At 36.0% G+C, this 144,179-nt stretch overlaps 5 protein-coding genes across 7 annotated transcripts; 4 read left to right on the top strand and 1 right to left on the bottom strand.

Annotated features, from left to right (window-relative positions):
• The first annotated feature begins 10,329 nt into the window (after positions 1-10,329).
• Positions 10,330-28,359, top strand: si:ch211-27e6.1 (serine/threonine-protein kinase H1). The gene is made up of 6 exons (XM_058793972.1): positions 10,330-10,374; positions 10,585-11,216; positions 18,198-18,439; positions 18,538-18,724; positions 20,498-21,254; positions 27,333-28,359. The coding sequence occupies exons 4-6, from the start codon at positions 18,669-18,671 to the stop codon at positions 27,648-27,650; spliced, it is 1,131 nt and encodes a 376-aa protein (XP_058649955.1). The 5' UTR covers positions 10,330-10,374; positions 10,585-11,216; positions 18,198-18,439; positions 18,538-18,668; the 3' UTR covers positions 27,651-28,359.
• An 8,629-nt stretch (positions 28,360-36,988) lies between these two features.
• epc1a (enhancer of polycomb homolog 1 (Drosophila) a) lies at positions 36,989-69,280 on the top strand. The gene is made up of 14 exons (XM_058793438.1): positions 36,989-37,398; positions 51,204-51,363; positions 55,964-56,109; positions 57,856-58,062; positions 59,229-59,377; positions 59,838-59,985; positions 60,551-60,709; positions 61,361-61,450; positions 61,783-61,934; positions 62,017-62,387; positions 64,566-64,672; positions 64,753-64,891; positions 64,971-65,310; positions 67,591-69,280. The coding sequence occupies exons 1-14, from the start codon at positions 37,246-37,248 to the stop codon at positions 67,661-67,663; spliced, it is 2,394 nt and encodes a 797-aa protein (XP_058649421.1). The 5' UTR covers positions 36,989-37,245; the 3' UTR covers positions 67,664-69,280.
• A 3,266-nt stretch (positions 69,281-72,546) lies between these two features.
• kif5bb (kinesin family member 5B, b) lies at positions 72,547-110,828 on the top strand. 2 transcript variants are annotated; one of them, XM_058793671.1, is made up of 27 exons: positions 72,547-72,655; positions 73,834-73,941; positions 98,049-98,136; positions 98,539-98,612; positions 98,823-98,927; positions 99,243-99,291; positions 99,414-99,469; positions 99,560-99,647; positions 99,878-100,002; positions 100,216-100,320; positions 101,068-101,213; positions 101,299-101,447; positions 101,536-101,726; positions 102,580-102,648; positions 102,916-103,122; positions 103,481-103,624; positions 103,826-104,011; positions 104,260-104,377; positions 104,539-104,594; positions 104,807-104,916; positions 104,996-105,097; positions 105,185-105,245; positions 105,332-105,403; positions 106,725-106,829; positions 106,913-107,129; positions 107,763-107,898; positions 108,003-110,828. In XM_058793671.1, exons 2-26 carry the CDS (start codon positions 73,915-73,917, stop codon positions 107,891-107,893), a joined length of 2,781 nt encoding a protein of 926 aa, XP_058649654.1. In that variant the 5' UTR covers positions 72,547-72,655; positions 73,834-73,914; the 3' UTR covers positions 107,894-107,898; positions 108,003-110,828. The 2 variants fall into 2 exon arrangements, with proteins under 2 accessions (XP_058649654.1, XP_058649652.1); XM_058793669.1 differs by lacking the exons at positions 72,547-72,655; positions 73,834-73,941 and adding an exon at positions 90,532-90,748.
• Positions 110,829-112,199: 1,371 nt separating this feature from the next.
• LOC131551184 (E3 ubiquitin-protein ligase TRIM39) lies at positions 112,200-125,886 on the top strand. The gene is made up of 6 exons (XM_058793928.1): positions 112,200-112,718; positions 115,711-115,806; positions 116,066-116,296; positions 116,449-116,471; positions 120,880-120,998; positions 122,112-125,886. The coding sequence occupies exons 1-6, from the start codon at positions 112,323-112,325 to the stop codon at positions 122,645-122,647; spliced, it is 1,401 nt and encodes a 466-aa protein (XP_058649911.1). The 5' UTR covers positions 112,200-112,322; the 3' UTR covers positions 122,648-125,886.
• A 22-nt stretch (positions 125,887-125,908) lies between these two features.
• On the bottom strand, positions 125,909-141,770 carry dpysl4 (dihydropyrimidinase like 4). 2 transcript variants are annotated; one of them, XM_058793924.1, is made up of 14 exons: positions 141,260-141,770; positions 135,218-135,306; positions 134,548-134,732; positions 132,852-133,016; positions 132,641-132,702; positions 132,095-132,175; positions 131,909-131,977; positions 131,701-131,821; positions 131,441-131,597; positions 130,037-130,178; positions 129,585-129,755; positions 129,191-129,370; positions 128,876-129,047; positions 125,909-127,839 (listed from the first exon to the last, which is right to left on the bottom strand). In XM_058793924.1, the coding sequence occupies exons 1-14, from the start codon at positions 141,602-141,604 to the stop codon at positions 127,748-127,750; spliced, it is 2,031 nt and encodes a 676-aa protein (XP_058649907.1). In that variant the 5' UTR covers positions 141,605-141,770; the 3' UTR covers positions 125,909-127,747. The 2 variants fall into 2 exon arrangements, with proteins under 2 accessions (XP_058649907.1, XP_058649908.1); XM_058793925.1 differs by lacking the exon at positions 141,260-141,770 and adding an exon at positions 139,938-140,174 and having other exon boundaries at positions 125,913-127,839.
• Between the last annotated feature and the right edge of the window lie 2,409 nt (positions 141,771-144,179).

The following is a 144,179-nucleotide window of genomic DNA, read 5'->3' as shown; positions in this document are numbered from 1 at the left end:
ACTTACATCCGCAGATGTTCCCGAATGATCAGTCCAAGATAGCCTTCATAGTCACCTCCCTAACTGGACTGGCACTTCGTTGGGCTGAGACCATTTTGCACCAGGCGGGACCCGCTACACAAACGTTCCAGAACTTCCTGCACCACTTCCGAGAGGTGTTCAGCAGCTCCCCTGGAGACTCGACTGTGGGTGAGCAATTATATCGATTACGTCAGGGTACAACACCCATTCATGCATATGCTCTCCAATTTCGCACTCTCGCAGCAGCCAGCGGATGGAACGAGCCCTCTCTCCTAACCGCTTTTCGACAAGGGCTTAATCCCTCTCTTCGCTTGCACCTCTCTGCATATGACGACACTTATGGCCTGGAAAAATTTATCCAACTGGCTATTCGATGCTCTAATCGCATTCAATCCTGCAGTAATGAGACCGCCTATGCCATTGCATCTCCTCCTCCGCAACCGCCAGAAACCAGTGACCCTCCAGAACCGATGCAAACTGACTCAAATCGTCTATCGATGAAAGAGAGACAGAGGAGAATCACTCAAGGGTTGTGCCTGTATTGTGGCGAGAGCGGGCACAGGATCCTGGAGTGCCCACTTCGACCCCCGCGAGCCGTGGTGAGTACCATCCGTCCTCACATACCTAAACTGAATCCTCTATCCACAATCGTACAACTTACTGCCGGCTCCTGTATATTTTCAGTATCCGCCCTCCTCGACTCCGGCTCAGCGGGGAATTTCATCTCCGGATCCCTCGTCCATCAGCTCGGGCTCTCGACCTCGACTACGGAGAACGCCTATGAGGTCCAATCAATAACTGGACAACCGCTAACAAGACGTTGCGTCCGTCAGAGTGTTGGCCCAATTGGTCTACAAATCGGTCAGTTGCATCAAGAAGAAATACATCTGTTGGTTCTGGAGGGTTCCACTGCGGACGTCATCCTTGGGCGCCCGTGGCTGGTGCAGCACAACCCTCATCTATCTTGGAGGACAGGAGAAGTCTTAAAGTGGGGTGACCGTTGCTTCCCTCACTGTTTCCCCAGACGTCCATCACCGGTTTCCGACGACCCAATTCACATTCCAGTACACTCAACATCCATCGAGAGCCCGATAGAGAAGCAATCCGTGGACATCCCCGCGTGCTACTCCCACTTTAATGACGTCTTCTGTCCGAAGAAAGCTGCCCAGCTACCACCACACCGGCCATGGGACTGCGCCATCGACCTCCTACCGGGTGAACCAGTACCACACGGGAGAATCTATCCACTTTCACCACCAGAGCACAAGGCCATGGAGGAGTACATTGAGGAGGCGTTGAAACAAGGTTACATAGTCCCATCAACCTCCCCTGCTGCTTCCAGTTTCTTCTTCGTGGCCAAAAAAGATGGCGGCCTCCGGCCATGCATCGACTACCGGAAACTAAATGAGATCACAGTTAAATTCCGATATCCTCTTCCCCTTGTCCCCACAGCATTGGAACAACTCCGCGGTGCCACCATCTTCACTAAATTGGACCTCCGCAGCGCCTACAACCTCATTCGCATCAGAAAAGGAGATGAATGGAAGACCGCATTTGTCACTCCTACTGGACATTATGAATATAGGGTCATGCCGTACGGGCTGGTCAATGCTCCTTCAGTCTTCCAAGGCTTCATGCATGAGGTGCTCCGGGAGTTCCTTCATCGTTTTGTGGTTGTGTATATAGACGACATCCTCATTTACTCCCGGAGCCTGGCCGAACATCGCCAACACGTTGCGGAGGTCCTACAGCGCCTCCGCCAGTACCATCTCTTCCTCAAAGCTGAGAAATGCACTTTCCATCAGTCTACCGTCCATTTCCTCGGATACATCATCAGCAGTGGTGGCACTCGCATTGACAAGGGGAAGGTGGAAGCCATCACCTCTTGGCCCCGACCCAACACCATTAAAGAACTCCAAAGGTTCCTAGGATTTTCCAACTTTTATCGCCGGTTCATCTCAAACTACAGTACCATCACCAGTCCCCTCACCGATCTCCTAAAAGGTAACCCCAGAACACTATCATGGAACTCCAATGCCCAGAAAGCCTTCGACACCTTGAAAATAGCATTCACCAACGCACCACTCCTGGTCCACCCTAATCCCAACATACCCTTCACAGTTGAAGTCGATGCATCCACCACCGGGTCGGGGCCATCCTATCACAGCAGCAGGGGCGCCTCCCAAACTCCATCCATGCGCCTACTTTTCCCGGAAACTCAGCCCGGCGGAAAGAAATTATGATATCGGCAACAGGGAACTTCTAGCCATCAAACTTGCCCTAGAAGAGTGGAGGCACTGGTTGGAGGGGGCTGCTCATCCATTCCTGGTATTAACTGACCACAAAAACCTCCAGTATCTTCGTGACGCCAAAAGATTGAACCCCAGGCAAGCCCGTTGGGCTTTATTCTTCACTAGATTCAATTTCAAGATCTCCTACCGTCCAGGACCCAAGAATGTAAAAGCAGACGCCCTATCCCGCCTACACAACCCCGAAGAAGACCCCGAATCTCCGGAAACCATTCTACCCACAGAAATAATCAGCAGCCCCATCCAATGGACCTCTCCTCCAGTCGCCTCCACCAATCCTCCTCCCAATCCGCCGGGCTGCCCACCTGACCACCAATACGTCCCACGTACCCAACGAATCCCTCTCATTCACACTACTCACACCTCCCTAGGTACTGGTCACCCAGGGGCCAACGCCACCCTCTCGCTGCTACAAGACCGCTTCTGGTGGCCCAACATGGCCAGGGACGTGAGAAGGTTCGACGGGCTGCCCGGATTGCGCCATCTCAAAAGCACCCGTCATCTTCCAACCGCAAACTCCTCCCACTCCCTATACCACACCGTCCTTGGTCACACCTAGGAGTAGACTTCATTACAGATCTCCCCATCTCCGACGGTAACACCTGCATCTTCGTCATTGTCGACCGATTCTCAAAGTTCTGTCACCTCATACCTCTCCCAGGCCTTCCCACTGCGCTACAGACAGCAGAGATGTTATTTAATCAGATTTTCCGGTATTACGGCATTCCAGAAGATATAGTATCCGACAGAGGACCACAGTTCATCTCCCGAGTATGGAAGGCATTCTTCTCTCTCCTAGGTGTGACCGTCAGCCTCTCATCTGGGTACCATCCGCAATCCAACGGGCAAACCGAACGTAAGATACAGGAAATAGGGCGTTTTCTACGAACCTTCTGCCATGGCCGCCAGAACTCTTGGAACCAGTTCCTGGGCTGGGCCGAGTACGCCCAAAATTCCTTGCGTCAAGGCTCCACTGGACTCACGCCCTTCCAGTGCGTGCTCGGTTTCCAGCCTCCCTGTTTCCCTGGTCAGGAGAACCATCTGAGGTACCCACCATCGACTACTGGTTCCGAGAGCGAGAGGGTCTGGGACGCAGCACACCACCAACTCCAGCAGGCAGTGCGCAGACAACGAATGGCTGCGGACGTCCGAAGAACCGCCAATCCCTCTTACCAACCGGGACAAAAGGTCTGGCTCTCCACCAGGGACATCAGACTGCGCCTGCCTAGCCGGAAATTCAGTCCCAGATTCGTTGGCCCCTTCACCATCCTGGAACAAATCAACCCAGTCACTTACAAATTACAACTGCCACCACAATACAAAATTCACCCAACCTTCCACGTATCACTCCTAAAACCCTTCTCTCCTCCTCTCCCCAGGGCCTGGCCAAGCGGAGGAACCCCCTCTCCCTCTCATCGTGGAAGACGGAACCATCTACAGGGTGAAGGAAATCCTGAATTCTCGGCGCCGTGGTGGTAAGCTAGAATATCTCGTGGACTGGGAGGGCTACGGTCCGGAAGAACGCTCATGGGTGCCAAGAGAGGACATTCTCGATCCCACACTCCTGGAGGAATTCCACCTAGCACACCCGGATCAGCCAGCACCCCGGGGCCGGGGCAGACCGCCACGACGCCGAGGGCGGCCCTCAGGAGCGGGCCGTGGAGAGGGGGGTACTGTCACGGATCGGCCAGGCCCGACCTTCCACCAATCACAACGCTCCACCTCACCTGAATACTGATCACGTCCACCTGCACCTCATCAACTCATCACCAGCACTCAAGATAAAAACACCATCCCCACACACACTCACCGTCCGATCTCGTCGACACGACCTGGACTCCTCTTCAACTACCTGTTGAGACAAAGAACAATATCCTTTATATTATACCTACCTCGAAAGTCTTACCTTCTGTGTCTGCTCCTTGGGTTCCTCTCATCCTCCTAGATCGTTCTCCCCTGGATCCGTCTGTCTGTCAAGCCCCAGTCTCCGTTCCTGGAACAAGATATAGTGTGTGTGGATTCAAGACCATCTCTACCTCCTTGCCTTTCCCTCTGAAACTCATTGTGTCTAATAAATCTATTTTATATACTCATCCCGTGTCCGACCCATACTGTGACAGTAATTAGATGACTGTACAAATTACTCTCTCCAAAAAGTATTTAATTACTTTCTAAATCCTATATCAAAGTTAATGAATGATACAATGATATACATGAAACAGTTCTTTTAATTCTTTCAAATAAATAATAGATAACTACATAAATTATTCTGGTCACACTTTAGATTAAGGTCAATTCTCACTATTAACTAACTATTTACTATGAACTTACTATACTTTTGTATCAATATACTCCTAATTACTGCTTATTAATACTTAATAAAATAATTGTTGACAATAAAATTTGAGAATTGAGTAAGCTTAATGATTTAGAATAAAGTCTTGCAGAATAAGACATTAATATGTGCTTTTTGAGTAATAATAAACAGACAATATCCCAGTAATATTCATGCTAATAACCAACTAGTTAATAGTGAGAATTGGACACTAAAGTGTTACCAATATTCTTATTAACTTACCAAAGTATTTAAGGGTACATAAAAAGCATGCATTTTAAGGTTAGACTTTAAATTTTGATGTTAAATCCTCTAATGTATTGTATATAAATGTTCTACAGTCTATACACATTATTAAGTTCAATTACATAAGAAGTAACTGTAATTAAATTTCAGAAAAAATAAGAGTAATCCCTTACTTTACTTTTTCAAGGGAAAAGATATTCAATTACAGCAACTAATTACTTAGTAACTAGTTACACCCAACACTGGTTACAATGTTAGAATGTAATGTAATTTTAACCCTTTTGTGCACATAATATATGCCTACATGGTTACATCCACTTTATTTGTTTGTCTAATCCAAATACAAAATACCGAGATATATACCGTATACCGCAAATCAGCCAAAAAATACTGAGATATGAATTTTTACTCATATCGCCCAGCCCTAGTACCAGGTACTGTACCCAGTGAAAAAAAAAAGCCCAAAAGTGAACCGTACCGTGCCATATGCAGTGGAAAAGCCCCATTAGAATCATCTTTGATATAAACTTAAAACATGCTATTTTGTTTTCTTTTCTTAAAATGAATTAACAAAAGTCCTGGAATTTTTCATAGCCCTAAATTGTAAGTCTCCTTTTCTGTTTTACAGGTTTAACAACATAAAATTGTGAACCCTGAACCTGCTGGATACAAATGGCCCTGGTTGCCGTTCATTAATAGGATGAGCTTGGATTCAGCACCATGGACAGCAGCTGTGTTGCACCGCTATGGTTCAGCACCATGGACAGCACCTGCTGCGCCAACAAATAGAGTCCACAATCAAGAAGACAGGCAAGAAACCTCTCAGAGCATGTGTATTTAATACTGAGAGCTGGAAAAGAAAGCAATACAAGCTTTTCTTCTTTTTCCCTGCCTTTATTTTTCATCAGCTTGTTTCAAGATGCTAGTTGAACAAGACCACATCACTTCCCTGACCTAGAAAACTTCAGCTTAACAGCAGGCCACACTACATTTATCTTGTGGCTTTCATAAGAGAGTGGTTTCTCAAGTGTCCAAAGATGTTATAGAGCCCCGCACTGTTTGGGGAGAGATTCCTCACATACCACAACACATGCTTTATTCACATTCCCACATACCACAACTTTATGTTGAGATGAAACAGACTTTGGATGAATCACACAGTGGACACTTTAGGGTGCAGACCTAACAAGACAACAGCAGAGGAAGTGAGCAGAGACTAGAATGAATGAAAAGATGTACCCAGTGTATCCAATCGATAAATCACACCCTTGAATGGATAAAAAAGTACTATGTTGATATCCGCGGGGTAGGGGTTTGGTTGGTTAGATTTTTTTTTTTGGAGAGCTCTTAACAGTATGAAATGGATTTGTTTTTCCTATATATCTGCTGCAGGGAATTGCAGGCATTTATTGTGGTTATGTGGTTGACTCATAAAAAAAAAAAAAAAAAAGTGCCAGTCCTTCAGAATTTAATCTAAAATTCAGATTTTCTTATTATTATCAATGTTGAAAACAGCTGTGCTTAATAATTGTTTTGTGGAAACTGTGGTGGAAGATTATTTGATGAATAGAAAGTTCAAAAGAACAGCATTTATTTTGTAACATTATAAATGTTTTTATTGTCACTTTTGATCAATTTGTGTCATTGCTGAGTAAAAAAAACTTTTTTGAATGGTAGTGTATTTTTGTCAAAATGTATAGTTAATTGCATTTTGCATGCCAGTATTATGCTCAATGACAATAGTTTACATAACAGATTCCCAAGATCATAGTCAAGATAGTTTAAAGGTCACCTCTAACTCTTTTTTCCTCACTATATGTTCACTTGTACTTGGGTTTACTGGGGTAGTGAATGTGGATAAGGACTTTCGTGCGCTTTGGGCCATAACAGCATAACTGCAGGTCTTGAGTTTTCACCCGACATCCTCCCATCTTGTTAAGGTGTGTAAATAAATATGACATGTGGGAAGTGGAGATCTAGATAACTATATGAGATGTAATGTAGAGGGGCTGTGCTCTTGTGATAAGATGCACTCTGCTGAGATATCAGCTTTCTCAATAGCTGTTGTGGTAATATGTCATTCTAATATACAGTCATGTTATGCAGTGTGTGTGCGTGTGTTTTTGTGACATATGAGGACACAAATTTGTATAATGACATGGGTATGACATAAGTATTACAAGGAGAAGGTGACTTGTGAGGACATTACCCCATGTCCCCATTTTTCAAAAGGCTTATAAATCATACAGAATGAGTTTTTTGAGAAATTAAAAATGCACAAAGTTTCCTGCAAGGCATAGGTGTAGGTGTAGGGTTGGTGTAGGGTGATAGAAAATACGGTTTGCACAGTATAAAAACCATTACGCCTATGGAATGTCCCCACAATTCACAAAAACAAAACGTTTGAGTGTGTGTGTGTGTGTGTGTGTGTGTGTGTGTGATGCTTGAGCTTCAAATTATCCTCTTAAAGGGATGTTTCACTCAAAAATTATGATTTTGTATGATTGTTTTTATTATTATTATTATTATTATTTCTCACCTCATGCTGTTCCTACATTATTTATTTTAACATAAAATGATCATTTCTAAACAATGTTTAAAAAAAAATCCATAAAAGTGGTCCATTACTTATTATGCATTTTATCTATATATTGTTGATGCTGAATATTTTAGAATTATATTTTATGGAAACCATGATACTTTTTTCAGGATTCTTTGATAAATAGAAAGTTCAAAAGGAAAGCATTATTTTGACCAAATATTTTGTAACCTTATAAATGTCTTTACTGTAATAAAAATGATATAATAAATTAATAAATAATCATTTGTAAATAATATTTTATAAATATATTTTGTGTAAATCATGATAAATATTTTTCAGCATTTTTAAATAGAAAGTTCAAAAGAAAAGCATTGATTTGACAAAATATTTTGTAAATTTTTTTGTAATTAATAAAATGAATTAATAATAAATTATTATTATTAATAAAACATAATAAAAATATGAATTGCTTTTTTCCCCTTTTTTTTTAAACTGATAAATCATAAATTATACAGTTAATGTGCTTGCTTTGCTCTTTATTATATTGAAATAGCATTTTTAAAAAAAGCTTCCTGTCTTTATCAGGGAGTGAAGAAAAGAGAGAAAATAATTTATAATTGTGCAGTATGTCCATTTAATTGTGACCAAAATCACTTTTATGCAATTAAATACAATTTTCAAACTTATAAGATGGGCTTTTCATCTGAAGTCACACCATAGCATTGTGTAAGTAACAGACTGAAATAAGTGCTGATCTTCCCTGAAGTGCCATTTTTGAATCTGAACACAAATGCGAATGAGATTTCAGAGCTTTGGTGGAGGACAATCAGGTGAAATATTCCTTGAGCCTCATCTTGTATTTGTTTCTTTATAAACCAGCTGATTATAAATTCACTTCATGCTCCAACACAGTTGCTTTCGTCTTGCCCAAACGCTTCCGTTCCACAATATTAAGAGCAGCGGAATGAAGGTCCTCAAACAAGCTTGTTAAATAAGGTGCTAATGTTTGATGATTAAACATTTAAGCTACTTTCTTGCTAAGTGCCTCACAGTCGTAGCAACCAGTGCACTTAAGCAGGAGAAAAAACATAGTTTAACCACATCAAAGCGACAGAAATCATTCCCCTTGAAAAGCTCCTCAGTAATTAGAAGACGTAATCCATTCGGTGCAATCCATGTGATGGAAATTCAGGGTGCAGTATAATTGAAGTAATTTGACAACCCCGTTTTCAAATTAAATTTGCTTCTTTTCAATGCATGAGACTTTTTACACTCTGGACGGGTCTGCGCTTAAATAAGTTTGCCCTGCGGCTTGATGGATGTACCAAACGGATATTAGATTTCTGAAAGCTCGAGCAGAAGTGGCATATCTCTTGTGTTTAATTGAATGGTTCCCTACAGACTAATTTTAGCCCTTTGAGTAAACTTTCTCTCAATGTGAAAGAAATATAGTAGGGGAAACAGTATTGGAATGCCTTTTTACTGTTGCCGTGGTTCAAATGTTATGGTTTAATCTGTCACGGCTTGTCAAGGCTATTGAATGAAACACATTAAAAACACTCCTTGTTCGTCACAACACACGACATCCCAGTGAGGAGTGATTTTAACCCCTTTGAAGCGCTCCACTTTATCTCAGAGACGAATGATAGCAATATCTAATCTTGTTTTGGCCTTAGCTAGCCATTTTGAGGTAATGTTTTCCTTTACTGTCACCAAGAAACACCAAGAGACCAACTTGAGATATCAGATGTCTGTGAGTGATGGCTGTGTGCTTTCTGTACTTATGTCCTCTCATAGAAAACCTCTAACATGGAGAGCTGGACAGCAGTGGAAGCCATGAATAAAACTACTCAAGGTACTGTGAATGTATCTATGTCTATCTATTTGTTGTGTAGACAACAAATGTGTACACAAAAGTTGAATAATTTAAATGTTTGTGAAAGAGGTCTCTTCTGCTCACAAAGGCAAAATAAATTCATTTAAAATATATTCAAATAGAAAAGAGTTATTTTAAATTGTAATAAAATTTACAATGTTTTTACTGTATTTTTAATCAAACAAATGGAGCTTTGATGAACATAAGAAATTTCTTTCAAAAGTCTCCTATGTTATTATTCCAAACTTTTTGACCGGTGGTGTATATTGCTTGGTTATTACAATAAGATTTTGTATATATATATATATATATATATATATATATATATATATATATATATATATATATATATATATATATATATATATATAAACAAAATCTTTAAAGAAACTATAATAGTATCTCAGTGAAAATAAAATAACACTGATATGTAAATGTAAAAAAGGCTGAATTAATGTGATCAAATATACAGTAAAAACAATATTGTGAAATAATATTACAATTTGAAACAACTGTTTTCTATGTTAATATATAATTTATTTATGTGGTGCAATGCTAAATTTTCAGCATAATTACTCTAGTCTTCAATGTCACATGATCCTTCACAAATCATGAAAATATGCTGATTTGCTGCTCATGACACATTTCCTATTATTTGATTATATGATTTGGACCAAATACTACTTAAACGGGAGGCTTTCTGGATTCATAAACTGAAAACGTTGAGTCCACGTGGTTTAAATGTTGATTTTGATTTGAGTTGTTTTTTGTAGTCTTGATTCTATTTTTTTTTTTTTTTTTTGTGAATGTAGTAATTTTGCTAGATTGTAATTTAATTTACATTTTTCTGTTCTGTTTCTACATATTAATCAGTTGATACCATTTTCCATGTTAGAGTCTAATTGTCAATGAGTTAATTATCTCACCACTCTCAGCTGTGTATAATTATCTCTGTTATTTATACTACTCTCCATGTTTGTGAAACTATACCTTGAAAAATTAAAGCCTATGCTTAAGTGAGTGTGCAGTTGTTCTCCTTCAACTGGTTCGTACATGTCCTATTATTGTCAATGTTGAAAATAGTTTAGCTTTTTTTTCTGAATTATAAATGTATTTAGTGTCACTTTTTTATCAATTTAATGTATCCTTAATGAATAAAAAGGTTTTATTATTATTATTATTATTGAAAGTGTATCTGTGATTTGAGCACATTTTTTGTTTATTTTTGTTTGATAAACTGTTGGCTCACTTCTAGTCAAAAATCTCGGTCCTGAAATACAATCCAGAACCGCTGCAGCGCAACATGATTGATAAACGGATGGATGCCTCGTGCTGGTTATCTGCCTGTTGTTGGTGCTCCTAATCTGATAGTCCTGCTCCTCTCCACCCCTCCTACTGCTCTGCCCGAGGCCAGTACCAGCAGAAACCAATTAGCAGACACGTCCATTAATTGCACATCGGAGAGCCGCGCATCTCCTCGGCTTCATAAAGCGAGGGACGCAGGCAGCGCAATCCGTCACTTTAATCAAGTTTTTACCGACTGGTGCGACGTTCATGATTCGCTCAATCAAGGCGTCACGGGCTATTTGTCCGCTGACCTCTTCCGGCCCCACCTCCCTCTGCTCCTGTTCCTCCGACGGACTGTCCGCTGGAAAATGAGAGTATTCATCAGGCTCTCCGGAGAGAAACAGGCCATTGCTGTGACGAAGAAGTCTCTGCTGCAGCCAGTCCCACTCCTCACGCTGATTAGTTTAGTTTTCATGCCGCAGGGCCACATCCCAGCTCCTCATTGCAGAAGCAGCTCAGCAGGATGACCAGAAAAAAAACACAGCTTCACTGGATCCTTGCGGAAAGAACGAAAACTAGGCAAATGGATGCGAAGAACAGGTGAGTGGGTGGAACGAGTGATTGATTTCATCCAGTTTGCAAAGACCTGAAAGGTAAATAAGTCCTTTTCCCCACTGATGTCTAATCAACTACCGTGCCTGCAATCAATTCTTCAATTACAAGTCTCACTAATATGTAAGACTCAGAGCCCATCATATAGTTTGAAGTGTTCATTAAAGGCAAAGGATGAATGGATACGTTTTAACGACAGCGCCTTCAGCCAGTATTACTGGTTTTATTTATTTATTTCTCTCTAAAAGCACTTTTGAATCCATAAAATACAAACATAGAAAATGTCTTATCTGGAAAATGTCAAAATGTTCCTTCAGATATCAATGTTATGGTAAGATATATGCAACTTTTCAAAAGTTTGGAGTCAGAATTTATTTATTTATTTTTTTTAATACTTTGCAAAATGGGCATATTAAATTGATCAAAAGTGACATTTATAATGCTACAAAAAAATTATTTTATTTTTCAAATAAACTTTCTCTTCATATTTCTATTAAAAATTCAGCTTTATTATTACAGGAATAAATTGCGTTTTAAAATATATTAAAATAGAAAACTGTTATCTTAAATTATAATAATATTTCACAATATTATGAAATTTTTAATCAAATAAAATACCCTATTTGGTGGGCATAAGAGACTTCATTTAAAAAAAAAAAAAAAATCTTACCAACCCCAAACTATTGAATGATATGTATATTTTTCCCTGCCAATACTTACTCGCCCTTATATAATTTCAAACCCATGTGATGTTAATTTTTCCATTTTTCATCTTCGCATATATTTGCTATTCAACACAGTGTTTAGTTGCTATGACTGTCAAGCTATAAAATTAACATTTTACATGCATGCATTATAAAACTTGTCCATATAACTCCACATAAATCTTATAAAGCCATACAATATAGCTTTGCATGAGACTAAATTTTGGTCCGTATTAAAGAGAGAGTTCTTCTGAAAAAAAATAATAATAATTTGTTTAAGCTAAGTTCAAGTCATTTACTTGTTCCAAACCAAAGCATGTTGGTAACCGAAGAGTTGATGGTAGCCATTGACTTGCATGGTATTTTTCAATATCTTATTTTGTGCTCAACAGAAGAAAGAAAGAGAGTAACTGATGACAGAATTTTCATTTTTTGGGTGAACTATCCCTTTAAGAGCGAAGGTCTGTCATTCAGATTCAATGTTCAGAATCATTGTTGGCTGGAAAACAACTAATGTATGTGAAGATTCTTCCAAATTTCCCTTTCAAGTCCTGCAGAGAAAAATAACACCAAACGGGTTTGGAACAACATGAGGGCGAATAAATGATGACAGATTTTTCCGTTTTGGCTGAATTAGTCCTCGTTACACGTCTGCCATGCTGCACTCTGACCGTCCTCCCGCAACCTCATCTCACTGCCAAGACCGTAAGACTCGGATTTGGGTTTTAATAAAACTGGGATTGTTATTGGTAGTCGCAGAGAAATGTTCCATTACATTCCATTTCTACTCATAAGTACAGGAGTACTCCAGCAGCTGTGATCACATTTTGTGTTGCTGCTCTGGAGGAGTGTAAACTTTAATGGTGGAGGCAATAAACACACACACACACACACACACAAACACACAATAAGTGTGTATTATTTGCAGTGGCAGGAGTGTGTGCAATAATCAGTTCAATAGAGCACAACAGCCTGAGAGAGCAAGATCTGAACAGCTATTTAACGGTATTTTCAGTAGAATTTGGATTCAGTGTTTGTGTGTGCCAATGGTATTAAAGGTGCTGTAAGTGATTTAAGACATTTTGCTAATTTCCAACATACACAGCATCTCTCCAAAAACCCACCCAACTAAGCAAATTTCATACACAATGGGCATAAAAAAATATATAAGAAACATGCATAAGAATATGAATGTGTGCATGCAAATAAGTGCATTTTAAAAAGTGTAAAAGAAAAAATTTAATTTGAACAATAAAAGAGAACTTGTATGTATGTGTGTGTATATATATATATATATATATATATATATATAGTGATTTGAACACCCTGCTATTTTGCAAGTTCTCCCACTTAGAAATCATGGAGGGGTCTGAAATTGTCATCGTAGGTGCATGTCCACTGTGAGAGACATAATCTAAAAAAAAAAAATCCAGAAATCACAATGTATGATTTTTTAACTATTTATTTGTATGATACAGCTGCAAATAAGTATTTGAACACCTGAGAAAATCAATGTTAATATTTGGTACAGTAGCCTTTGTTTGCAATTACTGAGGTCAAACGTTTCCTGTAGTTTTTCACCAGGTTTGCACACACTGCAGGAGGGATTTTGGCCCACTCCTCCACACAGATCTTCTCTAGATCAGTCAGGTTTCTGGCCTGTCGCTGAGAAACACGGAGTTTGAGCTCCCTCCAAAGATTCTCTATTGGGTTTAGGTCTGGAGACTGGCTAGGCCACGCCAGAACCTTGATATGCTTCTTACAGAGCCACTCCTTGGTTATCCTGGCTGTGTGCTTCGGTCATTGTCATGTTGGAAGACCCAGCCTCGACCCATCTTCAATGCTCTAACTGAGGGAAGGAGGTTGTTCCCCAAAATCTCGCAATACATGGCCCCGGTCATCCTCTCCTTAATACAGTGCAGTCGCCCTGTCCCATGTGCAGAAAAACACCCCAAAGCATGATGCTACCACCCCATGCTTCACAGTAGGGATGGTGTTCTTGGGATGGTACTCATCATTCTTCTTCCTTCAAACACGTTTAGTGGAATTATGACCAAAAAGTTCTATTTTGGTCTCATCTGACCACATGACTTTCTCCCATGACTCCTCTGGATCATCCAAATGGTCATTGGCAAACTTAAGTCGGGCCTGGACATGTGCTGGTTTAAGCAGGGGAACCTTCCATGCCATGCATGATTTCAAACCATGACGTCTTAGTGTATTACCAACAGTAACCTTGGAAACGGTGGTCCCAGCTCTTTTCAGGTCATTGACCAGCTCCTCCCGTGTAGTTCTGGGCTGATTTCTCACCTTTCTTAGGATCATTGAGACCCCACGAGGTGAGATCTTGAATGGAGCCCCAGTCCGAGGGAGATTGACAGTCATGTTTAGCTTCTTCCATTTTCTAATGATTGCTCCAACAGTGGACCTTTTTCACCAAGCTGCTTGGCAATTTCCCGTAGCCCTTTCCAGCCTTGTGGAGGTGTACAATTTTGTCTCTAGTGTCTTTGGACAGCTCTTTGGTCTTGGCCATGTTAGTAGTTGGATTCTTACTGATTGTATGGGGTGGACAGGTGTCTTTATGCAGCTAACGACCTCAAACAGGTGCATCTAATTTAGGATAATAAATGGAGTGGAGGTGGACATTTTAAAGGCAGACTAACAGGTCTTTGAGGGTCAGAATTCTAGCTGATAGACAGGTGTTCAAATACTTATTTGCAGCTGTATCATACAAATAAATAGTTAAAAATCATACATTGTGATTTCTGGATTTTTTTTAGATTATGTCTCTCACAGTGGACATGCACCTACGATGACAATTTCAGACCCCTCCATGATTTCTAAGTGGGAGAACTTGCAAAATAGCAGGGTGTTCAAATACTTATTTTCCTCACTGTATATATATATATATGTTCCTTATGGGTAAACATTTGTGGGGGGTTTTTAGGGTAATTTTTTTTTTTTTAAATTTATTTATATACATTTTATTTTTAAGTTAACATTTACTTTTATTTCAAGACTTTTTTTTTTAATTATTGCTTCAGTTCAACTATAATAGTCTGTATGCCACAATGCAATGCGTTCAACTTGATTGTACAGTGTTATTATCCAGAATTAGTCATTTCAGCATGTATTTTTGACTCATTATTTGATCATACTGCTAGAGCTTTACATTTTACATTTTAACACAAACTTGAATGAAAAATATAAAATAGCCATATCTATTTTCAAGATAATAATTGGATGCCACATGCAAAGTCATGTGACAATAAAGTAGGATACTTCTATTTAACCATCCGATGCATAAATTAATAAATGACGAAGGAAGATATGCTATTTTATTTTCTTTCAAACAAGAATACATTTATAATTTAATATTTCATTTAATATTTTGATTATTTTAATTTGTTAAAAAGTATTAATTTTATTTATTCGTTTGCCCATTTATTTATTAATTTGTTTTATATTTAAACTATTTTTCAAATTTTGAGTGAGTTGCATATCTGTCACCATGCATTTAAGGTGTGAATTAATGTAATGAGGGCAGACATATATAATTAAAAGAAAGGGTTATCATGCATGGTGGGTTGGAAGTAACATCACACCATAAATGTTTAAAAACAGTCTGTCCACTTTTGTGGACATCATACATCAGCGGGTTAATTCATCACCGAATAAATCCTACTGTTTTACTTCATATTTTTTAAAAATTAGAATGAGGTATGCAGTGTATAGTATTGCTGTATTCAAGATTATTTTTCAAGACAAAACTGCTTTAAGTTGTTTCAGTTTGAGCATATCAGTGCATTTAGCTGGGTTGTTCAGTCTCAAGACTTGTTTGACCACTCGCATCGATTTTACACTTACAGTTAGGAGCGTAATATAGCGATGCATTGCATAAATCAGGATGCTGACATCCCCCTCCTGCTCATTTCCTGTTTATCAATGATAAGTTCTTGTACCAGACAAAGGTTAGTAATTCAAGTTTCTCTTGCCAACTCCATCTGAACGATTATAAATGAGTCTGATTATTCACTTTGTCATGTGTGTCGACTGCATTTATCATGCTGCCTGATAAGTGACATCATAAGAAAAACACAACAGGCACTTCATATGAATGTAAATCTGCCCATAATTGCTGGGCTCCTCGGTATTGTGTCGTTTCCATGGCAATTAAGGTTTCAGATTAGGCAATGGATTAGGTTTGGATTATCTGGGGATTACGATGGATGATCGCAGCAGTCAAAACAAGTTAATTACGCTCTTCATCCGTTTTTCAATCAACTTTCATGAACATAGAAAATTCAATATTGCACTCTAGTGGAGCCATTGAAAATGACATCGAGGCAGCGTGTTTAAACATCAATTTATTCAGTCATGCTTGTGGCCATCTGAAGGTGCATTCAATATATTAATATTATTTTAAAGTGTCAGTATAATGCTATCAGACGTGTTTTCATTATATCCAGCAGTGAGGATCCAGACGGTATGACTCAATGCACCGCAGTATTATTATCAGACTGCACAGAAAGATTCTTTTAAATGAGCTCATTCTATTCAGCTTCATTTACAGCACACTTAAATGTGATGGGAAATGGCATTGTGCTTTTTGTGATTAAATATCAGCTGTTAGCCAGATTATGCAGATATATTACAGCTCACAGGAGTCGTGAACTTCAGAAAAGAATTGCCCACTCCTTCACCATTTTAGTCTGAATCTTACAGAATTGTCAGGCTTGCGCTGATGAGTCTTTGTTACTTATACAGTGTGATTTACTGCTTTAGGCTAATTTGTAATTGGGATTTTATTACTCGCTTGTTGCTCTTTTATAATGCATGAGTCTTAATGAAGTTTGTAATTATGTCGCATTTAAATATCAGCTTTTTCTTTGAAACTTCTGCTTAAATTCCTTAGGTTTAGCTTAGATGGTTTGGTTTTGGAAGAATTTGGAGAAATGTTCGAGTTCATATAGAATTGTTTTATTTTATTTTTACTTTTTAGCTAAAAAGAATAAAAACAAATATCCCATTTTTAAAAAGGTAATATACTTTCAGTCTTGGAGTAAAAACTGACATCTTTTAAAAAAAAAAAAAAAACCTTAAATCTAATTTAAAAGACAAGGCAACATTCTTTTTTTATTATTATTAGTTTAGCTTGATGTACTAAAAACTAAAATTAATGGGGAAAAAAATAATAATAATATGTATATGTATATATGTGTGTGTGTGTGTGTATATATATATATATATATATATATATATATATATAAATAAAAAATGACAACGCACAGCAAAATTTTACTAGAATTAAAATGAACAGAAAATCTAAAAAATAAAAATGAATCAAACATTTATAAAAACTAATACTATTAATAACAGTGTAACTAAAATAGCTAAAACTGAAACAAAAAGTAATAAAAACTATTGACAATGATAATAATAATAATAAAACCTATAAACATTAAGTAAAATTTACACTGACAAAAAATGCAACAAAATTATTAGAAATGTTACTGAAATTAAAATGAAGTTGGAAAATCTAAAAATAAAGACATTCAAAATATGAACAAAAACTATAGTATCTCACAAGTGTTCATATCTGTTTTTTAAACAGATTTACTTCCAGTCTGTGAGTACCATCTTTTGTGAAATTTTACCTTCCTATGATCTAGGAATTGTCCAGTCTTCAGCGGACTGTCATTAAAATTGTAATAATTATTGGGAAAAATGCCATTAAAATGAACATGGTCTATATTGGGTGGATATTTGTCTATGAATATATTCCATTAATATTAATGTTCCATGTATTTCCCTTCTCTTAATAAGCCTACATGAAGGGTCATGGGTCATTTTCAGGAAATGGTGCTCTTTTTTTTTACTGACAATTAACTTTTTTCTAAACTTAGTCATTTGTCTTTATAGATTTGACTTGTTTAGTGTTTGCAAGTAGAATTTTAAAAAGTGCAACATTATTATATTTTTAAATGTATGCTTATTTTATTGCATTGCATTGCATTTTATCTTATTGTGTTGCATTTCATTTATTTCAGGGATTCACAAGACAAAATTCAAATTACAAGCAAGTTTCTTACTGTTCATTATTTTTTTTATTTATTTTATTTTTTAGATAAAACCCTGCCTTTTTTATAGCTATATAAATATAACTGTATCAGTTTCAAACTGTTACTGTGACAGGTGTTTCAAAAATACAAGATATATATGGATTTATCCATAGGTGATCAAGCTTTCTTTGTTTTGTTACAAGGCAATGATGGTGTTGTTAAAAGGCCCCTGAAATAGCCGTGGATCAAACAGCTGTCACTCAGGTGTGAGTTGTTGCACTTGTGCTGAAAATGCAACAATCGTGTGCAGGTGCGCAAAAGCTGCTCTTCAAACCAGCCCAAAGTCATGCGCTCTAACAGGAGGATCTGTGAAGGTTTATTCACTTAGGCAAGTGTCAGCCCATCTAACAGCATCTGGATGGATGATTTCCACGCATCTCGCCCTGTAAGGTGTTTATAATGGGAAGTAGTTCCGGCAAAGTGTTACCTGAGCCTTCTAAAAATGGATATTTTTGCCTTATCAACTCTGTTGTGAACTTCAAGAAACACGAGACTGACAGGGAAAAGTGTAAAGAGAAACAACAAGCTTGGCTTTGGAGGAGGAGAAGTGACAGAAGAGCTTCCGAGGAGGAATATCAGAAGGAGTCAAAGAATCTGTTCATCTGGAGGAGCGGATGACGAATCCTAATGCAAAGTTTCGTGCAAAGTTTGATGCACGCGTCACAGCGAGGTACTGATGTTGTGTTTACAGAATAGCATCTGCCGTACTGCAAAAATAGTACAAGTAGTATGCAGAATGTACGCTATATTGTGCACAATATGTGAATTTTCTGTATGCATTTAAGTATGCACAAGTTAAGCTACAATGTTGTTTTATACGCTACCATTCAAACATCTGGAGGCGGTAAGATTTTTAAAAAAGTTTTTGAAGTCTCACCAAGTCTGCATTTATTTGATTAAAAATACAGTAAAAACTGCATTGATGTTAAATATTATTACAGTTTAAAATAACCACTTTCTATTTTAATATATTTTATTTCAGGATTCTAAAATATTTTGTAGCATTATAAATGTCTTTGCTGTCACTTTTGATCAATTGTAATGTGTCCTTTCTGTTTAAAAGCATTAATGTCTTTCAAAGGTATGCAGTAAGCACAAAGCTAGTATTTCATTCCTAACATAACCTTTATGAAGAATTCTTCACAATGCCATAAACTTTATTTTAGACTGGATGGCAGAATTAACATATCAAACACGCCGTGTCAATTACAGATCCCTGCTATAATTAAATGCTTTATTATATTTATTAGTCCACCAGTGCCACTCACAGCATTTAATACCAGCTTAAAAGTAATAATGAAATCTCATTTATGAAATAATGTGATGTAATTTAATTTGATGCATCCAATTACAGCAACACAATAGTCTCTCATAGCAGATGCATGTGCATTAGAGTTATTAAAGTTACAAAAATAAAACCATTAAAAAATCTATTTTGTTACTTGAAATAAAATAAACAATAACTTAAATGAAAAATAAAATAAAAATAAAAATATTTTTGTTTTAAGCATACTAGTTGCCAAGGAAACATTTCTCATTTTCATTTAGTTTAACATGCATGGTTATTATAGTTAACTACAACTAAAGCTTAAACCATAAAACATGTTACTTTAACTGGAATTAAAATAAAATAAGTTTAAGATCTTTTTTTAATTTTGTTTTATTTTATGTCAGATATCTGCCAAGGCAACATTCTCAATTGTATTAGTTTAGCTTGATGTTAAAATAAATAAATAAACATATTAAATAAATAAATAAAAATGACAGAAAGCACACAAAAAAAAATACTAAATATTTGCCTAAAATGAAAACAGGAAATAAGAAAATAAAAACTAATTTAAAATATTAATAGAACTAATACTATGAATAGCCTTGTATCGTAATGTACTAAGATAACCAAAACTAAAATAATAAATAATAAAAACTATATAAACATATTTAAATAAAAATTAAAAGATGGTTACACTCTATTTTAAGGTGTCCTTGTTACAGTATAATTATATATTTAAGTACTGAGTAATATTAATTAACTACATGTACTTACTATATGGTTAGGGTTAGGATTAGGGTTTGTCTTAGGGCTACTTGCATGTAATTATGCATAATTTATTGTTATTATAATAGTAAGTACATGTAACGTGTAACAAGGACACCTTAAAATAAAGTGTTAACAAAAAACTAATAAAAGTGCCAAAAATGCACAAAATTATGAAACAATAACTAAAATTAAAAATAAATTGTAAGATATAAAAATAAAATAAAAAATTACAATTATAATTACAATTATAGACGGTTATATAAAATGTAAAAATGACAAAAACACACAATCAAATTATAAACATTTTCACAAATGAATATTAAAATGCAAAATCTAAAAAAATAATAATTCAAAATATGACTAAAAACAGTAATAGTATCTCACAGGTGTACATGTCTGTTTTAGGTATGACATCAAGGCTCTGATAGGCCGCGGCAGCTTCAGCCGTGTGGTTCGTGCTGAGCACAGACGCACACGCCAACCCTTCGCCATTAAACTTCTGGAGGTCAAAGGTCGGGAGGGTCACGAGGCCTGTCAGGCAGAGCTCGGGGTCCTGCAACGGGTGAACCACAGCAACGTCATCCGCCTGGCCGAGGTGTTCGAGACGCAGCATCGCGTCTATCTGGTTCTGGAGCTGGCCACAGGAGGAGAGCTCCTGGAGCGCGTGGTCGCCAGAGGAACCTTCAGAGAACGAGACGCCACTAAGGCCTTGATGATGGTGTCCAGCGGGCTGCGCTATCTACACTCGCTAGGCGTCATCCACAGAGACCTAAAACCAGAAAACCTGCTGTACTACCATCCGGGACAGGACTCGCGATTGATCATAACAGACTTTGGACTCGCTTGTTGGGAGAACAAGACGGCAGCATCATTTCAAAGCATAGAAGATACAGCTGTTATGACTCAGGATGCAAATTTTGACTCTGCACACGTTGAGAAGAGCTGTCAGGCTAAAGATTGGGCTGTGAGGACACTCTGCGGCACGCCGGAGTACTTGGCCCCTGAGATGCTGGCGCGGAGACCCTGTAGCAGCGCTGTGGATATGTGGGCGCTGGGAGTCATCACTTACATCCTGCTGAGCGGCTCGCTGCCCTTCGACCAGAGCAGCCAGCCGCGACTCTTCAGGGCCATTCTCAGGGGCAGCTACAGTTTCCATGGAGATGTAAGTGTCACAATGTTTTTCCTCACTCAATATGTGTTTTTATTTGTGTGTATTAAAGGAACAATTCAGTAAAAATGAAAATGTGCTGAATTTACCTTCAGGCCATCCAAGATGTAGATGAGTTTGTTTCTTTATCAGATTTGGAAAAATGTAGCATTTTATCACTTGCTCAGCAATGGATCCTCTGCAGTGAATGGTGCCGTCAGAATGAGAGTCCAAATAACTGATAAAAACATCACAGCAATCCACATGTAATCAACATGACTCCGGTCCATCAATCTTGAAGTGAAAATCCATCAAGACATTTTAACTTTAAGCCGACAATTAAGTCCATAATCCATAATAACACTTCTACCAGTGAAATATCAGGAGAAAGTAATATTATGAATAGACTCCAGAAGCAACTGTTTGAACATAAGAACATCTTAATGATGGATTTGTTTCTTAAAAATGTGCCACTTTTTACATCAGAAAATGTTAATTGATGGACCGGAGTGGTGTGAATTACTTGTGGATTATTGTGATGTTTTTATCAGCTGTTTGGACTCTCATTCTGACGGCACCCATTCACTGCAGAGCATCCACTGGTGAGCAAGTGATGTGATGCTACATTTTCCCAAATCTGTTCTGATAAAGAAACAAACTCATCTATATCTTGGATGGCCTGAGGGTGAGCACATTTTCAGCACATTTTCTGAAAAGTAAAATCACACCTGTCACAAAAACCTAAATACACATTAGGAATGTATTACTCATTTTCATTTCATGGCTTAATGCGAACCATCCCAGATAGCACACGTCATCTGCAAGATGTCTGCTAAAGATCTCTTTATCTGGAAAGTATCTGCTGTGTACAAACATCTGACAGACGTCTTTGAGATGTCAATTTTACATACATTCTAAATCATATACATCTATTAAAGGCATCTAATATGCGTCTATTTGACATCTGATAGGAAACGTCCAATAGACGCATTGCAGATGAGCAAACACTCAAAAAAAAAAAATACATCTTGCAGATGTAAATGCAGACATCAAATATACATCTCTGTGATGTATGTGTGCTATCAGGGATATTTTGCATGTGTAAAAACACAGATCTTTTCTTTAGCAGACTATAATCCTCATCAGACAATCCTGAAAAAATAAATAAATGTTTCACAGTTTCTACAAAAATATTAGCATTGATAATAATAGCAAATGTTTCTTGAGTAGCAAACCAGCATATTAAAATGATTTCTGAAGGATCATGTGACACTGAAGACTTGAATAATGATGCTGAAAATTCAGTTTTGATCACAGGAATAAATTACTTTTTAAAATATATTAAAACAGATTTTTTTAAATTATTAAAATAGTTATTTTAAATTGTAATAATATTTCACGGTATTACTGTTTTCACTGTATATAGGCTATTTCTAATCAAATAAATGCAGCCTTGATGAACATAAGTGTTTTGTTTCAAAATCTACCGTCCCCAAACATTTGAACCAAAATATATATTTTATTTAATGCCATAATGGCATTCATACATTTTTAATTGTGCCTTAAGTATGAAAATATTTGGGGCTACTGTAATGTTAGTATATTTATTTTTATATTGAATACCCTCTTCATTTTGAAGGCTTATGATGGCCTAACCAGACCACCAGCACTTAGATGCCTGGAATGACCCAGCAGAGCGATGAAATATCAAGACGAGTGTGAATTAAAGGGCAAACAGAGTTTGTGTGTGTGGGAAGGTGAAATCCGGTCACCTGTGTAAACAGCCACCAGCTACCTGACTGATGCGTCGCCCACCCACAGCACGTCCACTCGCCTCGTCTCAAGGGTGTGTGAGTGTGTGTGTGTGAGTGTGTGAGGTGAGAGGTGGTAATCAGAGGGGAGAAGAGATTCACCAGAGGGCTTTTATCACCTTTAAACCGCAAACGCACACAGACACACACATTTCTTTATCACTTCCAGCCCCCAGAGCTGTGAAATTATGGGTGCAATTGTACAACAATAATTGCTGTTCTCTCGAAGTGAAATAGCATTAACTATAAAGCTATTTGTAATCCTGCTGCTCACAGACAGTAATCAGACACATGTGGGAATTATTATTTTTTATTTTTTGGTTTGGGACTACTGAGTCACAATATAATTGGTAGCTGTAGAGCAAGACTGTAATAAGTGGGTTAATATCCACCATGTCATTCCTTTGCATAGATACACAAGCTATAAAGCCACAGGACTGCACCTGCGGTGACTCTTAATGGACTTAAAGACTGGTCGTTTGACCCATTTGGATAATTGCACTGAGTATTTATTGTTTTCATTTATTTTTTGTGTAGCTTTACCATGCATCTGTTTGAAGCTGTCCCATGTTCTTATAGAATAAAAAAAGTAGCAGGATTTACTTTAAAACCGTTTTTACTTCAGAATTTCAAGGTTTCACAAATAATCACTCTTTAATTAACATGTTTGAAGTTCCCAAATTAAAAAGAATTTAGACTTTTTTTTTTATCCTGAAAGCATGACAAAGGAAAGTGATTAAATTGCTAAAATTAAAAAAGACCAATAAAAAATAGTTTGACAACCTAAAATTTTACTATATTATATATAAATTTATTGTATAATTTAATAAACAAAGAAGTGGTAACACACACTAAAAAAATACTTTGAAATAATTTTCACTCAGAAATTGCTAGTAAATTTCACAAAAAAAAATTATAAATAAAAATACACAAAGAAATGGCATTTAAATTAAATATAAAAATTTGAAGTAGAAAGACTGAAATAGTATTTTCTCCAAAAAAAAAAAAACTAGAAGTTCCAAAAATATTTTTAACATTTGCACTTTGCAGATTTGCATTTGGTTTTTGTAATACTAATTTAATTTTTACTTAAAAATTAGATTTTTGAAACGACAAAAAACACAAGAAATTGGTATATGTATTTTTATTTATTTTTATTTTTGTAGATTTCCTTATTTGTTAATATGCTGCTTGGTTTCTGATTAGTGTTTCCATGGATTTTTGATTTGCATTCTATTTTTAAGTTCTTAGCCTACTTGTATTTCTGTGTATTAATGTTGAAGTCTCACAGTGGCGACACGCTGTGCGCCGAACACACCTGAGATAATTCAGCGCAAATGTGTTTCATCTCACTCATTTGACCTGATGATCTCTCTCATTAAATGCTGCACAGATGATACTCACACACTTATTAAAGACTCTGGAGAACCCAAAAACAAAGTTTAAAAACAACTACAAATAAGGACTGAACCTTTTTTCATTAAAGCCTAATTTCAGAATTCATTTTTTTTATCTGCATCTCGCTGTGAATTCAAATGCTGTTCTATGGTGTGTAATTAGAAACTAGTCGGCTGTCCTTTTATAGGTTAAACACATGCCCGCACGCAGAGCATGGACCCACACTTCTGCACAGATATATACATATATATTTAACCACATGAATACACAATCACTCGGCAGGACAGAATGATAGATTGGACCGCAGAAGACCAGAGATAGTCGTTTGGCTCTCGCTATGTTTCACTGATGTCAGATTTCTCTCTTTTTCTTGATGAAATTGCTGGATTCTTTACTTCGGTTGACACAGACCACAGCAAGACTAATGTACTTTAATGCTTTCTTGTAAAACTCACACACGTTTTCTTTTTAGAAAGTGTTTCTGTGTGTGTTTGAATGAAACCTGCTCTTTAAAATCCATTCGTCAGCAGCAGACTTGCAATTGTCAATTTCATGGCTGATTAATTGTCTTTACTGAATGTGTGGGAGTGAGAGGAGCTGTGTTCAGAATGGAATACTAGCTTATGACTTACAATGAGACGGTTTAATGTGCGTCATAATGCTATATTGTCATGTGACCTCATGGTGACTTTAGAGTGTAGCACCTAGTTATCATCAACTGTTGCAGTCCACAAGGGAAAAGATGTTAAAATCACAGCTGATATTACTTCTACGGTCATTTTAATGTTTTATACCAATGTTCAATAAATAGATCAATCTTTTTCAGAACAATTATTTTGGGTTTTATTAATAATTATTATTCATTTTATTTATAATATTTTTAAATAATAAAATGTATTGATAAATACAAAAAAAAGGTATAATGTTTTACATTTTTTCTAACATTTTTTCACATTAATATTTATTGTTTTTATTGTCCTGTTGCTTTGTATAACCTTTTGAAGAATCCCAATGTTAGAAATTAATGGATGAAGTTTATTTTTTGACAAAAACATGGATTACATTTCTGCTTTATTAGTTTAGCCACTTCAGTTACATCACATTTCAGCAAGGATTTTCTTTTACTATTTCTTTCTTTCTTTCTTTCTTTTTATTTATTTATTTATTTATATATGTATTTATTTATTTACATATTTGTTTGTTTGTTTGTTTATTTGTTTCTGTGTTTGTTTATCTAATTGTAATTATTTGTCATAATATTTACAATATTATTATTAAATATTTATTAGTTTTTCAAAATTATTTTTTATTAGTCAATCAGTTTGTATGCATGTATGTATTTATTTATTCATTGTTATTTGATTGTAATTATTGGTTTTAATATTTACAAAATAATTTAGTTATTTATTGGTTTTGCAAAATTATTATATAATTATAATTATATAAGAAAGAAAGAAAGAAAGAAAGAAAGATGTTCATTCCAAATAATTATTCCAGGTACTTTTGTGTATTATTCTAAATGTAGGATGTTTACAATATGCCATTTTCCTGTTCGTCGCTCATCCAATTTATAATCATAATCACCTATTTTATAAACTTTTTGAGTGTTTACTCTTGCATTTTTTTCTTGTTTTTCGTCCTGTTTTACCATAGAATAAAATCCTCTGAGTGCTTCTCTTATGCCAGAGATAGTTATTAACTTCAAATTAGCGATGAGTCACAGATCTATTGAGAACCGCTGACATTTATTGACTAATGTCCTCACATTCAGACGGCAACGAGGCGAAAATGCCATGTTGTATATCTAATGCTGCTTAAGAGGCAGAAGCGTCGGTGGCACAGGTCATTGGTGGTCAGAAGACAGCGGTCCGGCCTCATCCCAGCAGAATCCATGTCTGTGTACGCAGTGACATTTACAGCCATAGCTGTGCTGTGTTGGCTCTCAAACCGGTAATGAGTTGGTGCTGTTCTAAACACAGACTGAATGCAAAACCAACAATGAATCGATTTCATGCAGGAAAAATGTGGGCAGGAGGGTTTGCTGGACTGAGCTACAAACTTACTGAGTTACTGATTCAGAGATCAATATAAGTATTCTGCTAAAGATTTTTCATTACTTGGAGTCTTTTCAAGACTACTGCATCACGCTCTGTCAGAACAATCTCTCCAGACAAGTGGTGTTAATTTGAAAATGTCTTTTTATTATTATTTATTTAAAGGAATTAAAATTTTCTTTGATTTTTGCAATAAGAGATTTGCATGTATTATGAAGACATACTGAAACCTTCTCTGAATATCCTTCAGAAGGATCCCAATGTTAGAAATGAATGGGGTTCAGTTTTAACGGCACATTTTAAATGTTGAGTATTAAATACCTACCTGGTGACACAATAAACGGAGGTCAATAAATAAAATAGTAAAATAAATCTAGATAAATATAAATATAAAATGTGTATATATATATATATATATATATATATATATATATATATTCACACACATTTTATTTAGTTTTTGAACGTAACTATTTACTGTATGGAACATTTCACTGTTGATTCATTTATTTTACTTTTGAACATAATTAATTAGTGTATGGCACATTTCACTGTTGTTTTTTATTTGTATTTTCTTTTTTTTTTTTACTGTATTTATTTTATATTTATTTTACCTATTACTGTATGGCACATTTGAGTGTATTTTATTTTATTTATTTTTGAACATAACTGTTTTCTGTATGGCACATTTCACTGTTGATTTTATTTCATTTTATTTTTATTTTTATTTATTTCATTTTATTTTGTTTTTTGGGGGGAGGGGGGGGGGGGGGGTATAAATGGACTTTAATTATACTGGCAACCTTTTTCTCTCCCAATCTGTCTTTCAGCCATGGAAATCAGTATCTACATTGGCCAAAAGCTTCATCGATTGTCTCCTGACCCTTGAGCCCGAGCGCCGGATGACCGCTGAGGAAACTCTTAAGCATCCTTGGCTGGTCAGCATGGCAGCCTGTTCCTCCAACAAGAATCTACACCGCTCCATTTCCCGAAACCTCCAGCGGCGGGCGTCACGGGCCTCCTCTCGAGGCCCCAGCTCGGGCTCTACTCCTGGTTCTCGGGTATCGATGAGGCCTGGATCACGGCCGGGTTCTGGGCCACGGTTAGGGGTCAGAGACAGGTCACAATGCCTGAAGATCACTGCTTAGCAAGTTCAAGGTTTGGCTGGTTAGCATGGTTCCATTATTTTATCCCAAAGTGCTATCGCTTATCTGTGCTATCAACAGCCTGTTTAATTCTAAAGATCAGAGAGAAATGATCAGTGAATGAATTGCATCATAAGTGGATGTCAAGGAAAAAAATTAAAAGATGAAAAATGCACATGATCCTTTAAATCCTTCAGATAAACGTGAATGTTGAATTGCAGATCTTTCTTTTTCTGACAGGTAAATCGTGTGCATCCATACTAATATGTTGGTGCTATATTAATTTTTCAGGATCTTCCGCATATTATTTGCGATCTCCTACTCATGATGAACAGCGAAGGAGTTTAAAGTCTCCACTATAAAAAGAAAAGCACAGATCAGCAACTCTGCTCTGTTCTCCCACATTCATTCCTTCATTAATCGGATGAATATGAGCTGATTATATAAACTCACCATTCTATTTTAAAATATACATTTTTCAGCCCTGAATAATCACGCATAAGACTAAAATGCAAATGGACAGGGAGTGTAATCTCAAATAGTCTGATCTGTAGATTTTCTGTCCTGCTTCTTTTTATATGACTGTTTTTACATTATTAGGATGAAATTAAAACTTTAATTCAGCAAGGATGCATTAAATTTAGCAAAATTGACAGTAAGGTCATTTATAAATTCTATTTTATATAAATTCTATTTTATTACTGAATGCATCATAAAATGGGGAAGTATCACTGTTTCCACACAAAAAAACTGTTTTCAACACTGATGATACTAAGAATGATTTCTGAAGGATCATGTGACAATGAAGACTGGAATAATTATGCTAAAAATTCAGCTTTCCATCACAGAAATAAATTACATTTTAAAATATATTGAAGTTGAAAACAGCTGTTTTATATTGTTATAATATTTCACAATATTATCATACTTACTGTATTTTTTTATCGAAAAATGCAGACTTGATGAGCATAAGATATTTCAAAACATTTCAAACTTTTGAACAGTATACTGTTGAAAATAAAAACTGGGAAAAAAAATGGGACAGAAAAGTTAATTTAATTTGCAGATAGTCTGATATTTTGTTATCGAATTCAGATATTTTAAGTGCGTCTTTAGTGTTCAACCCTTGTAAAGAACAAAGCAAATAATGTTGACAATGGTGCGATGTGGAATCTGCCAAACCCTTCAAACTGACATCAATAAAAGATGGAGGATTGTGTTCAAGGACTTTTCTCGCTCTGTTATAAAGGCTACACATGTTTTAAGTGGTGCACAGAACATTCTGACACGAATCAGTGGAAATAATGTGGGTCAATGTCAAAAAACGTCTATTCAGCAGAGAACTTTCCATGAAAAACTCAACACTAGCTCTTATCTGACATCAATAAGTGTTCAAAAGAGATCAAAATACGGTTCAGGTGAAACTTTCTATAGTCTGTGTTATGTGTTCTGAGCTTCACATTAAGAATCAGTTTCAAGTCAGAGTGTTTGGGTTTATAATTTGTGTTTTTTTCTTAATTTTGTCTTGAAACAAGACAAAAGCATGGACGTAGGCTGTAGACATTTTGACTTGATCTTTGACAGGTTAAGGAGTTTTTTTCTTGCCACAGTCATCACTGGTGCGATCAAGGCACTCTTTTACTCTCTTCACTGTTTATGTATAAAGTAAATTAAAAAATAGGGTGTGACTGCCCTCTGCTGGACAATTATTCCGCATGGATTTTTATTTTTATTTTTTTAATCCATTACAGAAGTTGGACAGAACTATCTTATGTTTCTCTGTTTGCATATTGCTTTTTGCAATAATTCTGATATGTGATCAAATGCTGAAAATGTGCCTATGCGTATTATACAATGAGAAATAAACAGATACATTTTAATTTGCCCACCATATTAGATATAATCCTCATTACATTTGTTTTCTTCTACCCATAAATGTGGATTTTAATTCATTTTGCAACTGTTTTCTTTTGCTCTGGGGTTCAGAGTAGGAAATATTTAAAGAGCTTCAATATACAGCTTCATATAAAGCTGTTTTGTGCATTGGGCCGTTCTGCTCTCAGCTCAATATGTGTTAATGATGTGTGATGATGACTTTACTAAAAAATTATGTACGTGAAACAGAATTAGCTATAAAATAACCATAAACACCTTTGGCTGCTTCTGAATTCCCATGCTTAGTATGTAGGAAAGTACAGGAATTCAATTTCAGTGGAAGTCTGTGAGGAAATGTGGGGTTAAACGAGTACAATTTAACCTATTTTAAACAATTTTCTTGGTACTTATAGCACTTGAAAAGAGCTGCTCAGCTTGCAGTTTTCTGACATTTTTTTTTTACTTGGCTCCTATGGGTTATTATTGTAGTAAACTTATACTAAAACCAGGAAATCGTTACTTGAAATAAAATAATCATTTAATTTCAGCTAGTTTAACTTAAATAAAACATAAAAATGAATAAACTATAAAGATATTTAAATAATAAAAATAGTGTCACACACACAATTATACTAAAATAACACTGCCTACTAAAATATATGGCCTACTGTGATAGAAATTATATAGGAATTATAAATTATATATCTTATCTGAGCATTGTGTCCATTATTTATTCATTCATTCAACAGACACAACCCTCCAGTTGAGAGCCACTGGCTTCCTGTAAAACAGTTTCAAGGTCAAAGGTCACTTAGGAATGAACTAAATGAATTGCTTATGTTGTTGGAATAGATAAAAGCATCTGCTAAATGAATAAATGTAAATGTAAAGTTAAATGTAAATGTAACAGAAGATTAGAGAAGTCACACTTCTGCTCTTTGACCTTCGCTCCCTGTGAAAGACCATGTGTTACTTTCACTCCACCATATGGCGGCTCCCACACAAATATAATGTGTAGTGCTGTTTTGTCACGTTTGGGCAGTTCTTGTGCTCATTCACTTTATTATATGAAAATGAAACACCATGAACAGCAATAAGAAATCAGATCAGTCTGAAGCGACATGAGGGTGAGTAAATAATGACTTTTTTTTTTTTTATTTATGGTAAACTGTTTCTTAAAACTGTATTAAAATGTGAATTAAAATGAACATGTCAGTCATGCAACTCACCAAACATCCAAATGAAACTCATGAGGAAGTGGAAACACTGTGCATGTCTATCTGCGACCACTAGAGGGCATAAGGTGATCAACTTTTTACAATCACGTGACCAGTGCTATTCTGCATCACAACAAGGAGTGACAACCTACTGGACTTCACATATATATATATATATATATATATATATATATATATATATGTTAAAGATATATATAATCTTTAAAATAGATCCAGTAAAATGCATAAAACTTGTGACAGCACATGGACACAGTCAAAAGATATTGTATAATACTTTCCCCTATTGTGGATTGCAGTGAAGTACAGCAAAGTAGAAGAGAATAAAAACAAGGAAGAGAGATTAGACAGGGATGAGCACAGAAAAGGTGGGTTGTTGGGCAGGAAAGTAGCCGTTTCCCCAGGGAGTGTGTTACATAACACACAAACAACCTCTCGCTGTATACAGAGAGTCCGACTGCACTGCATTACTGTCAGACAAACATGGGCACTGCAACAACACTGCTCTACCATCTACATGCACATATACTGCTGGCTGGTGGTTTAAGTATGCAGTTACACGTTTTTAGGCCTGAAAAAGAGCTTAATGTAATTTATGACAATCAAAAATGTCATTCGTTTAAATTGCAACACTTAAAATGCACATGAATAAGCATTTCACAACCTAGTTTACTTTAATGTCTCATATGAAATGACATCAGCACACACCAGAAAAGGAAAGCTGTTTCAGAATAGCATTGGAATAGCATGCACAATAAATCATTCACAATAAGATCAGGAACATGTGTTAAGAAAACATAAATATAAACAAAAAAGTTATAGGATTTTAAATAAATTTATGATGACCATATCTCCTGACCAGGATTTCTAAATTGCCTGAAATGTCTGGGTTTTGGCTTTGTTTTCCTATTGTTTTCATACATGCTGAAGGTAATGGCTGAAAAGTAGTTTAACCAATAGAATTACAAATATCCATACATGTAATGTAAGAAATGTGGCATGAAATAAAATAAATATTTAAGATTCTGCACTATTTCTTGGACAAAACTGAAGGCAATCTTGGGCCTCAACATGAAATCAAAATGAACCGCATTTATCAGTGTGAATGTTGCACCTCAGTGTGAATCGCTTTGTTACTCTCATTTCCTGAACCCAAAGCACAAGCTCGCATTTAAATTTAGTCAGACAATCACTTCTGCATCATGATTCTGTGAAAACACAATGTCAACATGTACCAAAACGGAAAACATTAGACTTTTCCACCATGAACACTGAGACAACTATGAATTGGATTGAAGAGTGGTAATTTATAGATCATTTCCTGTCAGCAGTGCTTGTGTGTGAAAAGTCATAAACTGTTTTGACTACATGTTGAGACAAGTCCTTGATGGGCTCGTATTGCAGTTCACTCATGCTTCTTCTAAGACTGTGAGCACGAGTAGTTCTATTAAGCTTTGCATATGAAATATTTCTGAAATATTATTTTTAAATTTCAGGGGTATAGAGTAAATATTTTGATAAAACTTTACAATAAGGTACCATTAACATTAGTTAGGCACACTCTCATAAATACAGGTTCAAAAAAGCTGTCACTGGGACAGTACCTTTTCAAAAGGGTCCATTTTGGTTCCTTAAAGGTACATATTAGTAGACTTAAAGTGTACATATTTGAACCTAATAGGTACAAAAGTGTACCTTTTGAAAAGGTACTGCCCCAGTGACAGCTTTTGTACCTTTATTTCTGAGAGTGTATAATGCATTAACTAACATGAACTAACAATGAAGAATTTTTTTTTTTTTTTTACAGAATTTACAACTTTTGTTAATATTACTTAATAAAATGTTCATGTTAGTTCAAACTAATGTTAACAAATAATATAAATATAATATCATACTGTTGACAAATTCTGAAAAAAATTCAAACTTTTGATTTTAGCTAATAATGCATTATGTTGAACATTAAAAAGAAAGAATACTGTATTGCATACAGTATCATTAAGTTATAAATGATGTCTTTACTGTCTCTCTCTGTCTGTCTGTTTAAAGTTTGCCTGTATAAAGCAGCCTCTCTTCCTGCCCTCTTTTAGCGCTCGACCAACCCCGCTGCTCTCCACAGGTGATCGGTGTCTCTTTCCAACCAATGAAGACGCAAAACCTGTTAACCCTTTAGTGGTCCAACCAGATCTTTCCAGGGACTGGGTATTGAGCTGGACTTCATCGCAAAACAAACGTTTGGTCGCTACTTTTGCCAACAGTCTCGACTTAAGTTTAATTCAAAGTGACAGCGCAGAGGATGTGCGCGCGGTGCGGCCGTCGGTGATTTTTACGCGCGGATTATCATATGATCATCGGGTTTATTGAGACGGATTTTCTGCGGCGTTAATGATCCAGATCCCATTCCAAAGAAGATGATTATAGAGTTGGACATGCGTTTGCCGTGTGTCCTCTTTTCCCTCCACAACTCCTTCGAATGGCTTTGGGAATCTGGTCTTGACATGGTTAAGATGAATTGTCACCATCCACCCTGGTGGAAAAACGGGTGAGTTACTCTTTTCCGACTATGTTTTTATAGACAACTTTTTTTAATGATTAGATTGAAGCTTTAGAAGATTTTAGCTTCATGTTATGTTGTTCCCGGTTTGGTCAAGAGCTATTGAGATGTAAATAACCTGGCAGATCTAGTGGCCTGTCGTGTCTCTTCTGCCATATTAAATATTCAATCTGTATAACAAATGAACAGGAAAACGTTCAGTAATAGACTGAACACAGCACACAACGTCGGCTTGACTTTGTTAAAGTGATTGCATTGCTGTTAAAAAGATGGACCTCTTTAAATAAGGGTTGTTCTTGAGTTGGTGCCAGTTTTTTCCCCCTGTTGGGACCTCTGGATTTGAACACAAATGGAGATTGTACTTTTTTCAGTCTTCATATGCATAAAATCTGAAGTGACCATTTGTCTTATAAATGCTAAAAATAGCTTAAACCAGCCAAAAACGTTTTATTGGTCTTGTGCTGCTGTAGACTGGTTTTAAAGGGGGTTTAGCTCTTTTTTTTTTTTTTTCTTTTCTTCTTTTTCTTTTTTTTCCCAGCTGGTCAGACCAGCTAGCCACCCAGCTAAACCAGCTGATGACCAGGCTGGATAAACTGAGAGACCAGTTGAAACTAGTAGCTTAAACCAGTATAAGATGTTTGTTTTTAGCTGGAATAGATGTATTTCTGTGTTGGTTGTGTTGCATGCTTTAATTGTGCATTGTTTGGAGAGATGCATATTATTTTTCACAATATATCAATGTTTAATAGACATATGGTGAGGCCTTGAATATGATCTCTCCGCCTTGACTGAGGAATCATTCTATACTTAAAAACTTGACAATATGAATAATAAGCCTGAACCTCTTCAATGCCCTTTTAGCTGCATTTTTTTTTTTTGCGATTTTGTTTTAATATAAAAAAAGTGTCTGAAAAGCTATTAATATGACCTGAATATAAAGATAAAAATGTTGTGGAAGGTGTATTTTTATATATTAGAATTCATTTTATTAATTTATTTTTATTAAGTATCAATTATGCCAGCTTACTTGTGTATGTATTTATTTATTTTCCTTTTTATGTCAATTTATGTTCAAATTTCCCATGATATTATGGCTGTACCATCATTTAGCTTGTACCCTATGTGGTCTTCAAATAGTCCTGACCATGCTTTTTATCCAAAGTGACTTTTAAAATACTAGAACTTCATTGACGATCTCCCATGGAGCTGCTGCCCTGCTGAAGGTCACACTCTCTTTTTAAACCTGTCTGCTTCCAAACTACCGACTTTAGTTTGTAGCCAAACCCTTAAACTATAAAGTTTGCCTTGGAGGGTGGTTTTTATAGTAGGTTTTATTGTGCTATTATAGTTTAAATGACAGGATGGGATTGCTTGAAGAAGCATAAGCATATTGTTTTTTATTTCTCTGCTTGTTATCTTTCTCAAACCTACAGTCAAAAAACAGTTTGGCCTTTCAAGTGACCTGCTTTTCAAACTGTGTCTGAGTTTCAAGTCATCTTCCTGCTCAGAAGCAGTTTGTTAATGTCATAGTTCAACAAGCAAATGTTTTGTGGGGTGCAGTGTGTGCCAGTATCCCATAGTTTATGACTGTTGTATTTAAAAACACTGCAGCACACTGCTGTATAGCTTAAGGTTATGATACAGTGTAAATATAAACCAAAAAGTGGCATACTTTATTTATTTTTATACTTTTTTTTATTTATTGTAATTCAAATAATGTTTATATATATATATATATATATATATATATATATATATATATATATATATATATATATATATATATATATATATATATATATATATATATATATATATAACCAGTGTTGCCGCTGATGCTTTTTATAAATAAAATGTTTTTATTGTTGTAATATGTTTAAATTTACAACAAATATTAAGATTAAATTTAACATAAAAGACTGTTAATTTTCAACTTTTTTTTCTTTTTTTTTTAAGATAACTGAGTGAAGTAAGTCCATACTTCACTTTGGTTTTTCCTCCTTTCGGTCATTTATTTACTTTATAACAGTAAATAAACATCGGTTCTGCATATCGGTTATCGGGCACGTAAACATGCAAATAATTGGTATCGGTTATAAAAAAATCAATATTGGTTGATCACTGATATATCTCAAAAATGCATTTTTGTGTTGTTATAAGGTAACAGCAGATGAGCAAGTTTATTAGTTAATGTTCAACTTGCCAACTACTTTACCTAGTTTCACTTTCTGACATCTGTGTAGGCCTACCAACAAACAACTGGTGTGTATATATATATTATATTTGTATACAGGTTAATGACTACAATTTAAGAACTTTAGTCATCAGGATGACATCATCAAGTAGGTTAATTGTTTAATTATTGTGCAAATAAATTGTAGTGTTGGTTGAAATTATAGTGTTGTATAAGGATGTGCAGACATAATACTGTGATGTGAGTTGATTACTTGCATCATTTTGCTGTTTTCCAAAAGCCAATATGTTAACTACACGACTTTAATCTCCATTAGATGCTTACTAAATTGTGCTGCGTTTTGTACCTGTGTGTGTGGAAATTATTTATTACAACGTAACGTAATCCATTGTTCAACCTGAAAACAATACCTTTGCTTAACTCCTTATTTTGTGTAATTTAGTGTGGTGAATGTGTGGTATGTTTTGAGGCAAGACAACTTAGCTTTAAATGATGTTCTTGTGCACTGTGCAGTGTTTGCAGTATTCTGGCAGTACATAGGCCTACTCAAAAAGGTGAAGTCACATTCATTTTATTGGTGTATCTGGATTTGACCAAAAGAGGGCGCCGTCTCCTAACACAAGAGTCTGAGTGGAACGGATTGTTTTGATTGTAATACAAATGGACGAAATGAGCTAATAGCAGTTTTTTGACATTAACATAGCCTAAACATATAGGCTAATAAAGCTTAAAGCTACAAGAAAATAAGTTAGCGTTGAATTGTAATTATTCATATAAATGCAACATTTGATATAGCCTACACTAGTCAACATCTGAAGTAGATCAAAACCTTTCATCAAAATTGTTCGAAAACCAAAATTATTGCTATTATTATTTTTACAAAAATGCGCAAAAATATGGAGTACCGCAGTAGTTACGGCTGGCTGAAAAAAGTTTTATGTCTGTGTGAGAGAGTTTATATATGAGTGCATGTTTATATTGGCAGTAAAACCTCAATATGTATTTAAATAATGTAGTGCAGTAACCATAGTTTCAGCCAAGGTAACACAATACCACTAATATTTAAATAAAAGTAGGCTTATTCATAACTAATGTGTGGCAAAATGTTTTGTGTATTTTTTTCCATGTAACATTTCACTGTAGATATGTTGTGATTAGTTTATTTTTCAGACATTCAATAGGCCTGTAGCTGTCAGAATTTTTTTATTATCTCAGAGGTGACTGTTGTTGAATGTGTAAATATGATTTTGGTGGAACAAAAATAAAATCAATTAGCGTTGAATCCTACACCCAGTGTCTGATTAGCACGTTTAAAATGTACAATTTATTTACATTAATGTTGATTAACATATATTTAGCAGGCACGAGATGATAACTTATTTAGGTTTTGAAGCAACATAAACGGATGGCAAAAAAGTGAATCTTAATGAAATGTAATTTTTATATTATGTAGACATATATACATGTGCGCGCGCTCGCGTGCACGAGCCGCGCGTTCACGGGAGGTGTGTGAGGGAGGAGGGAAGAACGCAATCGGCTGAGGAGTTTTTAATGTCCGCCATGTTGTGAATGGCGCACTGAGGCAGCGAGAGAAAACACACACACCCGCCTCTGCTTCTCCTCGCTGGAGCTCTTCTATTCCATTATTTTTTCTCATTCTCCAACTCCATCCACCCTCCTCCATGAGATCTGTGGCGGTTTTATGGGTGATTGTGAGGGGATCGGATAGATTTATAGAGTAAAATGAGTAAACTGTCGTTCAGGGCGCGGGCGCTGGACGCTCTCAAACCGCTGCCCGTTTTCCGCTGCGAGGATCTGCCAGACCTGCACGAGTACGCGTCCATCAACCGCGCCGTGCCGCAGATGCCCACCGGCATGGAGAAGGACGAGGAATCGGTACGAATTTTACCATGCAACCGCCGATTTTGTGCGATACAAATTTGTTTTTTTTCTGTCAATCTGCGCAGCTTTGGATGCAACAAAATGGCCGACTGTGCGTGAAGCGTTTTACACGGTATTTTGGAGCCGTTTTGCTGTGTGCACCGATTTTGACGTCTGGTATATACAGTTGGATTTGTTTGATGGCTGTTTGGGGTGTGAAAGTCGGGTTTTGGCAATCCGTTCGGACCCGAATCGTGCAGCAAAACACAAAAGGAGTCATGTGACCGCGGAGGCACCGACATTTTGTTGGATTTTGTCCTGCAGTGGCTGCAAACGGCAGCCAGAGGGCTGTCATGGGAAACTTGGAAATATCTGAAAATATTTGAGAGGAATAGTTTGCCCAAAAATGTCAATTCTGTTATTTACTCAGCTTCATGTTGTTCTAGTCTGATTTTTGTCTTCTTGGTCGCCATTCACTTCCATGCTGTTTTCATATAACAAAATTGAATGGTGACTGAGCTGTCATGCCCCTGCGCTCTTCTCAAGAAAGTGAATCATACAGGGTTTGAACAACATGAAGGTGGATGACAGAATTTCATATTTTGAGTGAATTATTCCTTTAATAATTTTTTCTTTTTCTTTTTTTTTTTTTTTTCCCACACCTGGAAACTCGTGGGTATTTCTATGTAGAGAACCCACATAGTGATGCTTGTGAAAATGTTTTCTCGTCTACACTTTGCTTTTTGTGAATGCAGAGTTTATACAGTTTTGTAAAAGAAAAAAAAATCCTTGTATGTAATCATGAATGAATGGGACATGCATTGGTCTAAAGGTGCAGGAACCTTAGAGAGCGAGGCTGAGCTGAAGGCCCCTTAATGACATGCTGCCGTCTGAATTCTTATTAGGGCCCTTGGGCTGCTAGCATCAATGACTGCTTTCCCATGCACCAAAATATGTAAATTTTATTCAGAATTTAGTCATTTCAGTTATGCAAGTGTCATGTAAGCATGTTAACTTTATTGCCTCAATCAGAATAATACAACAGTCTTGTCTTATGAATAAAAAAAAAGACATGCATATTTTAATTGGAATTTTCTTTAACTTCCATTTTACAAACATTAAAAGAAATAATTACACTTTCAATTCATCGCATTATTTTGCGTTACTCTAAAGGATGTTAATGAGATTGTTGCATTGAGTAAACCTCTTTAATAATTCCAGAAGAGATTGCTCTTTGCTTATAGATTTTACGCTGGTTTTATGTATCTTTGTTAGTTTTAACCAGAATTTTAGAAAATGTGCATGTAAACATGGTCATTGACAGCAGCATGCCAAGTGTCTCTTGTACTCTCTTGTGGAGGTTCATGAGTGGAGCTTGTTTACTGTTTGAGCCCGTTCTTATTAAAATTGGATGGTGTTTGAAATTTTGAATTAAATGTATGCATGATTTATTAATAGATATTCAAGGTGAGCCTGAGGCCCCGTGAAAGATGAAGCATGCATGCTTGAGGCAAATTTTAAAGGTGTTGAGTCTTTTCACGCGTGTCCTCTTATTGGAGATAATTCTTGTTTTAAGTGTGACCATCATAGTTCCTGCCTAAATATCAGTTACTACTTGTACCATCAAATGGCTCTGGTACAGAGTAAAATTGGAGAATCTATTCCACGTTGCATTAAAGTTAGAATTTTGTTATGATTTGAGGTTGAATTGAATGCATTTTGTGTACATGTAAACCTATGGTCTAAATACCAGTGATTCTTGGAGGGGGGGAAAGGGAAACCAAGAGACGTTTGGTTTTGTTTTGGTGTCATTTGTGTTGTATTTTGCTGGATGTTTGCAGCACAGGTCCGTGAGATGGCTGCAGGTAATTAAAAAATTTCTTGTTCATTTTAAGATTTAATTTGTTCAAATGTTGTGACAGACAAATTTCTCTGACGGAAAATGACTAGTATGGGTAGTTTGTTTGGACTGTGCGGCAGAGAGGTTTTCTCCCAGTGGTTAAGCATTTTGTCATCTATAATGGCTGGTTTAGTTCAGGGGTCAAAAGTTTTCCAGTTCCCCATAGATCTTTCTCAAGCACTGACACAAGCTCTATTAGGATATATTGCATATGTACTGTTTGGTCTTTTTTGGCTATTTTTGTATCTGCCCTGTTATGTTTGCTTGTCATGAAGAATCTTTGCTTGTCTAAGAGAAGAAAACTGCTTACTGAGAGGTGAAATTAAGTGCAAAGACGTCCTTCCTGCGCAGCGTGGGAACTCTCTGTGCCCACAAATAACTCTTAATTGTGCTTTCATTAGCGAGTGTACTGATATGCTGCATTTTCAAAGGTTACCAAGTAAATAGTTTTATTAATTGAGTTCCTTTGAATCTTCTAAAAACATTGTCCAAAATAGTTTTAAAATGAGCATGGGAAATTAATTTATATTGGCTGTTTGTGTTAATGTTGTTTTGTTTAACTGATATAGTGCTTGATTATGAAAAGATTTGTGAGCACTAATTTTGCGTTCCAATTTTATGAGGTTATACTTCATAATAGGGCAAATAGTGATCTCCAAATTAAGTTAATTTACTGTACACAAATGTTGTAATGCACACATTTGCTTAAGCAGCACAATGTGGATTTGACATTTTAAAAATTATGGAAATATTAAATTCTGCTGCTCGAGGTTTAAGGAAGGGTCGAACATTTTATGCTCACCAAGGCTGCTGCATTTAGGCTATTTGATCAAAAAAAATAAATAAATAAACAAATACAGTAAAAACAGTATTTGAATACATTTTAAAATCCAGTTTCTTCCAGTGATGGCAACTCTGAATTGTTAGCATCATTACTACAGTATTCAGTATTGCATGATCCTTCTGAAATTATTCTAATATGCTGATTTGCTGCTCTACTAACATTTACTATTATCAATGTTGATATTAATTATGCTGCTTGCTTAGTATTTTTTTTGTGGATATCCTTTGAAAAGAAGTTTCAAAAGAACCACATAATTTGAAATAGACATTTTAATGTCACTGTTAATCAGTTAATGCATCTTTATCTAACATGACTGCCAGTCCCCCCCACAGAAAAATATTATTATAATAAAAAAAGTAGCCTATAGATTTTTAATAATGGCCATAACATGAAAATAATGAACTGTCTATTACCAATGCATCCCTGGCTAAATGATTCTCATGTGTTTTCAAAATGTTAACATCTTGCTATTTAATTGACCCCGTTTGTGTTATAATAACTGGTTTTAATAACAGGTGTGCATGTAAACGTTCTGTTTGGCAAAAGTGTTTACTGTACATCTCAGCAACTGACCACCTCCAAAACATTAACCTTAACATCATCTTGTTTATGCAAAGCATGGGAACTCAAAAGTGCATGATGATTGAACTTGGTGTTAGTTGGGATAATGAATGAGCGTCCTGGTCTTATTCATTAAAGGGGTCATATAGTACGATTTCACCTTTTTAACTTTTGTTAGTGTGTAATGTAACTCTGTGAGTATAAACAATATCTGAAAAGTTACGAAGTTCAATGCAAAGGTAGGGGTGGGTGCTATAATACAGGTGGGAGTATTAACGTGACAATTATGTTGTGCCATGATATGGATTTTGCTATACCGTTACATATTCATGGATTTCATTGGATGGACAGACAGAGATTTTTTTTCTCCCGCGGTCGTTACAGTAGATGCCCCGCTCGATCGGACATAAATCAGAACCGGATAGTTTTTGCTCCAAACACACGATCGGCTTTTCGGAACAGCACACAAACTGAATAATTTCCCAAAATGTAATTTGTTTGGTAATATTACTAATTCTGTAAACGGCTGTTAACACAGGACAGAGATGCAGAACACGGACACAAAGAGAGAAAATACTGTAGCAGGCAGCACAAGATCACTGTTCACAATGCTCGAAATATAGGAAGAAAAATATAAATCATGAATTGGGGGCAGGGGGTTAATATGAATGAGTATCTGAAGGGAACTCTCTTCAGAAAACTTTAGATGGCATTTTCTTTTTCTCTTGCCTCCGTGTTCATAAGCGCCATCTGCTGTCAGAGAGTGAATTTGCATGTTCTTTCAGTCCATTTGCTGTTTTTCTTTTGCGCAGGTGTCTAATGTAGCATAATTTCACATATCTAAAGTCAGACCACTCTATTTTTGCCTTAGTTCTTGAAATAATGTTTTGTTTTTTGTTTTTGTTTTCTTGTTATATAAGTTTAAAATACATATTTTGCCTGTAATTTGACTAAGGTCTACTAAAATGTGATTCCATTTATTTATTTGTTTTTTTTTTCCTCATATCGCAATATAATATCGATATCGTCTGGACAGTGGAAAATATCGTGATATGAATTTTAGCTCATATCGCCCACCCCAATGCAAAGGGAGAAATTGTCTTTTACAGAATTAGCATAGCATTGACTACAGCAAACGGCTGGTAAGGGACAACAAAATGCTTCTAGGTTACTGACATCATAAACCCAGATAACCCCCGCCCCTGGGAACATGCAACGAAGGGGGCGAGGCCATGCTGCGCTGCTTTAGAGAAGAGGAAGAAAACCAGGGGTGCAAGTAAAAATCTATTCATATACTGTATGAATAGCAATTCTGTCTTCTAACGATTCCAATGGATTCACAAGTTTCAAAATCAATGTTCTAAAGCAGCGGTTCTTAATCCTGTTCCTCGCATCGCCCTGCTCTGCATCTCTCTCTCTCTCATTCAGATCAGCTCAGCTCCAATGAACTGTTCCATTTATACACTTATTTTCATGTAGCTATGACAAGCGTTAAACATGAACGCCCAGCGGTTGCCGTACTGTATTAAAGCTTTAATCATAAAACCGTATATTAAAAGCTAACATAAGCAGTAGCATAATAACAGCGTATCTAAACGTATGAGACAACAACAAGCAAAAAACATAGTCCTACCATTAAAAGCCGTGCTTGCACAGGTTCTGCGCGATCCTCTTCACTATTATCCTCTGCGTCTCAATCGGGCTCAAATTGATAAGCAATATAGACGACGCCGTTGTTTACAACACAACCAGAGCACATGGCACTGAGCTGAGGGGCGGGACATCTAGATGTGCACTAGAGGTTGTTTAGCCAATCACAACACAGTGGGCCAGCTAACCAATCAGAGCCCATCATGTATTTCTGAGGGAGGGCCTTTAAAGAAACAAGAAATCAACCAGCCATTTTTATGCTAGATGAAAAGCAGTGTAAAATAAGAGAAAAATGTTTTACTTTTTCTTTTTTCTTTTTCTTTTTTTTTTAAACGAAGCATGAACACCCATAGACACAAATCAAGCCTTCGAAAAAATCCGCTAGATCACCCCTTTAATATGCGATCAAACGTTACTCATCACCTGACAGTATGTAGGATGTTCTTTATCCTGCCTGTTTGTTATTCTGAAGGACTTCAAGATGTAATGCCATTATTGTTTATAGATGGAATCTGTTGATGAACAGTGATAGTACCTGACGTGCTTGTTCAAGTGAAACAAACATTTCAAGGGCTGCCACACTATTAATGAACCTTGTATGACTGTAGAAGATCACAGATCTCTGAATGTCATTTCACATTGTCTCTAATTTTCTTAAAGAAGTTTACTTTTAGATCATCTCTTGCAGGTAGCTGGCGTTTACAGTATGTTCTCTGTTATTGGAGAGAAGAAAGGCTCTGTTTTGTCATATGAAACCTCAGTGAAAGCCGCAAATTCCTCCCGCTTTGTCAACAAACGTTTGTTAATTAAATGTCTGCATGCTATTGCTAGATATTGATTTGGCATAGCTAACTCATGTAACCCTTGAACATGGTTTGTTCCGCTTGTTTTCACTGGATTTTCTGGGGATGTTGCTGATGTCTCAACTGCACATCGACCTTGTTTTGAAATCATATCGTTGTGCCATAACTATTATCAACAAATTGTGTCAGGATAGTTCAGTGACATGATTATTGTAGAGTTGAATGTAACTTCTGTGCGAACAGTTGAGTTTGCATTGAATGTACCTCAGTGTTTCCCATACATTTATTTGTTTGTGGTGGCCACCACAAATAGATTTTCCAAAAAGCTTTGACTTTGTTGAATACACAACTACTGCACTTTTCAAAATAAAAACCTGGCGGGGGCATTTTTATATCACTGTATTTCTGTCTTAAGAAAATGTTCAATTTCATCTTGCATGTAATGCCTGATAAAGCAGCGTTTGAGCATATGTATGCACACACACGTGTATGTGTGTATATGTGTATATATGTATGTGGGCTGTCAATCGATTCAAATATTTAATCGCATGATTGTCATGAGTTAACTCGAAATTAATTTAAGGTACATTTAGAACAGAAAAATGTGCGATTAATTGCAAGTTTTGAATACTCTAATCAACATGGGCATGGACAAATATGGATGCTTTATGCAATATGTTTATCATTAGTGAAACTGTAGTCAACAGAGCATGAAGACTAGACATGTTTCAAAGATCATAGATGTTTTTCAAAGAACTTGTTCATGTCTTTTAGACACATGAAAAAAGAACATAGAAATACCAGCTTCCCATTAATTCTCTTTCTTTGCACTGAGCAATTTACTGACACAAACCTGTTTACATTTTCTACACCACTTCTTCTGAATATGCAAAATGTACATTTATTACATTTTGTTTGCCCACATACTGTATTTTGATGCAGCTAAATTCTCAAAACTGTTTTCATTGAGATTTTACTGTTTCTGTTGTCAGACAACGGAATGAATATGAAATAGTGATTGAAACGCAACCCATTAAGGCTAAATAACCAGCTCTTCCTTCCAAGATGTTAATCTGCGCAAAAATCCTGATTTATAATCCAGCCCTTGTCTGATAAAATCAAATGGGCTACACGTAAGATAAAGACAATAGCTGTGCTGTGTTTTCGGCTATACTTGCATGTAAAATTAGAGAAGCAACATAATGCGTTTTAACTGAAAGCATTGTTACTGTCAGCCGCTCGCTGAACAGTGCAGACACTGAGAGAGAGGTGTGTGTGCACAGCGGGAAAGAGACCTCGTGCTCGTGGCTGTACCATCGAGTCTCAGAAACTAAATGAGGTTTGGGCAAACCCTAAAGATTGGTCGCTAGGCGCTTTTTGGAGAAAAAAAAAAGTCGCTAAGTTGGCAACATTGTCACCATCTTCATCCATTTCCACGGGTTAAACAGAAAATGCACTCTGTGTTAATCATGTGTTAATAAAATGAGTGCCATTAAAATGAATTTGCGTTAATTTTGACAGCCCTAATATATTTTGTGTATGTATAGATATATAGATGTATATAGAGAGAGAGAGAGAGAATTTTTTGATGGCAGAATTTTATTTTTATTTTTTGGTGAACTCTCCCTTTAAGAAATATTTTAAGTAACTTATTTGCGTAACTTAAGTGCCTCCTAATAGCAACAAATGGAATTGGAAAAGAACTGTTTTTGCAAGTTTAATCGTGACGAATTTCTTTTTATTCACATTTATTCATTCGTCACGGTTGGCAAGCATGATGCATCGTTTTCTGTGATCTATAGTTATTGTTTAGACTGTTTGTAGCCTATGAAGGGTCGTTGGCAAATGCGGTTAATCCAGCAAACTGGTTCTCCGAGACATGACAGTTTCCCTCTTCCAGCTGCATTCCAGAGTGTGGTCCAGGTTAGTGGTCATGGCAGCATTCCAGACAAATTTGACTTGCTCCCCCCCACCCCCCGGTTCCTGAACAGAATGCCAGGACTGTGTAAATGACTCGGGATGTTCTGTCGGATCAGCATTGCTTCAAACAGCAATGGGAATATTTGCTGATAAGGAAAGAGAATGTTTCTAATGCAGTTTGACGTGAGGGCGATAAATGATACGGTCTTTAATGTTGTGTGTAAATGAAGCTTTCAGCTCTGGCCTGAGGGGATCTTTCTTGAAGGACAACAGACTATTACTTTGATTATTTCTTTTGATTGGATCATTAATTTTAATTTAGTACTTTGACCCTCTTCCAGGATCTTGAAATGAAGATCAGTAAAGCTTTTTAATGTTTCTTTCCGCCTCTAGTCTGTAACGATATATATTGGCCAGGCTGATTTGAGATTATCAGGTGTGGTTGGCTGCGCAACAGTTTTCAGGGTGGCCGTGAGTCCTTAAGCCTTAATGTATTAAATTCAGATTCAGTGGGTCTTAAATATCTTCAGTCTCATTACCGCAAAAGTTTCACCAGTCTGACGGACCCAGTGACTGTTTACAATCATTGGACAGATGGAAGATTCCCCGCGCTGTAGTTACTGCGGCATCAGAGAGTTGCGGTAACAGAATGCAGGTCGAATACCACCAGCTCGCTGACAAGCCTCCTAGCTGCTTTAAATGGGTTAATGCAAGTTTACTGAAAAATTGCTCAAGGATTTTACTTGTCCGACGGGACAAATAGCTTGATTAAAACTTGTGACATTTTATTACATTCAGCGTAAACAGCGATTGATAATGGATAGTGTATTTCTGGTATCAATGTTGCGCTGTTGAGGCTCACGCTGCCTGTCTCTGTGAGAGACTTATATAGAGAAATCAAATAAAATGAGCATAACGGCAAACATAAAGAAACTCTCAGAACAAACATACTGAGGTAAAAATTCAAAATGTTTAGTTTATTTATAACATGATGATGATAACATACCATGACAAGGGCACTATTTTGCTAAATGTTTTCATGATTGCAAATGTTACATTGATTTTGGCTCAAGAAACAAGTAGTTAAGTAGTTACTTACATTTTAGACAGAATATTGACTGTTTTATTCTATTTCACCAACGAAAATAGTTCCAAACAAAGATCAGAAGTATTGCACATTCTCCAAACAGCACTCGCATTTTTGTTCCAGAATGATTCAGTGAATGAATAAGTGACTTACCGCCACCTACTGGTGGTTTATTTAGTTTAAAAGTATGCATTTTTCCACCAACATTTCTTATTTGTATATTCAAAAAAATTGATTTTAAAACATTAATCTCATAACATTATTTATTGCGGTTGTAAATTTGTAGTGATTGCTAACAGCCCTGTTGTGTATATTAAATTTCCTCATCAGTTGTAAGAATTTGACATGAAAGATGACGCATACATTTAATAAGGTTAAAAAATATTGGACTTTATGGAGGTAAATAACAACCTGGGGCAAATATTAAAAACATGCAGATTTAAATATGTAAATGCTGAATAGAAAACTGATGAAAATATTGCTGATGTGGAGCTTTTGAGGGATATTTTGTATGGGATATTGTCTTCAGATATGAAAAGTTCTCTGTATATCGTAATAATAAATAGCATTTTTGACAGCGATGATATTTCGTTTTCCTTTTAAATTTAAAAACACATTAAATATTACATTTACGTATGTAATATAATGTGTATTTCCTTCACAGGTTTGGTCTTAAATTTTACATATGGTGGTATTAAAAGGTCTTAAAGTCTTAAATCTAACTTCATATCTGTAGACATCCTGGTTTTAATTTCTTAACTCAGTTCTTTTTGAATGTGTTTATGAATTTAAGCACTGTGTGAATATTTGTTTTCATCTCAGCATTGTATTCAAAAGTTTGACAGGAAGATTTTTTTTGTTGTTGTTGCTTAAGTCTCATGTTCACAAAAGATACATTTATTTGATGAAATATACAGTGAAAAATGTTTATATTGTGAAATGTAATTACAATTTAAAATAACTTCTGATATTTTATTTATTTTTTTAATGTAATTTATTCCCGTGATGCAAAGCTGAATTTTCACCATCATTACTCCAGTCTTCAGTGTCACATGATCCTTCAGAAATCATTCTAAAAAAAAGTGTATTGTGTTGCATACTGGGACTTCTAGTTTATATCGCCTTGTTGCAATGTAACTGAAATGTCATGAAGCCATCGCAAATGCCTTCAAACATGTCATTTATAATGCATTACTATAGGGGTGCTCCAATCAGGATTTTTGAGGCCGATCACAGAAAGCAGTATCTGCCGGCTACGATCACCGATACTGATCTTTTTAAAGCCGCCTTTTCATTATGTAGAGTTATTTATAGTAATACTCCAATAAGGAAGGGGCCTGAATTTCACTTTTGAAAATAGGGGGGAATTTCCCTCTTATAGGTGACTCTTGTGAGGGGGGGATATTTACTTATTTTTATTTTTTATTTATTTTTTTTGAGTGGTAGAGGGGGACATTTTGTTTAGACATTTTTCAAAAATATATTTCTCTCACCTAAATGTTCAATCATTCAGTGCATTTTTTTTACAATCGTGCAATTGTTGCACAATAGCTTACACGCAGCACAAAACAGTTGCTCAAGCAAGCTGCAAAACATTTTAAAATACTTTTCTTACGTTATCACAAACATTCTAAATTCAAACTTACCACTTACAGAAGCAATCAGTTCTACTGCCTTTTCTTTTGCTTTTAAATCTTTATTACAAGCAGTCCTGCGGTTCATCTATTATTGCCTTGTTTATCTAAAAGTGCTGTTTTCCTTTAAACCTAGCCAAAAAGTATGGGATCAGATTCCCACCTAAAGTATTGCAGTCACGGATAAGAAAATAACAAGCGTGAAAACACAATTTAAAAATGCAAGTAAAAATATGTTGCACAAGATTTAAAAACGAAAGCAACATTTTTCAGAATAGGAAACAATGGTCACGGGTAGAAAAATAAGCGTTAATCAAAAAATGAATAATGCATGTTTAATAAGCATGAATCAAAACTATAAACACGTTTAAAATCATATTGAACAAAATTGAAATTAATGCAAAATTATCTGACTGCGCACAAAATCATGTTTTCCTTGGTTATATTTCAGTTTTTTCTGCTCTCAGACATTTTCTGCTCATATTTGTATTTTTTGTGTGCTTATGCTGTTTTTCCCTTCGCTCTCATTTCCAAGTTCTGTGCTTGCTTTCCCAAATGTTGCAGTTAGAGTTTCATGTAAATCAGGGTGGATTTAAGCCTCATCATTGGTCCACTAGTTCTTGATTGACAGCTGCTCCTCAGCCAGTCATTCGAAGAGGGGTGGTGACGTCACTCCAGTGCGCCTCATTAGCTGCCGATGCTCAGTGTTCACTTGTACATCTTTCCATACAGGACATTTCATATTTACCGCAAACAATGAGCTGTCACTTTAATTCAGCGCGTGCAGTGGAAACTGCTGCAGATGCAGATTACTCCTGGAACTCACTGCCGGACCGCAACTGTGTGCAGTGTGAACGCTTTAAAATCCGTTAACATGAGTGCAGAAAAAAATACGCACTGCAAACAGAGTAATGCAAACCTGGCGTTATGTGCGCTGCGAGTGTTCCAGGAAGAGCGCAGGAGCGCTGAATGCTTTAAACACTGGCAAGAATTAAAAGAAATGCATTTATAAACTTTAGGGACAACACTGCTTCGATTGTGTGAAAATTCCTGTCAGCTGTGCAGCATGCTGCTCGCTTAATTCAGAAGCGATGTGTGGTGATTTGAAGCCATTTGTGCATTTTGAGAGAGAGGGTGCGTGGTGATTCGCTCGCACTGTTTATGAAATTATGTCTCACAGAAAGTTTTAAATTACTTTAAGTTATTTAATGAAGAAATATGAATTGTACCTCACCTTCAGTATTATAATTATTTCACCCGTGCCGGACTGAGACAGTGCCGCTGCATGTCGTGACAAACCTCTCACGGCAGGCGCGTCGTCAGCTAGAGATCAGTTTATGAGATCAGCCTTTTTAGAGAGCACCGATCAAACATCTCAAAGTGATTATCGGCCGATAATGATCGGTAGCCGATCAATCAGAGCACCCCTGCATTACATACAACATTCATGTGTGCTCAGTTCTCTGTTTAGTAGTCACTTGACATGACGCTAAATAAATACAATTTAAATATTTAGCAAGTTTTACTTTATTTTTAGCTTTACAGTTAATTATTCACTTTTGATCAGTGCACAAAATTTTTTCCCCTTTGCTAGAGTGTCAAATGTACATTTCTACATAGTTTCGTAATATAAAAAAAAAAAAAAAAAGCTTGAAGTTCTATAAAAAAAATCTATCACTGTTTATCTTGATCTATGTTGGTCACTTTGTCACACTAACATGGTATGTTGAGCTGTGCATCCTGAGATTATTGACAAGGATGCCAAGACACAAAAAAGGGTGTGATTTATTTTAAATGTAGTTTGAAGAATACAAAATATGATCATCTAAATTCCTAATTCAGGATTTGGTCTCAAGATTTTGGTTGGTGATACTTGGAGGTCGTTCTTTACTTTCAAAGCTTTTTTTGTGTCTTTTGTTCTCTCTCCCCTCATCTGTTTGTAATTTATGATCCTCTGAGGTCAGTGATGGGGTCACCCTCGGCGGGGGGAGCATTTGCAATCCGAAGGTTATTCAGAGGGCTGTGCCAAAGGAAGTCTGGATTTTGTCTGCTGATAATTGCTTCCTTGCGTAAGACCTTTGAGTGAGGGCTCGCAGCTGAGTCATTCAAGATGAGGTGTGTGTGTGTGTGTGTGTGTGTTTGTGAGAGAGAGAGAGAGAGAGTTTGGACTCTAATTAACTATTGAAAGTTAGTTTTTAACGACAGCTGGAAAGAACACAATCTTTATGTATAAGTAAATGTTTCTTGTTTTTTTGGCTTTTTATTGCTATTACATCACAGACTTTATCTCCCGAGTTTTTGAGCTCCTCTGGTTAAATGCTTTCAGGCTATCATGCGTAATGTTTTTTTTGTTTGTTTTTTATTTCCTTATGCCAAGTGTAATCATTTCAGATGAGCTCCTAGGGTGCATGACGTCAGCCGAACTGGACGAACGATGTGGAGTTTTCGAGTTTAATTACGCTTTATGCTGATTTCAGGCTTTTCATTTCCCAACATGGTGTATTTTTGGAGGTTGTGCTCTCTTATGTCTTTTAGAGTTGGTTTGTTTTATACAGCCTGTTTATGTGGCCTGCTTATTTGAGGAGGTTTTTGAAAACCGTTTCAGGTCATTAAAATGGTTTGTGTGTTCTCTCTGAAACTACAGCTCCTCTGTTTTGTGGTCTGATCTATATTACAGATTCACAGGGCAGGTAAATAAAAGCACAAAAGTGTTGTGTAATTGTAAATGTGGTGTGGATTTTGTTATAATAATCAGGTGTGAGATGGCTCAAAGATCAAATTGGCTTTGTTGAGGGACTCTTGCATTGCCTCTTCAGCACTAGTTATTGTAGAAATTGGGCTTCTGGGAGAAAATTAGCCAAGGCTGACCGTTGCAGCGTGTTTTTACTGTCTTCATGGAAAAAATGATGCCATTCATTGTTTGCAATCAAGCTACAGTCATAATGACAATCAAAACATTGATATTTTGAGTTCTATCCCAAGCAGCTTCTGCATGTTTTCAAGTGTTTTGTAAATATCTTGGCAAATGGCCTGAACGTCAGTTGTTCTGTTATTCTTGACGTTCTATTCGCAAGCTATTTTTGTATTCTTTTGATTTGAATCTTTTAATGAGATTGCATGCAATTGAGGATAAAGCAGTTGCTGGTACCCATTGATTTGCATAGTATTTTTCCCATACCATTGGAAGTCAGATTTGGCAACTGTTTGTTTCCCAACATTCTTCAAAATCCCATATTTTGTGTTCAACGGAAGAAACAAACTCATACAGGTTTGAAACAACTTGAGGGTTAGTAAATGACCAGATTTTCATTTTGGGTTGAACTATCCCTTGTAAGACTCGCTTTGTGGTCCAGCATGATTTATACTTTGTGTATGGAAATGTTTACTGAAGCGTATGTCTCTTTCTTTATGGCTGCCCTAGGAACACCATCTCCAGAGGGCGATTTCCGCCCAGCAGGTGTATGGAGAGAAGAGGGATAGCATGGTGATTCCCGTCCCAGAGGCCAAGAGCAACATCACCTACTATGACTCGCTCTACCCCGGAGACTTCAAGATGCCAAAGCAGCTCATTCACATACAGCGTGAGTACACACATCTTAATGAGGGAGTTTTTCTTTAATGAAGCAGTGTTTTAGGTTGGGTTGTTATGGAGGACAGGTATTGGAGTGTTTGAATGAAAGTGAATCGAAGCCTTCATTACCGACATCTGTCCGCCAGTTCCTGAACAGCAGGTGTCTTGTTGTGTTTTTGTTCTTCGTGAGTGTTTGTGGATTGCAGGCTGCGCCATCTGCCACGTCCTATACATTTGGGTGCTTTGACTTCATCTGGTTAAGATGTCCCCAGAATGGCCCTTTCCTTCAAAGATTGTTTTGTAGTGTGTTTATTTGAATGCATGGACCATTCTGTCCATCATTTTGATCATCATCTGCCAACTGCTGGTGATTTGAGAAAATACAGGCCGTAAATATTTCTTGCTGGCTATTACTTTATTCTGCACTTATTTTAAAAATATTTGTTCACATGAAGAAGAAATAATTAAATGATGATGAGTCAGTCTCCGTTTCTCAGTTGAGGTTTAAGACGAACAAAATGTCATGATTTTGCTGATTGAATATTGATGTTGGAGAGAACTTGAGTCACCCTAGATAAACCTGTTTAAAAATCTCTCTCTCTCTCTCTCTCTCTCTCTCTCTCTCTCTCTCTCTCTCTCTCTCTCTCTCTCTCTCTCTCTCTCTCTCTCTCTCTCTCTCTCTCTCTCTCTCTCTCTCTCCCCACTGAGGTACATGTTACTCAAGTTGTGTTTTTAATGTGCTTGATTTAAGTCATGCATATTAATTTCATCAGTGATGGTCAGGCTATTATTCTTAATTTCATTTAGTATTTTTTTTTTTTTTTGGTCCCACTTTATATTAGGTGGCCTTAACTACTATGTACTTGCATTTAAATTAATCATTTGGTACAATGCACTTATATTTTTAAAAAATACCTATATGTAATTATATCTGTAATTAATTTGTAATTGCATTTATAATTATGCTGTTGTCCCATCCCTTATACATTAACCCACCCTTAAACCTACCCATACCACCAAACCTGTCCCTAACCTTACCAGTATGCCACCTCAATAGCAGCAATAGTGTTTTGCAATACAATATGAACACAATAAGTAGGGCTGTCGTGATAACCGCAATACCGCAATATTGACGAGCATAACCGCAGAGGAATGCAGCAACCGCGATATTTCAGTGTTTTCATTTTCGTAAGGTTATGCCCTTCTCGTTTTACACTTCGTGCATGTGTACTGAATATTACTAATGATAACAATGTGTATCATGCTGATTTGCACAGAGGCTCAGTAAATTTGCACTTAACAAGCCTAAACAGACAGCGAATGAGAGAGCGATCGACTGCGTCTGTCCTTCAGGCCGAGTCATGTATATATTTGTGAAAACAGGTCGTCATGTCCAAGGAAAGCGAAATCTGTCTTAGCATCGACGCTCTGCTGGTCAGCTGAGCCTTTAAAAGTGGCACTCAAAGTTAAAATGATTTAAACAGTGTGTTTCATTACAAATCTCTGAATGAATCAGCGCTTTTGAACGTGTAGTTGAATGAACGGTTTAAAGGCTCAGTCAAAGACAGTCTCTTGCCGCCACCTTGTGGCGAAACAATGAAGCTGCACTGACTGACAGCCCGTCTAGAACACGCAGGTGAAATATCAACCGAAAAAGTATCTTGTCAGTCAGATTCGAGGATCAAAATACATATATATATATATATATATATATATATATATATATATTGTCAGGTTTAAGTTTTGTTATGTGGACCGTTATTTTGTCATTCTCTCATTTACTTCACTTCCTGTTTCAACGCGATTTAGTTTCGGTTTTATTGGTTTCTGAATATGACCTCCTTACATCGTAACACATACACACACAGATTATATATATATATCGTGCTATTGAGCCACTCAAAATTACTGCAAGGGACATTCCTTAACCGCGACAGCCCTAACAATAAGTACATTGTACTTATTTTTTTAATGCAAGTACATAGTAGTTAAGGCCACCTAATATAAAGTGACTTTTTTTCCTTTTTTTTATAGCAGTTCATAAGAAATTGATTTGGTTTTTACTTTTATTTAGCTTAATGTTTGTGAGTTTCACTTGCATATGAACTAACTGCGTGTTTAGGTTAAATGTTTTTTATTCTGTTTTTTTTTTTTTTTTTTTTTTTTAAGATACATTTTGAAATTCCAGCAAATAATTATTTGATTTTAAATAATGGTTTAATTGTATTTCTTTATTTTCTCTATATAAAAATAAGATAAAATAATTTAATTAAAATAATGAATTAATAAAATAAAATGATTTTGCAATAAACTTGATGTGAACAATGAAAAATTCTTATAAAGCATTAATCAATCATAGTTTAACTTCAGCATGTACTAATACATTTTTAAATTCAAAACTTTTACTACTTGATATTTAATGAGCCTGAGCTGACATGAACTAACAATGAACAGGTGTATTTTTGATAACTAACATTAACAAACGATATAAGCAGATGTATTGCTCATAGTTAATTTCAGCACACTGATACATTTTTAAAATCTAAACTTTTATTTGTATATACTATATGTAGTGGTGGGAGTGCCGCCACAAAGTCTGTGGGAAACACTCTTGACGTGTCCTGTGTTCTTAGAATCCTCTTAGTCTTGTTCAGTGTTGTGATATGTATAGGTTCGCTGTGTGGGGTAGTTCATATTTAACTGCCATGGCATGTCATTTCTTGGCTGTTTCCTCGATCTGTGTGTGTGTGTGTGTTGTAGGGGTAGAGAGAGTAACTGGTTGAGTTTAAGTGAGTCTGGCGGCCCCTGGGGTGCCTGTAATAGGAGCAAGAGGTGTCCTGCTGTCAAAGAGCGTCTGAACAAGCGCACACACACACACCAGATGAGAGGGGAAGGGAGGGAGGAAGTGAGAATGAGGCACTGGGAACTGTAGTGGGAACGCTGTTGAAATGGGGAAGTGTTGAAGAGACATCTCTTGGGATCTCTGAAATACACATGATGGACAAGATGTGTTTTTACACTTAAGTGAGTTTTCATTGATTTATTGTTCTTAAGCTCCAGTATGCACCAGACTGTGTCTGAAAGGTCTCCTAAATGGGGTTTATTTTGGACAAAAACTAGGTTATATGTGCCATTTAGAAGCTGGTAAATCTGAAATCGATGCTACCATAATAATAAGACTATAATTACCCACAAAGTTATAAGACCATTTAGAAAATTGAACGAAGTCTGTGAAAGGTTGTACAGAAGATCATTTAGAAATTATTAGAAAACGCAAGTTGTTGTTGTTTTTTTCCCCCCAGATGCATTGCAGCAAGACTAACTTTTTTTTTCTTTTTTTAATGTTTAATGCTAATGTTTTTAATGTCATTTTCTTATTTTTGGTTTTATTACTTATTTAATTTTTTTTTTTTAAATGTAGTTCCAGTAAATGTAGTTATGTGTAGAGGTTGACCAATAGTGGATTTCTCAGCCGCTCCAGCAACGGCTGCAACCTGGAAAACTATTGGTATGGATTTTTGCGGTCGACCTGTAGTGTTGAGTGTCATGCACTACGGTGTTTCACACAGGATTTTGTGAGACTTGTGGCGGCAGGTGACGTCACACATTAATTTGCATATTTATGATGTCATTGCATAAAGTTTGCGTCCAAGTTTTGGCACTTCAGATGAACTGTCACATACTGTAATACAACTGAATGCTCAAAGCTGTTCATTTATATATTTTCTGTTGTCATGCATAAAACAGGTATAAATAGTGACTAAACACGACCCATTAATACTACGTTAACCAGGAATCACTCACTATACTCCTTAAATCCTGATTTATAATCGCGACATGGTCTGATAAAAGCAACATACATCTACACTAAAAAGTGACTATATGCGGTGGTTTTGGATTACCGTTTTGTCCTGTTCAGCGCACTGCCTGCATCTGAGTAACAAACTATGAGCATTTTAACAGACGAATTAAGCCGCTAAAAGGTCTGAAAGTTGTTAAATAGTGCTAAAACCGCGTCATGTGTGTGAGATGCGGGAGCTGATGGCAGAGGGCGGTGGATATTTTTGGCGGTCGATGTGGATATTGTGCAGGCCGCCACAAATAAATCAGTGTCTGGGAAACACTAAATTACACTTCAAATAAATTTTTTCCAAAGACGTTTTCTGTCATTTTAGTTAGTTCTTAGCATGCTGATGTATGTTCAAATGTTCATTTTTCGAATAAGTTTGCTTTTAATTAGTTATTTGATGCTATAAAAATGGGGTGTAGTCATGATTGTGAGCTTGCGATTGGGTCTGTGGGAGTTTGGGCGGGACTTTGATTCCGCGGCTCCACCTCATGATCACTACTTTGCAGACTCTGGCTCCAAATGACATCATTTTCGCAAGATGACAGTGGCCATACTGAGAATGTTTTGGCTTCGCTTTTCTATAGTGGAAGGAAGTGGAAACGCGCCGTCCGTCTTTTTTACAGTCTATGCTTCAGATCTGTTCTACTCTCTGAACTGTCACATACTGGGACTTGCTGCAAACTTCTAAATGAAACTAATATCTGAAAGGAGTCCTAAGCTTTCTTCAAGTGTGTTTAACCTCCACTGCTTCTTTCCACAGCTTTCAGTCTGGATACGGAGCAGCCAGACTACGATCTTGACTCGGAGGATGAGGCTTTTGTGAATAAGCTGAAAAAGAAGCTGGAGGTGGAGGCCCTGCAGTTCGAGGAGATGATTGACAGATTGGAGAAAGGCAGCGGACAGCAGGTTATTAAAAAGATTCACCGCTTACAATGTGAACTGCAGAGTGAAAAACCTCTGGGATTTCAGTCAGTGATGCTCGAAACTTTAAATTGAATGCTGAAGTGTTTCTGTTAAACCTTTCTCTCTGAATTCAGGATGTCGCTGTGTGGAATCCTTAAATCTCTCATACCATGAGTTATAAATTTTAAATTGGTGATTGACTGACTGATGCAGATATCTAGAGCAGTTGAAAGATGAACAGCTGTCAGCCAATGCTGATGGACCATTGACTATACTAGTGTTGTCAAAAGACCCAGTACTTCGGTACCAAGTCGGTACTAAAAAAATGAAAACGTCACGGTACCAGGTTTTTTTAAGTACCGGTGGTACCGAGTACCCGGTCAACCCGGTTCTTGACGCGTACTCCCCGATGATTTCCGCGATGCAGAAAACGCGGACGGAATCTCGGAATCCAGTTATAAAAACGGAATTTGTCAAAGTTTGGATGAATTAATCAAGTAGGTCATTACACTTAATCAAATCGCAACGAGGACTAGTATCTGTAAATATTAAGCCTCAAAAGTCGATTCAGATATGAATCCCGCATGTTCTGTGCATCTCTGTGTGAATGAATGAATGGCAGAGACACGCGTTTTTAACTTTAACTACATACACTGAAGCACGAGCGCCGTCTCAATGAGGACATAACTACATAAACAACATCTCCAGAACTGTTCTGAGAGTCACTTCACGAGCATTTTACTGTTTCATTTGATTAAAACCAGCGTCATATCATAAAGCTACACACAGAAATTTAAAGGTATTCACGGCAACCCGTCAAAATAAACGTTCGGTTAAACTAAAGACATTGTGCCAGAAATATATTACTATTATTTAGTAGAATGTATGTGATGCTATTACTACTGTTGAAAAAATTAATAAATCTTTATTTTTAAAGAAATAATCACACAATATTTCTTCCTAATTTTAATAGTAAATACCCTTTATTTACCAAAAAACTAAATGTTTAAATTGCATTAATTAAAAGACAAATTAAATTTTGGTAAACTTGTTTACTGTTTTTAATACTTTATTACTTGCGGAAAAACTTGAAACAATTTTAAATAAGTATAAAGAATGGCATAGATTTTTGTACATTTTATTTTTGTTTGACTTTATTAATAAAAATAGTGTTGTTTTTAATTGGCATGTTTTTGTGTTTTGCTTTGGTACCGAAATTGGTACCGAAAACCGTGGATTTTCACTGGTATCGGTACCGAATACTGAAATTTTGGTACCGTGACAACACTAGACTATACCTTTTATATCTTTACCTTGACAGTAGAGATATTATAATGTTGGTTTCTATTTCAAATAAATGCCGTTCTTCATCCTCTTGTTTTCATCTAATAATTAAAAAAAAAAAATACATCATGTTTTGCATAGAAATGAAGCAGCACAATAGTTGCAATAGTTAATTATGTTTCTTGAGCAGCAAATCGGCATATTAGAATTATTTCTGAAGGATCATGTGAGACTGGAGTAATGATGCTGAAAATTCAGCTGTAACTACTGGAATAAAATGCTTTTTGCTATATATTCAAATTGAAAAGTTATTCTAAAGTGTAATAATAATAAAAAACTTGGTGAGCATAAACTTTCAAAAACATTTTTTAAACTAGTTTATATTAATTGGTCTACATTGTTGCTATTACTACTAATAATATTAATTGCTTTGCTGTTTGTTTACCATTTCTTTCTGTACCACAGCTGGTGACCCTACAAGAAGCGAAGCTTTTACTGAAGGAGGACGATGATCTGATCAGGGAGGTGTTTGAATACTGGAGCAGGAAGCGGAAACTCTGTAAAAACGGATCCCTCATCCCAACCATCAAGCAGGAAAAGCGAGATGGTTCCAGTACCAATGACCCCTATGTGGCCTTCAGGCGCAGGACTGAGAAGATGCAGACGAGAAAGGTGAGCAGTTCTGGTCAGAGTCATGGCCGTATCAATGTTGTTTTCCTAATCCTTTAATGCTGATCCTATAACAGCCTGGATAGACAAAAGCAACTCGATCTATCAGCCTTAAGTGTCTGTATTCAACACTTTTGAACCCTTCCCGAAGTCCACACAATTTTGTAATTATGGCATCTACTAACTAGACTATGCTAACAAGCAATATTTTGACCCCTTTGGAGAAAGCTGGGTTGTAAATGCCCGAGCATGTTTTCATAGTACAAACAATTCCAGGCAGCCTATTAATATTGTTTTGATAGTTTGTTTTACTGCAAGCTTAGAATTAACTAATTAAATGACAATGGAAAACCATGCATTTACAAACCCACTTGTTTATCAAGCTAAAGTTCTGCCAGGCTTAGCGCTTTAACTTTTGTTTTGAATTTTGTCTCATTATGATTTGCAGGAGTTTGACTTAAACAATCAGCCGTTTAGTTGATGATTGTCCTTCTGCTTGGTCTTTCCTGCCCAACAAACTGTAGTGCTATTAGATGACTTTTAGATTTGAGCATCGCTGAACTGATTAAAAAAACGTTCATTACGTCATGGTCTAATTGTGATTTTTAAATAGTCTTATGGTGGATAATTAGGAATCTTTTCTCTGCTCATTTTAAAATGTTTGTCAAGCATGAAAGATAAGGGGAGGGAGTTTAATTAAATTACAAATAACATTGTTCAGTTTATGCTTTTAAAAAAAAAAAAAGAAAAAAAAAAAGGGTGCCAGAGTAGCATTTGCATAATCATGAAAACAAAGGTCCGTGGTATTTGCAAAGGGATAAAGGTTTGAGTCTATACCGCATCCTATTTCTGTTTACCAGATTAGTTTCTTTAAAATATGAAGCATGTTTTTCTCATTTGAGAAATATGAAATTTATATGATGCACATTTTGATGTGCACAATAACGTATTTTGATGTGGTATTTAAATTAAAGTCAAAAAATGGTATTAGCAATTTATTTATTTTTTTTTATTTTTTTTTTTTGCAGTCCGACATACAAGTTTAAAAACCAAAAACTTCTGGTCTCCCTTTGTTCTTATATTGCGTCATTAAGGCTTTTAATCCTGACTACTAAATGTTGGTTAAGTAATAATGAAGTTTGCTAATTGTATTGTTCATGGTTCCCCAGAACCGTAAGAATGACGAGGCGTCCTATGAGAAGATGCTCAAACTAAGAAGGGACCTGAGTCGAGCAGTCACTATCCTGGAGATGATCAAGAAACGAGAAAAAAGCAAACGAGAGCTGCTTCATCTCACACTGGAGATTGTGGAGAAGAGGTACGTAGACTCACTTTCAGAAGTGTTTTTATCAATGGTGTATCTGCATGTGTTTGTTATAATGAATATACACAATCCAGCTTAACTTTTGCATTTTAATATGCACAACCTGCTTGACTCCAGAATTTTCTTAATTGCTTCTGTAATTGTGTTTTACTGTGTGCGCGTTCATGCATATTGAGAATGGGTCATGTATTTTTAATTGGCTTAGGCATCATTGCATACCGTAATTAAGGGGCTTGTTTTATATGGCTAAATGAGCAATTATGGTTCACCTTGTTTGTTCATAAAGGCCACGTGATGAAGCTCCATTATTCATTTGTCATCTTTAATCACTATGATATGTTGGGTAATTTGTGTGTATACATAAATATACCTTTCAGTGAGATAAAATAAAAAATAAACTATTTGTGAAGACCAGTTGCTTCCTCCTTTAAAAATGTCCACTCTTTTGCTTCAGGAACGCCATTCCGGACTTTGGTTCAGAGGTGATGGCAGAAGCACTTGCTATGGCAAAACCTGTTTACAAGATTCCCATAATACCCTTCTCCAGCAGCAGTCAGTACCGCCACCAGGACCACATAGACTTCAAAGACTACAAGACCAGGGTTGGTACATCATATCATAATGAAATCACAGTTTGCCCTACTACTTTGTTCCTGATCTTATTGGGAACAATTTATTTGTGCATGTTTTTCTTTTTGCCAAAATACAGTAAGGTTTTGTTTTGTTTTTTTGTTTTTTCGGCTGACTTAATCAATCCCTCACATTGTGGCAGTAAAATGGGTTGTGAATGTTCCATATTTTCTGGAAAATAAATAGCACTGGGTCAAAATTGCATTGTTAAAAAAAAAAAAAAAAAAGTCGCATCAATGTATGAGCCATATTTTATTAAATTCAGAACTACAGGTATAAAAGAAACATTATAATCGCCTTCATTATAAACATATTTTATTATAAACGCCATGCCTAAATAGATTTAAAGCAAAATTGAAACTGCCTGATGGTTAAACGTAAATCCAAATGTATGCGCTTGGGACACTTTTTGCATGTTTGTCATTAATTACATCATATAATGCTTTGAAAATAAGTCGCAGCATATTTCAGGTGATAAACACGACTTGTATTCTGGAAAATACAGAACATACAAGTACATGCATCTCTCTCTTTCAGCCTGAAAAGACAGAGGTGGTCAGAACAAAGAGGAAGTACGAGAAGAAGCCCAAAATCACACCACTCTCCGCCCCATTGCATACTGGCCCCTCCCTGTTTAACCCCAAAGACCTCAACCAGTACGACTTCCCCAGCTCTGATGACGAGCCCTTTTCACAGGTACACATGCAGGGCATGTGCTTGACTGGATATAATCACTGTTGAAAGGCAAAGTTTTTAATTACTTTAACACCTAAACTGGCTTAATTTGGGGGCAGAGCTACAATATCATTCAAAAGTTTGAGATTGGTAAGATTCAAATAAAAAAAAAAAAAAAAAAAAAAATTGAAAGTCTCTTATGCTTACCAAGGATGTTTTTATTTGATCAAAATACAGTAAAAACTGTAATATTGTGAAATGTTAATACATTTTAAAGTAACTGCTTTTTATTCAAGTATTTCATATATTTTTCAAATATATTTAATTTATTCCTGTGATGCAAAGCTGAATTTTAAGCATCAATACTCCAGTCTACAGTGTCAAATGATCCTGCTCAAGAAATTTGACCTTAATTTCTTTATTTTTAATCTTTGAAACTGAGATCTTTTGTAACATCAAATGTATTCACTGTCACTTTTGATCAATTTAATGCATCTTCACTGAATGAAAGCGTTAATTAAAAAAAAATACTCTTACTGACCACAGACATTTGAATAGAAGCTGCACACTTCACATTTAAATTCATTTGGTTTTATAGCGTTAATTTGTGAACTTTAGATTTCATTGTTCATACAATCAGTGCATAAAAGACTTCCTGTTCCTGTTGTGCAGATACATTCTGGGTCATCAGAGGCCGAGGAAGAGAACGAGCCCGATGGAGCGTTTGCCTTCAGGCGGAAAGCAGGATGTTCTTATCATGCTGTAGGTGTCGAGCGCTGAACTCATATCTCATACCTTGCGCTTCCTCTGTTACACATCCTTTCATCGTTCCTCTTTCCTCTCCACTATTGTTCTAAACCTCATGTGCATTACAACCATGTAGACATTACAGCTTTGTTTCAAAACTCTTAATAGGATAGTTTTGCAGCTGTACTTTTAAGATGTCTATGTGAATTATTTGTATGGTTGACAAATAAGTATCCAATACTTTCACTAAGTCACAGTCCGTTATTCCCTGTATTTCATTTTCTGTACTTTTAGTTTCATTTAAAATTTTCTGTCACATTCTCATTTGGTTTGTGTTGTTCCTGCAGCCCCGTTTGGATCAGAGCGGCGACTGGCCCTGGTCTGGAGAAACAGAAGGAGGGTCATGTGACCCACGGTTTCGGTACTCCCTCACCACTCTCACCATTCCCCGCCGCTGTGTCGGGTTGGCACGGCGTCGGGAGGGACGGGCGGCAGGTGAGTGCAAGTCCTTGTCATTCGGTCTTGTTCTGACTGACTTGTACTTTGTGTTTACTTAATCATATGTGGAATCTGTTCCTCAGGTTACTTCTGGACCGAGCCTATTCGGATTTAAATGGATTATTCCAAAGTCTGGACTCTGATTCAGAGTCGGAGTTCTCCTTCCCTGCTTCCCCTCTCCATCCGGAAACCACTTCCCAGACCGTTACCTCATCATCATCTTCACAGTCCTCATCCTCTTCTTCCTCTCATACCACGTATTCAGACCTGAGGCAGATCCTCCGAAATATCAAAGCGTGCCGCTGGAGGCACTTTAAACCACGGACACTAACCAGCCAATCAGGCGCAGGGGATGCGCTGTCACAGAGACCGTTTAGGGGGTTGGTGAGGGGCGGCACAGGGCCGGGTGGCAGTACACTGGGCAGAACAGCAGGCACAGGACCACCCGCAGTAGGTGAGTGCATGCGAAGTGCTGGAACTGTTTGTTTGCTCATGTTTAATTCAGCATTGTCAATGAAGTCTGGAAATAAACACGGAATGATTGACGTTATTATAATTGGAAAAAGCTCAGTGTTTGCTGCAGAGATGCTTGGGAATGATATTTTCGGCCCTTCATTGCTAGTGCCCTTTTCTGTAGGGATAACTACTCTGTAGGCTGTTTAAATGACTTGGGGAAAATTTGAAAAAAGCTATGTATAATTCCTCTGGTTTAATATTGTGTCAGCTGTACACAGTGGAGCAGTGCAAGGGTTGAGATGTGTTTAAGAGTTTAAACTCTTAAACTCTCACGCTTGGAATGTGAAGTTGAAGCATTATGGCCAAAAATGTCTGTTTGGATTTGTATAGTAAGAGCAATATACGTAGTGGCTTTTCCAAGTGACCTATCGGTAAGCCCCGCCCCCCTTAGTTACTGTTGCTCCCTCAGGCAAACAAACGGAGTTGCTCACTGTCTTTCAATGACAGCTGCAGTGTGAAAACCTTGTCCCACAATGTTTTTGCACAATTTTGGACACAGAAGGCCACCAAATGGGAATTAAATATTCCATGGAGGGATTTATAAAATATTTAAAAATAAATCTGGTGGGTAACTCGAAGCGAGGGTTTACAAGATTAATGTAAGCGGAAGTCGTCTCATATTACGGTCGGTCATCACGATCGCGGATGACAACATGCAGGATCAACACTGTTCATGTATTGCAGGCTACGATTAAATTAATGTACATTTAACTAGTTTAATATGGAGAGGCACTGAAATGTAGATCTACGTGTGTTTTTGACCTACACTTTACAAGATGTGAGAACAGTCCGCTATTTAGGTTTGTACGTTAGCATCACTAACTTTAACGTTAGCTAGTTTTAGCCAGAGATACCTTGCTAAAGCACAAGATAACATTAACGTTCTGTTTGAGCAGATGAAAACTGTAACTTAATGAGTGCATGACAACCAGAAAACGAACGTTTTTGTCTTCATTTGTATTGGGGTGAATACTTGGGGACATTTTGCTGTTTTGTTTGGATTCAGGAAATGTAATAAAATAAATTCCATTGCCCATCCTCTCCGGATATCTCGAATCAGTATTACAAGTGCCCCAGGCACATCGTTTTACCATTTTTGCGGCACAATCACCACAAAACCGACGAGAACTCGCGATCTTCCAATGCTTTTCTATGGCGCTGAAACCTAAAGATGTCCGAGTTCCGGTCTCCGTGCAACTGATACTCGACTGCTATTGGCTCATCAACGTTCTAGGGGAGGGGCTTACCGATAGGTCAATTGGTACATTTTCTTAATTTCTGGTATTATTTTGTTCAATTTATTGTATTATTTTCATTATATTTTATTGTAATTTCTTACAAATATTTATATTTAGTGTTTGTGGGGTTTTTGTATTTTTATATATATTTTGCATGTGAAAAAATAAATACAAGTAGTAAAAAATACAAGAAGTATTACTGAGCCGTTTGCAAAACTGAACATTTCGTAAACAACTTGATTTTAGTATTTTTATTAAGTGCGACTGTTTCTCAGTTTCCCAACTCCACATAAGAGTCTCTAAATGTCTGACAACACTTGACCAGTGAATAATTTCATATTACAAAATATTTAAATGAGGACAAATCAGTTGTGACATTTGGCTCATCGTTGACAAAGGAAAGCAATAAACCAGGAAAAGCAAATTTCATCAGAAGCACAGCTGCATCTTTTCATAAAATCTCATTAAACGCATCCAGTATTAAATTAAACTCATTCAAAGCACAGCGTTAGCAAATAATGCAGTCTATTCTACTGTTTCATGTGTATCGCTCCAGTTTTTAATATCATCTACATGGTTGCAGCTCACTTGTCCTCTTTTTGATGAGAAACCTTTATAATGCTGTCATTTCAGTAACTAAAATGGTCCGCATTACATTTAGAGAATATATTGATTTTGATTGGTTTATTCTTAGCTAGTTTGAATGGAAAAAAACTCTAAAATGGACCCTGTTTGCTGATTTTGACCCCGTGTGCAATTCATATTCTAAACAAATGTTTTTGTAATATTTCAGTCTTCTAGTCTTTCATTGAAAAAGAAATGCTGTGAGATTGTGACTCTGTATGTCAGAAATATAATATTTCTGTTTTGTGTTCCAGCGTTCACGGCTGAGCAGTATCAGCAGCATCAAGAACAGCTGGCCCTCATGCAGAAACAGCAGCTGGAGCAGATACAACAACAGGCCAATGACACCGGCTCAAGTCAGGTGTGTAACGGGGAGACACAAATGTCACTCGTGTCTGGTAGTCTGATGGCTTGTGTAACATTCTCCTGCTGTGTCCTCAGTCTCTTGTGTCCAAGACGCTGGACTCAGTCAGTGCCCAGTTTGCCGCTTCTGCACTCATGACGTCTGACCAGCTTTTGACCCTAAAGGTCAAAGAAGACGGAGTAGGAGGTGGAATCAACGGGGTCGTCCAAGCTTCAGGTTTGTGTTCTGGACAAACTTTTGCATTTGCTCATCTTGTTCTAATATCGTTTTCAACTAAATATTGTTTGTTTTACAGGAGTTTACAAGGGATTGAGCATCTCTGCCACATCCTCTGCTTCGGTCCTCACTAGCCAACCAACATTGACCGCTACCCCGCCCACCTTCCTGTCCTCCACTAGCAACTCTAACACAAGCTCCGCCCACACTGTCCACAACCCTATAGGTAATCATGGTAACAACACAGCCAACTCCACATCTCAGGTCCTGATCGGCAACAACCTACGACTCAGCGTCACCACACCCTCTATCACCAGTCTCAATGCCCGACACCTTCCCAGAAGTCTCAGCAACGTGCCACCCGCTGCCTTGAAGCTCGCCGCCGCCAACAACTGTCAGCTCCCCAAAGTCAACACTGGGTAAAGAATTGCATGCATTCATGCATGCATGTTGTTGTTGTTTTTTGTTTGTTTTGGAAATGTTTTATGTTTAAAGTCAGTAACAATCCAGTAGGGCTGGGCAATTTAGCAAAATATTAAAATGTCGATTTATTTTTGTTTTTTACGATTTTTAACTAATTAACTTAAATGTAACTACAATATGATAACTTTTTCTTGATTAACCCTCTATTTAAAGAAAATTCTATTCCAAGTGCACCACACATGAAGTTGTCAACATGATGTAAATGTTAAACAAATCACTTGGGTATCTTTGCAGAAAAGATGCATGAACTACAACTACTCTTGTACAAACTTATCTTATACTTATATGTTCAGAAATAATGTGGAAAATGCTTTAAAAAAAAAAATCTCAAAATTCAAGGTAATTCAAAATGACTGAAGGTATAACACCAGTAGACCATTATTAACTATAATGTTCTGTAAAAGCAACAGCAGCTTTCTGTCTGTCACCATGATGCAAACGGTCCAGAAGAAACCTGAGGAACAGATTCCACATATGATTAAAAGTTGCAGGGATTTTTTTTATTCACTTGCTCTGCTTTTCCATTGTTTTTTCTATGTAAACATGGACGCGTTTGTTGCATTTGCGTCTCTTGCAGCTTCTCGTGCATGAAACGGCAATCTAAGAACATGGCGCTCGAGTTAAAAGAAGTTTGCTCCCATCTTCTTGCATGTTTGTCCTATTCCACTGCCCGAGATGTCAACACAAAAGCGCCTTCTGTGCGAATGGCACCTAGTGATATGAACACGTCACATGTGAGCGTGCGCAGACATGCGGTTGAATTGTTCTTTTCTCTTTACTGTTATCACTGGCATATTGTCAAAGTCTCTAATTCTAACGTTTGGTAATACTACTTTTCAAAATCGTGATTCCTCGATTTAAAAAAAAAGTAATAAAATCGTGGCGAAACATTACATTTTAAATTAATCAATAAAATCGGGAAAATTGCCCAGCCCTACAATCCAGCATCTTTTATTTCATTTTTTGTTTGTTTGCTTGGAAATACATTCTATATTTAGCAAACAGTGACGCACAATTAGTTTGCAAATCATTTTTTATTATAACCGTAACAGTCCAGCGTTATTTTTTACAAATCTTTTACTATATTTAAGTGACAATCAAATTTTCATATTTTGCGGTTTTTTTAACTATATTTAGTAAGCAGTTTTAATCAAGCATTGTTTTTTTTTTGGAAGTATTTGTTTAATATAATTGTATTTTAATAGTAACACTACAGTGTTTTTGCAAGTTTTACTATATATAATATATATTTTCTAAATAATTATTTATTATATAAAAGTGTTTCCCACAGACTTGGACTCTATTTGTGGTGGCATATATGCAAATTCATTCTCTGCCAGCAGGAGGCGCTTTTAGAGCGAGAGAAATGGCGGTTTCACTGGTAACGCTGTACACAAAGCAGCGGTCCACTCACAAATGCTGCTTTATCAGACATTACAAGCAAGATGAAATGAAAATTACATCCAAAATTTTCTGAAGACAGTTTGTTTCCTTCAGAAATAAAGTGATATAAAAACACCGCACCGGGTTTCGATTTTGAAACGTGCAGTGCTCGTTTATTCAGCGAAGTATAGCTTTTTGAAAAAATCTATTTTGATATTGTGGCGGGCCGCCAACAAATAAATCAATGTATGGGAAACACTGAATATATATGTGCTTGTGTGTGTGTGTATATGTGTGTGTGTATGTATATGTGTATGCATGCATGTGTATATGTATGTATAGGTGTGTATATATGTATAGCAAGCACTGACAATCGAGCACTTTTTCACGAATATTTATTTGAAAATAATTATAACTAACAATCCAGCATTTTTTGCAATGTTTTTAAACTACATTTAGCAGCAGTAACAGTAAATTAATTAATATTTGGCAAATAGTAGCAGTATAGTTTGTCTTTTTTGTTGTTGTTTTGCAAATATTAAGTTTGCAAATATTTGTTACAACAATAACTATCCAGGTGTTAAAGACTTAAAGCATGAAAAATGACTTCAGACTCCACATCAGTGTCACGTTTAAGTCTTTAAATTTGAATTGCTATAAATGAAAAATAATGTAAGAAATGATAAATCTGTGGTTGCTTTACTGCTCTCTTATCATAGCATGCACGTGAATGCGCAATGTTGGAAACGTTGCATGAGTTGCGCAAGTACATACAAGTTACTTTTTATCGGATTGTTTATCAGGTTATTAATCCGTTACATGTTTGTTTACAGGGAGAATCACGAGCAGGAAAAGCAGTCCCTCAATAGTATAGCAGAGAACACAGTGGCCATGGAAGTGACGTAGTGACCGCTGCCTGGGCGTCGTTCTTTTTTCTTTTCTTTTTTTTTTCGCCCAGTCCAGTCTTCTGGTGCTGTGCACCAATTGGGTTCGGGGAAGCAAAAGGACAGCGGGTTTCCACAGCGACTGTCTGAACGTGACAGAAAATTTCATCTCTTGTTTATCTTTATTTTTGCCCCTTTGTCACTTTTTTTTTTTTTTTTTAAATATGCTTTGTTTCTGTTAAGAAAAGTGATGTGTAAATTATGAATATGGCTAATATTTGATGTACAGAAACTACATATTTGTAAAAGCCCACCATCACCCTTGTATATACGCTACTTGAATACAGAACTGTTGAGTTGATGTTTTGCACTTGGGGAATCAAAAAGAGTAAAAAGCGAACAAGGGGGAGTGTGTGAGGTAAACGTTGAGTGTGTGAATAGTCATGTGCATGGTGAGGAAACCTGCTGTTCTACCTATTTATTGTGCTGTGTTTACAATTGATTTGTTTTTTTATGTTTGTTGTTTTCTTTTATTTCGTACACTGTGTCCCTCAGTTGTTTCCTGTGGTGTAAGTGTTTAGGTAGCTGCCGATTCCTAAATTTCCCCGTTTTCAAGTTCGGTTGATTCACTCTGTGAATCGGATTGAACATTGATGGTATCATGCAATTATTTTTTTTTCTCCAGTTTATTATTTTTTATTTATTTTTAATTCATTTTCCCCTCCTCTTCTGAGAGGAATGGGACGTGTTGGGGTTCGATACCCTTTAGGTTCAGGAGTTAATGGGAGGGCAAATTAAGGGGGGGATGGTTATAGGAATCTTCCATTTTTATCATCCCAAAAAATAACAAAAAGACAAACAAGGGATGAAGTCTTCACTTTGGGAGCTTCCAATGCTTCCGCTCAACTAAGCACTATTGTTTTTCTTTTTTTTTCTTTTATTAGTTGATAAATTGCTGCTTTTTGTATAAATTCAGTTCCTTTTTCATACGATAGAAACTGTTTGGTTTGTCCCCGTTTTTATATTATAGTTATTTTTGTATCTTTTGCATTTCTATTGTTCTGTTAATTTTTTTTTTTTTTTTTTTTTTTGGTTCTTGTGGTGATGCGTCTTTTGCGCTTCGTTAACAGAAGACTTCATTCTTTGTTGCTAAATGTTATGCGCAATGGCCGTTAAGCACCCATCTGAGTCGTCATTCCGGTTTAATGACTTCATTCAATACCAAGAAGGAGAAAACAAGTGGATGCCAAATGAACGTCATCTCCTTGGCCTTCTTCTCTAAACGCATTAATCCAGCAGACTCTGGACTACTTCAAGGCCTGAAAAAAACACACAAGTTAAAGGTTGTGCCTTCCTTTGGGAATGTCCTGCTCGGTCTCTTCTGTGAAGAGGATGCTCCGGCTCAAGACCGCGGTCCTGCGGTACACACTTGTCTGGAGCTGGGATCTCTGATGCCCAGTCCACTGGCTGAACTGAATCATCCTCCTCCAGGGGTTTTCTAGTCTGATCTGGATGGAGGCAAAAAAGAAAAAATATGGAAAATATAATAAAGAGAAAAATATTGAATAAGTCAGAAAAAACAAAAATGTGACAATTCAAACATGAATCAGACAATAAAGCCCAGGTTATTATATGTGAACTAATGAGTTGTTATTGTGTGAACAAGTGACTGAATTTCTGAGAATTTATTAGAAATTAATACTGTTTTTTTTTTTTAGCAGGGATGTATTAAGCTGATCAAAAGTGTCAAAGACATTTATAATGTTACAGAAGATTTTCATTTCACAGAAACTCCATTTATCAAAGAAATCTTAAATTAAAAAAAGTAAATATAAAAAGCATATTAGAATGATTTCTGAAGGATCATGTGACACTGAAGACAAGTAATGAGGCTGAAAATCCAGCTTTGCATCACAGAAATAAATTTAAAAAGTTTAAACACATTCCACAATATTACTATTTTTACTGTATTTTTTATCAAATAAATGCAAGCCTGGGTGAGCGTAAGAGACTTCTAATTAATAGGAACTATTTATGTATTAATCAATGGTATACAGGTATAATTTTTTTTTATTTTAATTTGGTGTTAAATTCTCTAAAGAAATTGGCAGATTTGTTAAATCTTGGTGTTTAATAGGGTTTAAAATGAGCAAGATTTCTGAGTAATAGGATGTCACTCATGTCATGTAGATATTACGCCTGTCAATTGTTTGCAGATGTTTTTTTCTGTTGACTTTATACTCCAAATAACTTTCCAAAGGAAATGACGCTGTAACAGAAGCCATTTGACAAGTGTGACAGCTTCTGAATGTTAATGACTTTTAAAAAAAAAAAAAAAAAAGCTTCAAACAAAAGCAAGACCTGCATTGCAAAGTCTCGCGTGACCACTGTAAAGGAATATTCTGGATTAATACAACCTAAGGTCTAATGACAGGGGGCAGTTTGTTTTGCAGCAACTGTGTGGAATAACATCATGATGATTGAAATGGTTAAATCTGTAATGTTCTCAGATGGATGCATGACCTCAGACTGATGGTTCCATTGTTTGCACAATTAAAGATCTCAGAAATTCCCAGTTTACACAAACTCACAAGACCGGATCACGGTGCAAGGATGTGTGCTTAACAAACTGTGAAACATGCATTGACAATAAAGTTCATGCATTAAATTTCCTCCATGGCAGCATGCTTGAAAGCAATTACATTTTCAGTTTCCCTTTGCTTCCGACTATCTTTGTTGGCAGGGGAAGTTAACATGAAATAAAAAAAATACACCCCATTTACACTATATAGAGGCAAACTTCCCCTTTTATTTTGTCCTTATAATAAAATCCAGTCTCAATCTACAGTTTCTCATTGAACATTCTGTGTATGTCAGAAATACAGTGTGTCATAAATGGGTTTGTGAATTGCATTTGAAATGATCACTATATGTGGCCTTGGAGCAAGAGAAACTGAGGACGGTCCTCTTTTAAATGTAGTCTTATTGAATGTCTGGAATGTGTATGAAAGCAGTAGGAGATTGATTTTCATCTTGTGAAGAAAACGTAATATTGCACACATTGCAATCTGTCAGATCCTGTTGCTAAACTTTCCGTTTTCCATCTCTTACTCTGTTTTGCTGCGATTTTGTTTTTGTTTTTTTCAGAGATCGAGCAGGCTGAATTTCAATATGAATGCCGAATCATCTCTCTGCACGCCAGAAAGCCAAATATTGTTTTTATCGACCTCGGTTGAGAATACTGATCTCGCCTGTTACCATAGTAACATATTTAAAAATCGTTTGAGTGTTTTAGGTGTTTTAGGAGTTTCTTCAATGATTCTGCAGCTTCAGACTTCATTTTTCATTGCTCAGATGTGGTTGATCGGAGAGTTTGTATGTCAGGAAGAAGGAGAGAGCCAGCAGGGGGGCGGGTGGGGGATCAAAACCAACAAAGACAGTGACCAAACAAAAAAATATAGCAGATAATTGGATAAAAAATGACTGCGCTTCGCGTCGTGGCCTCCTCACCTCAGGTGTCAATTATTTTCTAATAATTCAACGGCCTGTCGTCAATTATTCCTTAGCATAGTGTGAACGGGCCTTTAATAGTCACATTAGTACAATTCTGCTAACATTGGTTGTTAGCAGATTTAGAGTGAGAACGTCCTGATCTGATTAGTTGAAGGTGAATATTCCGGAGGGCTCAGGTGTCTTCTGGTACTTCATTCTGGAGAGCAGAGTAAGTGCTGGAAATGCTTATTGACTGTTTGTGTGCGATGGACTCTGTCCAAGTCTCTCAACGTGCGCTTTGATCCGAGGAGGAAAACGTGATGAGCCAACAAGAGGCTCGGATCAAAGATGCAAAGTGATGTGTGTGTGTGTGTGTGTGTGTGTCGAGCTTCAAGGAGAAGCAGAGGTCTGGTTGAACAGAACAAGAGGTTCTTAACAAGTATTTCCTTCTGAAGAGAGCTGTTGTGTTTGCTTTCACTATAATTAGGCTGGTTCCCGGAACCGGTGATGTGACTGGCTTGACTGGAGCTGTTCTATATATTTTTCATTAAAATGTTTATATACAGTATATACACTACCACTGACTTAAAACTCTGGGGTTGTTACTTTTATTTTGTCCTTATAATAAAATCCAGTCTCAATCTACAGTTTCTCATTGAACATTCTGTGTATGTCAGAAATACAGTGTGTCATAAATGGGTTTGTGAATTGCATTTGAAATGATCACTATATGTGGCCTTGGAGCAAGAGAAACTGAGGACGGTCCTCTTTTAAATGTAGTCTTATTGAATGTCTGGAATGTGTATGAAAGCAGTAGGAGATTGATTTTCATCTTGTGAAGAAAACGTAATATTGCACACATTGCAATCTGTCAGATCCTGTTGCTAAACTTTCCGTTTTCCATCTCTTACTCTGTTTTGCTGCGATTTTGTTTTTGTTTTTTTCAGAGATCGAGCAGGCTGAATTTCAATATGAATACCGAATCATCTCTCTGCACGCCAGAAAGCCAAATATTGTTTTTATCGACCTCGGTTGAGAATACTGATCTCGCCTGTTACCATAGTAACATATTTAAAAATCGTTTGAGTGTTTTAGGTGTTTTAGGAGTTTCTTCAATGATTCTGCAGCTTCAGACTTCATTTTTCATTGCTCAGATGTGGTTGATCGGAGAGTTTGTATGTCAGGAAGAAGGAGAGAGCCAGCAGGGGGGCGGGTGGGGGGATCAAAACCAACAAAGACAGTGACCAAACAAAAAAATATAGCAGATAATTGGATAAAAAATGACTGCGCTTCGCGTCGTGGCCTCCTCACCTCAGGTGTCAATTATTTTCTAATAATTCAACGGCCTGTCGTCAATTATTCCTTAGCATAGTGTGAACGGGCCTTTAATAGTCACATTAGTACAATTCTGCTAACATTGGTTGTTAGCAGATTTAGAGTGAGAACGTCCTGATCTGATTAGTTGAAGGTGAATATTCCGGAGGGCTCAGGTGTCTTCTGGTACTTCATTCTGGAGAGCAGAGTAAGTGCTGGAAATGCTTATTGACTGTTTGTGTGCGATGGACTCTGTCCAAGTCTCTCAACGTGCGCTTTGATCCGAGGAGGAAAACGTGATGAGCCAACAAGAGGCTCGGATCAAAGATGCAAAGTGATGTGTGTGTGTGTGTGTGTGTGTGTGTCGAGCTTCAAGGAGAAGCAGAGGTCTGGTTGAACAGAACAAGAGGTTCTTAACAAGTATTTCCTTCTGAAGAGAGCTGTTGTGTTTGCTTTCACTATAATTAGGCTGGTTCCCGGAACCGGTGATGTGACTGGCTTGACTGGAGCTGTTCTATATATTTTTTCATTAAAATGTTTATATACAGTATATACACTACCACTGACTTAAAACTCTGGGGTTGTTACTTTAATTTTAACTTATTAATTTATTTTTTAAATGTTTATTTATTGAATTTTGAATGGTTTTTGAAAGAAAACGCTACAGTAATATTGTGAAACACTACTATAATTTTAATTAAATGCTTTATAATTTAATATATTTTAAAAGGTATTTAATTTACTTTTTTTTCTGTAATGGCAAAGCTGAATTTTCAGTTTCGTTACTCCAGTCTTTAGTGTTACACAATCCTTCAGAAATAATTCTAATATGCTGATTTGCTCAAGAAACTGTCATCTTCAGTTTAATGCATCCTTGATGAATGAAATAATTTGCTAAAAAAAATCTTACTCTGAATTTTTATGCACAATAAGATTTGTTTTTGTGTTAAATTTAGCCAAATACGTTTGCTAAAAATGAGTCTTGTCAACATTTAAGAATACATTAGCTCTTTAAAATGTTCTGCCACAACTGTTTTGATAGAAATCTGCATATCAAGTCATCTCATGCTGTTTCTACGCTGTAAAAAGTGATGTTGACTTAACTTAAAAAAATTGAGGAAACCCGTTGCCTTAAAATGTTTAAGTAAATTATAATTAAAAAAGTTAAGTGAATTGTCAAGTTCACTTAACTTTAAAAAAAATATATATTATTTACTTAACTTTAAGGCAACGGGTTTCCTCAATTTTTTTAAGTTAAGTCAACTTATCACTTTTTACAGTGTAAGTAGTTTGGAATCCCTTATTTTTGTTTCTTTAAAAAAAATGATAGAAGCAGTTTGGTTTTAAAGTATTAATATTTGAAAAACGTTTGTCCATGAAATCAAGGTCAGTGAACGTGCAGGAAGCCGTTTTGCTGCCAGGTAACTGGTGAACCCTAAAAACAGGAAAGGATGTCACAGAAAACCCATGAAGACTCCACGAATGTACATCAAGGTCAGTGAGTCTGTAAAATTTCAAATAATTTGATGTTTTTATGTCATGGCAATGTTATTTCAAGTTAGAATTATATAACATGGCCATATTCATTGTTCACAAATTCATGGTATTTGTAAAAGGCGTTTGAAATACTTCAATACTTGAAATACTCATATGTGTTCAAGGATACTGTTAATGCTTTCACATCACTTGACATTGGAGGAGTCACTGAATCAAAGCTTAGTTGAATGTGGCGTGAGATTTGCAAAACTGTATGAAACCCACATGAATTCATTTTCATTGATTCTCTTATTCGTCATTGACTCTTTGAAGAATGTGTGGGAAGTTAACATGTATTTACAGCTACTTCTGTACAGTAAATAAAAGTTCTTTATTGCCTTTTGAAGGTTCTGTGAAGAGCTTTTAACATCCATGGATTCTTTCCATTGCACAAAAGGTTCTTTATAGTGGAAGAAGGTTCTTCAGATAGGCCTATTCAATTATTCAAAAAATGGTTATTTAATGGCATCACTGCAAAAAAAAATCCAGTGACACTTAAAGTGTATGTGGCTCTGCCTTCTAAGACAGAATCCTACCTAAAAAGCTCTGATTTGGAGCGGGCAGCAGATTTGAATAGAGTTTGACATTCACATGCTGCTAAACTAACAGCATGCTATGAGCATAGATTTGCATAATACACACACTTTTGAGTGTGTGTGTGTGTATACATTTTTGACTGGTTCTGCCACAATGCATTACAATCTTAAAAATAAAGGTTCTTAATTGGCATTGATTGTCCCATGAAGAACTTTTAACATCCATGAACCCTTTCCAGTGCACAAAAGGTTCTTTATGAAGTCTCTTTAGATTAAAATGTTCTTTACACTAAGAAAAAGAAAGATTCTTTGGGGGAAACAAAAATGGTTCTTCTGTGACATTGCTTTTGGAACCTTTTTTTTTTTTTAAGAGTGTGTGAGAAGGGAGCATAATTAAATGCTTAAATTTTCACACTTTGATTTAGGTGTGCGCCCTAAAATGCTGCCTATGTAGGCAGCTCGGTGTTGGAACACAGCCTGTAAGTGTGTTGTCTAGATGCTATAACCTAAAATTAAATTGTGACAGTGGAGAATCCCGCTGTGTATTTGTGATATTCTCAATTGTCAAGTATTTTCAGTTGATTGAAGGGTGAGAAAAATGATTTGACCTTTCTGTCATTTCCCAGGAGAACACGAGAGGCACTCACAAAAGACCTCCGTTGCTATGGTTATACCGCAGTACTGTTTTCAGGATACTCTGATTATAAGCATGATTGGATTAACATAATCACAGTATTCTGTTTACACAAGCTTTGAATTCATTGCATTATAAACCAGTGAAAACATGAAGGCGGTGAATTTGTGGGTATGGATTTTTCACCGCTTTAAAACGCGTCCTTCATTAACGTCAGGGACTCGCCTAATAAACATGCAGGGCAGTATACCATCTCATTTATCTGAGCAGATGAGAAAGTTGTTTGATTTTTGTAGTGCCTTTGTCAATACCACAGCCAACAATGACTCATCACAACAACAAAGACGCTGTGAAGATCAGAGCAGGAAAAAGATGAGACTCTGAAGCTGCCTTGATGCGAAATCAAAAAAACAAAGAAATGCTGTGAAATTCATTAATTGTTTTGAGGCTAAGGCACATAATCCAATTTGTCTGCAGTCTTCAGACGGCGCTGTGGTGTGGAATGATTGATTAGATGCTGGAGTATGAGCTATTCATCAATGCCCATTCAAAATGGCAGTTTGATTATTTTCTAATAGAGCCGTACTGCCGCAGTCACAACGCATTACCTCTGAAGACGCTATGGCAACGGCTTCTTCCTTCCAAGCTGATCGTTAGACTTGGAATCAGGTGACAGGAGGGATGAAATGGGATTGGTTAAGATGACCCCCTGTCAATAAGTGACAGGCCTATTATGTGACACTGTTCAATATAGGAGCTCGTTTCAACGGCTGAGAACAATATTAGAAAAGCAGTATACAGTGGCTCATTGCAGTCAGAGATTAGATAGATAGATAGATAGATAGATAGATAGATAGATAGATAGATAGATAGATAGATAGATAGATAGATGAAGATAGATAGATAGATAGATAGATAGATAGATAGATGGAAGAATGGACGATAGATACATGGATAGATAGATGGAAGAATGGACGATAGATAGATAGATAGATAGATAGATAGAATAGATAGATAGATAGAGATAGATAGATGGAAGAATGGACGATAGATAGACAGATAGATAGATGGAAGAATGGACGATAGATAGACAGATAGATAGATGGAAGAATGGACGATAGATAGACAGATAGATAGATGGAAGAATGGACGATAGATAGACAGATAGATAGATGGAAGAATGGACGATAGATAGACAGATAGATAGATGGAAGAATGGACGATAGATAGATAGACAGATAGATAGATGGAAGAATGGACGATAGATAGACAGATAGATAGATGGAAGAATGAACGATAGATAGATAGATAGATAGATAGAAGAATGGACGATAGATAGATAGATGGAAGAATGGAGATAGATAGATAGATAGATAGATAGATAGATAGATAGATAGATAGATAGATAGATAGATAGATAGATAGATAGATAGATAGATAGATAGATGGAAGAATGGATAGATAGATAGATAGATAGATAGATAGATGGAAGAATGATAGATAGATAGATAGATAGATAGATAGATAGATAGATAGATAGATAGATAGATAGATAGATAGATAGATAGATAGATAGATAGATAGATAGATAGATAGATAGATAGATAGATAGATAGATAGATAGATAGATAGATAGATAGATAGATAGATAGATAGATAGATAGATAGATGGAAGAATGAACGATAGATAGACAGATAGATAGATGGAAGAATGAACGATAGATAGATAGATAGATAGATAGATAGATAGATAGATAGATAGATAGATAGATAGATGGAAGAATGACGATAGATAGACAGATAGATAGATAGATGGAAGAATGAACGATAGATAGATAGATGGAAGAATGAACGATAGATAGATAGATAGATGGAAGAATGGACGATAGATAGATAGATAGATGGAAGAATGGACGATAGATAGATAGATAGATAGATAGATTTTTACTACATTGTGAGAGCTAAGCAAGTTTCCAGCAATGTGTGTGCTGAGAAACCTCTGAACAGCAGTCTGGGAAAGAACTGGAAAATGTGATATTTCTTGTTTTGTTTGTTTTTTTTAGTGTCTGGGAAGTTTGGCACAGGGTGTGTTTTGGCTGCCAGGGAGAGGATTTGTACGCACCTGTTTAAAGAGACTGAAGGAAAGACGGAGGAGAGGATAGATAGTGACTGAGAGGAGAGGATAGACAGATCAGTGAGAGGGCTCACAACAGAGGCACTGTGTCTGATGCACCTGCCTAACTCTCATCTGCCAAGAGAGAGAGAACGCAGGAGCAGAAGAGGAGAGACGCAGATGGACTGGAGGAGATGCCCTCAACTCTCTGCTACAGTTAAAAGTGGATTCATGAAACAAAGAGTTTCTTTCACCACTGAGATAAGAGACAAGAGACTCTTGCCATGATGCAAGACTGTTGTGGGTGGTTGCCAGGGAGTTGCTATGTTTTTACTAAGGGTCTCTTTATTATTTGTCCATCCTTCTATCGTATGTTCGTTATTTCAATCGTCTATCTGTCCATCCGTCCTTTTATAGATCTGTCTGTCTGTCTGTCTGTCTGTGCGTGCGTGCGTGCATGCGTGCACTTCCATTAGTAACTTCTCAACTTTGTTCATGCATGACATGAGGTTCACATTAAATTCAACTAGATTTGCTCTTTCTCTTCATACTCTTTTAAGATTCTCAGATCAGGGAGTTTAAATCTTTCAGAGTCGTTTTCCAAACGAGAATGTCCGTCTGATCGATGCAGTGGTCGATGTTTAGTGTGCTACTGAAGAAGAGCTTGAGGATAATGACGGTAATTGGCTGGTGTGATAGATCGCCGCATTCACTCTGCCTTTTTGCTTGGAAAAGAAAGAGAAGAAACCCCAGACTTTAATCAGTTTGAGAAGCTCTGTAGATCCCAGCTTGTTTTTCATATACAACGAGGGATGAACAAGTAGGCCTATGTGTTATGTTGACTTGACAACATATTGTTATTGTACAAACTTTGTTTTCATATTTTCAACCTGCATCCACCAAATTTCTCACTGTCAGGTGAGGCCATTTATTTTTAGAAATATGGAAACCTTCAAATGCCTATTTATGTATGTGTGTGTGTGTGTGTGTAAATGTATAACTACCTAGCAACCACAGAGCAAGGCTTTCATCTCTCTAAACATCAGATTGTTTTAAAAATCTAGGCAGGTAAGTCTTTATCAACCCAGCATTTGTCCCTAGTTCTTTTCTGTTTCTTTGTTTCATAGCTGAAGTACGTTAAGCTGTTAATCTTCTCAAATTGTGTTCGAGCTGCAAACTTCTCATCAGATCAATAGTTCAGTCCAGTGGGACGGCTGTGAACCAATGATACGAGTGATTCTTTTAAATGAACTATTGAGAGAGAGAACAGGGATGAAGGACAGAGTGTGTGTGTTTAGTATGGATGTATGTGGAACGGTATGGATGGATGTTGGAGTGGATTTATTTAGCTCCTGCAGTCTTACTCATCTATTTTTAGGGCTTTGTCACAAAGCCTTTGTTTTTTTGCTCCCACACACACTAACACAGATACACTCAAGAACCAAAGCTGTGTATTTATTACTTTAAACCTACACCCACATCCATCTTCACTCATCAGACTGAACACTCCTGAATTGTAAATGTGCTTGAGTGTTAATTAATATTTAATGAGCTGCACCTGTGAGACTAATGCGCTGTGACTGGGATTCCCTATTGCACAAACACTCAGACTATGTTTGGAATAACATACCAGCATACTATTCTTATTACTTCTATAGCATGCAACATATTGCATAGGCCTACATACATTCTATATTATGCATACCGCATATATATATATAGATAGATAGATATAGATATGTGTGTGTGTGTGTGTGTGTGTGTGTGTGTATTCTATAGCACGTTTATGTGGAATAACTAGACATCACCTGCTAAATTAAATATGCCATGTATTGAGATCATGTGACAAAAATGTGGCATATACAGTTTGAAATCATTGCATAATGAGTGCTTTTTTCAGTATACAGTATATTATTGGATAGTAAACTATATTGGGACTGGAAATGGAAGGCTGAGTTGAGTGCATTGCATTTTTTGATATAGTATTCTGTACAGTGCACACATTTGGCAAATGTTGCAGGTAATCCAGATATATGCATATTAAATTTGCATTCTGTACACATACATACCAGTGTTATTTGAGATACTATGATAGTTTTTATTAATAGTTTGAATTAGGTTTTATTTTTATATTTTTCCATTTTTAGTTATTTTGTTGTGTTTTTGTCTTTATTTCTTTTTTTATGTTTTTTTTTTTTTTTACTTTTTTTTTTTTTTAGTAAAAAGTAAAAGTTTTTGAGTAGTAGCCTATGCTAGTATGCATTTCCCAACACAACCACATCTTCTGTTCTAGTATTATTAGCTCCATTACAACCCCTAAAAACCATTGTCAGATCAGATCAGTATTAGATGAATCCTCCACCCGTGAGCACAGCAGGACGCTGAACTAACACAAGCCCCCTGTCCTGCGATCATTTACCCCTCTAATCTCTGAGCACATGAGGTGTGTTTGCTCATGGATTATCATCAGCACCCCAGTCTGTTATCACATTTACATGGAGCATATCACAAAGCTGAGCTTCTATGACTTATATTGACATATTAAATAATGTATTTGTTACTACTGTAAAATAATTATAAATGGATCTCCTTCAAATAGAGTAAGACATTGTAAGAATCATTTTATCGTTATTTAATATCAAGTAATTTTGGCAGAAGCTATATGATTGCTTATACATTTCTATAAGGGATCTCTATACAGGATAAAATGTGAGACGGGGCAAGGCTGTAGCGCCCCCTGTAGTCAATTTTATTATAATTTTCTAAGTTTATTACAGGCTTTTGTATTGATAGATAATCATTAGCAGAATTCACAAACACATAACATGAAAACGTTGTTGTTGTTTTTCTTTTCATAATACACTTTAGCTTTGCTGCTGGTCAATGCATTAGAGAGCATTGACTAGTTTTGAGAGCAATATTAATTGTCTTGGATTATCATTATTTCTGCATTTAATATTGTATTGAATTGAAACGACTTGTACAACCAAGCTGATTATACTTTAAATGCTTACTTTAAGTTGAATTTTTTTTATTTTTATAGTGAATGGATAATGATATATTTTATATATATATATATATATATATATATATATATATATATATATATATATTTCCAAATATAAAAACCTCAAACAGATAGATAGATTCTGTTTACTGATCCAAACTAGTCAGTCCACAGGAGCATGTGCCATGTTTTTACATTGCAGAACATGCTCACACGCAACACTGTTTATTTTAGAGACACTGCAAGTTGATTACAATTGTTTCTCGTCGTTTTGATGTAAAATATTATGATTTATGCAGACAAATTGAAATAAACAGTATACATATACCGTAATAGAAAGTTTTACATTTTTGTTATTTCGTGTGCTTCAGAAATAGACTGAAAGTTAAAATAAATACTTAAACTGAATTAACAGTCAAAACAAATAAGCATTTCTGCTTAGAATTAATTATGTCTGCAGATATTCAGAGTGAAGTCAAAAAAACAGAGGTCCCAGATCATCGTATTTCATGCTTTGTTCTGTTCCAGACTTGTTTATTGCCTTCCTGCTTTGATGTAGTAATATTATCGTACTCATGTTGGATAATAAAGGAACTTCAGATGGAATAGGATGCTTGTGTTGATTCCAGACACTAAAGCTGGAGCCAGTGGGCTTGAGAAACACTTGATTTGCAGCTGTTCTCTTTCTTCCTGTTTTTCTCTCTCTTCTCAGACTGGATTTCTTTGTTTGCTGCTTGTACAATATTTTGGTTTTCCATTTAAAATGTTTTCAAATGTCTCATTATCTGCATTTTGTCTTATTAGACGTTTGCCTCTTTTCAGTTACAGTGCATCACTTGCAGCCCATTCAAGTGCCATGTAACACATGCATATATCACTGTGAAGCTGAGTGCCATCCAAATGAATTATCGCTTCTCAAGTGTGCTCTGCTCTTGCCAGGACATCTTTAAATATTATGTAAGCTGGCTTTGTAAGTTATTAAAGAATATTTTTCACAGCACAGATGTTTCGCCTGGGAGTGTGAAAAGACAAAAGACGATGAGAAAGAGCAAGGAGTCGTGATGAGATTAAATAAAGCAGAGAGAGTGATAAAGAATGACAACATTAAATGTTGTACAGTTGCTCTTTACTGTACAGATGCTCGTTCAATCTATAAATGTGCCGCCGTTTATGTTATGTTGATCTGACATCATTGCAGTCTATCCAGTTTGGAGTCTGAGAGACTCTGAGGTCTTTCAATAGCTCCAAAACACCAACTTTAAAACATTAAAAACTAAAAAATACATACGCATTATCAAAATATGCATTGTGCTACCTTTAATTTATGCTATTTTAAATCAAATATATTTTAACTGGTAAAAAAACATCCACATACATTAAAAGCACACACATGTATACATATGTCGTAGTGAAAAAAGTCTCAATGGTCTTAAAATAGGCCTCATTTTGCTTAAGGAAAATATAATTATAAATCATATTTAGCCCCAAAATCATAAGAAATAAATTATTTTTATTATTGTAATAAAGCATATTAATACTTTGCACAAAGAAAATGAAACCTTCATTTAAATAAGATGTATTATATTATATTAATATTATTATATTATAATATCTTCAATTATTTATATTATATTTTCTGGACATTTTTAGGTCAAACGTTTTTATAGTATATTTTCAGTGATTATTCTTTCGCACTACTGTAATACTTTGAACAAAGATAATTAAACCCTAGATTTAAATAAGATATATTATATTATATTTTCTGAACATTTTTATGTCAAACATTTTTACCCAATTTTAGTATATTTTCAATGATGTTTATTTCTCGCTACTGTAATAGAGTATTTATTTAAATAGTTAATAAATAAATGTAATAAGAATAATACATGAAATGATAGTGTTTTGCTATGTATATATTATTTCATTATTATGTGTGTGTGTGTGTGTGGGGGGTCTATATGTATGTTTTTTTAAGTCACATTCTTTAAAGGTTTCATGTGAACTGCTCTATCCATTTCTAAATTAATATGATCAAAACTTTCACGTAACTAATGACATTATTTGTCCATTCATATATGCTTCTAAACTTCACAGAAAGATGAAATAACATCAGGTGTCCACTGAATACCTATTGTACCTATTTAGGACTCATTGATGTCCTAAAGCGCCATTTAGTGGTTCCAAAATGTATTGCATGTTAATTTTCATATTCTCTTGATTAAATCGGTTTGATCCTAGTTATATTGACTCATCCATGGGAATTAGATGGAAAACTGATCCATGGAAAATACTGATCCATGCAAATGTCACATTTAATTAAACACAGTTTCACACCCGGCAAAGGCCCAGAGTGCATCAACACAAACACACCAGATATTCCCAGAAGTATGATGGCAGTGGTGCATTGCAGACATATTTTATATTAGTTTTGCATTCTGCGTCGGTTCTGAGGACCGGAGGAAAGAGGGCTAGTTTGATCCGTGTGCACCGACACGGCCTGCTGGGATCAAACAATTAACCTCCAGTATATTGAAAGCAACAGGAGAATGCTAACATAAAACCTTGCAAATGAAATAGCAGCAGTTGCTATAGTAACTTGTGCTGAAGTCTAAAGGCGTTTGTGCAACACCATACAATATGTTTCAGTTGCCAAGAAACATCTGTCATTTACTTAAAGTTTACAGTGGCCTGGACCTATACTGTAAATACTTCAAAAAAGGTGGAACGTGAAGAGAACTTGGGAAGATGGGAAGTTTACTGTGTTGTAACATGAAAACAGTGATTTGGAGAAATGTAGCATTACATCACTTGCTCACCAATCGATCATCTGCAGTGAATGGGTGCCGTCAGAACAGCTGATAAAAACATCACAATAATACACAACTAATTCATTAATTAACGCCTTATGAAGTAAAAAGCTGTGTGTTTGTAAGAAACAAATCCATCAAGACATTTTTAACTTTAAACTGTTGTTTCTGGCAATGATATGAGTCCATAATTCATAATAATGCTTCCTCCAGTGAAAAAGTCTAACATCAAAATCCACTGACATATTTGTTTAGAACTTTTTAAAACTGTTTTCACTTGTAAACACTGCTTGATGTGTGCATATTTCTCTCAGACGAGATGACTTTTTCTACTGCAGAAAGCAGTATAATTAATTATGGACCGGAAGCAATGGTTTAAAGTTAAAAATGTTTTAATGATAGGTTTGTTTCTTACAAAAATTCCGAAGAGTCGTGTGGATTACTTGTGGATTATAGTGATGTTTCTATCAGCTGTTTGGACTCTCATTCTGACGGCACCCATTCACTGCAGATGATCCACTGGTGAGCAAGAGATGTAATGCTAAATCTATGGGTTAAATTGACTTAAATTGAAGCTTGTTCCTCACGTAAAGCTATCATATGACTCCAGAAGACGTAGAATATAGCACATGAGTCATGTGGGCAACTTTTATTTTATGACATCTATTATGTTGTCACTTATGGTGTGTTTTGTCATACATTGTAAACAGTTGTTCAAAGACCTGCATAATGATTCTTTAAAAATTACTCCTTTTGCATTTCACAGACAAAAAAGACAGCTTACACATTTGAAATGACATGAGGGTAAGTTAATCATTTTTCTTTTAAAGATTTTGCCTACATTTTTACTTCAGACTCTCAGAAAAAAGGTCCAAAAGCTTTCACTGGGGCAGTACCGTTTTAAATGGTACTCTTTTGTACCTTATTTACCCTTAAAAGATGCATATTAATACCTAAAGAATACACATTGGTATCTAAATGGTGCACACTTTATTAGCACCTTTTAAAAAATATACCTCCCCAGTTACAGCTTTTGTACTTTTTTTTCTGAGAATGCATATGAAATTCAAAAAATGAGCGAAAAACATTAAATTAGAAAGAGTAGTCTCCCTCTTTCCTCTGTTTTCTGATGTTTTCCTTGATTGTCAGTTCTTTTTTGTATTACAGTTTGAGTGTTGCGTGTTTGGTGATGGCTGATGGGATGTACTGCCATATGGTCGTGTTAACAGCTGCCTGTATATTAGCAGCAGGGATAATCTATAGCTTTGTGCAGAACATAATCCCAAAATGACAACAGTGAGTTTGTTCAATCCCGTCACGGTACCTTAACTCCCGCCTCATGATGGGGGGGGGGGTTGTGGTGTAACTATGGTAACGGGATATATTAATCATCACTCATCACAGAGTGAAGTATGTGACAGGTGTAGACACGAGAGAGACTGAGTGTGATGTATATTTATCATCAATTTGAAATGCATTCTCCATCACACCCAAACATTTTTACATTCTCCCTCTGCTCTCGAGTATCCTGGAGCCAGCAGGGCCTGTAAATTGCATGCTTATATAAGACAAATCAAACACACCCGTCTTGTCACTAATGCCTGCTTTAACATGCTACTGCAATTTGTTGTTGACAGATAACATAGTCCTGTGATGTGTTTTTAACTGCATGTCGCAAAAAAATGCACAAATAGTCATTCAAATATGCAATTATATCAAATGAAATATTCTTAAATATTTATATAACAGTAAAGTATTTATAATTACTTATATAACATTTATATAATTAGGTGAAATAAAATTATAAAAATTAATTCAAATAAAAAGTACTGAAACTATATAAAATTACAATCAGTGACATTTTGCATCATTAATCGCATAGTATTTTAATCATACTTTTATGAGTTTTGTTAATACTTTGAATTATATTTTCTGTTTTATTTAATTTTAAAGTTAGTAATTTATTTGTTTTGTCATATTTATTAATGCACAAAATTTTTTTTAAAAATAAATAAATTGAGAGATGAAATAAAATGTTGACTTTTTTTTTCAAATTTATTTTATTTTAGTTCAGGTTTAATTTTATTAGTTTAAGTATTTTTTTATTGTTTAGTTTTAGTTAACAATAATAACCCTGATCTACCCTAGATCTATCAGATTGGAATGGGTAAAATAAATTTTAATGCACTGAATGCAAAAGGTTATAATATAAGACTGTGCAGGTAAATAATTCAAGATTTATTAACCTGTGTAATATCGGACCATTCCAACAAAGACACACACTGGTGTTTTATTTGTGTTTAGTGTACTAGTGTACAAATATATATATATATATATATGTGTGTGTGTGTGTGTTATGATTCAGTTCATGGCTATGATCGCTATAGAAAATCTCTATAGAGAAAATGAGCAGGAAAATAGCAATTCTGGAAAAGAGGCTGGTCACTGTTACCTCTATTATTCTACACTGGTGTGTGTGTGTGCGTGTGTGTGAGAGAGAGTTTGTGCAGGTTATTATCTGTGCTGAGTGTGTGTAATTCAGACCTATGGGACGCAGCTCTAATTGCGTCCTGCAGCCGACAGTTATAATTACACAGCATGTTATGACAGTCAAACTGACAGGCCCAAATGAACTGAGAGACAAAATAATGAGTATTGTGTCTTTCTGTCTAGCTCTTTCTTTTCTTCCATTATCTTTCTCTCCCAATATTCATTCTTTTTCTCCAATTCACCAATGCACAGCACCAGTTGCGTTCGGTTTCGTTATTCTCATACCTAATTATTCTGTTTTCTGCACCTTTCTATGTCCTGGACATGGAATGTATCAGAATGCTATTATACTGCACATACTGTTTTTGGTAGAATTTTGCACAAATCCGCTGCATAGTATTCCATATCCCACGATGCAATGCAGTTGACTCAAACTTCCATTTCATTTTTCAATCACAATTTATAGTATTCTTGATTCATCACTTGATTGGATGCTTTTACTCAAAATGTTTTTTTTGTTTTTTTGTTTTGGTAACATAATTCCATTTACTGTTAGTATAAGAAAATTAAAGTTTAAATAGTCATGATTTATATATATATATATATATATATATATATATATATATATATATATATATATATATATATATATATATATATATATATATATATATATATATATATATATATATATATATTTATTTTCCATTTTGGGTCCGATATGTGTATTTGTTTGTTAAGTGAAAATCACAAAAAAAAAAAAAAATCACAAATAATTACAAAGAAATGGCAAGTTTCACATTTAATTAAAATGATACATTTTGAAGTCGAAAGAAGTGTACTTACAGAATACTGTATCATATACTACTTTTTTATTAAAGAGAAGCCATTATTTCTATTATAACAATATACAGTATACAAATTATAACGGAAACAGTGTGGTAAGAGGTATGCAAGTACTCCATTGTGTACAGCCATGAAACTGCAGAACAGAAGAAAATCTCAATGTCTTTGACCTGCTATTCCCTGCTATCAGCACAGGTTGGCGCTGTTCTACCCTGTAATGAAGTCACAGTTTTTATAAATATTCAGACTATGTTGTTCTCAAATAGTATGACAAAAGCGTGATGAATCACAACATCTGCTCTAAGCTCTTGTCCAGCAGAGAATGAACATCACAAGCCTGCACAGCCTCACCCCAAACAGACCAAGGGGTATTTAGGATCACGTCCAACCAGAACAGCTGTTTTCAACAGGCTTACTCAGACACACACATACACTCTATGCTTTGTCTATCCTACTGATGGTATATACTGTATATATATATATATAGAAATTGTTACTTATATAAAGCAAATGATTTCATCAGATCATCTGAATGTCAATGTTTGTATTGCAGCTCTGCCCTGGTATTTTCCTCGGTTTTAATTGGTCAAATTAATGAGAAAGTCTCTTAGATTGGCAACGCCCAGAAAAGCCTGATATTTTTTTTTTTTTTTTTCTGAATCCCAGCTGAGCTCTCTTTCCTTCTATTGGTCTCTCCCTCTATCTCTCTCATCCATCTGTCCATTTAAACCGGCCTGTTGAGACGTGTCGTTCCAGCTTCCTGTCGCCTGCGGTGATGTCCTGATGTTCACCAAGAGTGGCAACAAGCGTGACTGGGTCATGCAGTGTGACAACCACAGATAACAGAAACACACACACACACACACACACATTCCTGCAGTCTATTGAACAGACGTGTCAGAGGGTTTAGTGAAAGGATGCATTTTATTGATCCCCTAATAGAAATTCAGGTGTAAGGAAACAAGCTAAGGATGATACTAGAAAATTATTTCAGTCCATAGTTACAGGATCAACATATGTTCACTGCTTAAAATGCTAAAAATGATGTGATGATAAAGTCACAAAATCACACTACTCAAAAAGTCAACATGACATTGAAATGTATTTTCTTAATGCATATCCTTTTATCGTTTTGCTCAATTTCATCAGTATATATTTTATATATATATATATATATATATATATATATATATATATATATATATATATATACAGTGGAGAAAAAAAAAATTATTTGATCCCCTGCTGATTTTGTACGTTTGCCCACTGACAAAAAATTATCAGTCTATAATTTTAATGGTAGGTTTATTTGCAGTGAGAGACAGAATTAAAATGCAAATCAATTTATAACTTTTTGAAATGTGTTTTTCTGGATTTTTAATGTTATTCTGTCTCTCACTGTTCAAATAAACCTACCATTAAAATTACTGACTGATCATTTCTTTGTCAGTGTGCAAACTCTACAAAATCAGCAGGGATCAAATAATTTTTTCCCCACTTTATGTATATGTGTATATATGTGTATATATATATATATATATATATATATATATATATATATATATATATATATATATATATATATATATATATATATATATATATATATGTGTATGTACAGTGTTGGGGTAACGCATTACAAGTAACACAAGTTACGTAATCGGATTACTTTTTTCATGTAACTAGTAAAGTAATGCATTACTTTTTAATTTACAAGAAAATATCTGAGTTACTTTTTCAAAAAAGTAACGGCAGTTACTTTGTTTTCCCATTTATTGACTGACAAGTCTCCTGTCCCCATGTTGGGAGAAATCGGAAGTACAGAGGCGTTGTGTGCGCTGTGTGAACACGATGTTACTGAATGTCTACACTAAATGTCAACATGCATTAATTCATCTCACTCGCAAAAAAAACTGATTTAGTATTCCTCAAAATGAATTAAAACAGTGAAATGCAAACTCAGAATGTGATGTAAACCTACAATAATTAAATATGTTAAATAAAACAAATGTATCTAATCCCATTTTATTAACCAATGTCTTTGCTGCTGACCTTTTATGATCCAGTTCAACCATACTAATAAGCAAAAATGACTTTAGATAAACTAACCATTGTGCTGCGTTGTTTTTTTTTTAAATTATTATTGCTGAAGAGTGTTGAACCTTCTTCTCCTGCGTTCTACTGTACAGACGTGAATTTACTTTTCCTTCAACCTGGAGTTTATTCATTACACTTTTTGGTGTGAAAGGGCTTTTACATTTGCTATAAATAGAACTTCTTATATTAAACACAAATCAAGCCCTGCTCATATTTAAAAAGTAATGCGAAAGTAGTGCAAAAGTAACGTAACACATTACTTTCCATAAAATGTAACTAAGTAACGTAATTAGTTACTTTTTCAGGGAATAACGCAATATTGTAATGCATTACTTTTAAAAGTAAATTTCCCCAACACTGTGTATGTATGTATATGTGTGTATAATACACACATAGATACACATACAGTAGTACCGTTCAAATGATTTTATGTTTTTGAAAGTCTCTTATGCTCACTGAGGCAGCATTTATTTGATTAAAAAGACAGTAAAAACAGGAATATTGTGAAATATATAAATAACTGTTTTCTATTTTAATATTTTAAAATGTAATTTATTTCTATGATCAAAGCTGAATTTTCAGCATCATTACTCCAGTCTTCAGTGTCACATGATCCTTCAGAAATCATTCTAATATGCTGATTTGTGGCTCAAGAAACATTTCTTATTGTTATCAATGCTGAGAACAGTTTTGCTGATTAATAGTTTTCTAAACATTTTTCTAGAAAGATTTTTCTAAACATTTTTCTAGAAAGTTCAAACGAACAGCATTTATTTGAAATAGAAATCTCTATAAAATAGTGTCTTCATTTTTGATCAGTTTAATGAATCCTTGCTGAATAAAAGCATCAATTTCTACCAAAAAAGTTGAATATTCTATTTTACTTGAAAATTGCATCATGTTACAGAAATAAAATTGGTTGCGTGTCTTTCATGTTAACTTTACTTGGCACGGTGTTTCATTGATGTATACCTCTGCCTTCTGTAACCTAATAACTCCTCAATCTCAGCACTAATGAAATGTGTTTTGAAGTAGCAGCTGGTCGGGACATCTGTGACAATACAGTAGTGCAACTGAGAAACATATTTCCAACCACAAAAATATCTCAGAACTACAGCAACCACTCTGAAAATGCTATTATCAGTATTTGCTAATGCAAGCATGGCTACTATTGCTCATACTCGTAGGGATTTGAAATATTTCCATGCATGTGTCCTTCAGCCACACCCGGCTGGGTATATGTGTCCATGCAGCACTTGTGATGAGTAATTTCCACCAACGACATCTGTGGACATGACGTTATGGTTGGCAGGAAGTCTGTATATAATACTCCCTCTTATTTTCATTCATGTGGTAATAGAACTTAACTTTATGTTCTGAATCTGGAATATTCCTTCATCAGCCACCATATACTAATAAATCAACAAGCCTATGCTTAATCAAAGTGAGTGAATCAGAGCTGATACAAGATGTTTAAATTTAACAATCCAATATCCTCCAGATTTCAGCCTCCAGCTCTGCAAAAAGCATCTCTGACATCCCCTGGCATCACACATCCATCAGGATCCAACGGATCCCTGAATCATCTAGAATCAATGCTGCGTCTGCAAAGAATAGTGGTGTGTGTGTGTGTGCCCATTTTGATGTTTACTGGACTAGTATACAGTATAAAACACTTTACGGTGTCAAAAAACAGAAACAAGGAGCTCTGTTGTAGAATTTGAGACTTGATAAGAGTGCATTTGATTCATTATGGGGCAAGTTGTCACAAGGGCTCAATAAGATGCAGTGATTTTTGAATTTTTTTTCCTTTTTTTTTTTTTTGTGTGAATTTTGTTTTTAAACTTTAAAGTACTTTTTTTATGTAAGTCCAGGTTGTTGCATTTTTATTCTTCTTAAGGGCTGAATTACTAAGAAATAGCTTTTGTGACAAATAGCCCCTGCTTCTTTCAGTATTTGTGTGTGTGTGTTGTTAGGGGGTGTGACTTCACTCCCTCCATCCAAAACCCATTCTGTCAAAACACACTTCCAATAGACCAAACGCACCGAGCTGAGGACAATCGGGAGGAGCGCTCACCATCATCATCATCCTCCTCCTCACAGCTGAAGATGGCGGACCCGGCCGAGTGCACCATCAAAGTCATGTGCCGTTTTCGGCCTTTAAACAGTTCGGAGGTGATAAGGGGAGATAAATACATCCCCAAATTTCAAGGAGAGGATAGTGTGGTCATCGGGGTGAGTTTATAACATGATATCACAATGACTTTCCGCTGTGACACCAGCCGTCCGTTTCTGTTAGCATCCGCTAACCACCTGCAGACCTATCCTGACAGAAAATATAATCTTTAACAACTATTTGTGTGAAAACGTGATCGTAATTCGTATTTTAGAATTATTCTGTGTGGGAAATGTTGTGCGTGAGGCCTTAATTCAGTAACATAATCGTAAATTGAGGAGTTTTAAATCATTGTTAGCTCGGTGGCTAACAGCCCTCAGATGTAACTTAATGCAGCACAATGTCAAAATGTTTGATTTTGAACTTAAAAAAAGTAGAACCTAAGCGTTTTTGGCGTAATTTTGTATTTTAGTGAGCTTCGAAATGGATTTTGATGTTTAACGGTTCATAAGTATCCGCTAGCTCCTGTGCTAATATTAATCGGTTTGTTTTCATTTAACGTTAGAAAATGAACAAAAGCTAACTAAATATATACGTATTTCACATTTCATACTGAAATCAACGTTAATATGAGTTAAAAATGAATAAATTAAGTGAATGTGATAGTAACAGTCACTGATGTCAGTCTGTTATGATTTGGCCTACTTTAATAACATGAATGAACACGAAGACCATTTTTAGTCCTTTATTATGGCTTTACTATTTTTGCTTCTATTTGAAACAAAGAAATACATGTGTATCTTTAGAGCATGAAATGAAGTCAACCCACTTTCAATCATATTGTTTGTTTGTTTGTTTATGGCCTGTAGATGTTAGACACTAGGCTATATATAATCCAAATGTTCCCACATCTTATGTTTTAGGTTAGTTTATTAAAATATGTTGTTTGTGAAGGTGTGGTTTTAAGAGTAAATGATGTTGGCCAGATAAATAAAGCTATTCATTTTCTTATTACTAATATTAATGTCTTGAATGCACCTATTCTGAAGTCAAAGTCATTTTCATTTGTTTTGTTTTGGATTTGTATCTTTTCAGAGAAAAATAAAATCTCATTAAAATGCTGACATCATTGGTTTGGTGTAACATTGGCTTCTCCTTATGGTTTAAAATTTTGCGCATCCCTCCTATTTTCAGTCAGTGCATCATTACTAATTTATTTACTTTATGAAAATGGCTTTAAATGCTAAAAATTGTAGTTATTGGCTTTTTGCATATATTTAAAGTACTTGTTTGAACTCATAATGCAGTATATATAGTGATGCACTATATATAGAGAAATATAGTCTTATGAGGTGTTGAGTCATGTCCTGAAGTTCCCTCTTGCAGTTTATGTAGTGTACAGCTGAGTATTAGGCGGAGCAATTTTGTGGTTTTGCTGTGGACAGTTGTACCCTGGTAGTTTTTCTGTGTTAAATTGTAATATCGTGTCTAGAATTTTTCATGTTGGCCTTCATTTCTGCAGTGACACCGTACTGTCTGCCCAACACTTACCCTTTTGTTTTCTAGTGTACTGACGGGTTTTGTGTGTGTGTATTTGAGAGTTGGCCAAATGAGTTTTGTCTTCCAGCAGTTTTGAGCAAGTCAGCATCAAGCACTAGAGCAACTATCCCAGTCTGGTGTAATGGAGCGTGTGTGTTGGTATAATGGTTTTCAGCAGGTGGATAAGGTCATAAATTGGGCAGTAAATCTTGCTTTAATGAAGGAAACCAAACCTGTTTGTCCAGCCGCACATACAAGGATCAGCATTGGGATTATGCATGTTTTATTGTGTTGATGTCGGTCTCATTTCGCTATTAGAAGGGAAAATGCTGTAATTACAGCTCTTTTTATGCTTGTTTCTTCCTTTTCTCTCTTTGTCTCTACGCAAGCACAGCATACGCTCTCTTGCATGTTTGAAACTAACATGTGACGAACGTTCCCGTCTCTGTGACCGTTGGGAGCACAATTATAATCTCTCATTGGGAATACTGAGAGCTGTAAACAGTGCTGTTCCAATCCTGGCTGTGCAGGAGGCCTCAGGACATTCAGCTACACAAAAACACTCTTCATGTAGTCTTGTGACTGTCTGAAGACCTTAAAAGAAGTAATTTGAAATTCCAAAGCTGTGAGGTTGTGCATTATTCATATTTTAAATCGTCTTTGATTATGACAATGAAAATTTTAAATATTAGTAATAATGGAGATGGAGAAAATGTAAATGTACAGAAAAGTTTCTGTACCATTAAAAGTGCTGGGTAGATGTTATTGGTATATCAGGAACAGTAAAATATATACATAAACTATTTATAAAACTAAAACGGTTCAAATTTGTTTTAATTAAAACAAAGCTGAAATAAAATAAGTATTAGTTTTGTATAAATGTAAAAGTTTAAGTGCTAAAATTACTATAATAATTGTACATTTTAAAATGGAAATAAAAAAATGACAAAAGCACATAATTCTTAAAACAAAATAAACTGAAAACATAAAATGATTCAGAATATTAAAGGGGTCATAATACGATTTCACCGTATCGCCTGTGTGAGCATAAACAATATCTGCAAAGTTACGAAGCTCAAAGTTCAATGCAAAGGGAGAAATTGTCTTTTACAGAATTAGCATAGCATCGCCTACAGCGAACAGCTGGTAAGGGACTACAACAGAATAATTCCGGGTTAGTGACATCATAAACCCAGATAACCCCGCTCCCGGGAACATGCAACGAAGGGGGCGAGGCCATGCTGCGCTGCTTTAAGCCCAGTACACACCAAGCCGACGCCGACGAACTAGTGGCGACGAAAGCGGACTCGGAAAGCAGTCGGCAGCGTCTGGGTCCAAAGTTGCTTTGACACACCAAGCTGACGCCCAACACCCAATGGCTAAGTAGCATTTCCGTTCTGCGCTTTTCTCGTGCACTTGTTCGCCAGCTGAACAGCCAATCAGAATGATCATACTGACCGACGAGCTCCGACGCCGATTCAACATGTAGAATCGGCCGGAAAAAAGCCGAAGAGGACCAACTTCAGGTGACGGTGCAAAGCACACTGAGAAAACTTAGTTGGCCGACGAACAAAAACTGCCTGACGGCTGACCGTTGGCTTGGTGTGTACCAGGCTTTAGAGAAGAGGAGAAAACTAGGGGTGCACGTAAAAATGTTCATGCACAGAATATGCGCTGTGAGACACGTGCGCATTGCTAGTGCTTCCACTCCCTGTTATTTTAGTCTTTTACTTTATGATCTGCCGTTTGGAATGCAGTATGTAATAGATGCAAGAAACTCACGTACTGACAGACTTTCGCGTGTGCTTTGTGTTTGTTTGTCCTGAAGCTTGCGGCTGTGGTTAAATGCACTTGCATCTACTTTTATGATACGAAATTGATGTAAACAGTCAAGTTATGTTTTCAGAACAGGACAAAACATCTGATATGTGGAAATAGATCTGTGCATTAGTGTGAATGCAGTCTATTAAAGCTGCCAGTGGCTATGATCTCATCAGTGAAATCAAATGACAATAGTGCTGAGGGAAAAAAGAAAACACCATGATTATCTGTAAACTTTTGATACTTAAAGCACTCCCAGATACTGAAAGTGCTTTTTATTTATCACTTGTAATTGTCCCCCTTATTACTTTATATTTACTTTTAATTTTTAACAATAATTAATTTATTAATTAATTAACATAATTATTTTTAAAAGTAGCCTGCTTATATCATTTAATAAAAATGCACAAAATAAATTTGATATAATAGTGATGCATCGTGAGACAACAACAAACAAAAAACATAGTCCTACCATTAAAAGCCGTGCTTGCACAGGTTCTGCGTGATCCTCTTCACTATTATCCTCTGCGTCTCAATCGGGCTCAAATTGATAAGCAATATAGACGACGCCGTTGTTTACAACACAACCAGAGCACATGGCACTGAGCTGAGGGGCGGGACATCTTAGATGTGCACTAGAGGTTGTTTAGCCAATCACAACACAGTGGGCCAGCTAACCAATCAGATCCCATCATGTATTTCTGAGGGAGGGCCTTCACAGAACCAGGAAATCATCCGGCCGTTTTTATGCTAGCTGAAAAAGCAGTGTATAATACAGGTAAAATATGTGAAAAATAATACGATTTTTTAAAAACGAAGCATGAACACATGTTGCTGTGCACCCCATAAACACAATCAAGCCTTCGAAAAAATCCATTAGACCACCTCTACTGTATAATATAACTGCTGTAATATGAATAATGCTATAACAACACTTATCAGTAATTCATTGTCAGATATTTGGCTAAGATTATTGGCATAAGTGAATAAATGTGCCTGTTATATTATTATGTTAATAATAATGGTATGAAATAAATACATAATGATAAAAGATTGTCAGTACATAATGCACATTGTCTGTTTTCAAGTGTGTAAATTACTGCTCATTAATGTCAGCAATTTTGTGTGTTTGTGTCATTTGCTGAGATTGTGGATGTGTGCAGATATAGATTCAAGATAACTTGATTTTAACATTGGCCATAGAACACCAATATAAGCCTATAGTTAAAATGAATTTTCGATGTAGGCTTGTGTTGTGGTGTATTGTTGTGTTAGAGGTTGGTCAGGTAGACTTATCTGCTTAGCTGTGTTACATTCACAGCTGTTTCCTCGACTGGTTAATCTAGTCCTGTGTTATATTGGCATGGTGAGGAAATGTGCCATTTTGACGGTTGATAAGAAGTCAGTATGGAGTGGAGAGGTCACGTCAACCAAAATCAGGCAATTAGGATCATCCCTGCTAATGAGCAGATTCATTGCAGAAACTTGCTTCTGTAACCTTTGAAGTTCATTCGGTGAAGAATTTGTCAGAATGATTTAAAGTGATTTTAAGTGTTGAAAAATGTAAAGAGGTGATTCTTTAAAAGAATCAGTTCTTAAGAGTCATTTGCTTGTGAATCAGGCTACAGTTTGTTCACTTCTTTGTTTTGTTTGTTTTTCCTTTCTTGTCTTTTTCTTGAATTTAATGTTTTGCCACAATTTAGTTTTTAAAAAATCGAGGAATCGCAATTTTGAATAGAAATATTACCAAACGTTAGAATTAGGGTTGTGCAACAGCGATCGAGTACTCTGCCGTGACAATGATGATCGATCGTGGAAAAATAAAAAAAAAATCTGATTGGTTATAGCAGTACTTTGGGCGGCACCCTGAGCTCTGATTGTTTAGCTTGCAACAGCATGCGGTTCAAAGTATAGACGTGAGAAGAGAGAGAAGCTTGGCTTTGAAGTCACGTAGTGATGTCTGGGTTAGCTACATATCTGATTAATCTAGGATGCGTTGGGATATTAACATTTATTTACATGCTGAATGCGCTTCATATTACCAGTGGTTTAGATTCATGCTCAAATGCAATGCCCGATATTGAGTTATTTGAGACGGTCGTATTGCTTTTAGATGTATCTTTTTCAGAAAATACTGATCCTATAATAATGCAGCAGTGATTTTTATTTTTTCATCATATTTGTTCAACAGTAGGCATAATTCAATTAAAATTGTTTTCGTACTTCATATGGCTTCGAAAACACGCAGGCGATTTTTAGGAATCACTTGATAATGTAGATGAATATATAGCGCAAATCTGCCATAAAAAACATTAATGACATAAGCATTATAATGAGAACTTTATAGGATGTGAAATCTATAGTAAATTCCGTCCTTACCTGTGTTTTAGCGTGTTGTTGAAAGCACATCACGGCGGGAGATCTCTCTCTCTCTTTCTCTTTCTCTTTCTCTTTCTCTTTCTCTTTCTCTTTCTCTTTCTCTTTCTCTTTCTCTCTCTCGCTATAGCGCATAACTTAAAGTTCACTGGTATGTGCAGATACAAGTTGTAATGTTACGTTTATGTTATGTATCTAAGTTATCTGATTAAGATCATAGGAAGTGTCATAGAACGGGTTTCAGTTTATTGGCATAAAGTCAGCTTCACCTCAGGCAGCCATTCTTTTTTACATGCTGTTTTTTCAAAAACATTGCTTCATCATAATCATAATCATAATCTAATCATGTGTTCATGTTTTCATGTCATATTTTTATTTTTAACATTCATTATCATAACAGTCTTCAGATATTTTCATTATCTTCATTACGGCCATGCCCCGCCCCTCGAATACTTGATTAATCGTTTTTGAAACCTATTGCTGATCGAAATAAGAAATTGCCAAAAATGCCCATCCCTAGATAGAATTAGACACTTTGACAATATGCCAATGATGACAGTAAAGAGAAAAGAACAATCCAACCGCATGTCAACGCACACGATTAACCGCTCACATGTGACGCGCTCATATCACACAGAATGCAGATGCGGGCAGTGGAATAGGAAAACCATGCAAGAAGATGGGAGTGAACTTCTTTTAACTTGAGCACCGCATTTTTAGAATGCATGAGACGCTTCAAGAGACGCGAGCGCAATAGTCAAATGTGTTCATGTTTACATTGAAAAAACAATGGAAAAGGAGTGCAATCGAATAAAAAAAAAAAACCTGTCAAGAACTACTACTACTTTATCTCTGATATCATGTTTGCATCATGGTGACAGGCTGATTGTTTTTACAGAACATTTATAGTAAATATTAGTCTACTGGTGTTATACCTTCAGTCATTTTGAATTTGAATTACCTTGACTTTTGAGATTTTTTTTTTTTAAAGCATTTTCCTCATATTATTTCTGAACATACAATATGTATATAAGACAAGTTTGTGCAAGATGTAGTTTTAGCTCATGCATCTTTTCCGCAAAGATATTTAACAAGTGATTTGTTTAACATTTATATCATTTAACTTCATGTGTGGTGCACTTGGAATATAATTTTCTTTAACTAGAGGGTTATATAAAGAAAGTTACTTGAATCATGTTGTAGTTACATTTTCAAGTTGACTAGTTAAAAATAGTAAAATATCGAGAATCGGCCAAACATTCTGGAAAAAAATCAAGATTTAAATTTTTTGCCATATCGTCCAGCTCTAGTTCACTGTTAAATCTGTTTATAGCTGTACAGAGTGAGCTCATGCCTGGAGGAAGACCTCTCATAAAATGCGCTTATTGTGTAATAACAGCTGAGTTTCATACCTGATTTACTAAGTCTGCTGTTTGTGTTAAAGGTTAGAGCCATTCGTAAGAGGAGGGAAGGATGTTTTGTATTTTAGCCTGTAGTAATGAGGGTCATGTTCAGTCTGAATTTATTCTCTTAGGTGTAAGACATTTCTCTGAAGGATCATCTTTGAGTCCTATGACTGTATATTTACGTATATATATATGTATGAAGAAAAACAAATGTACAGTATGTATCATTCATTCTCCGTCTCTCTCTCTCTCTCTCTCTCTCTCTCTCTCTCTTCAGGGAAAGCCGTATGTGTTTGATCGGGTGTTTCAGTCTAACACTAGTCAGGAGCAGGTTTACAACGCTTGTGCTCAGAAGATTGTTAAAGGTGAGAAAGTAGTCCTCCAGGAGGCATGGCAACCAGATCACATGATTCAGGAAATAAAAAATCCTTTAATGTTGCCATTAATATTTAATCATTAATAATTAATTTACATTAAGTCATTGGTATTAAGCATCACCAGATACCGTATTTCTTAATGGGACATTTATTCAAATGGTAATTGCTATTATTGTTATCATTTTAGTTTTTATTTTTATTTTAATTTGTTTTATTTGTATGTTGACTTTTTAAGACAAAATTGTTAAATTAGTTGTGAACATTATATTGAAAGGATGTTGGTTGAATTGATTTTTGCCATGCATATAGCCATTGCTTCTGACATGGCGTTAAATCATAAATAAATAAATTTATCCAAATGGTATGTTTTGTTGTGTTTGTGCCCTGCAGATGTGCTTGAGGGTTATAACGGTACAATATTTGCTTATGGGCAAACCTCCTCTGGAAAAACACACACCATGGAGGTGAGAATTCATCTAGAAATAAACAAATTCAGAGTCATAAAGAATTGTTTTTTGCAACAGGCAGTATGATTTTCAACAATTAGCTACATTAAAGCCAACTCAGTGTTTTTATACTGATTCCGTTTTCTTATGGTTTTTGACAATCATATTTACTGTACCATAAATCATCACGCATCACAAAGATTGAATGTTTGATATGTGATTGTTTAGGGGAACCTGCATGATCCAGATGGCATGGGCATTATTCCGCGAATCGTCCAGGATATATTCAACTACATTTACTCCATGGATGAAAACCTGGAATTCCATATCAAGGTTTGAAATGCACAACAAATCAGGGCTAATTATTCACAGGGTTCCCACTGACATTTTCAGACTTGGGGAAAAAGGTAGTGACTTGGGCAAATTTTAAGGACAAAAATTTAAAGGACAAAATTAGGAAGCTTGGAGATGTGTTTGTATATTATAATTGTAATATTTCACAATAATAATAATAATAAATGTAGCCTTGGTAAGACCTTTTTATTAAAAATATTAAAACATTTTTTACTGACCCCAAACTTTTGAACAATAGTGTAATAATTTAAGACTGCTGGTCATAAAACTCAAAGAGCTCTTTTGCATTGGCAGGTCTCCTATTTTGAGATTTACCTGGACAAGATCAGGGATTTGCTGGATGGTATGTATGACTTTGTGATACAGATTCTATTATTTTTTGAAGTGCTTTTTATATTAGAGTGTGCAATTTTAGTGTAATCTTCTGTCGTATTAAAATAATAATAATCAGAATTTTTCTTTCAGTATCAAAGACCAACCTGTCTGTACATGAAGACAAGAACAGAGTTCCTTATGTAAAGGTGAGGCTGTGTTTTAGTAATTAGCTGTGCATGTATTAGTGAAGGAGTGGTTCACATGTTTTCCCTGTCTATCTCTTTCTCTATCTGCAGGGTTGTACTGAACGGTTTGTGTGTAGCCCGGATGAAGTGATGGACACCATTGATGAAGGCAAATCCAACAGACATGTGGCTGTCACAAGTAAGCCCATGCAAATAAGTCAGACACACCGCATAGCTGTTTTTAGCAGGCTGAACTTTTCCACACCTGTTCCTCTCTGAGTTTTATTTGCGAGAGTAGTTTCAGGGCCTTCTTTCCTATTTGACTTCTTTTGAGATGTTTATACAATCAAAAAAGTGTCCTGTTGTGTGCATGTAGTTAAAGTTGAGTGGAAATGGAAACTCATATTTTCTCTGTGGTGTGTGTGTCAGACATGAACGAGCACAGCTCCAGGAGTCACAGTATCTTCCTGATAAACGTCAAGCAAGAGAACACGCAGACAGAGCAGAAACTGAGCGGGAAACTCTTCCTGGTGGATTTAGCAGGAAGCGAGAAGGTAGTATTTCTGCTTCTGTTTTTTCACTTCCTTTTTCCCTCTTTCACTTGTTCTACTTCTGTTTTAAACCCATTCACAGACATTTTTAACTCTGTTATTCTCAGCTGGTTTCACTTCAGGACCCGTAATAGTATTTGTGATTTGATTAGTTCCGTATTCATGTTAGCTTAATTTGTGGCAGCACTGGCTCTGATTTGATGTTTTTGAATGCAGGTCAGTAAAACCGGAGCAGAGGGTGCTGTGTTGGATGAAGCCAAAAACATTAACAAATCTCTCTCCGCTCTGGGCAACGTCATCTCCGCTTTGGCTGAAGGAACGGTAGGCGTGATGCACCCGAGCTGTACAATTCACCGCCCTGCATCATATTTGCTGAATGAAATCCAATGCTTGTTTCTTACTAATTTTGGGGTGCTGATTCCAATAATAGAGCCTGTTTTTCTCGAACATGTCACTTTCTTACAAAATGTTATGTGCTTTTCATAGCATTTTTGCTTTCCACAACCAATTGTAAGGTGAAGAAGTCTTGTATTATCCCTTAATCACCAGATAAACTGCCATAAATACATAATTTTGAGCCAAATTACAACTGTTTGTTCAGTTTTTAGCTGATTTTCAAATGTATTCTGGAAATAATATGTTATGCCTTATCCTGATTTCAAGGTTAGAATTATGGAAGAAAATGCACATATTGCCCGGATTTTTCTGCTGCATCTGTGGGTGTTTTAATGCATCCAAACAGCAACAGAAAATTACAGATTAAAAAGATCTTATTTATAAACTTGTATTTGCAAAGTTCATTGACATTAAATGGAGTATGTAAGTTAAATAATTTTTTATTCTGATAAGTGCATTAAAGCTGATACACGTTTATAAATTAAAAAAAATCTTAATATTTTGTGAAAAAAAGAAAAAAAAAATGCACATGATAAAATTTTTTATTTTTTTTTTAATTGATTTTTATCACCAAATTAGATAATATTGGGCCTTCTTTTTGGAATTCAGCAGAAAGTGTTTGTTTTTTCATGGATGGAAGGGTAATGAATGAATATTTATTTTCCCCGCCAGACGTACGTTCCCTACAGAGACAGTAAGATGACAAGGATCTTGCAGGATTCTCTGGGTGGAAACTGCAGGACAACTATAGTGATCTGCTGCTCTCCATCCTCCTTCAATGAGGCCGAGACCAAAACTACGCTCATGTTCGGACAGAGGTGATGAGATATACACACACTGAGAGTTTTAACGAAACGTTCATTTTGAGTGCCAAGTAATTTTTGTTTTCTTTACTGTTTTCAGAGCAAAGACCATCAAGAACACAGTGTCTGTGAACGTGGAGCTGACAGCCGAGCAGTGGAAGAAGAAATATGAGAAGGAGAAAGAGAAGAACAAGACACTAAAGAACACCATCACCTGGCTGGAGAACGAGCTCAACCGCTGGAGGAACGGTACTGTAATAACACATTCGCTTTATACTCATTCAGCTGTATTCATTGACAATTGCACACAACTGTATTGTGTTTTGTGCATTTCTAGGTGAGAACGTCCCCATTGAAGAGCAGTACGATAAGGAGAAGGCAAACGCTGATGTTCTGGCCCTGGATAATGTGATGAATAATGATAAATTCACCTCGTCTCCCAGCGTGCCCGGCCTTAAATTCACTGACGCTGAGCGTGACAAGTGTGAGGCTGAATTGGGCAAACTCTACAAACAGCTTGATGACAAGGTGAGATGAACTGCTCATCTTAAATGAACAAAGCTTTTGGACATTTGCTTTTGGCATTAATGGCCATTTTGAGATTTTTGGCAATAATTGTGTTCTCATGCAGTTGATTAACTAAAGTTAGTATCTTAAAGACCAATAGTATTTTCATATATTGTCTGAAATAAGAGCCTCATTTTAGCGCCCCCCTCCCCACTTTTGTTTGCTCCAGTGAAATTATTACATAGAAATATACAGTAAATAGTACCAATCACAAATTTGTGGTCTGTAAGATTTTTTTTTTATTTTAAGATTTTTAGTTTTAATTGGCACTTTTATTCAACAGGATGTCTTAAATTGATCAAATGTGACCGTAAATACATTTATAACGGTATAAAAGTTTTCTATTTCTAATAAATGCTGTCTTTTGATTTTTCTATTCATCAAAGAATCCTGGCGAAAAATATATCACAGTTTCCACAAAAATATTAAGCAGCACAACTGTTTTCAACATTAATAATAATCAGAACGCAAATGAGCATATTAGAATTATTCCTGAAGACTGGAGTAATGATGCTGAAAATTCAGCTTTGCAATTAATGGAGTAAATTACATTTTAAGATCTCTTCAAATAGAAAGCAGGAAATAGTATATTTTGAATAGTTTAGTTTTTTTTTTTCTATTAATATTACTGTAGTTTTTATCAAATAAATGCAGCCTTGGTGCGTATAGGAGACTGACCCCAGGCTTTTAACTTTTGAAGTGCATAATTGGTAATAACAGAACAATAAGTTCTGTTGTAAAATAAAGATGTGTTTCAAGACTCGTTTATTACATTCATTCTGTGTTTCTCTCACTCTCTGCTGTCTGCTTTTAGGATGATGAGATAAATCAGCAGTCTCAGCTGGCTGAGAAACTCAAGCAGCAGATGCTGGATCAGGAAGAGGTGAGACCTAAACACGCACCACACATCAGATTTACATTATTTCCCATAAATAAGAACAGTGTCCTGTCTCCTAGTTGGCTGTGAATTATCTAGAGACTAAAAACTCAGGAGTTGGGGTTTGCCCTTTGCCCTTAAAAGCTATAAATAACGTTCTGGCCTGGTGCACATGCTCCTTACATGTTGACTTGAGTTCCCATCACATTCCCCTCTTCTCTCTCCTCAATAATTTGACACTAATGACCCAACACAAAAATCTTTGTGTTGTAGCTGCTGGCCTCAACGCGAAGGGACCATGACAACCTGCAGGCGGAGCTCACCCGTCTTCAGATGGAGAACGATGCGTCTAAAGAGGAGGTGAAGGAGGTGCTGCAGGCCCTGGAGGAGCTTGCAGTTAACTACGATCAGAAGAGTCAGGAGGTGGAGGACAAGACCAAGGAGTTTGAAGCCCTGAATGAAGAGCTCAACCAGAAATCTGTGAGGAGAAACTCGTCATTAAAAACACCATTTTCTTCACTATTGTTTAATTCATTTTCACCGAAATGTTGTAATTTACTTTTGCTTGAAAACGTTCTACTCTCTTTTTGTCTAGACATCAAGTTAGATCAACTCTGTAGAAGACACATAAAATCTAATTTTGTTAATAATAGTAATTATTATACTAATATTAATAATTAGATTATAATGAATATTACAAAAGATAAAACTTTAATTATTGTATTTAAAATTATGTAATAATATATTTAAATTGACAGGGTAACTATATCAGTGCAAGATGATAATTTTAAGTAATGTCTTGGTGCTGGTTGCTGATCTGAGCTGTCTATTGTTGCAGAGTGTTCTTGCATCTATCGACTCTGAGCTGCAGAAACTGAAGGAAATGACCAACCATCAGAAGAAGAGAGTCACTGAGATGATGTCATCACTGCTTAAAGACCTGGCAGAGATTGGCATCGCCGTTGGCAGCAATGACATTAAGGTAAAAAACAAATTTGCTGTATTAGCCTCTCTTTGGCTTATATATTTATATTTATATTTATAAATTGATAAACTTTTTTTTTTCTTTAGTATTTTGTCCCTTGATCTTTGCTTTTTATTTTCCTGATCCTTTAACTGTTGACCCTCCTCTCTAACCTCAATTATTTCTCTTTCTTTCTCTGTCTGGGTTTTGTCTCGGCAGCATGAGGGTGGAGGTCTCATTGATGAAGAGTTCACAGTGGCTCGTCTGTACATCAGTAAGATGAAGTCAGAGGTGAAGACTCTGGTGAAGCGCAGCAAACAGCTGGAAGGCGCTCAAGCCGAGAGCAACAAGAAGATGGATGAGAACGAGAAAGAGCTTGCAGCCTGTCAGCTCCGTATCTCTCAGGTAAATGCAAGAACGACAAGATAAAGCAAGAGTAGTTCATCCAAAATTGAAAGTTGAAAAAGAATGAAAACAACTCTTACAGCATATTACACAGCTCTTTGCCTTGTAAAACCAGTCTTATGTTTATTAGATCATTAATGTATGACTGTAGCTAAATGGAAACACCACATTCTCTCCATTACAACACTAGCATGGCATTTACAGGAAGCTTTAAAAAGATCCTGAGATTTATTTCTGTTTGTCTACAGTATGAAGCAAAGATCAAGTCCCTGACAGAGTATCTGCAAAACATCGAACAGAAGAAGAGACAGCTAGAGGAGAACGTCGACTCCCTCAATGAGGAACTGGTCAAACTCAGCGCACAGGGTACAAATACACACACGTGCTTTTCTTTCCTCTCATAAATGCATTTTAATGCCCATATAAAAACTGTGTGTCCCAGACCGACCAACTTTTACTGCCCTCTTGTGGTGAGACTGCATTGGGTGTGAAAGAAGTTGTGATGAAGTTTATTTTCCCTTGTGCAGAGAAAGTTCATGCCATGGAGAAGGAGAACGAGATACAAAGTGCTAATGAAGTCAAGGTAAGCATTTTATAACAACATAACCATTGTCATGCAATGAATTTTCCAGGCATTTTTAGTGAGTTTTGCTCATTAAACTCTATGTACCGTTTATATTTTCTGCAGTTGAATCATTTAGATTGCAAGATTCAGAAAGGGGGCTTTTGAGAGATTTTTCATTTATTTTAAAAGAGTTTGTAGTTCATAGTTTCTTTCTATGCGTGATTGAACAGGTTGCAGTTGAGCAGCAGATTCAGAACCACAGAGAAGCTCATCAGAAACAGCTGAGCAGCCTGAGAGATGAGCTGGAGACCAAGGAGAAACTCATCACTGAACTGCAGGAGTAAGATATACATACACATCTTCAGACACTGAATCAAGGCCACATGGGCTCATTTTTCCTCTTTGTTTTCTGTCTGCAGTCAGAACCAGAAGATCATGTTGGAGCAAGAGCGCTTGAAGGTGGAGCACGAGAAACTCAAAACCACTGACCAGGAGAAGAGCCGCAAACTGCACGACCTCACGTATGACACTCAAAGAACATGCAGAGATTTGAGTAGTGTATGCAAAAAAAATTGGTCTGGTATGCTAATGCTAAAATATGTTTACAGGGTGATGCAGGACAGAAGGGAACAGGCCAGACAGGATCTCAAAGGCCTGGAGGAGACAGTGGTTGGTCATTTTGTTCAGTGCATGAGAAATGTTTCTTGCATTTTCATATGCATGTGTGCACACTCTGATTTCTCTCTTCTCCTCAGGCCAAAGAGCTGCAGACTCTTCATAACCTGAGGAAACTCTTTGTTCAGGATCTGGCCACACGGGTGAAGAAGGTACAACCATTGTGTACACAGTCTTCTCTTAATTACTCCAGATAATGAAATAGTTTAAATGTGGATATTTTTATTTATTTATTTATTTTTTTCATTTTAATGACTAACCCTAAGCTATGGTTACTATTAAAGGAACACTCCACTTTTTTTGGAAATAGGCTCATTCTCCAACGCCCCCAGAGTTAATAAGTTGAGTTTTACCATTTTTGAATCCATTCAGCCGATCTCCGGGTCTGGCGATAGCACTTTTAGCATAGCTTAGCATAGATCATTGAATCCGATTAGACCAGTAGCATCGCGTTCAAAAATGACCAAAGAGTTTCGATATTTGTCCTATTTAAAACTTGACTCTTCTGTAGTTATATCGTGTACTAAGACCAGCGGAAAATGAAAAGTTGCGATTTTCTAGTCCGATATGATTAGGAACTATACTCCCAATCCGGCGTAATAATTAAGGAACTTTGCTGCGGCAGCAGGCGCAGTGATATAGCTGGGGACTACTTTTCAGGCGCTGCGTAATATCACTGCGCCTGCTGTGGTCATGGTACGGCAGCAAAGTTCCTTGATTATTACGCCAGAATGAGAGTATAGTTCCTAGCAAAATCGGACTAGAAAATCGCAACTTTTCATTTTCCGCCGGTCTTAGTACACGATATAACTACAGAAGAGTCAAGTTTTAAATAGGACAAATATCGAAACTCTTTGGTCATTTTTGAACGCGATGCTACTGGTCTAATCGGATTCAATGATCTATGCTAAGCTATGCTAAAAGTGCTATCGCCAGACCTGGAGATCGGCTGAATGGATTCAAAAACGGTAAAACTCAATTTATTAACTCTGGGGGAGTTGGAGAATGAGCCTATTTCCAAAAAAAGTGGAGTGTTCCTTTAAAAGCTAAACATTAGATTGGTTTTATAAGTTCTTATGTATAGTTTTTTTAAATCACCTTTTCTGTTGATTTAAGTTTCTGTTTAAGCTTATACCTTTTATTTATTTATTAATTATTATTATGTGTTAATTCTTAAATAATTTTATGAATTATTTTAACTTAATGTTTTTTTTTATTTAAAGTTATTATTAGTTAATTATTAATTATTCATTTTTTTATTTTACTTTATTACTATTATTAATTTTATTAATATCATTATTATTTATTGATTCTCTCACTCTTTTTTTTTTTTTTAATTCTTTTTTTCTTTATGGCTAGTAGTCTTTAGTTTATGTCGGTGCCATCAAAGCTAATAGGCATCACAAAACTCCAGTTGTGATTTTATCGACCACTCTCAGACATGCCTGAATTATGCATTAATATATTTTTCAGAGCGCTGAGATGGACTCAGATGACACCGGAGGCAGTGCGGCGCAAAAACAGAAGATCTCATTCCTTGAGAACAACCTTGAGCAGCTCACTAAAGTGCACAAGCAGGTAAACACACCCTCAAAACATCAGATACCATGGGCATACTCTCAAAACACACACGCTCACTGTCATTTCTTTCCTTTGTCCAGCTGGTGCGTGATAACGCTGACCTGCGCTGTGAGCTGCCCAAGCTGGAGAAGCGCCTGCGGGCGACGGCGGAGCGCGTGAAGGCTCTGGAGTCTGCGCTCAAAGAGGCCAAAGAAAACGCAGCCCGTGACCGCAAACGCTACCAACAGGAGGTGGACCGCATCAAAGAGGCTGTCAGAGCCAAGAACATGGCCCGCAGAGGACACTCAGCACAGATCGGTTAGATCTCTCACACACACACTTTTAAAAAAGTGCTGCTATTAGATTCAGCCAAGTGCTTACAGAAGGCACATGTCTTTTGACATTTCGACTTGGGTAGGGTTGAAGAGATTATACTATAACAGAGGAACACTGAAAGTTGTTGAATGCAACAAAGATGTGTTTCTCACTCACTTTTTTAGGGATGTTAGTAAAGTAAAATGATTAATCATGGTGCATCTCGTGATTTCTTTTGAATTTAACACAAATAATGGCCAGTTTTGAAGCTTTTCAGTTTGTTGTCAACTTTTAAAACAACTTTTAGGCATTAAACAACTGGGCATCTTAAATGAAACTACTAATAATCTCACACTATCAGACTTTTTAAGTTGTTCCATCGGCTCAAATTATTAAACCTGTTTGATTTCCTCTGACTAAATGGAATCATAGTATAAAGATAAAAAATTTGAGTCTGTGCCCATTATAAACTAGGCAAATTTCTGTGAAAAACTGCCAACTCTGACTGCCCAAAACCTGCAGACTAGCATTGATTCGCCAATTCGCTTTGATTGATAGATTTAGTAGACCAATTTAGTAAACAATCAAAAGTTGTTTTTTGGCTTGACTAACTAGTCATATTTCCTCCTTCCACAGCCAAGCCAATCAGACCCGGTCAGCCCCCTGTCGCCTCTCCCACCCACCCCAATGTCAACCGCTCAGGGGCGGGGCTCTTCCAGAACAACCAATCAGTGGGCATCCGTGGTGGAGGTGTAGTCAAACAGTAAAATAAGTGAGTGCATGCTGCAAAATACTCATCACATTATGCAGGTAAAATGGGAAAGCATCTTTCTCCTTTTTCACCTTCTGTCTCTCTCTTTTTCTCACTCTTTCCAGCTGTTGAATGCTGAATTTAACCCCAGTAGCCCCAGCTGAAGCTGATATCACCCCAAAAAGCTGAACAGGCATTCCACAGCACGGGAGGGTTCAATACTATACATATGAAAATGAATATAAGTATATATATGTGTATGAAACATGAAATACTATCCCCGTCTGGGCTGTACAGATGTTCCTCCATTCTGATCTCTTATATCTTCCCTTTAAAAATATAAAGAAAACTTAAAAAAAAAAAAAAAAAGACAGGCTTTTTGCACCAGTGGACACGCGTGTAACTAGCGTGTATATCTTCACTCTTGCACAGTAGGTTTCTGCTCACATCCTGCTCTCCACATCCCCCACTGTGCCAAGTTGAATGTATTACAAAAGATAAAAAGGCAGAAATGAATGAAAAATGGAAAAAGGAACAAAAAAAAAAAAAACCTACTAGCTGCATTTTTAGCCTTATTTATGTACGTTCACATTTTGGGTTTGTTTAGAGAGTTAGCTTGTTCTCTCTTGCTTTGAGTAGTTTCTATTGAACGTGTCACCTAAATACACAAGTTAAACACTACAATTGAACTGTATATATATGAACCATTGAACTAGTTTTTGTAATGATGGACATGTTCAGAAGAAAGATTTAAATTATGTTGAAAGGGTCGTCTGAAAGTAGACAAACGAGATGCAGTTCCATGAAATGAGAACGAAAAGGCTGCTTAATGTTGACGCACCTGAGCTGCAGGTATATTTAAAGCACTGTACGAACACATAACGAGTAATCATTGTTACAGCATAAAGACCTGTGTGTATGTCACAGTCTGAGGTCTTAGATGAGTTGTAGCTAGGTTAAAAATCAATAATACTAATGTCATGTGCTCATTTCAATATTTAACTTCAGTTCTCACTGTTTAAGCTGGTAGAGTTTGCCGTGTCAATGCTGCTCCGTAGCTCAATCACTACAAATCATCAATAATCGTGTGTGGATTTTTCCTCTTAGTTTCACCTACAATATTCCCAGGCAGGATTGCTGTTATATGGTTTGGTATGCAGGGAACCTAGCTTTTAATTTTAGAGATTGTTGACCCAACAGTGAACACTTACCTTATGATTTAATCATCCACATGTCATTCCAAACCTGTTAGACTTTCCTTTCATCCTACACTAAAGGATATCAGATTCTTTATACTGCTATTTTGAAATTGAAATGCATAGACATGGACAATTTCGAGCTCCAGAATGTCAAAAAATACCATTGAGATATTTTATTCCACGTCTTCTGAAGTCAAACTGGAAATTTAAGTCATTATTCACTTCAGATCTTGCACTTTGTGGCTCTAAAATCTCATTTTCTTTGTCAATTGATTGAGACGTGATAGCATATGTTGTCATTTTTTAGGGTGCTCTGTTTTTGGAGCTTCTCTTCTCTACTTGTTTTCATTTTACAGAAAAGCTAAATTTATTAGGGTTTGTAAATGATGACAAAAGTTTCATTTTTGGGTGTATTAAGGGATTCTTGAATGTGGAAATGATCACCCGCCCTTGTCCCCTTTAGAGACACCCTCTTAATGGTCAACTTTGTATAGTGTGATTTTTGTCGGGTTTTTTTGGAGCGAGGTTTGTGCAATGGTCAGACAGCCATTGAAGTCACAGTATACCTCCACTCCTGAGTTTTTACCTTTTGATTTTATTTTACTTGTATTTTGGTACACTTTAGTCCATGATGGGGTCCATATTTTGAAGTTCTGCGATTTGAATCTGCAGTGGTTTGAGCATTGCAAACAACCCAGGGAAACCCACACGTCATTTAGTTCTGGCTCACACAACCAAAACGCGATTGTGGATTGTCTGCTGTGGTTTTGGTTGCCTTGTGATTTTGCGTTTGCTTATATAGACCTGCTGATTGGCTCTCTACAGTTCCAATGCTTTTCATTCAGCACAACGTTACTGCCTTTCATTGACTAGTGTTAATGGGTGGGGCCTATTTAACGGTGGGTTGGGTTTATTTAATAATTTTAGGTCACGTTTTCATTTTGTTGCACTTGCAACTAGGTAATGTTGTTTTATTTATTTCTGTTTTATTATAGACTAGGTATTTTGCTGTTCATTTTCTTTTGTTGATCTTTTTTTAAGTCTACAAATGTGTTTTTTTCTTATGACAAGTACATGTAGATTCCAGTGTACTTGGTTTCCATTGTCCTCTGTTTTCCCATGTATTTGGATCCAGATCCTACTAGGTGTCCTGTGCAAATGACTGTAGTACTGTAGCAGGGGGAATATTGAAGATGGTGTTTTACGACCTTTTGTGTGCAATATGAATCTGGTGTAGTGCAAGTTTCACAGTACTGAAGAAAAGCAACAGCGAGGAAATGAAAACCGCACTCAACAGTCCTCCCATTTTATTTCATTGTTTAATGCTCATTTGTCTAACGGTTGTCTTGTTCGCCGAATTTAATCTTTTAAAAGCACTTTAAAATGTTACCATCTCAATTGAAAAACGCACTTGTTGAAAACTGAAAATTTGCATCTCAAACATCGAATTCCTCACTGAATTTTATAATTATTGTTATTGAGGAGCTTCTGCAGGAGGTCATGTGTTTTGAAGACTGTCATTGTTTTTTTGTATTTTATTTTGCCTTGAATCTTCATTTTTAACAGTTGCTGGGGAAAACACTCCGTTTAAACGGCTCTAATGGAAAGATGTAATGGTGATCAGATAATGTGTACAGTTGGTTCTTCAGAGTGTTTAGACTGAATTGCTGTGTATATTTCCTTCAGTTGCTTACTGTAGGCAAGTTTTCACCCCTTGACATGAAACGCAAATAAAATATAGGGTAAAACACACTGAGTATGTTTGTTTTTGCTCCTGAGAGTCGCATGCTACATTATTGCTGGAATTTATCTTCCCGGAGTTACCTTATGGCTGAATTTAGGGATTGTAATGGTTATATATTGCAGCAGATATATTATGAAAGATGTAGAACCATGTGTAGCCATTTGTCCACAGGCTTCTTATAGGGGGAAACAAAATTACTGGGACGAATTACACAAAATTACAATTGATTTAGTTACTTTGATTAATGCGTGAAAGGACCAGGTGAGGGAAGCATTGAAAAAGAAATGCCGTTTTCTTGGATTTATCAAGCCTGAGCTTGTTAATGTAACAACCATTCTAAAAAGATAAAAATATATTTTTTTAATTATGTAATGAGTTACAAGACATCTAAATAAACCATGGCTTTGTGTGCCTTACTGTACTTCGTTAGTACATATTCTGTGTGTCTGTATTTTTACACACACACACGTTTACTTAGCTATCTAAATGGGGACATTCCATAGGCGTAATGGTTTTTATACTGTACAAACCGTATATTCTATTGCCCTACACCAACCCTACACCTAAACCTACCCCTTACAGGAGACTTTCTGCATTTTTACAATTTCTATAAACCTTTGTTTACTTTATTTTTAAACTGGTTTTTACAAATGAGGACGTCCCCAAAGGGAGGTTTTTGGAGATTTTGTCAGGTTTATCTCACTTTTGGGTACAAATTTGTCCCCAAAATATGGTTAAGTAGGCACACACGCACACACACACACACACACACACGACTTCTTTTAAAAACATAAAAATCGTACTGACCCCAAACTATATAAATCTCTCTCGCTATACATATTTATAAATGTATACAAGATTTTTATGTATTTAAACATGTATATTTCTTTATAAAAAATCTTTGTGTTTTTTTAAATCCTATATTAGAAACTCATTAGGCTAAAAATACAGTGAAATCACTTGATTAAAACTTTAGCTTGTATATTTAAAAAACAAAACAAAGACATTTTTAATGAAAAATGACATTTTTAAAGAAAATGTTATTCAGTAATGTTTTGTTTTCATCAAGTAATTTCACATGTTTCAGAAAAGACTTCTGGCAGTTAAACAGAGGAACTTCTGTCAGTGTGGTGAAATGTTGCGTTGATGCAGACGAAAGTGATTTGGTTTTGATTGATGTTAGAGCAGTTGAGGAAAGTGGTATCACTTTACGCTTTAATGCCAGACCCCACACACACACACACACACTAGTGACTCGGCAACAGACTCTTGCCCTACAATCTGCACCAAGAAAAACTCTCCACACAGACACCATTGCATATAAACAACTTAGAGCTTGCTTCAAAATAACTTGCTTATAAATAGACCACCGACTATCCGAAAGGGGATTTCCTTTGATACCCAGTGCACAGCAGTGATTGAGTAACAACCAGAGAGCTGCAGACCAGACACTGAGAGCGGAAGGACATTTAGAAGACGACAACATCCAGAAAACTACCATAATGTCAGACGATCAACCCTCTCCACCCTCCAGCGGCTCCTTGTGCCCAGGCTGCCAGGGTGAAGGGTCGCTGCTGCTGCCCTGCGGACACACTCTGTGCCAGGCTTGCCTGCAGCTGTGTCAGGATGAGCTGGGACAGGACGGGCCGGGCTGTACCGAGTGTTACAGCCGCGAGCTACTGGACGGCGTGCTGAAGGGGCTGCTCGACTCGCTGTTCCAAGGGCAGCCGCGGCGGGTAGGAAACGGCGTGGAGGATGGAGATCTGTGCAGACAGCATAGAGAGAGACTGACTCAGTACTGTATGGAGGACGAGGAGCTGATCTGTGATCAGTGTCAGGGAGAGGAACATGAAGATCACGAGTGCAGCTCCATAGAAGAGGCAACGCAAGAGTGTAAGGTGAGAAACAGGTGCATTAAAACATACTCTTGCATTTGAGCTATTCAACATGAGACTTTTAGAGAAGAAATATTTTATGATGATTGGAGGAACTATCATCAAAACTTTGCATGATTCTAGTGATGACCTATTGGCCAATACATGGCCATTTTGAGTTTTTCAGGCAATAAACAAAGGACTTTTAGCAATTGACCGATATTCCTGCTAGGTTGATAAATCTTCCAATACTTTGCCATTTTGAGGTTTCATGCATGTAATTGAGTGTAATCTTAAATTATTGTACCATGTGCAGTTGGGTTAAGGTGTAAACCTACACCTGTAAGGGATTTTTATATATTTCTATTTTTTATTATTTGAAAAAATTTAATATTTAAAAATATACATAGTATATCAATATATAGTTGATATTTTGATGTTAAATTTTTATTATTTAGTGAATTTTAAGTAAATATTGTGTGAAATAAGTAACACAATCACATTTACGTATGATAAATTGCTGCTTGTGTTCCTCATTTGTAAGTTGCTTTAAATAAATGTATTTCTTAAATGAATACGTTTAAAAAAAAAACTAAATGTAGCAGCGATTAACTTATAAATTGACCAATATTTGACTTTTTTTGAGGTTTTCAGCAGATAATCATGTATGTCTTTTAGTGATAGACCGATATATCTGCTAGGATGATAATTCATCCAATATTTTGCCATTTTGAGCTTTATATCATGTAATTTAGTGTAATCTCAAATTATTGCATAGTGTCCAGTTTTGAGTTCAAAATTTAATGTTAGTCTTTGACAGACTCTTAAATATAATAAAATGTATTTTTATATATTTATGTTTTTATTTACTTTTAAATATGTTAATACATATTTGAGTATTTTAATATTAAGCATTTTTATAGTCATTTATTGTGAATTTTGAGTAAATATTGTGTGATAAATCATCTGCTAAATAAATAAATGTAAATAAATGTCGTAGCAATTGACCTATAAATTTGCCGATATTTGGCCACTTTGAGTTTTTTGAGATTTTTGAGTTATGTCTGTTAGTGATAGACTGATTAATCATCCATTTTGAGTTTAAGCATGTAATTTGGTGTAGTGTGTATATATATATACACAGTGGGGCAAGAAAGTATTTAGTCAGCCACCAGTTGTGCAAGTTCTCCCACTTAAAAAGATGAGAGAGGCCTGTAATTTTCATCATAGGTATACCTCAACTATGAGAGACAAAATGAGAAAAAAAAAAATCCAGAAAATCACATTGTAGGATTTTTAAAGAATTTATTTGAAAATTATGGTGGAAAATAAGTATTTGGTCAATAACAAAATTTCATCTCAATACTTTGTTATATACCCTTTGTTGGCAATGACAGAGGTCAAACGTTTTCTGTAAGTCTTCACAAGGTTTTCACACACTGTTGCTGGTATTTTGGCCCATTCCTCCATGCAGATCTCCTCTAGAGCAGTAATGTTTTGGGGCTGTCGCTGGGCAACACGGACTTTCAACTCCCTCCAAAGATTTTCGATGGGGTTGAGATCTGGAGACTGGCTAGGCCACTCCAGGACCTTGAAATGCTTCTTACGAAGCCACTCCTTCATTGCCCGGGCGGTGTGTTTGGGATCATTGTCATGCTGAAAGACCCAGCCACGTTTCATCTTCAATGCCCTTGCTGATGGAAGGAGGTTTTCACTCAAAATCTCACGATACATGGCCCCATTCATTCTTTCGTTTACACGGATCAGTCGTCCTGGTCCCTTTGCAGAAAAACAGCCCCAAAGCATGATGTTTCCACCCCCATGCTTCACAGTAGGTATGGTGTTCTTTGGATGCAACTCAGCATTCTTTCTCCTCCAAACACGACAAGTTGAGTTTTTACCAAAAAGTTCTATTTTGGTTTCATCTGACCATATGACATTCTCCCAATCCTCTTCTGGATCATCCAAATGCTCTCTAGCAAACTTCAGACGGGCCCGGACATGTACTGGCTTAAGCAGGGGGACACGTCTGGCACTGCAGGATTTGAGGCCTTTGTTACTTTGGTCCCAGCTCTCTGCAGGTCATTCACTAGGTCCCCCGTGTGGTTCTGGGATTTTTGCTCACAGTTCTTGTGATCATTTTGACCCCACGGGGTGAGATCTTGCGTGGAGCCCCAGATCGAGGGAGATTATCAGTGGTCTTGTATGTCTTCCATTTTCTAATAATTGCTCCCACAGTTGATTTCTTCACACCAAGCTGCTTACCTATTGCAGATTCAGTCTTCCCAGCCTGGTGCAGGTCTACAATTTTGTTTCTGGTGTCCTTTGACAGCTCTTTGGTCTTGGCCATGGTGGAGTTTGGAGTTGGACTGTTTGAGGTTGTGGACAGGTGTCTTTTATACTGATAACAAGTTCAAACAGATGCCATTAATACAGGTAACGAGTGGAGGACAGAGGAGCCTCTTAAAGAAGTTACAGGTCTGTGAGAGCCAGAAATCTTGCTTGTAGGTGACCAAATACTTATTTTATCGATGAATTTACCAATTAATTCTTTAAAAATCCTACAATGTGATTTTCTGGATTTTTTTTTTCTCATTTTGTCTCTCATAGTTGAGGTATACCTATGATGAAAATTACAGGCCTCTCTCATCTTTTTAAGTGGGAGAACTTGCACAATTGGTGGCTGACTAAATACTTTTTTGCCCCACTGTGTGTTATATATATATATATATTACATATTATATATGTGATATAAATTAATAAATTAACTAAAAAAAATAATCAAATTTCAGCTAATTTTGAGTAAATATTGTGATGTTTTTTTGTTTTTGTTTTTCTTCAGCAATTTTATATACACACCACTTCCCATTAGTAACTAAATAACTATTTTAGAACTAAATATAAAATTGTAGGATTGAGTCCCAGTAAGTTTTCTGTTATATCAGTATGTTTTTATTTTGCACGATGTAGTTTCAGATGAACCGCGAGAACTGACAGTAACTCACTTTGTTCTCAGAGGGAGTTGAGAGCAGCTCTTGGACCCCTGCAGGAGAAACTGGAGATGTTAAATACAGCCAAGCAAACCTGCCAGGAAACTTCAGAACACATCAGGGTAACATCTCAGAGATCAACGCAAGCCAACTTTAACAGGATATTCAGGCTGTTTGGGGACTTTTGCATGTTTTAACAGAACAGTTTTAGAGCTCAAGAGAATTTAATGGATGCAGTGTAAGCATGACATGGTACTGTTCACGTGACTCTGCACCACAGTAACTAGTTATTTAATTACTCATTAACTACATTTTGAAACATTTTGCACAAACACATCAAAGTGGCAATATTTTCTGAAAGTATCTCCACCCTCCGGACAGACACAGGCCCAGAACACGGTGCGTCTGATAAAGGAGAACTTTGAAAAGCTCCATCAGTTCCTGTATGATGAGGAGATCTCCATGCTGAGAGCTCTGAGTGAGGAAGAGGAGCAGAAGAGCCAGAAGATGAAGGAGAAGATGGACAAACTGACAGATGAGATTATGACCTTAAGAGAAGCCATAAGTTCAACAGAAGAGGCCATGAGCGCTGATGACATGGCATTTCTGAAGGTAGCAATACAAATCTATATTATTTTAATAGTATTGATTAAAAGATACGTCATATTCCTTTGAGTAAATATTTAGATATTACATGCATATCAACTCAGTCTCAGTCAAGAAAAACTGGAGCAGCACATGATCCTATGATCCTTCTGTTACAGAACTACAAGAAGACTTCAGAACGGTAAAAATATCTCTGTCTGTCTGTCTGTCTGTCTGTCTGTCTGTATCCATCCATCCATAAATTGCTTTATTGGCATGACTGTAAAAAATGTGGAGAAATATAATAACAATGAAAAGATCAAAATAATAGAATAAAAACATTAATACATTAAACACTTAAATAAACAGTGTAACAAATAAGAACTTGTGTGAACATTTCATACCACAGTGTTTAACATTTAAACACACACAGGCTGAGTGTCACTGTGGTAGACAGTAGGGAAACACACTGAGGTCGGACATAATACACTTATTTCACACATTATGTACATTCACCTGCTGTCTATCAGGCTGTGGCACGTCCACACGTACTGTATCTCGCAGCCAGTGCTGCTGTCTGTCCCTCTCCTAGTATTATCTTTATTTGCTCCTCTTCAGTCATGGCTGTAAAGTTCTTTATAATGTTTGTGAATTTGTTGATGTATATGTCTCTGATTGATTTAATTTGGTAACAGTGAAGTAGGAAGTGTGTCTCTGTCTCGATTTCTCCTGTCTCACAGTGAGCACACACTCTTTGCTCTCTGGGTAACCAGCTCTTTCTGTGTCTGCCGGTCTCTGGCTAGTCTGTGCTCACTGAGCCTGTACTTGGTCAGGATCTGTCTCTGCTTTGTGTCTTTGACAGATATTCTTCTAAGTCATATTTTGATTTTATAGTTTGATAGAGTTGTAATTTACTTTGTGTTTTGGTTTCTTGATTCCAGTGTTCCAGATATATATTTTTAGACTGTTTGATAATTTGATTTATTTTGATGTTTTGGTGAGAAGCAGTGCTGGTCTTAGACTGGTTAGTGTTAGTAGAGTTAGTCAGGTTAGTAAGTCTCAGAACCAGCTGACTTGGGGGACTTTTTTCGGGGTTCAGTTCTTGGGTTTGTAGTGCTTTAAAATTTTGTGATTCTGTGGGACTTGATTTTAGATGCATCCAGAATTTGAGGGATCTTTTATATTTATAATCAATGGGAATCGGCCTAATTCTGCCCTTCATGCATTATTGGGTGTTCTCCTTTGTAATTTTAGAATCATTTTGCAGAATTCTGTGTGTAGGGCTTCTGTTGGATGTCTGTCCCATCTAGTGTAGCTCTGATCACCGAGTGGACCCCATGCCTCACTTCCATACAGCGCTATTGGCTGAATTACACTATCAAAGATTTTACACCAAATTGGAAGCGGTATTTCAATATTTTGGAATTTTCTCTTAATTGCATATAGAGCTCTTCGAGCTTTATCTTTGAGAGCAGTCACTGCCGTACTGAAACTCCCCGATGCAGTGATGATCAGGCCGAGGTAAGTGTACTGCATCGTGTGTTCTAGGGCGGTGCTGCCTAGACTGAACTGGCATCTGTGTTCCTGACATCTGGGATTTTTCTGAAAGACCATAATGTTGGTCTTTTTGAGGTTTACTACCAGGGCCCAGTTCTGGCAGTAGTTCTCCAGCAGGTCTAGGTGCTGCTGTAGTTCCTGTGGGGTGGATGACAGCAGCACTAGATCATCTGCGTACAGCAAAAGCTTGATGTTTTTGTCTTGTAGAGTGAGTCCAGGGGCTGTAGACTGTTCCAACTGCACCGCTAATTCATTAATGTAAATGTTGAACAGTGTTGGACTCAGGCTAGAGCCCTGCTGCACTCCTCTTCTGGGTGAAGAATTCTGTATGTTTATTGCCAATTCGTATTGCACATTTGTTATTTGAATACATTGATTTAATAATGTCATAAACCTTACCCCCTATACCACTTTGTAAAAGTTTGTAATATAATCCGTCGTGCCAAATAGAATCAAAAGCTTTTTTTAAATCGACAAAGCATGCAAATATTTTTCTGTGTTTAGTCTGTTTTATTGATTAGGGTGTGTAGGGTGTAAATGTGGTCAGTATTTCTACAATTAGGAAGAAAGCCAATCTGACTAGGGCTCAGGACACTGTGTTTGTTAAAGAGGTTTACTATTCTATTGTTTAAAATACTGCTAAATAACTTCCCCAGATTACTGCTCACACAAATGCCTCTGAAATTATTAGGGTCCAATTTGTCTCCACTCTTGTGAATTGGGGTAATAAGTCCTTGGCTCCAGATGTCAGGAAAACAGCCTGAGCTAAGTACAAGGTTGAATAATCTGAGCACAGCTGTCTGAAGCTCAGGTGTGCTGTGTTTCAGCATTTCACCTAAAATGTTGTCAGGACCCCAAGATTTTTTTTTTTTTTGGCTTTTGAGTTTTTTCATCAATTCTTCATGTGTAATTGGGAAGTCGAGAGGGTTTTGATTATTTTTAATTATGTTTTCATAAGTTTGTAGACTTTGTTTGATCTGATCAGAATTGTTAATGAGTAGTTTTGGAGGGATTTCTTTATATAAATTTTCAAAATGTTTTGTCCAGATGTTTCCATCTTGTATTGGCAAGTCTTGTGGTTTTGTTGTGCTCAGATTATTCCACATATCCCAAAACTGATTATGATTTATTGAATGTTCTATTTCTTGTAAACGTTTGGTCAGATGGTGTTTTTGTTTTTTGCTCTGATTGTGTCTTTGTATTGTTTTAATTTTGAACAGTATTCAGCTTTTATGTCAGCGTTGCTTGGTTCTTTATGTTTCAGATTTGATAATTTTCTAAGTTGTTTTCTTAATGTTTTGCACTCGGAGTCAAACCATTTTTCATCTTTTGATGTATTTTTACTAATTAGTTTTTCTTTTCTTTTTCAACTCAGTTTTTCAAGCTGCTTTTGTATATACTGTATGTAATTTATTTCATGTATAGCCAAATTAACACCATCTTTAGTTGTTTCAATTTTTTTTTTAATAAATGTTGTGATTTTTAGATTTTTCATTTCTTCAGAATTGAGGGCTTGAATAAATTTGTCTTTGCTGTCTGAAGCCCATCGGTACCCTGGCTGCATTTGATACATTTTACAGGTTTTGGGTATGTTTTGTGTTGGTGTGTGATGTGTTTTAACATAAATGTTAATTTGGTTATGGTCAGAAAGTGGAGTTTGCTGTTTGACAGTGAATGCACTGAAGGAGGAGGGGTTTCCATCCAAAGTTGCGAATTTAACTTATGCACAAATTTGGAATATCGCATAAAATAATTGGTGTGGGGTGGTTTTTGGTTTCTTCTTTCTTACGGGGTTTGATGGGCAGCAGGTGGATGTGAAGATGGTGACTGCAGGTTTACAGGTGTGTAGGGAGCCATTGGTGGGTGTGGTGGACGACGTGCGGTGTTTGTCCAGGCGATGTCTGTCCTCACCGGGGCCGGAGGGTGACGTCTGGGCATGTAGGGGTGAATGGGCCGGTGGTATTGTGGAGTCGGTAACAGGTGTCTCGGTGATGCTGGACTGTGGCCCAGGGCTGCATCTTTTAGAATCTTTGCAAAAATATGGACTCTGTCTTTGTGTAGGTGAAGAATCATCATACAGGTGTTGGAGGCCAATGTAGTGGTGGTGGTGGGCCAGGTGTACATTGGGGAGCGCAGAACAGCCACGGGAAATTTCAGCACTGATGCTGTAGATGATGTGTGGTGGTGTGTCGGTGGAGTTCATCTTTGAGCTCCTGGATGTAAATGTTTGTGTTGAGTATGTCTGAGAGTTTGGCCTGAGTGTGTTCTCTGAATTCAGTGAAGTCCAGTTCTAGTAGGTCTAAATTGTCTCTCAGTTGACGTTTGGATGGTGAAGGTGAAGGATTCACTGGGCCTTCCTCCTCAGAGTCTGTGCAGTTCACATGGATCTCATCTCTCTCCTTCTCTACTCTGGCTTTTAGCAGGAGAAAATCTCCTCAAATGACTTCAGGCTTGCTTCATTGCCTTGCAGTAAGAAGGTGCCTTTAGTATAGTAAGTTATAGTGAGAATGGGGTTGTCTGTGTCTAGCATTTCGTCTTCATAAATAGTTCATCTTCCACCTCTGCCAATTCCTTCTTTAAAAACACGCTTGTATTCCTCACAGATGGTCAGTTTCCAAGCATTAATCATAGTGGTGTGGAAAATGAAGTTGTTCTTGATTCTTTTCCCATTGAGCTGAATATAGTAAGCGTACAGAACATCAGGATTGTCTCTGAGAGTTTTCTCTTTGTGTTTTTTACATGCCTGTACACTTCTGTAACACACCTCCCTGCACTCTGTTTGCACCAGGGTTGCCATGGTGATCAGACTTGGCACATAGCCAGAACTGCAGCTAACTCTATCTATCTATCTATCTATCTATCTATCTATCTATCTATGTGTCATGTTTTTTTTTTTCTAATGCTAAATAAAATGAGGTAGAGTGATTGGTTTAGCAGCCTGCAGCCACAAGACTACTTAAAAAGTCAATTGACATGTAACATTAATGTAAGTTGAGTATGTTGGCTGAGGCTCATTGTCAGTTTCAGATGAACCTTCTCTGTTTCTGTCCCAGGATGGACTGCACCGTTCAGGACCAAGTGGAAATCTCTGGAGCTTTGATTGATGTGGCCAAACACATCGGCTCGCTCAAGTTCAGAGTGTGGGAGAAGATGCAGAGTGCCGTCACATACAGTAAGAGCAAAGAAAGCCATCAGTTTTTTATTATATAGAAAATATATGTTAAGATTAGTTTCTGAATGAAATATGTAGAAATTAGGGCATAGAAATTATTAAAAATAGGGGTTTGTCTCACAAACCCAGATTTTGACATGTATCTGGTTTGACTAGTCTTTATGCATCCTTTAGTGGCAGGTAATTCTGAAATTGAATAAAATTAAATAAAATAAAAAATAAAATAAAAGTTTCTTCAGTGAAATATTTAAATATTAGTTCAACAGTTAACTATATCTAATGTTTGAACATTACTGCAACAGAAGAGGCCATGAACACTGATGATATGGCGTTTTTGAAGGTAGAGAAGCAAATCAAGAATATTTCCTATTATTTTAGTAGTATTGACTGAAAGAAACTTCATATTCTTCATATTCCTTTGGTTAAATATTTAGATATTACATGCAATGCAATGCAATAAAATTTAAATAAAGATACTCAACATTAACTCAAGCAAAAATTGGTTTCTATACCATTTTTTCACAATTAATTACAAAGAAATGGCACATTAAATAAATACATAAGTAAATGAAAACACTGATCTTTCTGTTACAGAACTCCAAGACATCACAACATTCTTTGACATGGGTAAATCTGTAATTGATGATAAAATAAAATGACGTACATTTATTTAAAATACAAAAAAAAAAAAAAAAAAAATATATATATATATATATATATATATATATATATATATATATATATATATTAAAAATTATATACTCAGTTTCATATTGTTCATATTGTTTTATATGTTCAAAAGTAGCAAATACACTAAAATATATTTAGTGTAAAAAAAAATTCACAATTAATTACAAAGAAAGGCAAGTGATACATTAAATTAAACATAATTTGCTGAAGTAGAAAGACTGAATGGTATTTTCATGTGAAACCTACTCCAATCATCTTTCTTGTAGGTTTGTTTTCTTTCATAATTTTTTACAGTGTAGCTACTGATTATTTCACAAACTAGAATTTAGGTAGAATTTACGTTTTTGTTTATGAATATACCATTTAATCACTTGCAACTGATCTCGCCAGTGATCAAACTCTGAATACCTGTCAAACCTTCAGCTCCCGTGATCCTCGACCCCAACACTGCAGACGTCTGCGTGGCTCTGTCCGAAGACCTCACCACCATCCGCTACATGGAGGAAGACCAGCAGGTCCCGGACAACCCTGAGCGCTTCTGCTTCTACGAGTGTGTCCTGGGCTCCGAGGGCTTGGGCTCCGGCCGGCACAGCTGGGACGTGGAGGTGGGCGACTGCAGCGAGTGGGTGCTGGGGGTGGTGAGAGAAAGCGTGCAGCGTAAAGAGTGGTTCCCGCCGAGCCCCGAGCGCGGCATGTGGACCATCTGCCTGTACGGAGGAGAGTATCGCGCACGGACGGCCACCAGCGCTCCTCTGGCGCTCAAGAAGAAACCACAGAAGATTCGGGTTCAGCTCGACTGGGAGGCCGGCAGAGTCATGTTCTCGGACGCCGGAGACAACTCTCTGCTCTACAAGTACAAGCACAAGTTTACGGAAAAAGTGTTTCCGTATTTCTCCAACACTTGTAAAAGACATGCGCTGCATATTTTATCGGAGAAGGTGTCTGTGTACACGGAGTAACTCAACAGACATTTCATTATCGACACTTTTCTGAGCCGGAAGGACTGAAGTAGTACAAGAATGACTTAAAAGAGATACACTACCAGTCAAAACAGTAAGATTTTATTTTTATTTTTTTTAAAGAAGTCTCCTCTGCTCACCAAGCCTGTATTTATTTGATCCAAAGTATGGCAAAACAGTACAATATTTTTACTATTTAAAATAACTTTTCTATTTGAATATATTTTAAAATGTAATTTATTCCTGTGATTTCAAAGCTGAATTTTTAGCATCATTACTCCAGTCACGTGATCCTTCAGAAATCATTCTAATATTCTGATTTGCTGCTCAAAAAAACATTTATTATTATATGCTGAAAACAGCTGAGTATAATTTTTTCAGGTTTCTTTTAATATAAAGTTCAGAAGAACAGCATTTATCTGAAATAGAAATCTTTTGTAACATTGTGCCTTTATTATCACTTTTGATCAATTTAAAGCATCCTTGCTAAATAAAAGTATTAATTTCTATAATTTCTTTCCCCAAAAAAAGAAGACTCGAATGGTATTGTATAATGTTACAAAAGGGTTTTTTTTTTAATGGTGCTTAAAATTTTGCTTTGATCACAGGAATAAATTACATTTTAAAATATATTCAAATAGAAAGCATTTATTTTAAATAGTAAAAGTATTTCACAGTTTTGCTGTACTTTGGATCAAATAAATGCAAGTTTGGTGAGCAGAAGAGAATTCTTTAAAAAACACAAAAAATCTTACTGTTCAAAAACTTTTGACTGGTAGTGTAGTTCACTCACAAATGACAGCGTTTCCATCATTTACTCACCCTCATGTTGTGTCCCACTTGTATGAACATAAAAGAGCATATTTAAAAAAATGTGGGGAACCAAACAGTTGACGGTAGCCATTGATTGTAGAAATTGATTGATTGATTGATTGATTTTCTTTCTTTCTTTCTAGGTCACAATTTTCATTTTTGGGTAAACTATCCTTTTAACAAGGCTAATACACTACCGTTTTTTTTTTTTTTTTTTTAATTCAGCAAGGATGCATTAAATTGATCCAAATTGACTGTCTATTTTGAATAAATTTTCTTTTTGAACTTTCTATTCCTCAAAGAAATCTGAAGAAAAAAAATGCATTTCCACAAAAATATTATTCAGCATAACCATTTTCAACATTGATGATAAGAAATGTTGACAATGAAGACTGGAGCTTTGTCATCACAGAAATTACATTTTATAATATAATACAATAGAAAACAGTTATTTCAAATGGTAATATTTCAAAATATTACTGCTGTTTTTGCAGATTAGTTTCTATAAATGCCATTTTTTGGGGGCTGAGTTTTGAGTTCATATTTTTGTATATCAGACTGTTTTAATTATTAATTAAATTTTTAATAATATGATTTAAAATGTGATTTTTCATTATATGAAAGTCTCTTTGGCTCAAAATACACTACTGTTCAAAAGCTTGGCTAAGATTTTTAATATTTTTGTAAAATCTCTTAGGCTTATCAAGGCTGCATTTATTTGATCAAAACACAGTAAAAACAGTAATATTGCAAAATAATATTACAATTTAAAAAAAAAATTTTTTTGGGGGGTAATGTATCCTTGTGATCAAAGCTGAATTTTCAGCATCATTACTCCAGTATTCAGTGTCATTATGATCCTTCAGAAATCATTCTAATATGCTGATTTGAAATCTTATTATCAGTGTTGAAAACAGTTGTGCTGCTTAATATTTGTGTGGAAACTATGATATCAGGACATGAAGTTCATTAATATGAAATAGAAATCTTTTGTAACATTATAAATGTCTTTACTGTCGCTTTTAATAAATTTAATGCATTCTTGCTGAATAAGTGTTCATTTCTTACAAAAAAAATAAATAAATATTGACCCTATGTTTTGAATGGTTAAAGTGCATCTGATAAATGACTAATTATAGTACAAGGTTTGAGAAAATTCAAAACTTCTGAGTACAGCTGAAGAAACTTCCAATATAAAAGCATCTGATGCTTGCTGTTGATGTGGTCTTTGTGCTGAAGCTCTGTGAACTCTGGGTGAACATCGCTCCGAATAAAGCACTGATGACATCTCCAGCTGTCCAGCCTCATCAACCCCAGCCGATGACACGTGTTTCTGGAGAAAGCAGACACTCGCTCCCCTCGCCTGAGCACACACAAGTCTCTCTACCTTTTCCTGTGATCATGACTTTGCAAACTCGAGACGTGTGCACAGAGGAGAACCAGATTACAACATCAAGTATATTACCATCTGCAACATCTTCCAACAGAAACATAGCTTTAATAGTATGTAAACAAGCACATATCTGTGAATGTAAGATTCTATTCAGAATATTAGATTGCTGCTTACTTAATATTGTGCAGTATAAATAGTCTACTTTTTTAAATAGTGGGTAAAACAATAATTTTGCAACAAAACAAAAAAAAACGTTTTCAAACAGTTGCATGTTGCATTGTCATGATTATAACTGTTTTCTTATTTTGCATTTTTAATTCAATTGAATCTGTAATGAAATCATTCATCACACTGCAAATTGAAAGTCAAATGCAAACGACTGGAAAACTACTATATGCACAATACTAATATATAGGCATTTCTGGAATTTAAAAAAACAACGCTTTTTTATCAGTGGTTATTAGGAAAACATTCAAATTTTTGCAAACAAAGCTTGCTTTTAATAACTATTGCACTGTTGTTGCCAAAGTAAATACTACTACTAATACATTTTATTTTATTATTTTAAAAGATGTTAATTAACATAAATTATCATGGCCTAATGACCCCACCCCTTGTGGTCATACAATAATCATGACAATAGAGACTTTTCACATACTGCTATGCATTTACCTATATTAATGTTTCAAATGCTTTTATCAAAAAATAAATGAAAAGAATTCAAATTTCTGCAATTAACATGTCTAACAAAGTTTTTTTTAATTTTTTTTTTATAATTTTTTTATTCAAATGTATTAACATTTGAACATAACATTATACATGGTGCTAGTTAAAAAAACAAAAACTAGTAAACGCTGCTGCCATGTGTTATATTTTCCAATTTCATTTTTCTGACTGCCATGATCATTTTTTTTTCTCTTCATTTGGAAAGTCATGGAAATGCAATAGTTTTGTTTTTCTTCATTTGCTGTTGCTGAAATAAAAAATATACATCAAAATGACGAAAATCTTAAACAACAACAATAAAACTACAAAGGCACTATTGTGAAATTGTCACAAAATGGCAATTTTTCTTTATACTTTTTTTTACATTTTTTATTATTGAGGACATGCAAACCATGCACAAAAATGAAAAACAAAAAAATATATTTACAGAATGAACAAGAAGGTAGAAAAGACAATCCACTGATCATTTTCAGCTTCACTGACCTTCACCTTCAACTCTGAAATATCTCACGAAAATTACATATTACATACTAATATGGAGATTTCCAGCAAATACCGGTTAAGACTACAAAAAGACTGTTGGTAATTAAATGCATTACAGGAATATAAACCTCAAAAGAATTAAAAACGTTCATCTGGGTTCAAAAAGTGACTGTTCCTCACAGTAACACATTGGCATGTGTTGGATCTATAGATCGAGAGCACCAAACGTTGTCTTAGAAACATACAAAAAATGCATCGCTGATTGCTGTATCTGTGTGATGAGTCTTAGCCTTCAAAACTAAACCGTAAATCATGAACGCAGTTAGAGGCAGAAGTCTACAATCCATTTTTTTTTTTTGCTCTAGTCTCAGATACAACATGGACAAACCTAACAATAACGGTTTCTTTTTTTTAATATCTTAGCAGTAAGACCATCAGTAGGTAATTCTTGATTTTCCTTTAAAGCACAATGACAGAACACAATCTCTTAAAGATGAAGTGTCATTTTTGCATCACTACTGGTGCAGAAAACTGTGAAAACCCATTTCCGCCATTGAATAAAGAATAAAAAGGTACTTGTTTCTCAATTCTGAGAAAAAGTCTGAATTCTAAGTTTACATTTTATATCTCATTATTCAGATTTTCCCCCTCAGAATTCCAATCTTATCCAAGTTTATATCTCAGAATTCAGTTTTATTCTCAGAATTCCAAGTTTACATTTCGCAATTCTGAGTTTGTCTCATAATTCCAATCTTTTTTCTCAGAATTCCAATCTTGCTTCTCATAATTCCGATTTTTCCCCTCAGAATTCTGTTTACATCTCACAATTCTGGGTTTATATCTCAATTCTTTCTTTTTTTTTTTCTCTCAGAATTCCAAGGTGACATCTCAAAATTCTGAGTTTATATCCCATAATTATTTGTTTCCACTCAGAATTCCAATTTGACATTTGGATAAAAGCATCTGCTAAATGACTAAATGTAAATGTAATTCTGAGTTATCTAATATAGCATTCTTAGTATCACCACCCCCTCCCCCCAGGATTCCATGTTTACATCTTACAATTTATTTTATTTTTTTGCAATTGTGAGTTTATATCTTGTGATTGTGAATTGTACCTCAAAATTAAGTTTAATTTTTGCAGTTAAATTATTGCAAGTAAAAAGTCAGAACTGTAACATATAAACTAATAATTGAGGAAAAAAGTCAAAATTGTGAGGAAAAAAGTTGCAATTAACTTTTTAATTTTTTTTTTTTTTTATTCTGTGGCATAAACAGGCTTCCATAGAAAACACACTTCTCCTTTAAACATCTCGTCTGAATCTACATGTCGCAGGAGGAAAGCACTGGTTGAAAGGCAGTACTAGAATGAGATCCATTCAGTAGTTCACAAACACAACAATCACTAGCCGTCTTTACGCCATCAATGCTACGCTAAAGCAGAATGGATTCTGGGTGACTCTGATAAAAGAGCATGCTACATTATGAGTGAGTCTGACCAGAGGAGAGGCCCATTATATAGTGAATATGAATTCATGGAAAGCTATAGTGAGCTGCTGCATAGCCTATTGGGTTGGCAGAGTGTATGGGTTTATTGGGATTAATATTTGCATGATTAAGGTAATATAAAACTGGAAGCCGGAGAAGGCGAAATGGCTGCTGTTGGATCCCCTGGTGGACGAGGTTCATGAGAGGGATGTGATATTGGAACGGCCTCCAGGTGGCGCTACGATCCTCTGTGCTGTACGCCTGGGGATGTGGTCATCCATTTGAGTGCCTTTGAGTGAAAAAAAAGAGGAGGATACACAGAGTTCACTTTAATGAAAGCAGTGTCTGTAATATCTGCATGAGCTCCAAATGATGTCTACTTGATTTTAGGTCACTGAGAGAGATTCACAGATTACACATAACACTAGCTTTTAAACAGCATTGTTCTGGATGTACATTATTATTATTTTTTCCTCCATAAAGATTTTTTTTTCACTAAAAGTTCAAAGCCATAAACCAATCCAACAAGTCCGAGAAGAATCACTACATGTCATTTAAATGCACACATCGTTTGTATAGTGCTGCGGATGATATAATATAATACTATTTACTTTTATTTGTTTCATATATTACAATATATTTTAAATCCATTGGCACAGAGAGCTTTTGCAGTGATTTGCATTTTTAAAGACATTTTTATAAAACCTATTTTTTTCATGACCACAACAAGAATTGTTTTCTCATAATTAAAACAATTCTCTTTTTTTTTTTTTATTGTGATTTCAGCACCAGTCCCATCTTCAAGGTGCTTAATTCCAAATGCTTAAACATAGCATGTACATATAGCAAATTAAATATAGTTAAAAGTAAATATTGCTAAATATTATATAATATAAATATAATTTATACTATATAATATAATATACATAAAGTTTATTAAAGTCTAAAGTTTGAGGTTGGCAAGATTTTTACTTTTTTTTTTTTGAAAGAAGTATTTTATGCTCATCAAGACTGCAATTATTTGATCAAAAATACAGTAATATTTTTCACAATTTAGAATTTTTCTATTTTATTATATTTTAAAATGTCACATGATCCTTCACAAATTTAAATATGCTGGTTTAGTGATCAAGAAATATTGTAAAGATCTTTTAAGGTATTCATTTCTTTTTAAATAAAATCAGTTTACAGTTAAACAGTTCAGTTAAAAAGTAAATAAACGCATAATATTAATATCTAAAAAAAAATACTTCGTGGAGGAAATGAATGGGATTTTTGAGTTCTAGAAACCTGTTGCTTTACACTACAGCATCAAAGGTGCTTACCAGATAAAGTGAACCCAGATTGGTGCAGATTTCTCGCTGGCCCCACTGGGGTCTTTCCCGGACACGAGGGCCCTCTTGTGGTGGGAGTGGCTGGTACAGATTTGGTCATACTGATGACATCATGAACGGGGCCATCATAGTTCCCTCTAGGAACACCACGAGCATCAGCCATCTATGAAAAAAAGATTTGATTATCAAAGTGACCCTTGATAACACAAATGATGAGTTTTTTTTTTTTTTTTACTTTAAAAGTCTGTTATTTGACCGCTGGGATCAGTGAGTCAGAAATTCATAATCACACAGAGACATTCTCACCCTGCCTCGGGCCTTGATTCTCTTGTAGACAAAGTCCGGATAGGCTTTTCTGGGGATGAAGCGGCCTGACCCCTCTGTCACATTGAGGTTCCCGTCCTCCAGAACGATCCTGCCCTGACTGATGACCACCACAGGGAAACCTCGGCACTCCATTCCCTCAAAGATATTCACCTCCACGGTCTGCGGCGACACACGGGTCAGAATAAGGACAGAGAAAGAGTCTGACATTTCACATCCACAAAATTCCAATGGATTTAACAGAATTCTGATGAGCTTAGACAGAATCCAACTGTAGAACACTAGAACTGCTTCCACTCTAAACCAACAGTTAAATAAAAATAACATCGTTAATGGCTTATCTTTTCTTCCCCAATGAAAAATGCAATTCTCCTACCAGGTTGTGAGATTTGGCAGAGAAGATTTTCGTCTCCTTTGTGTTCCAGATAACAATGTCCGCATCCGATCCAACAGCGATTCGGCCTTTCCGAGGATACAGGTTGAAGATTTTTGCAGCGTTTGTGCTCGTTACCGCAACAAAATCATTCTCGTCCATTTTACCAGTTGCCTATGTGACAAAAACATCATTGGAAACTGCTAATAAGACAACACACCGTCACATATGAATGGAAGCTGCAAACATATGCATAGAAGTTCCATTTTTTGTGGTTCATGTTTAGACTCTGACCTGCAATTTCATGGCATAATGGCTAATAGAGGATCCAAATGTCAAAAAGAAACTTTAAACTTTAAAGCTGTGCGGTTTGCAGTGTTGAAGTGTATAAGATATATTCTTAACATCTTACATGCATTATTGTTTTTTTATTTAGAAGAGAAAGAGAGACCGACCACAGCTTTGTCCCAGACGATGCTCATCCGCTCCTCGATGCCGTTGGTCCCCTCTGGGATGAAGGTGAAGTTGTCCTTTCCAACAGCTTTCTGTGCCGTGGTGAAGGTGCAGTGCGCGCTGGCTGTCAGCTGAAGATCCCCACTGAAACAGTTCATGACGGTCACTAAGTGTAATGCTTTCTGAAGACTAAAGGCCTGATGTTCTACACAGAGCATATTGGACTGCTTTGTGCATAGTTTACTGATAATAAACAAATTAAAAGTACAAAGATGCAGAAAGATCATTTCTATAATGACAAATGCAGTCTAACGAGAGCTGAGCAAATTAGCGAAAGGTTGCAAACAAGCAGAGCGGATGATAATTAGGTGCGAGAAATCTACTAACAACACTGGCACAAAATAGGACATGCTTTTTTGGGGGTGTTAAATAATGGCACAAATACCAGTAAACTGATGAACACAAACCTTAGTAAATCACCTTGCATGATTTATTAAGTACTTTCCTCCCATAAATTTAGCATCTGAAATGGAAACTCCTACAAATGCATACGCAATAAGGTGAGCTGAAAAAATAACTGTTCATGCAGTTATTTTTAGTGCTATTTTTTCACTGTCTTTAGTAAATCCTGATGGTAGTTTTTTGATGCTAAAAAAAGGGTTTGTGCTGATGCAAGCTGTTAGAGTAAATCTGGCCTTCTTCAAAATATTTAAAAAGAGTGCAATTCATATCGCTATCTATATAATATATATCATATATAATTATTATATTATGATATGTGTGTATATATATTTGAGGGTCATATATATGACAATGTATATATGAATGTTACAAAAGTTTTCTATTTCAAATAAATGCTGTTCTTTTGAACTTATCAATTCAACAAAGAAAATGGGGGGAGGGGGGGAATGGTTTTCACAAAAAAATTAAGCAGCAAAACTTTTAAGTACTGATAATAATAAGAAATATTTCTTGAGCAGCAAACCAGCATATTAGAACACTGTAAAAAGAGAAAGTTGACTTAACTTTAAAAAACTGAGGAAACCCGTTGCCTTAAAATTATTAAGTACATAATAATAATAATTAAAAAAAAAAAGGCAACGGGTTTCCTCAATTTTTTTAAAGTTAATTCAACTTATCACTTTTTATAGTGAAGGATCATGTGACACTGAAGACTGGAGTAATGATGCTGAAAATTCAGCTTTGATCACAGCAAAAAAATCACATTTTAAAACATTTTAAAATTGAAACAGCTATTTAAATTGAAACAATATTTCATGACATTACTGTTTTTTCTGCATGTTTTATAAAATATTTGCAGCCTTGCAAGAAGCGCACCAACCCTAATCTTTAATGTAGAGCATGTTGCTGAAAAGCTGGTATTTGGCATGATTTTAGCTGCTCACCAGGACAGCAGTGAGCTGAGGTAATCCGGCGTGCTCGTATCAGGGCTGAGCGGAGGAGACATGACAAACGCAGCAGCTTTGGCCCAGTTTTTGCTCCAGTAGTGCGATCCGTCCGCGCCCAGGCCGGCTGCGAGCGGTTCTCCGTAGATGACCATACCTGAAAACGAATCAATGCACATGACACAAACATTCACCGCCTCTTCTCACTGTTTTCTTTGTGTTTCTGTTACAGTATTGTAGAGCTCTATCAGCTCTCGTACCCTTTTTCCTGGCTTTGGCGATGACGTCAGCAGCTGGTTTGCTCATCACCTTTGTGATGTAGAGAGGGCAGTTGGCCTGTTTAGCAATGGTGATGGCTCGATACACAGCCTCAGTCTCCACCTGGAGAAGAACAGCAGAAGTGATGCTGATGTTCACCAGCGGTTGGAACAGATTTTGATTTAAGTCAACTCAGTCTTTAAGACTAACCTCCTCCGGGTGGCTCAGGACGTGTCCTTCTGGGCCAGTGATTCCCAGATCCAAGAGCTTCTTCTGTTCCTGAGCAAACAAAACCAAGAATGCATTTAAGTATGGAGAAGAAAAGGAACTGGTATGTTTTATAAAAGAACATCGTTGGAGTAGAAATGCATTAGAAATTGAAGTACTCTAGGTTACCTCCTCAATAATGTCTCCATTTTCAGCATGAACCTGTGCGATGGCACCCAGTTCCCTCATGGCACTAAACATCTCATAGATCTACAGACACAGAGAGAGTTAGTTCTTGGAAACCTACATTTCTAGATGTTCAAAAGTTGGTGTTTTTTGTTTTTTTAAATAAATTAATACTTTTGTTTAGCAAGGATGCATTAAAATGATCAAAAGTGACAGTAAAAAAGTAAATAGTTTTTACAAAAATATTAAGCAGCACAGTTGTTTTCAACATTATCATTAACATGAGAAATGTTCCTTGAGCAGCGCATCAGCATATTAGTATGATTTCTGAAAGATCGCGTGACACTGAAGACTGGAGTAATGATGCTGAAAATTCAGCTTTGCATCACAGGAATAAATTACATTTTAAAAGATATTTAAATAGAAAACAGTTATTTTAAATTGTAATATTTACTGAATTTTTGTTCAGACAAATGCAGCCTTTGTGAGCCTCATGATTTTGAGCTGTAGTGTAAATGTTGTTCTCTTTATTTTTAGCATTTTATTTACCTGTGTATCAGAGCTCTGATACTTGTCCTTATAAGCCATGAAGATCAGGAAGGAGTTAACACCTAAAACAAAAAACAGAATTGTGTTATAATGTCATTTATATTTTTGCAGCTGAATGCTGAATGTGTTTTTTGGTTCAAAAGAAATCATAAGAAAACCTAATAACGCAGAAAGCAAAAATATCAAAGTCACACCTGAAATCTCACATCACCTTTATCTTTGACCAGATACTCCAGCTCCTCAAACAGCGCATCGTGCCAGCGAGTGATGTCGATGTGCAGAGAGTAATCACAGCACGACCTCTTGTCCGCCGTATCCCTCCACTGGTCATACGCTGCCAGTAAACTAGCTCCCGGTTCAGGTACAACATGATCAACTAAAATATGAGCAGAGCATAATGATTAAAAACATGCTTAAAAATGACAACTCTGTCCTCATTCACTTACCCTCAAGCTGTTCCAAACCTGCATTAACAATGACAGAATTGTCATTTCTGGGTGAACCCCCTCTTTAATATGTTAAAAAAAAAAAAAAAAAAAAGCAGACTCCTGTGTGGTCATAAATGGCTAGCTGACAATATTTCAAGCAATGACAGCAGTCTGAGATGCTATAACTCATCAAAAACATTTTCTAATTCTTCCATAATTATGCATGGTAATTTTATAAGCTGCTTATGCTTAGGATTCTGTGGGTTGGGTTTTATGGGCATAAATTTAAGACTTTTTAAAGACCAAGTATAGAAAATGTAAAGAACACAATGTGTTGTATTAGCAAAACTTCAAAAAAGCTTGAAAACACAACTTCCAGCTGTTCTCTATTTTAATTCATTTTATAAAATAAAAACTTAGATATGAAAAATAAGTTTTCGTACCCTACTGACAGATGCTTGTTCTAACAAACTCACTTAATTTTGCTAATTTTGTCAGAAAACAAGACTTCATATCTTGATTTCGCATCTCAAGTAAATGGATCTTGATTTAAGGATGTTCAGATATTTGCAATGGAAAACAAGAAAAAAATAGAGGAAGACATAAATTTTTAGCAATGCATGCAACATTTAATGCCATGAATTTGTGACTTTTTGCTCTGATTTAAGACCTTTTTCAAGGCCTTCATTTGTGGCCTTTTTAAGACCTTTTTAAGACTTTTTTAAGACCTTTTTAAGACCAACAGAAACCCTGTGAAAATTGAGTAACTGCATGGATTTGGTACTTAAAAAACAAAAAACAAAAAAAAAAACATTTGTCAAACTGCAGGATAACTGGGAGAAAAATTCAGCAAAAGGTGATTACAAATGGTGAAAAAACAAAAAAACAAAAACTTATTTTCACACGGTAAATTGCTATAAATGTTCTGTATGTCTTGTCTGGTATATGTACCACATTTGCTGTTTACACAAGCAATAGGTTTCTGTCTTTTTGCAGATACCATTCACATGTCTGACTTAACTGTTTTCTTTGAAAAGTGCTATTTTAAAGTATTATGTTTAAAATGTTATTTACTCAGTACTATCTTGTTTCTTGAACTGTTGCATAAAAGCAATATCACTTAAAAATCTTGAGTCCAGATTTGTTTTTGTGTTTCACTATTACTTCAAATAATGCATTTAAACCCAATGATTTCTGTGTCCTAAATGACTCCATAGCAGTACAGCAGCTTATCTGAGGAAAGTTGAGCAGAGGAGAAGAGAACAGAGAGTGACAGCGCTGTGACCCCAATTCAACTGATTTTATGAGACCCGACAAGCTCTTATGCCCTAATACTGTACAACACACACACACTTTTTAGCAGAGACCCTCCTTTCTGTCCCACTAGATTTCCATTCTAAGTTTGATGATCTGATAACTACTGTAAGTCTTCTGCTCTCTTCTCCTCTGTCCATATAAGATGTTGATGTAGTGACATACTGATCATGGTGGTTCCTCCTGCCAGAGCAGCTCTGGTGCCATGATAGAAGTCGTCTGCCGGGGTCATGCCCAGGTAAGGGGCCTGTAGATAGGTGTTCACATCGATGCCTCCCGGGATCACAATGTGCCCGTAGGCATCCACTGTCTTCACACCAGTAGGTACAATGAGGTTCTCACCAATCTGCCTGCATGCCAGAATAATAAATCAATACAAATTGCTTGTGATGTCCCTCATCAAATAGCCATGGATAAAAGAATTTGCTAAATGAAATGAAATGTAAAATCTTACTTAATATAATATAATAAATATAATATAATATAATATAATATAATATAATATAATATAATATAATATAATATAATATAATATAATTAATATAATATAATATAATATAATATAATATAATATAATATAATATAATATAATAATATAATATAATATATTAGCAATTAAAAATAAATGAATGAAAGTTTATAATGCTTTTGAATGTTTTATGGTTGATATGTAGATTTTTACAATAATGAAATCTTAATATTAAGTCTAGTTATGCAGACCTGGCAACCCTGAATAGACTTGCAATTAAAAAAAATTTTAATGCAAAGTTTAGAATGTTTTTAAAAGTTTGAATGAATGACTGATATGCAGATTTTGTAAATAATGATTTCTCACTTAATGGTTCCATCTTCAATGTAAATGTCGGCATAAAATGACTGGTCATCATTTACGATTTTTCCACCTTTAATAACGAGTTTATCACCCTGTGGAGAAAAAAAGACATACAATATGACTTTAGTGCAGCGTGTTATTTCAAAAGTTGTAAGTGTTGCAACTTTAAAGTGATAATTTAATTACAAATTAATATACTGTTATTATTTCAAAGAATTGCATAATGCACATATTATAACTTTAACACAGGTTTGACGTCACTGACACCAAGAATTTGATATATTCAGTGTCAAGATAACCAAAAGATCATTATATTTAACTAAAATGCTTTGAATTTCACTGAAACCGTGCTGACCCAGTTCCAGAAAGCTTTGGATGTAGATATACAGTGATTTCAAAGCACAAAGAGCTGTATAATGCATGCAAATCCTCCTATGCAATATGCAGCGTTCTTTAAGGAGCTAATCAGACAGATAATATCATTCAAAAACCAGACATTTAAGAACCCAGACAGAGAATACAAAAGAAAGATAACAGTCAACTCCATTCATCTGTAACAACACTTTTCTATTTACTCCATTATTCATGCATGACTGCTGCTGTTTTGCATGAATTTATAGCGACTGATACTTTTCACTGTCCTTTTTTTTGCACCATTTATGATAATCCCAGTTACAGGAGACCAGTGCCTGTTCACTCACCCCTGGCATGGATCTATGCCAGGAAACTAGGCTTGTTAGGTCACCCAGGCATGAAACATCATTCACGGCGCTGTTCGACAGTGCCAACCTCAACTCACAGCACAAATCCTAACTCTCACAAAGTCTAATCTGACATGGCTAAATAAAGAAAGAAATGAAATAAACTTTTTCAGAATTCTGCTCAAGGGTATTTCACCACATTCACTGTGCCGGGGTGGTGTGCAACCCTCAGAGCTTCACTTCTAATGCAATGTGACACTTCCACGGGCAGCCCATCATTGGCACCGCCAAAATCCCTGCCGAGCATTTCCGATTCTGGGCAACAATGTTGCTTGAGGAGAGACGAGACAGACAGCGAGGGGTCTGGGATGCAGCGTGTAACACCAGGATCTTAGAGTACTGAAAATCTAGAGCCTTTAGTAATGAATTATAAGAGTGTATTATTAAACACTGCATGAATATGCAATCATTATTCTCAGTAATTTGCATCATTTTGATTTTTTTTTAATGCAGATGTTTCCAAAATCAAAGTCATGCTGAGTATGCGTGTTTCTGTGGATTGAATGTGGGTCAGACGGGGGATTCTAGCGGTCAGGCTGCAATGCCAAATTGTGCGGAAGGGAATTGGATCCAATTTGGCTGTACTAACAGCGCTCTTTTCTGGGTTTTCTCTCTCCTGCAGTGCACATGGATGAATCCTCACTTATTAACCCTTTTACTGTCTTTGGGTCATTGTTATTGGTAAAGCATACACTATAATACCACATCATTTTCGTTACTTGACCATTGACGTTACTTGGTCATGAAGATATAAACATTTTTTGTTTTAAATAGACAATTATTTTACAAAAATAAAGTATGCATACTGAATGCTCGACATTGTATTTTAATACTTAATTTTTATGAGAAAAACGAATGTAAAAATGCTACAATGCAAACCTGTTAATTGTCTTTAAGGTACCATATTTTACTGTAAAATAATGTTTAAAAACATGAGTATATTCTATATTAATATCCATTTAAAAGTATAAATTACCGTATTTACTCAGAATAAGTGCTGACAAATGATTAATTAATCGATTATATGTGTGTGTACTTGTGTATATTTATTATGTATATATAAATACACACACATTCAGTATATATTTTCAAAATATTTACATGTATTTACATGTATATATTTATATCTATATAATTTATAAAAACATTTAATATACAAATATAACAATTTTCTTAAATATATACATGTGTGTGTATATATATATATATATATATATATACAGTGAGGAAAATAAGTATTTGAACACCCTGCTATTTTGCAAGTTCTCCCACTTAGAAATCATGGAGGGTCTGAAATTGTCATCGTAGGTGCATGTCCACTGTGAGAGACATAATCTAAAAAAAAAAATCCAAAAATCACAATGTATGATTTTTAACTATTTATTTGTATGATACAGCTGCAAATAAGTATTTGAACACCTGTCTATCAGCTGTATATGCAAAATAGCAGGGTGTTCAAATACTTATTTTCCTCACTGTATATATATATATATATATATATATATATATATATATATATATACACACACACAGAACACACAAATATTATGTAAACAAAAACTTTTATTTTGAATGCGATTAATTCCGATTAATCGTTTGACAGCACTACTCAGAATATTTTATTATGTGTAACAAGGCAATATGTAACATTCATGGTAAAATATTCAAAAAGCAATTATTAATAAAATTATGTAAAACCCCTTAAAAACACCTACAAAAGTGTATTTAAAAACAACAATTACAATTTTTAAAAAAAGTTTTAAAAGTGTAAAATAATATATTTTATTCTTGGTTGCAGTTATGATCAGTGGGAAACTATGAAAGAGTGAATTAAACCAATTACTTTACCACAGCTACAAATACGGCAAAGTAATAGGGCAAATTAACCCACTAATGTAAGAATTATATAAAAGAAAAAAACAAAAAAAATTATGTTTATTTTTAATACAAATCCAAAATATAATTATACCCACTGATCTATCTGTCAAAAGAAAATCCAAATACAATTAAATATTCTAAATATTCCAGAATTTGAATGCAAGACTGAATGGTTAAAATAACTTTAGTAGACAGTGTGCGTCAAAGGGTTAATTACGACGGCGTTTTAGTGCCACGTTAAAAAATAAAAAATATATAAAATTACAAGATTAAATTCGTTATATATTTTGAGAATAAAGTCTAAATATTTCGAGAATAAAATCGAAATGTTTCGAGAATAAAGATTATAGTTATAATATTTTGAGATAGGCTATTCTAGCCTTTTGCGCATGAGATATTCCAAATCTCAGTTTTCCAAATCTGCCAGTTTTATAGTGAAATACAAACAATATGTAGGATATATTGCAATAATGTGTTTGTCAAGCGGCATGTGAGTCAATCATCTTTCCGATTACAATAACAAACGACGAGACATTATTTTCATTATAAATTAGGCTAAACTGTTTTTTTTTTCATGCCTTATAATGTTCATTCACTTTATATCTTGCTAGAAACTTGAAATAAAGAGCAAAAACACATTTATCACTTATATTTCATTATAAAACTGACAGAATTTGAAAGCTGAGCTGTGTGTAAAAGCAACAAAGCACAAAATTGTTGCGACTACTGTTGCGTATTACTACTCATAAATACAGCGATCTGTCAAGCCACATTAAAGAGCTTGAAAATCACATTATTGTAAGACACATTGTTTCACTATAAAACTGATTTTGAAAGCTGAGACTTTGTTTTATATTAAAAGCACTAAAAGCACAAAGCTTAAGCTATTGCTATTGGGTGGCTGGCGCACAACAAATAACGAATGCAATGGAAGACATGAAATATTATTTCCAAGCATACGGTCCCCGCCAGTATGACGCATGGTATGATTTCTGCTAATAATCCCACATATATTTGTAGTGTATTAAAAATATAGGCTATACTCTCAAAATATTATAACTTTCATTTAATTCTCGAAACATTTCGACTTTATTCTCGTAATCTTAGATTACGCCGTCGTAGTTAATAACTTTACAAACAGGGAAATTGTTAAAAAGTACATTTCTTTTTACTAATGTAGTAACCACCTTGTAACTGAACAGGGAATTTCCAAAACCATAAGCATTTGTTTAGATTCATTTATTTATTATTATTATTATTTTTTTTAACTATTCCTGTTTTTTCCCTGTCTTGTGTTACATTTACTGTATGTGCCTAGCTTTTGTGCTATGGTGTTTTGTGCTTGTATGTGTAGTGTGCTCCGTCTGCTGTAATTACTGACCACAGCTGCTGGAGAGGCCAATTTAGTGGTCTTTCACTATGCTATTATTAGCATGTTTTACAACAACAAAACAGATTTCCATATATCAAACGAGTTAATAGCTACATAGGCACACAATGAAATAGGACTTTACATTAATCAAAGTCCCATCCCATAATGTTTGCCAGGGGCCGGAGCCAGGGCTCTTGGGCAGGGCCACCAGACACACGTCTAGGCCGGAGAAAAGACTTCAACGCTCGCGAAGTGCGTGAAATTCTGACATTTTGCGCAATATACGTAAACGGTGCAGCGAATGTATTACTGAACGTATAAAGCACAAATTGGTATTTTATATTCATGAAGACGTCAGACCGACCGGTACCGAAATGAGCCGACATGAATGAATAAAAGACACAATGGACACGAGAAACCGGGAATAAGCCGCCGGTGCCGCCGCCATGCAGATTAAACACATTAACACTGAAGCAGCGTTTTCATCTACATTTGTCACATCATTGCATGCATTAGTGCAGCTCTTAAATGTTCACCGGCTTTCTCAGCAGTGTTCGGAGGACAGCAGGTTGTTGCCGGCGGTGGCGGAGGCTCACCCATGACTGCACAATAAAACCATCCTCCTCCTCCTCCTCAACATCACTATGTCTCCGTTACTGCAGCCAGCAAACACTCGCCGGTGCCTCGGGTTTAAATCGCTAACATCTCTTACCGTCACGCGAGGGTTGTTCTTCTTGCCTTGGAAAGACATGGCACCGGTCTGGGAGCAGCTCTGATTTCCGAGAACGCGAGCCGGGATGGTGATGATGATGATGATGATGAACGGATCTGCGCTCACGTCAGAATAAAGGCGCAGCGACCGGCGCGTGGACGGGTGTCGCGATTCGGGGTGTAATTTAGTTTGAGATTACCGGGGTTCAATAGTCACTGTAGACAAAAGCCCTCCAGAGAAGAGCCCCCACCCAATGTCTGTGTCTGCTCACCATCTGCTGCTTTAGTATTCACACCCCATCCTGCACCCAGGGCGAGGCGGAACCTACAGAGCAGTCTATAGGCTACTACTTTTATACAAACCCCCCACCTGACCCCACCTTTTGGACTTCCACAAATTAATTAATTTAATAACTAAGTAAGTTAAGAGAGTGGGTTTTATTATTTGGAGAATCCAGTTCTAAATAGGCTAAATAAATAAACTTATAAAAATTAAATGAATAAATACGTTTTAAAACTGTATATTTTATATAACATCCTATATTAAATTATTGTAGCTATTCTTGGTCACAAGTGGGAAACTACAGGAGTCAAAAATCGTTCACTTTACAATAAAGTAGCATAACTATGATTATGAAAAACTGTTAAAAAATAGATTTTTCTAAGTAAATAAAACTAAGGTTATTGTCGCACGTTTTACGTCTTTCAAATAAAAAAATTGACGTTTAAAACTATGTGAATGCGTTACTTGTTTTTTTTTTTTTTTTGTGAAATTTACAAGACATTTCTGAGTGTTTAGTTCCCCCCCAGTGAAACAGGGTAAATGTAACAGATGCGCGTTTTTAAAAAAACAAAATTATTATTGAACTATTTAAGTACAAAATGGCAACAAGATAAACGATTACGTCACAAAGAATGTCCACTACATTAGAAAGTAGGCTATTTCAAATAAAATGTAAAATAAAACAAATCAAAATATAGCCAAACAGCTATTTTGAATTTATAATCATAATCAAACATTTCATTTTGAATGCAAGCCCGAAGGGTTAAAATACATGTGGACGTGGTAGACGCATCATAGGATTAGTCAGTTTTTTTATTTTTATTTTAAGTCCATATATGACAGGTTTTCCACACCAATCACAACTAACGTGTCTGAGTCTCCTGTGATCTTTTTATGACAAGTTTGCTTTTTTATAAAGCTTTGACACAAACATGTAAACCCGAATTAAACAGCTGTCAAGTTAGCATACTTTAAACTGTAGTGAGAGTTGTATGATCTACACATTAGCGCACAAGGATAGTTGCGACAGGAGTGATTACCTCTCGTCGCCCGTTCTGCGCGCGACCGGGTCCGGTGGGGTAAACGAGGGTCTGACCCTGTGAACTGCAGGACGGAGTGGGCTGCGTTTGACTCACGCTGCTGAAGTCACTCATGCTCGACGTGTCGCTGAAATTGTCCCTCTGATCGTCCACTCGTCCCCGAGGGTTTCTCCTGGCAGAACTCGGGCTGTACGACTCAAAATTCAACGTCTTGTTCTCAAAAGCTCCTTCGATGTTGCAGAACATCCCTCCGAACTTCACCCGGGGTTTAGGGCTGTCGGTGCCCAGTCTGGACAGCAGAGATCCCTGGTCATCCTCCTGGGGAAGGAGTCTTCTCTCAGCCATGGCTCACAGGAAAAATGAAAAGCCTGTTTGAGGAATCTTTGAGCTGGTATTCCAGAGAGACACACTTCCACTGAGAGAGAGAGAGACAGGTGCTGTTATAGGAGCTGTCCAGAGAGGCGTGGTGCTGAAATCCTCCACTCACTGGATTAGCAAAGACATGAGCTCCCTCGAGATTAAGGTAAATCGATTGTTTTACAAACAGCCCGATCAGAGAGAATCGATGCTAAATCCTGTTTCTGAATCCGACTCTTTAGACAATCTCATTCACAAAAGAGAAGGCGTGAGAGATGGACTATTTTCCTCTACTTTTAATGGGCGGTTGGCTTGAAAATCAAGAGTCAACAAGTCTCAAGGATAGAATTCATATGAATAAGGGATATCTATCTATCTATCTATCTATCTATCTATCTATCTATCTATCTATCTATCTATCTATCTATCTATCTATCTATCTATCTATCTATCTATCTATCGTAATATTTACATATTTTGATTATTTTAGCATTTGTACAAAATATAACTATAAATTAATATGAGGTCATGAAAGCTGCATGCATAGTGATATAAAAATATAAGAATGATAGAAAAATGCTATGCCATAAATTGTGACTATCTTGACATACTGACCAATATACACAAGTCTGCACCTTATATTACTTTTAGAATGTCATATTGCACGTATGATTTTCATACAGCATTAGTACTACTACTATTCATAATTATGATAATAAAAGGAAACTGCTCTAAAACATATATAAAAATGTATTGTATTAAATGTAAACATTATTTTAAATGCAAGGTCAGTATAGTCAAGATAATGACAATTTATGAAATTACAAGGTTGGTTTATATTAATTCAACATCAAAAACATTTGTTGAAAATAGTATAAAAGTTTTCAAAAAGTATTAAACCAGCATGAACAGAAATTGCACTGAAATTGGTGCATACATCTTAAACATTTCTTAATTTGTTTTTTTTGGTTTCCACATAATTTCCCCTCAAATATCACTGATCACCGCTTGCAGATAGAGGGTATAATGTACAACTATTGTTATGATAAGCAATGCCTTCGAACAAAAAACAAAACAAAAAAAAAACTACTCTAATCTATCAGATATTATACTAGGAAAAAGTATTACAATTTCATGCTGAACAGATAGATGCTAAACAGACCAAGCGGTTGCAGATGTCGTTTACAGTGTGTCTGGTCTCATCTGTGCATGTGGAGATCTGGGAAAGTCCATCTGGAGGCTTGAAGATGTGCCCAAAGGAGAGGACTCCTGCCCCATATGCTGAATGCCTCTGGGAGTGAATGCGTTAAAACACTTTTACAGCCAGAATGGATCATATAAAAGCACAATAGCTGCAGTCTAACAATAGCCTTAGGAAAGAGGGCTTGCATTTCAACTATTATAACAGATACGTGATTCATTTCCATTCATACCTGACCAGAGAGATGATCTCACCAATTCTTACATTTGTGGTACCTAAACAGATCTATAAAATATATTGTCAACTACTGTGCAATGAAACTGTGAAAACAGACACAATCAATCATAAATTCATAACCAGTTTTAGTAGGAGAGTGTGTGTGTGTGTGAAACTAAACATGCTGTTTATTTCCATATCAAATGCTCTTTTTAAATTCACATCATGTTGCAAAAATGGGTTTTCCTACATGTTTTATAGTTAAGCAGAACCTTCAAAGGCAGTGATCGTAAAATACATCTATTTTCATTTCCTTATTTCTGAAAACACAAAGGACTCCTGGGTATCTGTGTGCTGCAGCCCATATTCCGGAGCCTTCCGCTTCCTGGGTTTCTCTTTGATTGTAAGGCTGTGGCATTTCTTAGTTGCAAGATGTAACAGAGTGAGATGGAAGCAGCAGCCGGAGGCGGAAAACCTAGATTTTACCACTATCTCCTCTCCTCCTTTACTATCCCTCTCATCTATGCCAGAGCTGAATTTTACCAGACAGGAAAGTATATGAGCTCAGTGACATGGCAGGTTCATAACAACTGAAATTCTATTAGTTTAGTTTAAAAAAAAATCAACTCAAGGTATGTGCAAGACCTCATCATTGCTTCTTTAGTAACCTCTTAATATGTACTGCTAGACAATAAAATATTTCTCAAGAAATTCTGACAACCCAGACTAAAATACAGTGTTGCAAATTTATCAAAAACCCTTATAATTTTAAATTATAAACTGCTCTGTTGCGCCCTCTACTGACAGAACTGCTGCTGACATTAAAGACCATCTGAGTCCTTTTAAAATAAAACCTCTTGGACAAACAGATAAACTGAATTTGCATTCAACAATTAATGATGATGATGATGATAATAATATCATCACATATTTATAAGATCTACATATTATCTTTAGTGTGTATATATATAACGATTAATCAATTAATCGCATCCAAAATAAAAGTTTTTGTTTACAGAATATATGTGTGCATATGTTTATTATGCATATATAAATACAAACACATTCATGTATATATTTAAGAAAAATATATGTTATATATTATATATAATATAAAATATAATAATATATAAATGCATATATATG

Source organism: Onychostoma macrolepis, chromosome 12 (genome assembly GCF_012432095.1).
Source record: "Onychostoma macrolepis isolate SWU-2019 chromosome 12, ASM1243209v1, whole genome shotgun sequence".
NCBI classification, from domain to species: domain Eukaryota; kingdom Metazoa; phylum Chordata; class Actinopteri; order Cypriniformes; family Cyprinidae; genus Onychostoma; species Onychostoma macrolepis.
Note: the sequence above shows the minus strand (reverse complement) of the source record. Positions and strands in the feature narration are given on the sequence as shown.

Excerpts from the sequence above, each read along its gene's own strand:
- si:ch211-27e6.1 (XM_058793972.1), top strand. The coding sequence starts at position 18,669 with ATGACGAATCCTAATGCAAAGTTTCGTGCAAAGTTTGATGCACGCGTC. Across the intron at positions 18,725-20,497 it reads GATGCACGCGTCACAGCGAG|GTATGACATCAAGGCTCTGA; the intron begins GTACTGATGTTG and ends TGTCTGTTTTAG. Across the intron at positions 21,255-27,332 it reads GCTACAGTTTCCATGGAGAT|CCATGGAAATCAGTATCTAC; the intron begins GTAAGTGTCACA and ends TCTGTCTTTCAG.
- dpysl4 (XM_058793924.1), bottom strand. The coding sequence starts at position 141,604 with ATGGCTGAGAGAAGACTCCTTCCCCAGGAGGATGACCAGGGATCTCTG. Across the intron at positions 132,703-132,851 it reads GTATCTGGTCAAAGATAAAG|GTGTTAACTCCTTCCTGATC; the intron begins GTGATGTGAGAT and ends TTTTTGTTTTAG. Across the intron at positions 131,822-131,908 it reads TCCTGAGCCACCCGGAGGAG|GTGGAGACTGAGGCTGTGTA; the intron begins GTTAGTCTTAAA and ends GTTCTTCTCCAG.
- kif5bb (XM_058793669.1), top strand. The coding sequence starts at position 90,623 with ATGGCGGACCCGGCCGAGTGCACCATCAAAGTCATGTGCCGTTTTCGG. Across the intron at positions 103,123-103,480 it reads AAGAGCTCAACCAGAAATCT|AGTGTTCTTGCATCTATCGA; the intron begins GTGAGGAGAAAC and ends CTATTGTTGCAG. Across the intron at positions 105,246-105,331 it reads AAGGCCTGGAGGAGACAGTG|GCCAAAGAGCTGCAGACTCT; the intron begins GTTGGTCATTTT and ends TCTTCTCCTCAG.
- epc1a (XM_058793438.1), top strand. The coding sequence starts at position 37,246 with ATGAGTAAACTGTCGTTCAGGGCGCGGGCGCTGGACGCTCTCAAACCG. Across the intron at positions 56,110-57,855 it reads AGAAAGGCAGCGGACAGCAG|CTGGTGACCCTACAAGAAGC; the intron begins GTTATTAAAAAG and ends TCTGTACCACAG. Across the intron at positions 65,311-67,590 it reads CTCCCCAAAGTCAACACTGG|GGAGAATCACGAGCAGGAAA; the intron begins GTAAAGAATTGC and ends GTTTGTTTACAG.
- LOC131551184 (XM_058793928.1), top strand. The coding sequence starts at position 112,323 with ATGTCAGACGATCAACCCTCTCCACCCTCCAGCGGCTCCTTGTGCCCA. Across the intron at positions 116,297-116,448 it reads ATGACATGGCATTTCTGAAG|AACTACAAGAAGACTTCAGA; the intron begins GTAGCAATACAA and ends CTTCTGTTACAG. Across the intron at positions 116,472-120,879 it reads TACAAGAAGACTTCAGAACG|GATGGACTGCACCGTTCAGG; the intron begins GTAAAAATATCT and ends TTTCTGTCCCAG.